We start from the raw sequence: 142,803 nt of genomic DNA, 5'->3' as shown, positions 1-142,803 counted from the left end.
GGCTGAGAGATAAAACGTCAGGGGGTGGCCATGATGAAGGGGACAAGCAGGGGTTCTTTGCTGACCATGTCCAAGACAAGAAATCCTTCCATTTGAAGAAAAGCTCCAGTGAAATGAACAACTCTGCGGTCTATTACTGCGCCTTCAGAGACACAGAGATTGCAACCAGCAGGGGAGTTGAACAAAAATCCACTGACGCACAGAAAGTCCAAGACTCCTGTCTCTGAAAAAAAAGTTATATTTTCATAACTTGACCTCATTGTGGTATATAAGTACTGTACCCGCAGGGAAGGCAGAGGAAAGAGCTGTAATCTAGTGGAGAGAGGAATGAAAAGAACCAATGGCTGGAAGATAAACCCAGACCAATTCAAATGAGAAATAAGGCATACTGTTAAAAATGGGGGAGGGGGGAGAACAAACCACCAAGGGAAGTGATGGCTTCTCTATCACCCGAAGTCTTAAAAATCAGGACTCTCTGCTTTTCTGGAATCTGTGTTTTTGTCAAACACAAGTTATTGGGCTCAATGCAGGAGTAACTGGGTGAAATTCTTACAGGTTCTGTTACACATGAGGTCAGACTAGATAATCTACTCATCCCTTCAGGGATTAAAAACTATGATTCTACCAGTCTACGTACATAAGAATGGCCAGGCTGGGTCAGAACAATGATCCATCCAGCCCCAAGCCCTGTTTTCCTAGAGTGGCCTGTGCCAGATGTTTCAGAGGGAATGAACAGAACAAGTCAATGTATTGAGTACTCCATCCCCCGTCATCCAGCCCCAGTTTGTAGCAGCCCGAGATTTAGGAAGCACAGGGTTGCATCCCTGACCATCCTGGTTAATCGCCATTGATTGACCTATCCTCCATTAACTTATCTAGTTCTTTTTTCAACTTATTCATTCTTTTGGCTTTCACAACATCCCCCTGGCAAGGAGTTCCACAGGTTGACTGTGTGTTGTGTGAATAAATACTTCCTTTTCTTGGTTTTAAACCTTCTGCCTATTAAATTCATTAGGCGACTTCCTCATTCTTCTGTTATGAGAAGGAGTAAATAACACTTCCTTATTTACTTTCTCTACACCAGTCATGATTTTATAGACCTCTATCATATCCCCCCTTAGTCCTTTCTTTTCCAAGATGAAAAGTCTAATACCCACTGGAACCCCTGCTCCCAGCTTGGGCAGACTCTATTAGGCTTTGTTTTAGATGTGGTCCCTTAAGCGTTTCTGAGTTATGTGAGGGCTTAATAACAATTCTTTACTCACTTTCTTCACACTATTCATGATTTCATAGACCTCTATTATATGTAACAGTATGAAACCTCAGCTGGTGGAAATCTGTGTGGATCCGTTTGTCTCAATGAAGCTATGGCTCTTTAGACCATTTGGGGATATGGTACATTAAATACGAATCCTTGTGGTGCATATTTTTGATTATTTCTCCCCTCTGTCTGCGTTAATGCAGGGTTTTCTCTGGTTTGTAAATTGATGTTAAACATCACAACCCCCTCCCTCCACAAATTTTAAATAAAATTAGGGAATGGGAACAGCTGGTTTAAATGTTCATGGTAGAGTCAACGGATCTGCAACAATCCACAGTAGCTGAGGATTTAGCCCATAAACGTGGCAAATCTGGAAGGGACCCGTGGTCACCGGTGATTATAATAACAAGTAGGAGCCCCTGTTGTTCTAGGCAAATACAGAACAAAAACAGGCATCCTCCTCACTGAATCCACGTACAATCCAAGTGGAAGAGGAGACAACAGGTGGGTGCAGATAAACAGAGGGAGGAATACAAAGGAAACACTGAAAGGACTTTGGGTGACACGACAGGCTGAGGTCTCAGCACAACAGCTGCCTAAGCCGGCTCAGCATCACACCAGGCAGGTTTTACAGCTGGCTACTATGGCCGGAGTGTTGTAAAAGGAACCGTGTTAGCGGCTGAGGAAGCTCCCCTGCAGATGTACCACGAGAGGGCCCTGTTCTACCAGCCCCTCACCCAAGCGCAGAGCTGTCATTTCACAGCCTGCTGCTTCCTGTGGTCTCGGATTCCCCCTCAATTTCTCCCCCGCCCTTGCTCTCAGACACCCCGCAGAAGCCAGGGAGCCTAGTTCACGGGCAGTAGCAGGCTGCCGTGCAGTTAGCGCCGTAGGCACACAGCGGAGGAGAGTTGGGCCGCAAAGAAAGTGGGTGGATCTATATTTTAAAGACCTCTTTCCCCACTTGTCCTCACGGCTGGGGAAGGCAAGGGAGACGCTTCCCTCTGCAGCTTGGGGACAAGGTTCTAGCTCACCTGATCCCCTGAAGATGTTCCTCACCTGGGTCTCAGTTGTTGCAATATTTTCCACTCTGGGTGAGTAAGATTTCAGGTCTATTGGGCCAGATCCTCAGCCGCTGTGAATTGTCACAACTCCGTGGAAGGCAGTGGAGTAAAAAGACGTCGCAGGAGATGCGGAGTTAGCTCCAGATTTTTGTTATTAAACCACCAGTTTTATAAATCTTAGCCCCTCCCCTCAGTTTTTGGAAGTTTGGAAGGTAGATCATAGAATCATAGAATCATAGAATATCAGGGTTGGAAGGGACCCCAGAAGGTCATCTAGTCCAACCCCCTGCTCGAAGCAGGACCAATTCCCAGTTAAATCATCCCAGCCAGGGCTTTGTCAAGCCTGACCTTAAAAACCTCTAAGGAAGGAGATTCTACCACCTCCCTAGGTAACGCATTCCAGTGTTTCACCACCCTCTTAGTGAAAAAGTTTTTCCTAATATCCAATCTAAACCTCCCCCATTGCAACTTGAGACTATTACTCCTCGTTCTGTCATCTGCTACCATTGAGAACAGTCTAGAGCCATCCTCTTTGGAACCCCCTTTCAGGTAGTTGAAAGCAGCTATCAAATCCCCCCTCATTCTTCTCTTCTGCAGACTAAACAATCCCAGCTCCCTCAGCCTCTCCTCATAAGTCATGTGCTCTAGACCCCTAATCATTTTTGTTGCCCTTCGCTGGACTCTCTCCAATTTATCCACATCCTTCTTGTAGTATGGGGCCCAAAACTGGACACAGTACTCCAGATGAGGCCTCACCAGTGTCGAATAGAGGGGAACGATCACATCCCTCGATCTGCTGGCTATGCCCCTACTTATACATCCCAAAATGCCATTGGCCTTCTTGGCAACAAGGGCACACTGTTGACTCATATCCAGCTTCTCGTCCACTGTCACCCCTAGGTCCTTTTCCGCAGAACTGCTGCCTAGCCATTCGGTCCCTAGTCTGTAGCGGTGCATTGGATTCTTCCATCCTAAGTGCAGGACCCTGCACTTATCCTTATTGAACCTCATCAGATTTCTTTTGGCCCAATCCTCCAATTTGTCTAGGTCCTTCTGTATCCTATCCCTCCCCTCCAGCGTATCTACCACTCCTCCCAGTTTAGTATCATCTGCAAATTTGCTGAGAGTGCAATCCACACCATCCTCCAGATCATTTATGAAGATATTGAACAAAACCGGCCCCAGGACCGACCCCTGGGGCACTCCACTTGACACCGGCTGCCAACTAGACATGGAGCCATTTATCACTACCCGTTGAGCCCGACAATCTAGCCAGCTTTCTATCCACCTTATAGTGCATTCATCCAGCCCATACTTCTTTAACTTGCTGACAAGAATACTGTGGGAGACCGTGTCAAAAGCTTTGCTAAAGTCAAGAAACAATACATCCACTGCTTTCCCTTCATCCACAGAACCAGTAATCTCATCATAAAAGGCGATTAGATTAGTCAGGCATGACCTTCCCTTGGTGAATCCATGCTGACTGTTCCTGATCACTTTCCTCTCATGTAAGTGCTTCAGGATTGATTCTTTGAGGACCTGCTCCATGATTTTTCCAGGGACTGAGGTGAGGCTGACCGGCCTGTAGTTCCCAGGATCCTCCTGGATAAACATCCCTGGTTCAAACCAAGAGCAGTCTGTATCCATGTGACTTTTTTCCCCCCAGAAAAAGCTAATGGAGAGCCAGTGACCCAACCTGATGACCGAGTGACAGTATCCCAAGGGGAACCAGCGCTGCTGAAATGCACCTATGACCCGACCCAGTCTCCAAGGCTCTGGTGGTACCAGCACTACCCAAATGAAGCCCCTCGCCTCCTGCTGGGAGACTATGAAGCATCGGATGAGGAGGAGAGCAGGAGCCGGCGAGGGTTCTCGGCCACACCCGACAAACAGGGGAAGACTTTCCACCTGAAGAAAAACTCCAGTGAACTTCGGGACTCCGCCGTCTACTACTGCGCCATGAGCGACACAGTGATCGCACCCAGCAGGGTCGCTGCACAAAAACCCGCTGGGGGAAGAGGAGGCGGCACTGAGGATGTGTGAGTTCCAGCCGCAGAAGAACAGACTTTGCACAGCGCCATTGGAGTCACTGAATCCCATCCCCAGGGTGTAGCTTTACTGGAGTCAATGGGCCAGATCCCAAACTCTTGGAACTGGGTGCAGCTCCGTGGGAGTAAATGATCCAGTTCCTCAAATGTTCTAAATCCGTGAGAAAGTGCATAGGAATCAGCTGAGCTGCACGGGTTCCTATCTGCCGTGGAACTGAGCCTTTGTAGCAGGACATTGGGGATCTCTAAAGACATTCAAATGTTAAAACAATGAGGAGCCCTTGTGGCACCTTAGAGACTAACACATTTATTTGGGCATAAGTTTTCCTGAGCTAGAACCCACTTCGTCAGATGCATGGAGTGGAAAATACAGGAGCAGGTATGAATACATGAAAAGATGGGAGTTGCCTTACCAAGTGTGAGGTCAGTCTAACGAGAGAATTCAATTAACAGCAGGAAGCCAAGGGAGGAAAAATAACTTTTGTAGTGGTAATGAGAGTGGCCCATTTCAAACAGTTGACAAGAAGGTGTGAGTAACAATAGGGGGAAATTAGTATGGGGGAAATTAGGTTTAGGTTTTGTAATGACCCAACCACTCCCAGTCTTTATTCAGGCCTAATTTGATGGTGTCCAGTTTGCAAATTAATTCCAGTTCTGCAGTTTTCACACTGGAGTCTGTTTTTCAAGTTTTTGTTGTTGAAGAATTGCGACTTTTAGGTCTGTTACTGAGTGACCAGGGAGACTGAAGTGTTCTCTTACTGATTTTTGAATGGTATAATTCCTGATGTCAGATTTGTGTCCATTTATTCTTTTGCGTAGAGACTGTCCTGTTTAGCCAACGTACATGGCAGAGGGGCATTGCTGGCACATGATGGCATATATCACATTGGTAGATGTGCAGGTGAACGAGCCCCTGATGGTGTGGCTGATGTGGTTAGGTCCTATGATGGTGTCCCCTGAATAGACTGGGAGTGGTTGGGTCATTACAAAACCTAAGCCTAACTTTCCCCATACTAATTTTCCCCTACTGTTACTCCCAAGCTTCCAGAGACTGTGTGGCGGTTCAATGACAAGACAGAACACAGCTTTTAGCAAGCAAGTGGCTGGTCTCTGCTAACGGGCTTCTGCCTGTCAGCTTTCCACCTTCCGCTTTATTCTCTCTCTCCCCCCGCGCATTACATTCTCCAACAGATAAAAGGAATACACTGGCTTTGTTTAACATTCTTATTTACCAATTTCTATCTACCGCATTCCTTGCTCTCGGGCCTTGAGCCCAGTCCTGAGAGGCTTCCCACGGTTCATGTCATCTTGGCGAGATTCCAAGGTTGATGCCCTTGGATGGAGCAGTGTGTGCACTGCTCCTACACAACACTCCAGGTGTGCCTTGAATGTTGCCAAGCGCATAAACCTTTATGAATCCTACAGACTGGAACCCTCTGCCCAGTCTCTGTAAGCTTGGGAGCTAGATAAACATTTCAGGTTCAAGCCAAGAGCCGTCTACATGTTTATATAAGCGCTTTATTATTGTTTTCTAGAAGGGGCTAATGGAGAGTCAGTGACACAGCCTGAGGACAGAGTGACAGTATCCCAAGGGGAACCACCGCTGCTGAAATGCACCTATGGCACTGCCTATATGCCTGCGCTCCGGTGGTACCAGCCCTACGCGAATGAAGCCCCTCCCCTCTTGCTGGCGGAATATAATGAAGCATCGGATGAGGAGGGGAGCAGGAGCCGGCGAGGGTTCTCCGCCACACCGACAAACAGGGGAAGACTTTCCACCTGAAGAAAAGCTCCAGTGAACTGCGCGATTCTGCATCTATTACTGCGCCAAGAGAGACACAGTGAATGCAACCAGCGGGGGCGCTGTACAAAAGCCCACTGCGGGAAGATGACGAGAGACAAAGATTTTGTGGTTTAGCTCCCCAAATGGTTTTAATCTGTGTAGCGGCTATGGCGTGAATGGGCCAGATTCCAGATGGTGTTAATCTGCCTATGTCCCCTGGAGTCACTGGGACAGATCCCACGTTGGTGCTAACTGGTCATAGCTCCGCTAAAAACCGGTCCAGTTCCTCTTTTGTTTTGAAGCAGTGAGCTTCCTAGGAATCAGTTGAACTACTCCAGTTTACAACAGCAGAGGATCTGAAACATTACATATATATGGCATTGTGAAACTAAAAATTCAACTTGTTACTTTTTCCCAACAGGATACCTAAAAATGCAAATTCTGTCATTAATTTTTACACAATTCGTTGCTCCTGCAACTCCCCAGGTGTCTCTTGCGTGAAGGTTTCAGAAATGGAATGAAATAGAAATTGAGAGGACAGGAACATTGGATTGACCAGACTGGATCAGAACAGAGGATCATCCAGTTCAGTGTCCGCTCTCTAACTGTATCTACTCCCAGCTGCTTCAGAGGAAGGGGCAGGAGATGACACCTTGCACTGGGTAGTTATGGGATAATCTCGGATAGGGGAGTTTCTCCCCTAATCCTGGACAAATATCAATTTGTCTGAGACTGGAAAATTTCATCCTCCTTCCAATTGTAGAGCCCTCATCAGGGACACGCTGGGATTTGTTTAGCCATATAATGATCCTTACAAAAAAATCCTGGTAAACTGTTGACATCACATATATAGTCTTGTACCAATGAGTTCCAAAGGGTCATTGGCTAACGTGATAATGAATTTCCATGAACCATTCAACAGTTTAAACAATGCATCCGACGAAGTGGGTATTCACCCAGGAAAGCTCATGCTCCAATATGTCTGTTAGTTTATAAGGTGCCACAGGACTCTTTGCCGCTTTTACAGTTTAAACAAGGATTTATTCATTGGAAATCTACAATTTAAGGACCAAACTATGAACTTTCTACTCAAATGTTATTTCCACCTTAACATGTCAACGTGAAAGCTGAAAATCCACCACAGTTTTAGACAGACATCTAGATGCCTTCAAAAGGCTATTTTTCGGGGAGTTACTGGGTACTAAATGGAAGGATTTGTAATAAACGGCGAGATTGGTAAGGAAGCTGAAGAAGTTCTTATCTCCCAAGATACCCAGAAAAGATGGAAATATCTGGGACATGAGTGAAATGAAACCGGAGCATGCATGGAGGAACATGTAAAAGGAGCTGGACAAGATAACTCCTCTTTTGAACACCACTTAGAGGGGAAAAATTGAGGCATTTAACAATAGAGGCCACTAGCCGAAGAACTGGCAGCAAAATTCCCTTTCCATAACATGAGTCAGGTTTTGCAGCTATTACACATGGGAATAGTTAGAAGAGAAACACTTTAAGCTGCTTTGGAAAAATAACTTCCTCCTTTATAACACATGGAGGCGATGTTTTATCAACAACTCACCTTTCAGGCAGGGCTGTCATTTCAGAGCCTGGTGTTTAATGTGGTCTCCCTTACCCCCACAATTTCCCCTCCCACTCCCTCTCAGACACTGTGGAGAAGCCAGGCAGTCTCATTCAAAGGCGAGATCAGATTTCTGTGTGGTTAGAATCACCGTCATTCTACAGATCAGAGAGTTTCTCACCACTGAACCTGTATATATATATGTAAGGCATTGCTCAGAATAAGACCTCTCTTCCCATCCCCTCTTTATCTCTGGGGAAAGAAAAAGGAGGAAGATTCATTCATGGGTGTTGGGAAGAAGGTTCTCTCCCAGCTGGTAGCGGGACTATGTTTTCGTCAGCTGGATCTCAGTTACTGTGATCCTTCCCATTCTCGGTGCGTATGAACTCAGAAATGTGTCAGAACTGTTGGGCCAGATTCTCAGACTTCAGTCGAGTTAAATCAGGTTCCGCCAACTGAGAATTTGAACCCAATTTCTTTTTATCCCTCTAACTTAGCATAGATGGTGGAAGTTTGGAAGGGTCAGAAATACCCCTGCTTCGGGGCATAAACCTACCTCAAAGTGATTAATAGATTCTTAGATTTTTATGCAGGAGGGACCACTATCGTCTAGTCTGACCACCTGTGTAATAAAGGCCAGAGAATTTCACCAGTCTTTCCTGCAATAATCCCAGAATTTCTGGTTGAGCTATAAAATACCTTGTAGAAAGAGAGATCTAACTGAGGGAAGTTTCACCCATAACTGGCTTTTGCAGGGTGTTTGGCATTTGTCTTCCTTTGAAGCAACTTGTTCTGGCCACAGCTAGACACTGGGTGGACTTCTGATCTGATCCAGCTTGGGAATTTCAAGAGCAGATGATAAAGTTAACCATTGTATCGGGGCTTCCAATATTTTTCCTCCTCTCATTTAACAAGGAACTAAAGAACCATATTTTAGTTTTGTTAAAAATAGCTACTTATCTTTTTGATCAAGGAAGCTTTCAAACCATGCAATGAGGCATTCTAGCCACTTTGGGAATATTCTTGCGGAAATACAATTTTTATTTTGTCCTGGGTGGAAATTATTAGTGTCTCATAGGTTTTTTTGGGGGAAAAGCCCAGCCTTTTGCATTTCGAGCACTGCATTATTCCTTTTTCCTTTCCTGAAGTGGAAATAAAATATCCACAAATGCCTAGAGTGTATAAAATGTTGTGATTCGCTTTAAGTGTCTCTATTGTTTATTGCTTTCAGGATGGTGACCCAGAGCAGGGTAATCCTTGGTCTTCTCTAATTTTGCTATGGGGGAGGAGGGGGGAAGAGGAAGGCCAGGGGAGGAAGATAATTTTCCTTCCTTGCACTAAGTAAACCTTTCCATGGTTTATGTTCATGGCTCTACCTTGTGTAACTTTTGGGGAAAAAAATTATCCAAAGTAATGTGGATTATGTATTTCACTCAGCGATTCAAAGAAATTAGGAATTTACCATCTACCTACCATATTTATCACAACACATACACATTTATTTTTTCACCCAGGGGAGACACACAGACAATCGGTGACACAGACTCAAGGCAGCATCCCTCTCTCTGAAGGGGCATCTTTGCTTCTGGACTGTATGTATGAGAGCTCTGTGCCTGCTCGTACCTTCTGGTACATCGAATATCCCACAGAGGTGCCCCAGCTCTTCCTGAGGGACTCTGAAGAGCAGGCCGAGGAGGGAGAGAGGAAAGGATTCAAAGCCAAACAGAAGAAAAACTCCTACCCTCTGCTCAAAAACTTCAGACTGCTCAGTGACTCTGCTGTGTATTACTGTGCCGTGAGCCCCACACTGAGCCACAGGGCTTTCCAGGATGCAAAAAAACCTCCTCAGTCACCCAGGGGCTCCTTCTGCCTTCATTCACCCCAAAACAACAGGCTAAATTAGCCCCTCGATCTGTACCCAAGGCCTCATTTCACCCCCAGCGTTCCTTGGTCTATACAGAGTCTCTGGAGAGAGAGCGAGAGAAAGCGCCCTGAGCTACCTAAAGATTAACAGCCTCTCATTGTATCTAATAAAGGATCCCACAGCAGATTTAGCCCTGCACTAAGAATACACAGGCTTTTCCATGCCATCCCCAGTGTATAGGAACACAAAGGACTGATGCATCTGAAGTCTGGGTCACTCAAGAACTCAGCATGTAACAAATTTGTAACAGGGCACAGACAAAATAAAATTCCCTTTTCTTTAATGTTTTCAATAATTCTGTCATGCTCGAATTCGCTCGTTTATCCTAGGCCAGGTTAGTGTTAGGGCTGAAGGTTAGCATTAGGGTAAACATTTAAGGGGTTAAGGTTTTAGATTAGGGTGAGGTATAGGGTTATAATTGGGGTTATCATTAAGGTTAGTGCTGATAGTTGTGGTTAGGATTACAGGCATATGTATCATTAGAGTTAGCATCAGGATCAGGGGTAATGGTTCAAATGTATGGCTAAGGTTAACATTAAGGCTTATGGTTCTGGTTTAGGGTTAGTGTTATGGTTAGGTCAGGCTTAGTGCTGAAGGTTACTGTTCAATGTTGGTGTTTTGGGGGTAAAGTTTGGGCAAAAAAGCATTAGTGATTGGGATTAGGGTTAAGAATTAACTATTATTGTACACAATTTTTAATTAAGTCAAGAGACACAGGACCATACTATATTGGCTGTTTAATATACCACAGTCTCCTGCCTCCAAGAGTGATACAGAAGAAGTTGCAGGAAACCTTGCAATGAGCGGTTATAGAATAATAGAACTGGAAGGGATCTTGAGAGGTCATTTAGTCCAGTTCCCTGCACTCAAATCAGGACAAAGTATTAGCTAGACCATCCCTGACTGGTGTTTGTCCAACCTGCTGTTAAAAATCCCCAACGATGGAGATTCCACAACCTCCCTAGGCAATTTATTCCAGTGCTTAACCACCCTGACAGTTAGGAAGTTTTTCCTAATGTCCAACCTTGCTGCAATTTAAGTCCATTGCTTCTTGTCCTATCCTCAGGAGTTAAGACAAACAATTTTTCTCCCCCCTCCTTGTAACGACCTTTTATGTACTTGAAAACTGTTATGTCCCCTCTCAGTCTTCTCTTCTCCAGACTAAACAAATCTAATTTTTTCCAATCTTCCCTCATAGGTCATGTTTTCTAGACCTTTAATCATTTGCGTCACTCTTCTCTGGACTTTCTCCAATTTGTCCACATCTTTCCTGAAATGTGGCTCCCAGAACTGGACACAATACTCCAGTTGAGGCCTAGTTAGTGTGGAGTAGAGCGGAAGTAATTCTTCTTGTGTCTTGCTCACAATACTCCTGCTAATACATCCCAGAATGATTGTTTTTTTTGCAACAGTGTTACACTGTTGACTCATATTTAGCTTGTGATCCACTATGACCCCCAGATCCCTTTCTGGAGTACTCCTTCCTAGGCAGTCATTTCCCATTTTGTATGTGTGCAACTGATTGTTCCTTCCTAAGTGGAGTACTTTGCATTTGTCCTTATTGAAGTTCATCCTACTTACTTCAGACCATTTCTCCAGTTTGTCCAGATCATTTTGAATTTTAATCCTACCTGCCAAAGCACTTACAACCCCTCCCAGATTGGTATCATCCACAAATTTTATAAGTGTACTCTCTATGCCATTATCTAAATTATTGATGAAGATCTTGAACAGAACCAGACCCAGAACCAGTCCCTGAGGGACCCCACTCGTTAGGCTCTTCCAGCATGACTCTGAATCATTGATAACTACTCTCTGGGAATGATTTTCCAACCAGTTAGGCACCCACCTTATAGTAGCTCCATCTAGGTTGTATTTCCGTAGTTTGTTTATGAGAAGGTCATGCGAGACAATATCAAAAGCCTTAATAAAGTCAAGATATACCACATCTACCACTTTCCCCCCATCCACAAGCCTTGTTACCCTGTTAAGGAAAGCTATCAGGCTGGTTTGACAGGATTTGTTCTTGACAAATCCATGCTGACTTATTTATCAGCATATTATTTTCTAGGTGTTTGCAAATTGACTGCTTAATTATTTGCTCCATTATCTTTCTGGGTACAGATGTTAAGCTGAATGGTCTGTAATTCCCCAAATTGTCCTTATTTCTCTTTTTATAGATGTGTCATAAAATATAAAGGGAAGGGTTACCACCTTTCTGTATACAGTGCTATAAAATCCCTCCTGGCCAGAGGCAAAATCCTTTCACCTGTAAAGGGTTAAGAAGCTAAGGTAACCCCACTGGCACCTGACCCAAAATGACCAATGAGGGGACAAGAGACTTTCAAATCTGGAGGGGGGGGGAGTTTTTTGTCTGTCTGTCTGTCTCCTTTGCTGGGAACAGACCAAGGATGCAAGTCCTTCAACTCCTGTAAAGTTAGTAAGTAATCTAGCTAGAAAATGCATTAGGTTTTTCTTTGTTTTGGCTTGTAAATTCACTGTGCTGGAGGAAATGTGTATTCCTGGTTTTGAGTCTTTTTGTAACTTAAGGTTTTGCCTAGAGGGATTCTCTCTGTTTTGAATCTGACTGCCTGTAAGATTATCTTCCATTCTGATCTTACAGAGTTGCTCTCTTATTTTTTGTTGTTGTTCTTCTTCTAATAAAGATCTGATTTTTAAGAATCTGATTGGGTTTTTTGGGTCTTAAAAATCCAAGGGGTTTGTGCTCATCTTATTTATTCTCAAGTCTCCCCAGGAAAGGGGGTGTAAGGGCTTGGGAGGATATTTTGGGGAAATAGGAACTCCAAGTGGTCCTTTCTCTGTTTTTTGTCTAAAACACTTGGTGGTGGCAACTTTTTACTAATCCAAGGGCAAAGACTTTGTGCCTTGGGGAAGTTTTAACCTAAGCTGGTAGAAATAAGCTTAGGGGGTCTTTCATGCAGGTCCCCACATCTGCACCCTAGATTTCAGAGTGGGGAAGAAACCTTGACAAGATGGGCACTGTATTCACCCTTTTCCAGTCTTCTGGATTCTCTCTCATCTTCCATGACTTTTCAAAGATAATTGCTAATGGCTCAGATATCTCCTCAGTCAGCTCCTTGAGTATTCTAGGATGCATTTCATCAGGCCCTGGTGATTTGAAGACATCTAACTTGTCTAAGTAATTATGGACTTGTTCTTTCCCTATTTTAGACTCTGATCCTAGCTCTTTCATTGGCATTCACTATGCTAGACGTCCAATCACCACCAATCTTCTTGGTGAAAACCGAAACAAAGAAGTCATTAAGCACGTCTGCCATTTCCACATTTTCTGTTATTATCTTTTTCCCCTGTCATAAATACAAAGGGAAGGCTAACCACCTTTAAATCCCTCCTGGCCAGAGGAAAAACCCTTTCACGTGTAAAGGGTTAAGAAGCTAAGATAACCTCACTGGCACCTGGCCAGAATGACCAATGAGGAGAGAAGATACTTTCAAAGCTGGGGGAAGGGGAGAACAAAGGGTCTGTCTGTCTGTGTTGCTTTTGCCGGGACCAGAGCAGGAATGCAGGTCAGAACTCCTGTAAAGAGTAAGCAAGCAAGCAATCTAGTTAGATATGCGTTAGATTCTGTTTTTTTAAATGGCTGATAAAATAAGCTGTGCTGAATGGAATGGATATTCCTGTTTTTGTGTCTTTTTGTAACTTAAGATTTTGCCTAGAGAGATTCTCTATATTTTGAATCTGATTACCCTGTAAGGTATTTACCATCCTGATTTTACAGAGGTTTTTCTTTTACTTTTTCTTTAATTAAAATTCTTCTTTTAAGAATCTGATTGATTTTTCACTGTTCTTAAGATCCAAGGGTTTGGGTCTGTGGTCACCTATGCAAATTGGTGAGGATTTTTATCAAGCTTTCCCCAGGAAAGGGGGTGTAGTGCTTGGGGGGATATTTTTGTGTGTGTGGGGGAAGACGTTTCCAAGTGGGCACTTCCCATGTTATTTTTTGTTAGACACTTTGGTGGTGGCAGCATAAAGGTTCAAGGACAAAAGGTAAAATAGTTTGTTCCGTGGGGAAGTTTTAACCTAAGCTGGTAAAAATAAGCTTAGGGGGTCTTTCATGCAGGTCCACACATCTGTACCCTAGAGTTCAGAGTGTGGAAGGAACCTTGACACCCCCCCATTGAACAACCTGTTCACAGGTTTTTTCCTGCCCTGAACTCTGGTAAGCTAGAATTTGGCTCATGCCCTGAAATAGAAGAGTTTAGTTCATTCCAAAACAGATAAATAACAAACCCACAAAAACACGAAAGAAAAAGGTAACACCATACCAATACTCTCCTCATTTTGGTAGTACAATTTTAACTGGGAAACACCCTTATAATCAGTGATAGAGAAGAGAAAACTCCCACGTGGTGGCAGTGTTGCATTTGCAGTATATATCCCATCTATCAATGACAGTTTCTAAAACCCTGTGTGCTCTGGAACTCTGCCCTCTGCAGTCCCCACCTCCTCCTTCCTTTCGGAGAGACTCAGAAAGAATTCTTGAGCAAGGGCAGAGCACAAAAGAAAGATGCGTACCTGCACAAGGCTAGGAGACAGGAGAAGTCCGAGAGATGCAATATAGATTTTAAAGGCATCACCGCAAAGACAATATTTTCGCTTTGTGCTTTTTTTTTTTTTAAATCTGGCAAAGAAAGAGGACACAGCTTCCTCTTTGCACATATGATCAGTGGACAAGCAGAGCTGTAATGTTAACAATTATTACAATGAAAATGCCTCTGATTTTTGCTTTATGGGTTGTAATGGTTTTTGTTTTAAGTGAGTGTGATTCAATTCTGCCACTTTAAATATTATATACTTTTTCATTTAATCTGTAGTTCTATTCTCATATCCTATATTCTATTCCATTCCCCATACATCTCAGCGCCCAAATGTGAAACTCGATAGTTGAGAAAGATCCAATATGAGGGACACAGAAAAGTATTAATGTGGGAAAATGAAAAAGAGGTGGGCTTCCATTCCTTTTGTAAAAGTGGTTCTTTATCTCCGATATAAATATTTTTCAGCTATAAAAGGAAAAAGGACACCTTTTCGGGGGGACCGGATAAGATAGGTACTTGTGGGAGTAAATTGAATGAGATGTTTTGAAATTATGTAAACTTGAGAAGTAAAGGAGTGAGGAACCCGTCTACAATTACATTCGGGATCTCACCTGCCTCAGGAAGCTATGAAAACTCCAGCCCGAATCAGTTCGCAATTTTGTTTTCTTTTGCAGGAAGGTCCTATGCAGACCCAGTAACTCAGCCAGAAGGCACCGTTCCCGTCCACGAAGGAAAACCCGTGCTTCTCAACTGCACTTTCGACTATGCTGGGGTTCCATATCTCTACTGGTACGAGCAGCATCCCCATGAAGCCCCTCGCCTGTTGCTGACACAATATGAAGCCTCGGAAGAGGAGGAGAAGAGACGCAGGCGAGGGTTCTCTGCTAAACTCGAGAAAAACTCCAAATCCTTCCACCTGGAGAAAAAGTCCAGCGCAATGAGCGACTCTGCTGTCTATTACTGCGCCTTGAGAGACACAGTGAGCAAAGCCACCAGGGGAAACTGTACAAAAACCCCACTGGGTGAGAAACACAAAGGACTGAAATAGCTGAGGCTGTGGGTGTCTCAAGAGCTCAAAAGTGTTTGAATGTTCATAACCGGGTACAGAGAGAGCAGATCCTCTCTCTTTGACACTTTCAAAAATTCTGTCATGCTCTAATCCCCATTCTTTAGTCTAGTCCAGGTTAGGGGTAGGTCAAAGGTTAGGGGTAAGGGACTGGGGTGTTGCCTGTATGGCAATAAGTTAGAATTTAGGGTTACATTTATTGTTATCGGTAAGGGTTAGGGATTAGGGTTATGGCTATTTTAAGGTTATGGTTAAGATTGGAGTTAAAGCTTTAGAATTGGAGCATGGTTAGAAGCTAAAGGGTGGAAATTGGGGTTAGGCCTATTTTAGGGTTAGTGTTTTAAATTTGGGTTTAAGATTAGTCCTAAGAAGTTAGTGCTAGCACTAGGTTAGGGGTAGGATTATGTTTCTAGTTACCATTTTCCTTAGGGTTATGGTTAGAGAAATTGCTGTGTTAGGTTAGGATTTAGGGTTAAAGCGAGGGCTAGAAGTAGGATTAGAATTAGGATTGGATTTCCATTTAGTGTTAGGGTCAGAGTTAAATTTTTGATTAGGGTTGGGGATAGGATTAAGGGAAAGTAGGATTAGAGTTGGTATTAGGGTTAGGTAAGGGTAGTGGTACAGATAAGTTAGGGTTAGGTAAGGGTGAGGGTTTTGGCAATTTTTAGGTTAGGGTTAAGGTTGGTCTTCTGTTTAGGGTTAGGATTTCAGCATTAGGTTATGGCTCTGCTGGAATTAGGGTAAGGGTTTAGGATAAAGGTTCAGAGTTCATAGCAGGGCTGGGGGATTGGTTTAGCGTTAGAATTTTGAGTTAGGGTTTAAGATTACAGTTAGGGTAGAGCACTGAAATTGCTCACAATTCTAAAGGAAACCAGGAAATGCAGGATCATAGTGGATCAGGCTTCACTTAGTCCAGTATTCTGTCTCCAGAGGTAGCCAGTACAAAGCTGCTTCAGAGGAAGGTCCAAGGGAGCCTTTGCTGGATCGATATGGTGGAACCTGCCCTTAGGGAAAATTTCTTTCTACACCCCACCCCACTCATGCGACATTATTTTACACCCTAGAGCAGGAAGTTTATTTCCTTTACTCACTCAGATAATATTTTAATTGACCCCCTCAGTTTTTATTTTGGGTAAAACTAAGTGACCCTAAACCCCCTCCCCCCCCCCCCACTACGTCCAATGTGGAGTCCAGACAGACTAACGCATTCCAGCTGTTCTGCGATATATTCCCCATTGGTTAACAGATTAGCACACAGGGGGTCGCTGTTACACCTGTGAGACCTAGTCCATTTGTCTAAAACACAAAGCGTCTTTCCTTTCATCTGCAGTTTCCTGTAACTCTACTCCTCAGGCATTGTCAGAAAAATTCAAGGGCTCTTGCAGGCAGAAAAGAGACACAAGCATACAACTAACACAGCTGCCAAGCTATTGCAAAAGCAGAAATATTTCTAAAGGCATCCCTTCCAAAGCAAACACTTGTCTTTGCTCTTCTGTGCATGAGGGAAAAGAAAAGGACACAGCTGTGGATGTGGAAAAGGGCAGATTTTGCAGGACTATTAAACAACAAATTGTTAAAACGGTCATGCCGCTCTCTTTCTCCTTCGTGGTTTTGATAATTTTTTGTTCAAGTGAGTATAATTTGTTTTGAACTATTTTATTGTTTTCATTTTATGAGTTGTATTTTTGCAGTGGCCAAGACATTCTAGTCTATTTTTCTTACCTTCCAACATTTCAGTGCCTAAATATGAAACGGATAGCTGAGAGAGACACAACAGAAGGACATATACAATTATTCGTGTGAAAAAGAGATGGATTCCTTCCTTTTGTGTAAATGGTTCTTTATTTCTGATGTAAATGGCTTAAGAGTAAAAGGAATCTGGACACCATTTTTAAGAGGGGGAAGATAGGTAATTGTAGGAGTAAATTGAAGGAGATCTTTGGAAGTGAGGTAAACTTGAGAGGATGTTTCATATTATGTTTGGCTGAGATTTCGGAAGGATTTTAAGAAAGCGAGGAGCCGATCTACAACTCAATTTGGGACCCCAAATGCCTTAAGATACTATGAAAATTCCAGCCCTGATCAATTAGCAATTTTATTTTCTCTTTTGCAGAAAAGACACATGCAGACTCAGTAACTCAGCCCGAAAGCACCGTTACCATCCATGAAGGAAAATCTGTGCTTCTTTATTGCACCTATGATTACTCTGGGTCTCCTGTACTCTACTGGTACGAGCAGCATCCCCATGAAGCCCCTCGCCTGTTACTGACACAATATGAAGCCTCGGATGAGGAGGAGAAGAGACGCAGGCGAGGGTTCTCTGCTAAGCTGGAGAAAGACTCCAAATCCTTCCACCTGGAGAAAAAAATCAGCGAAATGAGCGACTCCGCTGTCTATCACTGCGCCTTGAGAGACACTGTGAGCAAAGCCGCCAGGGGAGCTGCACAAAAACCCCACTTACTGAGGGCATGGCTACACTTGGCCCAGCGGGAGAGTTTGGTGCAGGATCACCCATAGTCCTCCAGCTTGTGAATCACTCTGGGGTTTAGGCCTCCACTTTTCTGTCATGGCAGGGTGCATCCTGACAGGAAAAAACCACCACAGGCACCTAAGGGAACTTTTACTCAAAAAAAAATTTAGGCACGGTGAGATTTTAGGCAACTACAGGGCTTGGGAGCAGCTGAACCGGGTTTTTGCGAATCCTCGAAACGCCTGATTCTGGGATTTAGGCACCTACTTGCCACTTTAGGTGGCAAAGTCCCTTTGTGAATCTAGCCCTTAAGTGTGTTACGATGGAGATTAGGCGCCTAGAGGGATTCAATGAGAGTTAGGCATCTAGGAGCTTTTAAAATACCAGAAAGCCTCTATATTGCCTCATTGGGCACCTTAGTGCCTATAATAATCAGACCCTAAATGACTTGCCCAAAAAGTCACCCAGGAAATTTGTGGCAGAGCAAGGAATCAAAGCCGAATTATTTTGTATCTTTTGAGGGTAACTTTCAAAAACTGGTAACCCTCCCGTAATCCGGACAATGGCCTCATTGTCAAAACTCCTCTGGAGAGAGACCCCGGGCGCCGCGTCCCATGTGAGACCGCGGATTGTCGCAAGCGATGAGCGCTTGGTTTTCTTGTTGTTTTAACTGACATCCACTAGAGGGCGCGCCACACCTTCACATCCGTATTAGGTTTTGCCCGTGTGTATTACAGTAATTTGGAATCAGAAGCTGGATGAGTCTGCCTCTTTGTGTGGCGTCACCAGCGGAGAGGAAGGAGACAAAGGTCACGGAGGAAGCAGGTTTCATCTTTAGGACACGAATGGTCATTCTCAAAACCACAAAGGAGGAGGAGATATTCGCTAACTAGCTGCAGGTCGTAGCAATAACACAAGGGTAACCTGAAGCTTCAAAATGCTCTTGTACGTGGCTGTACAGCTCTGGCTTCTGCTTCCGCAGTCAGGTGAGACTAAAAAATTTCATTTGAAATAAAAGCATTTGCAAAGAAAAAGAAAAATACAGGTCTCTGAACAAATAAATCGTAGGAGGAATTTTGTTTTCCTTTGCAAAGAGACAGCCAGGTTAGCATCACAAACCAAGTCATCAGCGTGCTGGGAATAGAGAGATTTTTTTAAAGGTGTGACTCAGACCTATACATACACAGGCTGAAATTTTCACAGGAGCACAAGCGAGTGAAGGATCCAAGTGCCATCGAGTTTAAAAGTTCCAGTCACACATAGGTAGATGTTTAAAGCTTTCCTTTCCCTCCACAGGTCTTGCACAAACTGACTCCGTGCACCAGTCTCCTCCCGAAGTGAGAAGCTCAGAGGGACAAAGTGTAACTTTACACTGTAATTTCACCACCCGTGACCCAAGCCCGTATCTGTTTTGGTACCGGCACTATCCGAACCAGCCTCCCCAGCATATACTGACTAAAACGAAGTTTGATGCTCCGGATCAGACGCTTGTCCAGGGAAAATTCTCAGCATCTTTGTACATGGGTAATAAGACGGTTCCCTTCAAGATTGAGGCTGTTACTCACCAGGAGAGCGCGGTGTATTACTGTGCTCTGAGACCCACAGTGGGGGAGAACTGCACCTCCGCTCCTACAAGAAGTCAGCGGGGGGTTGTTTACGGTAATAGGACAGAATCATATAAACACAGGGCTGGAAGGGACCTCAAGAGGTCATCTAGTCCAGCTCCCTGTGAGGAGGCAGGACCAAATGTACTTGGATCATCCTTGATAGCTGTTAGGAAAAAAAACATTGTTGTTGTTTTTTAAACAGATTGTCCAATCTGATATTCTGTCAGTCCTCTCGAACACAATTTAGTTCCTGCATTTTGCCCTACAGTATATTCCTCTGTTTTTTTTATTATTATCGGTGAAGATGTTTTGGACTAAAATAGTCTTTTCGATAAGAAAGGTAAGCCACAAAGGACAAGTGTTAGAGCAAGGGTACAAACTTTTAATAACATTTTGTCACGACTATAATTTCATGTGAAAGCGAGATTCAGGAACTCCCTCCCAGTGTTATGCTACATATCGGACAACAAGTTTACCAAAACAAGTCTGACCCTTCTAGAGAAGAGGAGGACTCTATCAATAAACGTGTAATGGATACGCTAAAATTTGTCTGTGTTTACAGCATCTTACGCGGCAACAAGACGCATGGGCATGCGTTCATTCCTCCTCCCTCCACCCCATGAAATCCTATCCACCCGAGCCCAGTGTAATGCAAGCCAACCCTGCCTAAATCATTCCAGCCTGGCTGAACCCTATATCCATCTGAACGGATCCCAATACAATCCAATCAAGCCCAACCCAAAGCAGTGCAAAGTAACTCAATTCAATGAAATTCAACCCCAAACCCAACTCAGGGGATTACAGCCCAATCCAACCCACTACAAACCCAAAGAAACCCGGTTTAACTCAATCCATTCCAAGCGACAAACAATCTCAAAGAGCCCCAACCCAGTCGAATCCAACTCAACGCAATTCAAACAAATGAAAATGGAGCGTTTTCTCAGCAAGACTGAGGCCCGTTACATTTTAAATGAATGGGGGAAAGTTGCACTATTATTTCCCACTTCCATGCATCTCTCTCTCCTTTTCTGCCCAGTCTCAGTTGAAAACAGATCCCATTGTTTGTAGCAACCCTAAAATTTACATCTGGGGGGCGGGTGCCCGGTTCTCAGTAGAGAACTCTCAGAACGGGAATTCCTTTGCCCCTCTGATCCTGCAAAGCTCAAATACCCGGATATTCAGGAAATCCTTTGAAACCTGTGTGCATCAACCCCGACTTTTCTTGAATGAGCTCCAGGGGCGCACTCGGGTGTAATTTTGCCCTCCGGGAGGTCTCTAGTGAGCGATTCAACTTGAACATTTAAATGTGATCGTTGTAGAAGCGGGGATTTTCCAAGGCAGCCAACCCTGAAGCGCACTTCCTACTCACCGTGCACCTGTAAACAAGCACCCTTGAGATATTGGTCGTAGGGAGGTGGGGTTCTAGATTTCTCCGACATGTAATTTACTCTATGTACAACCCGTCACTGTACTTCCTACTTAATGTAACCGCTTGCAAAGAGAGTCGCACTTACTAGCAAATCAAGACCACGACAAGGGAGGTCTGAGGAAGGCAAAGACGCCGCTCAGAAGCGAAACCAACCACGCTCCGTTTCCTGTGGGCTAGGAAGGGCTCCGAGTTCCACATACGCCCCTCATTAGGCCAGGGGCTGAAGAAATTGGGGCTAGTTTATCACATTCAGCTGAGGAGGCTGTTTCTCCAGGGCTGAAGGGTTCAGGGCGGAATTGAAACCGGAGCCACTAAACACCATGAACAAACGTGTGATGTTCGGCCTTTTTGTTTTCACTCTTTATCCAGGTAGTTGGTCGTAGAATTTGCCTCGTTTGTAAGGAATCTCTCTCTCTCTGTATATACACCCCCCAGCGTCTCCCTGTTCCCATTTCTCTCTTTCCCTCTCTCCCTCTTTGCAGTCTCTCTCTCTGTCCCGCTGCCTCCTCGCTCTCATTCTATCTAAGGTATAGACGTGACCGCTCAGACTGCACACAACTGCTACACTTACCTTTCTTTATTTCTTGTTGCAGGTGCTGTGCTGGGTGACCGTGACTCGCTCCAGCCCAGGGAACCCCAGATGTCTGGAGATGAAGGCGGCTCCGTGACCCTCAGCTGTTCTTATGAAACCAGCTACCCTGCTGGTGTCTATCTCTACTGGTACCGTCAGTATCCGAACCGCGCCCCGCAGTACATCCTGCGGAGAGGGACGAAGGAAGTCAGCTCCGTCAGTGATACCGCAGACTTCGCCCAGGAGAGGTTTTCTTCCCAGGCTGATGGCAACTCCACAGCTCTGAACATCACAGCCCTGGAGCTGGCAGACACAGCGGTGTATTACTGCGCCCTGCAGCGGGCACAGTGACAGAGCCTCACAGCAGAGCTGTACAAAAACCCTCCCCTCCCCTTCACCTTCAGGGGCTCTGCATGGAAGAGGGACCAGAGAGAATGTCCCCATGACCCAGCATTCGCCCCCCAGTGAGGGATGCAGCGCTGGGCCACAGCTCAGACACACAGGTGCTGTCCTCCCTGTCAGCATCTCGCTGATACTTTACAGAGTGTACACACACACCTCTCTTGAAAATGCCACTCATCAAAACAAATGGATACACGCATTCACAAATATCTGTGATTGAATGGAGGCCTTCCTTCCTCGGGCTCTTAAATCCCAGCCCAAATGTTTAAACGCAGCAGGGTCTGTCTCTACCAGTGTCTGGGCAGCACCCAGCACAATGGGGCCCCGATGTCAGCTGAGGATGAACTTACCCACAGTGCTCCTCCTCCTCCTCCTCATGCCCTTCACTCATCACAGAACTAGGGTGATTTACACAATGAATGAGAGAAGATACCCGAGATCCAAAAAGTTAAAGCCACGTGACCATTCAAACATGATGTTGCCAATTCGTATGTCACATGCAAAGTAAATAGCCCATAAATCAAACTCCAAATAAGTTCTCAAGCAGCGTTTTTCTTAATTGAACTTTACAGCGAGGCAAAGGGTTACCAAGGGAAGTACTTGTACCTGTGTGGGTGTGTGTGGGTGTGTGTGTGTGGGTGGGTGTGGGGTGAAATCCACATTTGTTGAATTATTCTGCTAAAAATCTAATCAGTCCAAGCCTTTACAGGGCATATAAAGGACTCATTTGATGGATTTATTTGGCAGAGTTTTATGGCTGGCTGCCAGCCGGATGCCAACTCTCCTGCTATTCCAACCGGGATTAGGATTGGTTATGGCAGAGTTACAACCCCTAATACTCCTAATAATTTACACTAAGCAGGTTTTAAATGCGGAACTCTAGTGAGAAGATCTTTTTTTCTTAAGAAGCAATGAAACACTTTCCCCAAACTCCTGTAACTAAGGAATGGCTTGTAGGAATAATCCAGTCTTTGAAATAATTTCTTCTGGAGATAAGTAACACAGAGATACACAGATTTTTAATATCAAAAGGAAGAATTATGCCCATGTAGTTTGACCTTCTGCTTAAGAAGGGCTAGAGAATTTCTCCCGATGACTTCTGCACCAGACTCATAAATTATGATGGACCTAGAGAAGCGTGAGAAATTCCATGTGAAAATAAGCCTTTTTCCCCTTCAGAGAAATATTTGAATGGTTCATGGAGGATAGGTCCATAAATGGCGAGTAGCCAAGATGGTCAGAGATGCAACCCCATACTCTCAGTGTCTCTAAGCCTCTGCCTGCCAGACGCTGGGACTGGACGACAGGGGACGGATCACTCGATACTTGCCCTGTTCTGTTCATTCTCTCTGAAGCGTCTACCTCTGGCCACTGTTGGAAGACAGGACACTGGGCTAGATGGACCTTTGGCCATACTGGGCCAGACCGTTCTTACGTTTTCTAGCTGGTTTTTCAAAATTACTTGCATGATTTATTGTGTCCAGAAGGGGGCGCGCCTGACGTTCTGGGAATTACATTTTACATTGTATTTTATTTATTTAAGTTGTAATTGAACCCTACACTCCCCTGGATAGCATTTCTTTCTCATGTCAGAAAGAAAAGAAGAGAAGGAAGAGGGGGAGTCACAGAGAGAGCATTTTTACAGCATGCACGTTCTTTTAATAAACGAAACAGGAGGAAGAATTATTTTTATAATTGGGTAAAGGGCCTCGCAAAAAGGAGGATAATTCCAAGTTGCAAAATGGTCTTCTGCCTTCTGCCTTCTCCTTGTGAAGTCAGGTGAGAGAAATTATAGTTTTTATGTGAGTTATTGTGTTTAAGAGCTACAAGAGTCCTCTTATAACAGGCGAGGGTTTTCAAACCCTAGGGGGTTTTAGGCACCCAAATTCCTAACGATCTTTTGAAAATCCCACCTAAAAGTTTTAAAAGAAAACTAGATTCGCTGAACCAGAGAATCGTATGGTTTAAGGAAAGAAATTTCCTTTCCTTTCCTTTCGAGATACTTTGCTTTAAAATGGAAACCAGTTTCTACATAAGATCATTCGAGACTTTTGGGTAAAAATATGAATGAATAAATATAATTTAATTACTGGGTTTTTCTGTCTTTCAACATGTCTTGTTCAAAGTAATTTTGTGTTTCAGTCTCCTGCAGCAATGAAAATCTCAGAGGGGCAGCCCGCCACTTTGCAGTGTAATTTCACCGCCGCTTTCACCAGCCCAAATCTCTTCTGGTTCCGTCAGTATCCGAACCGAGCAAGTATAGACAGCGTATCAATCTCCTGCTGAGAAGAACACGGTCACCTCTGGAACATTCTCATCAGTTTTTTCGACCACAATAAGACGGTTCCCTTGAAGACTGAGGCTGTGTCCCTGCAAGGCACAGCCGCGTTATCACTGTGCTCTAAGGTGCGCAGTAGGGCTGAGTTGCAGCTCCTGCGATACAAGAAGTGAGCGAGGGGCTCACACACATCGAGGGTGGCAGAGACTGTTTTTCTACCCGACCCTTTTTTATAACACTTCTCTGCAGAGTTCAATTCCTTCTGCTCTTCCCATGTCTGGGAGGATCTTTCCGTTTCTATCCCTGTGCAGTGTTAGAGCCACCATGCTCTGCAAACCGAGCCCGGTGCGTTATCGTCTCAGTTATATTTATGTGAATCAATATATGCATGAATTTACAACCTTTATGTAACAATATTTGTTGTCAATAAAACAAATCACCCACAAAACTTGGAAAATTGTACCAGGATTTCCTGCAGCTGGAAACGTGGTAAAAGACACTGGGCGAGGTTCTGATCTGTGTCCCATCACCGCAACTCTGGTCTAACTCTGTCGGGCCAGGTTCTTAGCTGCTGTGAAGCGTTTCAGCTCCTCTGAAATCGACATCCATCCACCCAGGCCTCTCTTTGTGTCTGCCAGTCTCTCTGTTCGCCCAGCTTCTTATACACGCATGCCTCGCCAGGGAATCAGAGAGCCTAAGAAGTGCACTTCATGTCTAAACATTTTATCTATTGCATAGAGATAGTGACAGCTACAAAAAACCAAACCTTTCTGAAAGCTGGGGTGGCTGAGAGAGCCAGGAAGCAGACCGTTTCACATAGCAATCAGAAACAAACACCACTCCCCTCCCCTCATTTCCTCTGGGTTTGGGCACTGCACTGGGTTTAGATCCGCCCCTCTGGACTTTTCAGGGAGGCATGTGGGTTGGTTTATAACATTCAGCCAACAATCCTGTTGCTTCCCTGTTGTGTTTTCGCCTCCTCTTTGTGACTCAGAGCAGAGTCCGCTAAACAATGGAAATGTGTTTTGTTCTAGACCTTTTTATACTCACTCTGTATCCAGGTAATTGAGCTGCTAGATTTGTTCTGCGGAGAGGGACGAAGCTGTACGGGGCTTATCGCGAAAATGCGGATTTCGCCCAGGGGAGGTTTTCCTCCCAGGCCGATGACAGCTCCACAGCTCTGAGCATCGCAGCCCCGGAGCCGGCGGACACCGCGGGGTATCTCTGCGCCCTGCAGCGCGCACAGTGACAGAGCCCCCCAGCGCAGCCGTGCAAACCCTCCCTTCCCTTCCCCTTCGCCGGCCCTGCACTGGAGAGAGACCAGAGACGGGCGTCACATCAGTACTCCTGTTGTAGAGACATTTGCATTTTGGGTAGATTTGTTTGGAAACTATTTAATTGCAAGACACTTTCCCCAAGAATGTGTGTGTGGAGCCCGGCGAACTCTGAAATCATGTGGAATGTGGTAAAACCGTGAGAAAGCAGCGCCCTCTGCTGGTTGAAAAGATAAACACAGGTTGTCATTGGAAACCCTTCGACGCTCGGCATCTCCGGTTTCACTCGGGCTGTCGGCAAAGGCCGCAGAGGAAAGACGAAAATGTTTTAAAACCATTCTTTCAGGAGTTCTGGCTGGGCATTTCAAATGACGTTAACGGAGTTGGGTGCCTCATCCCATTACATTTGTTGTGATAATCCCAGACATTACTGCCGGTAAACATATTCATGCCCCATCTCACTGATTCCTAGGTGCGTCAAGAAATCTGAACAGTCCCTATATGAGTTAGAAAAAAACTCTCCCTTTTTTACAGCTAGGGAAACTGAGGCATAGAGGATTACACAATCTTAAACACACACGGTCTGTGGCAGAGCTGGTCTCTGAATCCCAGAGCAGACCCTTGTCCACAAGCCCATCCCTCTCCCCTTAACAACACTAATATGTCAGCTGCAGGCTGACCTGAACCCACTCTGTTCCGTGGATCTGCGGGCAGTTCCCCCAAACTCCTCCCTCTTCCTCTCTGTCGGTTTCTAGCTGCCCTTACAGACGTGAAATTCATATTCCTCTGGGGCAGCGGCAGTAGCTGGTAGTTTGAAACTTGGTCTGTATAGATAGAAGATACTATGGAAACATGTTTTATTCTCAGCATTTGGATATTTATCCTAGGTAACTGGGCTGAGATTTGAAAGAGGCCTCAGGAATCGAGACACTCAATTCCCATTGAACCGTAAACCTAACCCTCTACTTAACCCTTGCCCTGAACTGTAACTCTCCCGCAAGACTGTAACCAAAATGCGAATGCTACAACCTGACAGTTCACTCTCACCATAACCCTAAACCCTACCCCAGCCCTAGGGGGTGTAGAAGCACAGTCCGCCAGCCCAGTCTCTTCCCTAAAGAGCCTACAGTCTAAGGGTGACTACCCGTCTCTGCCACTGACCTGCAATATGAGCTTGGGCAAGTCCGTTCTACTCTCTGTGCATGTTTCCCTCCCATCCCCTGGTCTGCCTTTCCCTGCTGCCCAGGTCATCTCTTAGGGGCAGGGAGCCTTGTGGCGATCTGTTTTTAAAGCACCAATCACGCTGCCGAGGGGGGGCCCTAGGCTTTTGCTGAAATAATCACAGTGCGGCACCAGCCTGTTTTGGAGATGGGACACCAGGCCAAACGGATCGGCCCAGCCATTCCCGGGATACACCTGAGGGTAGAACCAGGCCAGTGCCCCATGTGCCGTACCCTCTGCTGCCCCCTAGTGGCTATTCCGCTGAACCCACCTTCAGCGGCATCCTTCCGCTTTTCATTGACACCCTGTTTTCATTCGCTTCCCCTCATTTTTTTTTTTTTTAAATTCCCGATACAATTTTCGGTGCCTGATAGAGAGACAGGCTGGCACTTCGCCTTGTTACCCTCTTCGGCCAGTGGCTTTTAACCATTTTTTTTGCTTCCTTGATGGTGGTGTGTGCGCGCTACATAAATATTGCTTAACCCAGGAGAGCACAACAGAGAGGGAAATCCATGAACTATAGGGACAAAGCCTTAACTGTCAGAAACGGGACCAGCTTCCCCTGATTTAAATGCAGCTCCAGTGGTTTACAGCAGCTACGGATCTGCCCACGGTCTCCAGTGGAGCTATGGCCAGTTTGCTCCGTCTGGCGAACCGGCCCAATGACTCTGATGGAACCCAGTGAATCTGCACCAGTGGAGGATCTGGCCCAGGGCACTCAGAAACAAAACCCTCCCCCACCCACTTGAACAGGGTAAATGTACCGTTTTCCTTCCAGCCTGAAGGCCACCCCTGGAGGCTGAGCGGTGTCACAGCTTCACCTCATCCAGCCACTTCATTCTGCAGCTGGGTCCCTGACAATGAACCTGCCCGCTCTGCTGCTGGTGCTGGCTCCAGGTATTCAAGGCTCTGCTCTGAGCACGGCGCCACGGGTTGGGATTTCCAGGCTTTTCGGAAAGAAAGGCACTCCGATACCATGGGGATGTACGCCCGTTGGTAGACAGACCGACAGTGCAGAGGGGAGGATGGACAGATGGTGCAGAGTGAGAGAGAGACAGATGGAGACGGGAGAGACAGCACAGAGGGAAGGTGGATGGAAGGACAGAAGGACAGTGCAGAGGGAAAGATGGGCAGATGGACAGGCAGCGCAGTGGGAGGGACGGGTGGACGGACGTACAGACAGCAAGAGGGAAGGGTAGATGGATGGATAGGCAGACAGCGCAGAGGGAAGGTGGATGGATGGACAGACGAACAGTGGAAGGATGGGCAGATGGACAGGCAGAAGGGTGGATTTTCGTTTGTTTGTTTTCTCTCTTGTCTACACAGAGGTGCATGTATTTTTTTGTCATTGCTGAGCAAGAAAACCTGGACTAAAACCAACCTTCTCCCCCAGGTGCGTTGGGCCAATACACGGTGACCCAGGACCGGTCCCAGGCCCCTGCCCATGAAGGAGACCCCATCCAGCTCAACTGCTCCTACACGGGCACCGAGCGCAGCGTGCACTGGTACCGCCAGCCCCAGGGGGGCCAGCCGCGGTTCGTGGCCTCCCTGTCCTCTAGCGGCAGAGACACCCGAGGGAATTTCACCATGAGCCTAGACACCAAAACCAAAAGCAGCTTCTTGTACCTGAACAGCAGCCGCCTGGAAGACGCCGCGGTGTATCTGTGCGCGCTGGAGCACCGTGCGAGATGAACACAGGCAGCCCGTCACAAAACCCTGGGTGGGGCAGGCCACAAGGACCGAAGAGAGCAGACAAGTGGAAGTTAGAATAGAACAGAGGATATGAGCACAGAAGAGAGGAAAGGAAAGTAGAACAGAGTAGGTGAGAGGCAACAAGAACAGAATGGAGCAAAAGAGAATACATTGGAATGGACCGGAACAGAAACTGTGAATAGAACAAAGGGGAGAGAAGAGAGGAGGGATCAGTAATTTAAGGAAGAACCTTGAAGAAACACCAGGAAAATTACAGACATTTTCACCTTCCCCAGTTGCCTGGATCGGGTGGTTTTATATCACAAATAGCTTCCTTGCCCCACAACACTAGCAGATGGGGAAGCATTCTCTGGGGAGACAATCTGGTAACTCAGTAATTCCAATGTGATTTTCCCTGTTGTTCAGGTCAGACACTTTCAGACTGGAAACACGCACACAGACATTCTCACACAGAGTCACACACAGGACACACTCACACAAGTAGTCTCTCTCTCTCTCACACACACACACACACACTTGCACAGACATACACACTCACATAAGAATTCTCACATACCACACACACTCTCTCACTCTCTCCTAGACTCTCACACACAAATAGACAGATTCTAACACACAGCCAGAAACCTACACACTGAAATCACACACACACAGGCACACTCTCTGACATACATCCCCCTTCACACACACTCAGAAATATAGATATCTGTGCATGCACTCCGTCATACGCGCGCGCGCACACACACACATTTCTTCTCAGAGGCAAAGAGATCCATGCACGATCCTATGATAGTATCCTCAATTGGACCAACTTCTGTTGGGGAGACAAGTTTTCCAACTACACAGAGCTCTTCCTCTGCTGGGAAGCCTGTCTCTCTCACCACCAGATGTTGGTCCAATAAAAGATATGACCTCACCCACCTTATCCCTCCAATAGCGTGGGCCCCACACAGATATAACAACACAGCACACTCCTAGATAAACAGACAGGCCCCCAGAATGCAGCCCACACCCAGAGAATGTCCTGTGTCCGACTCAGATCTCTAGGCAAAGGGACCCAGTCCTGCCTTTCATTGCAAGGTCTGACAGACACCACAGCACCCATGAACTTCCTTCTGCTCATTGCACTGCTGCGAGGTATTACACCCTTTAGTTCTCTCTGTTTTGTTACTCTCTCTGTCACACACGCACTAACACACCTTCCCTCTCACACTCATGCAGGATTTAAGAGCTTGGCGTTACTTGGTATTTTATTACTGCGTTTAAGCCAATCCCGTCTCTTTGTGGTCAGCTCTACTGAGTACAACAGAGTCACCTGCAGTTTGTAAAACTCCGTCTGTCTCCTGGTGGCTCATCTCTAGCCCTCCACTGCAAGGGGACTTCCAGCCAAACACCCGCCCCTCCCTGGGCCTGACCTCCTTTGGCCTCCCTCGCCCCGTTTTCCCCACAGGGGCCCGCGGCCCATACGCCGTCACTCAGGACAAATCCGCTGTCTCCAGCGAGGGACAATCCGCACAGCTCAGCTGCAGTTACCGGCGGGGAGAGCGGAGCATCCCTTGCTGCCAGCAGGTCCCGGGCGGTTCCCTGCAGTTCGTGATATTAAGGATCACAGGTGGCTGGGGACAGGGAGATTCCTTCACCAGGTCCTTGGAAACCACCAACCGGTGCAGCTCGCTCAGCTTCCCCAGCAGCCAGCCTGGGCCCTCAGCTGTGTACTAGTGTGCTTTGAGGACAAAATCCACGGCAGCCTGTCAGGGAGGTGGGTATGTGCATGCAAAGACTTGTAGAGCCCTTGGGCCTGTGTGGGAAATGATTTTACTCTCAGCCCTCACATACCAGGGAGATGAATGTCAGCATAGACAGACATTGCAGCAAGAGGGAGGGCTGGACAAAGCAGCGGGCAGGGTGGGTAAATGGATGCCTAGACCGATTTGCAGCAGGAAATCTAGCTAGCTATTCCAGTCACAACACTCACAACATCCAGTCACAACTCCGCCCAGTCACAAGACCCATTTGCTCAGAGCAGTTCTACAAAGTGACTCCCTGGGACTCATTTGCTCGCTGTCTTAGGCTACCCCGTAGCTTCTGCGGGCACCAAAGAGGCTCCTACTTCAGGAGGAGGAGCTGGAAAATTTGCCCCAGGAGGAGAAGTAAATCTACCTGTGAGGGGGCGGAACATTTTGTACTGAACGGGGAACACCCGGCTATAAAGCTTGTTTGCTGAGGGACAATGGAGAGACCCTGGCTGTTCCCACGGCTGCTGCTACTGCTGGTGAACATTCCCTGTAAGTCTGGGGGCAGGAAACGCTACAGAAGATGCTGAAGGTGGTGGTGGATTTAAGAGACAAGAACTAATTCTCTGACTCTCCCTTTGCTTTGCTAGCCACGCACCATTCTCTGTACTGGAGTGGATGGGGATACAGGACTCCTAGGTTCAATTCCCAGCTCTGGCCTGCTGGAGTTCCTTTCCTTTTCTGTGCCTCAGTTTCCCCTCCCACCGTTTGCTTGGCTCTTTAATCTGTAAACTCTTTGGGGCAAGGGCTGTCTCTTATTATTGTGCCTTTGGGAATCTCGCAGCCAGCAATAATCTAGGGCTAACCCCCTAACCCCAACCCCTAACCCTAGATGAGAGCAATCTAGGAATACAGCAATCTAGGAAAAGAGCAGTTGTGGGCCAGATGCAAAGCCCCTGGAAATGAAGAGAAACTCCACCGGGCTTTGCATCCAGCCAGTGTCTGAACTGGGCAGAGGTGCCCTGTCATCTATGGGGTGTGTCTTTTGCCTTCTGCCCGCAGGGGGGAGCTGCCAGGCCGAGGTGCACCAGAACCTGTCTGCGGTCACTCGGGAAGGGCAGAACGGCAGCATCTCTTGCCACTACACGACGAGCAATTTCTGGAATTTGCGGTGGTTCAGGCAGCTTCCCGGAGGCCAGCCTGTCTCCCTGCTGATTCTGGTGTCCGATGGGAAACAAACCAAGGAGCCCAACCTCACCGCGGAGCTCGACAAGGGGAAGCAGCTGAGCTCCCTGCACATCAGAGAATCACAGCTGGGAGATGCAGCCACCTACTTCTGCGCCGTGGAGACACAGTGACACAGGAGCACTGGCAGCCTGTGCAAAAACTCCCCAGCTGGAGGGTAACTGTCAGGCTGGCTGGCGGTACAACACCACCACCTACTTCTTACACAGTGCATCTCGGAGCGTGCCTCACCTTCCTTAACACGGTCAGCCCCCCACCCCCCTGGTGAGGCAGGGCTGGGCAAGGATCCCCATCGCACAGGTCGCGAGCTGAGACAGAGAGGCTGAGGAGGGAATGCACTTGGGGAATACCCGGTATGGAAAAACGTCTAAGGCAGTGGCTCTCAACCTTTCCAGACTACTGTACCCTTTCCAAGAGTCTGGTTTGTCTTGTGTACCCCCAAGTTTCACCTCACTTAAAAATTACTTGTTTACAAAATCAGACCTAAAAATACAGAGGTGCCCCATCCACACTGTTACTGAACAATTGTTGACTTTCTCCTGTGTACCATATAATTATAAAATAAATCAACTGAAATATAACGACTCTACTTACATTTCAGTGCATAGTATATAGAGCAGTATAAACAAGTCATTGTAAGAAATGTTTGTTTGTACTGACTTCGCCAGTGCTTTTTCTGTAGCCTGTTGTAAAACTAGGCAAATCTCTAGATGAGCTGATGCACCCCCTGGAAGATCTCTGTGTACCCCCAGGGGTACATGTACCCCTGGTTGAGAACCACTGATCTAAGGAGCCTGGAGGTTTGGAGGGAGGAAGAAAATTAAAAGATAAAATATAAAAACAAATGAACAGGGAGAAAAGAAAGGAAAAAGAAAAAAGAGATGGGTGGGTTTATAGATACATCGACAGGGAGAGGGACAGACAGCCAGGCATAAGACACAGAAATGGAGATACACAAGGTACACCAGGGGCACAAAATAGCCCCCTTCCTTGGGGGAGCATCAGACACTGAGGATGAAACCGAGGCTGATCTCCGGTTGCCACAGGCTGCGCCCTACAGCACGAGGCTGAGACAGCGGCAGAGTGTTTGTGCAGAGCTGGCACTGCCCGTTCCCATGAAGCCCAGCTCTGGGGCTCCCCCCTTTGCCCAGGGGGAGGCAAGTCAGAGCGTTAGACCCAGGGGAAAGGGAACTATTTAACACAGACACAAAACATACCAACAGTGACAACCACAGGGGGAAAAGGAGGACTTGTGGCACCTTAGAGACTAACCAATTTATTTGAGCATAAGCTTTCCTGAGCTACAGCTCACTGCATCGGATGCCTTCAATGGAAAGTGTAGAAGATCTTTTTATACACACAAAGCATGAAAAAATACCTCCTCCCATCCCACTCTCCTGCTGGTAATAGCTTATCTAAAGTGGTGCTGGAAATGGCCCAACTTGATTATCATACACATTTTAAGGAGAGTGATCACTTTAGATAAGCTATTAGCAGCAGGAGAGTGGGGTGGGAGGAGGTATTTTTTCATGCTTTGTGTGTATAAAAAGATCTTCTACACTTTCCACTGAAGGCATCCGATGCAGTGAGCTGTAGCTCAGGAAAGCTTATGCTCAAATAAATTGGTTAGTCTCTAAGGTGCCACAAGTACTCGTTTTCTTTTTGCGAATAAAGACTAACACGGCTGTTTCTCTGAAACCTGAGGTTAACCAAGTTGCACCCGTCTCTTGTTTCTTTGCCCGGCAGAGAGCAGCTTTTCCCCTAAGACACCAGAGGCAAAGGGAAGGAGGACTTGTGGCACCTTAGAGACTAAAGAATTTATTTGAGCATAAGCTTTCGTGAGCTACAGCTTATGCTCAAATAAATTTGTTAGTCTCTAAGGTGCCACAAGTCCTCCTTTTCTTTTTGCGGAGACAGACTAACACGGCTGCTACTCTGAAACAGGGGCAAAAGGTTACTCCAGGGCATGGTTCTATTTTAGTGAGACTAAGGGCTTGTCCCTGATTGTCTGGGCTCACAGTGTGAGAATAACGTGTGTGATTCCTCCAGCAAAGAGGGCTGCAGACAGATTTTGCATCGCTGTCCTGGAGGCAGGGAAAAAGCACCATCCCCTGGCCTCAGTGCGCTGAGGGGTAACCCGGAGCAGCAATGGAAAGGCAGCTGGCATCCTTGTCAGTGATACTGTCCATTCAGTTCTAGGGGGAGTTTGTCTGTCTAGACTGTGAGCTCATCATGGCGCGGGCTTTTCCACACTGTGTGTAGTGCCCGGCGAAACACGGCCCAGATCTCAGTTCCTGGGGGTCTCTGCAGCATCCGGCACAATGCCCCACCCCCCAGCTCAGTTCAGTTCCGTTGTATGTTTGTGGAGGTTTTGTCTGTTGAGCTCTGGGGGACAGGAATTGTCTTGTATTCTGTGTCTCTACAGCGCCTGGCACAAGGGGCTCTGATCTCGGCTGGGTCTCCAAGTGCTATAATAATAATTCATAGAGTTTAATGCCAGCAAGGACCTAGCCTGTTCTCCTGGGCAATGAACAGGCCACGGAGTTGCACTGAGTTACTCCAGTACTGAGATAATTATAATGTGGGGATGAGGAAGGTCTGGTGCTTTAGCCATTAGACTGGGCTCAGGAGACGTGAAATCATGTCCCGGCTCTGCCACAGACTCTGCGGTCTTAGGCAAGTGACTTAGGCTTGGATATTGGAAGGAGGCCAACAGCGTCAGGTGCCTGAATCCCTTTGAAACTGCAATATGCATTGAGTGCCTGGCTCCTTTGGAAACCCCCTCCCCGGTCTCTTGGTGCCTCAGTTCCCCAGAGCCGTTCTAGTCCCTGATGACCCAAGAGGCCTCTGCATTCTCCAGGAGATGCTGGGCTGAATATCACAAGAACGGAGCAGGCACTCAGCTGCTGCTTATCAGGGAAGGTGCGCTGACTTTGATGGAGCCACACAGATTTACACCAAGGCCCAGAATATTAAGAGATTCTGATTTATTTTGGCTGATGAAGAAACAGCGATAAGAAGCAACTGCTGGGGAAGATGAGGGGGTGATGAGAACCAAACAAGCTCATCGGTTGCTTCTCCATTTGCCTTTGTCTACAGGGGTGAGCTGCCAAATTAAAGTGGATCAGAGTCCTCCATCTCTGACCAGATCTGAAGGGGAGATCTCCACTCTGACCTGCAGCTACTCGGGCGCAGCGTCCTGCGTACAGTGGTACAGACAGTTGCCTGGGGAAAGTCCTGCCTTGCTGCTGAGCCTGTATGAGGATGGGAACGTTACCCAGGGGCCAGATTTCATAGCCGAGCTCTTGGAAAGGGAGAGACAGAGCCATGTCACATTGACGGTTCTCAGCTCGCCGACTCAGCCGGCTATTTCTGTGCTGTGGAGACCCAGTGAAACAAAGTGGCCACCCTCCTGTACAAAGACTTTAACTGCCGGGGGCAGTGTTGCGTCTTGAAAGACGTGCATTGGAGGGGAAGTTAATTGCATAGGTCTCTGCAGTGAGTTTGTGTTTTGTCTGGGAGGGATGGGCCTTGCTGTTGATAGGGCGAGAGGGGACGTGTCTTGCCTCTCAAGCAGGAGAAATGCAAGTAGATTTAAAAAGCTCCAGAAGAGGACGGAGAAGCCTGCAGGTGATAAATACATGAGGGGCCAGGAACCCTTCTAGGTCATGGGTCACAGAAATGAGAGGGAGCGCAAAGAAGAGGTGTCCTGGGGCCTTACTAGTGATCCTGGTCATTCATCTTTACTGTAAGTCCTGCCGCTTTTTAAACCCTTAGATAATACCAGGAGCCAAGATTCTCAGAAGTGATGAGTGATTCTGGGTGCCTCAGTTTCATAGATTTTAAGGCAGAAGGGAATACTGTGATCATTTAGTCTGACTCCCTGCACCCCAGACAATGTCACCAGTGATTCCCGCATTGGGCCCATGCTCTGTGTGGATCTGGAGAAAGACATCCAGTCTTGATTTAAAAACTCCTAGCTGGAGAATCTACCCACTTCCTTAAGAAAGTTGCTGCAATGGCTAATCACCATTACAGAGCTGGCAGCTTATCTCTAACCTGAATTTCTCTAGCTTCAGCTCCTGCCATTGGGTCTTACATGCCTTTGTCTGGTAGATTAAAGAGCCATCTACTCATAAATCTCCTTCCCAGATAGATGCAGAGAGACTGGGATAAAGTTACCTTTTAAGAATTATTACAAGAATGGCTTAAATCATTCTTGTAATCACAAACTAGAGCATTGCCCTATAACTGATGTTCCTGAGCTCAACATTCAAAAACCAGTTGGAGAACCCTTCAATCTCCCTGGTCACTAAATAACAGATTTAAAAGTGGCAAAGCGTCCTGTGGCACCTTATAGCCTAACGGACGTATTGGAGCATAAGCTTTTGTGGGTGAATACCCACTTCTTTAGATGCATGTATTCACCCACGAAAGCTTATGCTCCAAGGTGCCACTGGACTCTTTGCTGCTTTTACAGATCCAGACTAACACGGCTACCCCTCTGATACTTGAGATTTAAAAGTGGCAGTTCTTCAACAACAAAAAAACTTCAAAAACAGACTCCAGTGAGAAACTGCAGAACTGGAATTAATTTGCAAACTGGACACCATCAAATTAGGCTTGAATAGAGACTGGGAGTGGATGGGTCACTACAGAAACTAAATCAATTTGTTAGTCTCTAAGGTGCCACAAGTACTCCCTGTTGTTTTTACAAAAACTAATTTCCCCTTGATAAATACTCACACCTTCTTGTCAACTGTTTGAAATGAGCCACCTTGTTTACACTGGCCTCATTAACACTATAAAAGTGATTTCCACTCCTTCTTGTCAACTGTTGAGAATTGCCTACTTCCAACTTAAATTGAATTGGCTCATTAGCACTGACCCCCCGCTTGGTAAGGCAACTCTCATCTTTTCATATGCTTTGTATTTATAACTCCCTACTGTATGGTGCACTCCACGCATCTGATGAAGTGGGTTTTAGCCCATGAAAGCTTATGCCCAAATAAATTTGTTAGTCTCTAAAGTGCTACAAGGACTCCTTGTTGTTTTTGTATTACCCTAGTGCCAGGGAGCCCGAGTCATGAACTAGGAACCCATTGAGCAAGGCGATGCCCAAACACGGGACAAGAGATTCCCTGTCCCAAAGACCTTACAGGCTAATTAGCCTAGGCTACAGATCACACTGAATTCCATGCACACATCAATCTTGGGATCAGAGTCTTAAAGTCACCTCAAATCATTCCTGTAGCTCTTTTCTGGCTGGCTGGGGACACTGCCTCCGGTAATTAGACTCTTTACGGTGTCTTATGCTGGGCACCCAAGAATCACTTTTGTGATCACTTTTGTGAATCTTAACCCAGGGGAGGTGATGACTGCCAGAACAATGTGAAAATGATGCATTCTTCTGTTCTCCTGGGATTTAGGGATGATGGAGGGACCTGATTAATTGATTATTCTGTTTATAAATCTAAATTCCCTTTCCCACTAGGTGTAAGTTGCCAGGTTAATGTGGCACAGAGCCCGCTGTCATAAAATCATAGAATATCAGAATTGGAAGGGATCTCAGGAAGTTATCTAGTCCAACCCCCTGCTCAAAGCAGGACCAATCCCCAACTAAATCATCCCAGCCAGAGCTCTGTCAAGCCAGGCCTTAAAGACCTCTAAGGAAGGAGATTCCACCACCTCCCTAGGTAACCCATTCCAGTACTTCCCCACCCTCCTAGTGAAAAAGTTTTTCCTAATATCCAACCTAAACCTCCCCCTCTTTAACTTGAGACCATTACTCCTTGTTCTGTCATCTGCCACCACTGAGAACAGTCTAGATCCATCCTCTTTGGAACCCCCTTTCAGGTAGTTGAAAGCAGCTAACAAATCCCACCTCGTTCTTCTTTCCTGCAGACTGAATAATGCCAGTTCCCTCAGCCTCTCCTCATAAATCATGTGCTCCAGCCCCCTAATCATTTTTAAGAGTAGCAGCCTGTCAAGGTTCCTTCCCCACTCTGAACTCTAGGGTACAGATGTGGGGACCTGAATGAAAACCTCCTAAGCTTACTTTTACCAGCTTAGGTTAAAACTTCCCCAAGGTACAAACTATTTTACCCTTTGCCCTTGGACTTCCACTGCCACCACCAAACTTTATCTGGGTTCCTGAAAAAACATAGTTTGGAAACGTCTTTCCCCCAAAAATCCTCCCAACCCTCGCACCCCACTTCCTGGGGAAGGTTTGGTAAAAATCCTCACCAATTTGCATAGGTGACCAAAGACTCAAACCCTTGGATCTTAAAACAATGAAAAAGCATTCCGTTTCCTTACAAGAAGACTTTTAATAGAAGTAAAAAAGAATCACCTCTGTAAAATCAGGATGGTGAATACTTTACAGGGTAATTAGATTCAAAACATAGAGAATCCCTCTAGGCAAAACCTTAAGTTACAAAAAAGACACACAGACAGGAATATTCATTCTATTCAGCACAGCTATTTTCTCAGCCATTTAAAGAAATCATAATCTAACACATACCTAGCTAGATTACTTACTAAATTCTAAGACTCCATTCCTGTTCTGTCCCCGGCAAAAGCATCACACAGACAGACACAGACCTTTTGTTTTTCTCCCTCCTCCCAGCTTTTGAAAGTATCTTGTCTCCTCATTGGTCATTTTGGTCAGGTGCCAGCGAGGTCACCTTTAGCTTTTTAACCCTTTACAGGTGAGAGGATTTTTCCTCTGGCCAGGAGGGATTTTAAAGGGGTTTACCCTTCCCTTTATATTTATGGCACAGCCTTGTTAGTCTGTATTCACAAAAAGAAAAGGAATACTTGTGGCACTTTAGAGACTAACAAATTTATTTGAACATAAGCTTTCGTGAGCTACAGCTCACTTCATCGGATGCATCCACTGAATGCATGAAGTGAGCTGTAGCTCATGAAAGCTTATGCTCAAATAAATTTGTTAGTCTCTAAGGTGCCACAAGTACTCCTTTTATTTTTGCTAATCATTTTTGTTCCCCTCCGCTGGATGCTTTCCAAGTTTTCCACATCCTTCTTGTAGTGTGGGGCCCAAAACTGGACACAGTACTCCAGATGACGCCTCACCAATGCCAAATAGAGGGGAATGATCATGTCTCTTGATCTGCTGGCAATGCTCCTACTTATACAGCCCAAAATGCCAATAGCCTTCTTGGCAAGAAGGGCACACTGTTGACTCGTATCCAGCTTCTCGTCCACTGCGAACCCTAGGTCCTTTTCTGCAGAACTGGTGCCTAGCAACTCGGTCCCTAGTCTGTAGCAGTGCATGGGATTCTTCTGTCCTAACTGCAGGACTCTGCACTTGTTCTTGTTGAACCTTATCCAATTTCTTTTGGCCCAATCCTCTAATTTGTCTAGGTCCCTCTGTATCCTATCCCTACCCTCCAGCGTATCTACCTTTCCTCCAAGTTTAGTGTCATCTGCAAATTTGCTGAGGGTGCAATCCTCGCCATCCTCCAAACCATTAATGAAGATATTGAACAAAACCAGCCCCAGGACCGACCCTTGGTGCACTCTGCTTGATACCGGCTGCCAGCTAGACATGGAGCCATTGATCACTACCCATTGAGCCTGACAATAGAGCCAGATTTCTATCCACCTTATAGTCCATTCATCCAGCCCATACTTCTTTAACTTGCTGGCAAGAATACTGTGGGAGACCATATTAAAAGCTTTGCTAAAGTCAAGGAACAACACGTCCACTGCTTTCCCCTCATCCACAGAGCCATTTATCTCATCACAGAAGGCAATTAGGTTACTCAGGCTTGATGTGCCCTTGGTGAATCCATGCTGACTGTTCCTGAGCACCTTCCTCTCCTCTAAGTGCTTCAAAATTGATTCCTTGAGGACCTGCTCAATGATTTTTCCAGGGGATGAGGTGAGGCTGACTGGCCTGTAGTTTCCTGGATCCTTCTTCTTCCCTTTTTTAAAGATGGGCACTACATTAGCCTTTTTCCAGTCAACCTAGACCTCCACGAATCACCATGAGTTTTCAAAGATAATGGCCAATGGCTCTGCAATCACATCCGCCAACTCCTTTAGCACCCTCGGATGCAGCGCATCCGGCCCCATGGACTTGTGCTCGTCCAGCTAGGTGGGTGTAATGCTGAAAAAGAACTGGGGGTTTATAGGGGATCACAAATTGAATATGAGTCAATAATGGGATACAGTTGTGAAAAAAAGGCTAATATAATTCTTCCCAACAGTTGTCTGGGTAGTTGAAGTCCCCCATCACCACCAAGTCCTGTGCTTTGGATGATTTTGTTAGTTTTTTTAACAAAGCCTCACCCACCTCTTCTTCCTGTTTAGGTTTAGGTGGTCTGTAGTAGACCCCTACCGTGACATCACCCTTGTGTTTTTTACTGCTTTTATCCTTACCCAGAGACTTTCAACAAGTCTCTCCTATTTCCATCTCAACCTCAGGCAAAGTGTGTACATTTTTGATATATAAGACAACACCTCCTCCCTTTCTTCCCTGTCTGTACTTCCTGAACAAACTGTATCCTTCTATACCAATATTCAGTCATGTGTATTATCCCACCAAATCTATGTGATGCCAACTATGTCATAGTTCTGTTTATTAACAGCATTTCACATTCTTCCTGCTTATTCCCCATACTTCTCACATTAGTGTACAAACTTCTAAAATACTGATTTGATTTCCCCCTATGTTCTATAATAGTCCTGCCATGAGCGCAGGGGACTGGACTAGGTGACCTCTCGAGGTGCCTTCCAGTCCTATGATGTATTAGCAGCAGTGTCATATGTAAGACACAGGAGGTTATTGTCCTATTTCAGTTGTCACCTGAGGCCTCAGCTGGAGTCCTGTGTCCAGTTCTGGGTCCTGCATTCTTAGAAAGATGTAGACAAACTGGAGCGAGTCCAGAGGAAAGCAGCAAAAATGATAAAAGGTTTAGAAAACCTGATCTGTGAGGAAATTTTTTTTAAAAAAGGGTCTGGTTAGTCGTAAGAAAAGAAGACTGAGGGGGATGAGGATGGACCTAACAGTCTTCAAATATGTTAGGGGCTGTTATAAAGAGCATGGAGATCATTGTTGCCCATGTCCCTGGAAGCTGGAACAAGAAGTGATAGGCTAAATCTGCAGGCAGGGAGATTTAGGTTGCATATTAGGAAAACCTTTCCAACTATAAAGGGTAGTTAAGCTCTGGAATAGTCTTTCCAGGGAGATTATGGAATCCCCATCACTGGAGGTTTATAAGGACAGATTGGACGAACACCTGTCAGGGATGGTCTAGGTTTACTCAGTCCTGCCTTAGCACAGGGGGAAGAGCTAGATGAATTATTGAGGTCCATTCCAGCCCCTCTATGATTCTGTGATCCTTTGAAGATACTTTAGGCAAACACAAGGTTTGGGCTCAATACATGGGTAAATGGATGAAATTTAATGGCCTGTGATTTAGCTATACAGGAAACCAGACTAATGGACTTTGGTAGACTTAAACTCTATGAATAAAAATCAGTTGGACAGTATTATTAAGGGGACTTGTGCTCCTGAATCCCCTAGGTACTAATCTCTCCCTACATCTTTAGTTTGATAATTGAGAGGAGTAATTTCTTCATGGAGGCTGCCTAAGGGATTTGGACACCCAGTTCTGGTAGAGGTCAATGGGAGTTAGGCACCTGATTCCCCTTTGAAAAGAACTAAATATTTCTGCACCCGCTTATGCACTTGGCCACAAGGGGGCAGCCCTCACAAGGTGAAGGGCCCTGAGCGAAGGAGTTCTCCGCAGGGACACACGGCTGTGATGGGAGAGAAGGGGCTGGTCGCTGATTGGCTGGGCACACGAGGGAGGAGAAGGACGTGTCGGATCCCTCCAGCACAGGAGACCCCAACACACGTGCCGGCCCCAGGGAGAACCCAGCAGCGTCTCCGCGCCCTGGGCTGTCAGTGAGCGCAGGGATGGGGAGGTTGCGGGGGCTGTCCTGGGTTATCCAGCTAATGCACCTGTGGGGTAAGGGCTGGGGAGACAGAACCGCTGGTCACTAAAAGGGAGCTGGGGCTGTATTTCATTGACTGTGTGGTGGGGAAGAAGGGAGTGAAATGGAGAGATCGGTCAGTCTATCCACCCACAGCCTAAAAAGAAAAGGAGTCCTTGTGGCACCTTAGAGACTAACAAATTTATTTGAGCATAAGCTTTCGTGAGCTACAGCTCACTTCATCGGATGCATTCAGTGCATCCTGTCTTTCTTCCCACCCTGTCCTGCGATTGCCGGGGGCAGGTTGCTCGGGGCAGTGTCTGACTTGGTTCCCCCTTGTCTCCGTTATTCCCAGTGGCCAGCGGGCAGCTCTCTGTGGAGCAGAGCCCGGAATGGCTGGATGTCTCCGAGGGGCAGAATGGCACCGTGACCTGCACTTACTCGGAAACCATCAACAGTTTACACTGGTACCGGCAGGCTCCAGGGGAGCGGCCCCTTTTCCTGCTGATGCTGTTCGGCAAGGGGAACGAGACACAAGAACCGAATTTCACTGCGGATCACGATCCGGGGCAGAAGCGGAGCTCCCTGCACATCCGCGGCTGCCGGCTGGGGGACACCGCCCGCTACCTCTGCGCCGTGGAGACACAGTGACACAGGGGGAAGCGTAGCCTGTACAATAACTCTGGGTGGGACCCGGGATGGGGCTGTGGGGCTCTGGGGGCGCGCCGGGGGGTGTGGGACTAGCCTCATAGAGCTGGGGGAAAGGATTTACAGCCCTGGGGAGGGGGAGGCTGGTCTGGTGGTTAAGGGATGGGGTAGGTCTCATGAACCCAGGGGTCAGTTTCCCGCTCTGTATCTCCCATTCCCAGCTCTCGGGCTTTTGATGTATCTATCCCTCCACCCACGGGATTTTCTTTCTATCCGCCTGGGCATCTTTCAATACAATCTTTCTTAACTCTGCGTGACCTTGGGCAAGCTACTGAGACCAGCTTTCCCCAGGGAGCTTAAGGAAGTCGGGTTCCCCCAGCCCACTACGAAATGGACCTCTTAGTTCAAATTTATACGGTGGTGGCTGATAAAGCCACGGCCAGGTTCAGTCTCACTGTACAGACAAGGTAGCAGAGGAAGACAGTGGCAGAGCCAGGAAAAGAGGAAGTGATTTTCAGAACATCTTATGAGAATTGGGTGCCCAAATAATATGATATCTAGGTGCCTAACTCCCTTAGGATCGTTTGAGAACTGTGAAGCAAGTGGTATATTTCACTGGGATCTGCACTCAATTCCTTTGTGAGGGGAAATCACCCAACTGAAAGGATTTTCTGTCACGCTGGGGGCGGATCCAAGAGGATGCTCTACTGCGACTGAGGTACGGATTTGGCCACTAGGGGTCAGCGTTTAGCAGTGGAACCAACACACTGAGGTTGCGCACAGGGACACACGGCTGTGATGGGAGAGAAGGGGCTGGTCGCTGATTGGCTGGGCACACGAGGGGGGAGAAGGACGTGTCCGATCCCTCCAGCACAGGAGACCCCAACACACCTGCCGGCCCCAGGGAGAACCCAGCAGCGTCTCCGCGCCCTGGGGTGTCAGTGAGCGCCGGGATGGGGAGGCGGCGGGAGCTGTCGTGGGTGATCCAGCTAATGCACCTGTGGGGTAAGGGCTGGGGAGACCGAACCCCTGGTTACTAGCAGGGAGCTGGGGCTGGATTTCATTGACTGTGTGGTGGGGAAGAAGGGAGTGAAATGGAGAGATCGGTCGGTCTGTCCCCCCGCAGCCTGTCTCTCTTCCCACCCCACTCCGCGGTTCCCGAGGGCAGGTGGCTCGTGGCAGCTTCTGACTTGGTTCCCCCTTGTCTCCGTTATTCCCAGTGGCCAGCGGGCAGCTCTCTGTGGAGCAGAGCCCAGAATGGCTGGATGTCTCCGAGGGGCAGAATGGCACCGTGACCTGCACTTACTCCAGCGCTATCCAAAGTTTACACTGGTTCCTGCAGGCTCCCGGGGAGCGGCCCCTTTTCCTGCTGATGCTGTTCGGCAAGGGGAACGAGACACAAGAACCGAATTTCACTGCGGAAAACGATCCGGGGCAGAAGCGGAGCTCCCTGCACATCCGCGGCTGCCGGCTGGGGGACACCGCCCGCTACCTCTGCGCCGTGGAGACCCAGTGACACAGGGGGCAGCGTAGCCTGTACAATAACTCTGGGTGTGACCCGGGAGGGGGCTGCGGGGCGCTGGGGGCGCGCCGGGCTGTGTGGGACAGAGCCCCGTGGGCAGAGGGGACAGGAGTTTATAGCCCTGCTGAGGGGGAGGCTCCCTAGTCAGGGCGGTGGGAGGGGACCGAGGAAACGTGGTTTCGGCTCCCAGCTGTACCGGAGGCGCTTTGACCTTGGCCATGAAGGCAGCATTTCCCCAGGAGCCCCAGGGAGCGGTCGATGCTTCTATGCCCGAGGCCTCACCGCTCGTATCCGGGTCTGGCGTGACAGGGGACTTCGTCTGGCTACTTCCCTGGCTGCCGGGTCCATTCCTGGCTGTGTTTTCTCTGGTCTCCAGGCTCCAGCCAAGTCATTCAGCAGTTCACTCCCCTTTCTGGGCTAACAAACGGGGCAACTTAATGTCCTCAGCAACTGTGCAAACAGCTTTTCTGCCCCTGCCTGGGCCCACTGAAGTCCTCTGCTTCTTGGCCCTGCTTCCTCTTCTCTCTCTTCTTGCCCAGCATAATGCCCTGCCGCTTCCCTTCCCCAGGGACTCCAGCAGTTAAGCTCCGGAAGTCCTCGCTTCTTTCGGGCCCTATCTCAGGGACCCCCCCTCCCCACAGGAACCTACCCTACAGTCTATGGGTAACTCAATCTGACAACCGCATGCTCTTCCCTCAGAGGGCCTCCCCTCACACCTGTCTCCAGGACAGTCTCTCCATTAATGAGCGCCTTGCCCTATTTAAATAGTGCTCTGCCTGCCTGCCTGCCTGCCTGCCTGACCACCGCAACTGGGGCTTGGGGGGGAGGGGGTGTTAGTCTTTCTAATTAACCCCCATTAGGTCACTAATGAGCCCTTATGTTGCCTGGTCATGAGAGAGCTGGTAGCTGAAGCTAGCTTGCTGCAAAGGGCCGGCCAGCCTATGACGCTGCCCAATCCCCTTTGAAACTTTCTTATTATGGATAAATTGGGTCTGGTGGTGCTAGGCGCAGTACAAAGAAGCTACTCGTGCAAGGTCACGTAGGAGGCCAGAGCCAAGACTGTCAGAGCATTTTATAGGAATTAGATGCTTAACTCCCATAGGCACCTTGGAAAAAAATCCAACCCTAATCTCCCTGAGTTTCAGTTCCCCATCTGTATAATGGAAGTGGCGAATAATACTTTCTCTGTCTGTTTAGAGTGTAAGTTTCTTAGGGCAGGGACTGTCTCTATATATCCGTGCAGTGCCCAGCAAAAGAAGGCTCTGCTCTCAATTGGGCTTCCGGGTGCTATTATAATATCAAAAGACAGTAAATGGTACCAACAGCAGCTCTGAATGTGTAATTCGTTTTCATGTATGCTACGTGACCAAAGGCCAGATCAAAGGCAAACATTTTTTAACAGTGAGGGTAGTTAACCATAGGAACAACCTGCCTAGGGGTGTGAGGGATTCTCCACCCCTTGAAGTCTTTACATCGGATTTGGATGGGACACCTGATAATTCATGGGATGGTGTGGGTGACTCAGGGCTGGCCTCAGTGCCCCAGCAGGGTGATAGCTGGCGCTGTGCGCAGGCAGCAGGGTGGGGGCTCTTTATGGGGCTCTCTTCCCTGAGAGCTAGTGCTGACCCCAGTGTGGCACTAGGGGGCGCTGTTCTGCAGGGGGCAGGTGGAGGAGCTCAGGCGGGAGGGCTCCCCCTTTTCATAGAATCATAGAATCACAGAATCATAGAATATCAGGGTTGGAAGGGACCTCAGGAGGTCATCTAGTCCAACCCCCTGCTCAAAGAAGGACCGATCCTCGACTAAATCATCGCAGCCAGGGCTTTGTCAAGCCTGACCTTAAAAACTTCTAAGGAAGGAAATTCCACCACCTCCCTAGGTAACGCATTCCAGTGTTTCACCACCCTCGTAGTGAAAAAGTTTTTCCTAATATCCAACCTAAATCTCACCCACTGCAACTTGAGACCTTTACTCCTTGTTCTGTCATCTGCTACCACTGAGAACAGTCTAGAGCCATCCTCTTTGGAACCCCCTTTCAGGTAGTTGAAAGCAGCTATCAGATCCCCCCTCATTCTTCTCTTCTGAAGACTAAACATCCCCAGTTCCCTCAGCCTCTCCTCATAACTCATGTGCTCCAGTCCCCTAATGATTTGTGTTGCCCTCCGCTGGACTCTTTCCAATTTTTCCACATCCTTCTTGTAGTGTGGGGCCCAAAACTGGACACAATACTCCAGATGAGGCCTCACCAATGTTGAATAGAGGGGAATGATCACGTCCCTCGATCTGCTGGCAATGCCCCTACTTATACATCCCAAAATGCCATTGGCCTTCTTGGCAACAAGGGCACACTGTTGACTCATATCCAGCTTCTCGTCCAGTGTAACCCCTAGGTCCTTTTCTGCAGAACTGCTGCTGAGCCATTCGGTCCCTAGTCTGTAGCGGTGCATTGGATTCTTGCGTCCTATGTGCAGGACTCTGCACTTGTCCTTGTTGAACCTCCTCAGATTTCTTTTGGCCCAATCCTCCTATTTGTCTAGGCCCCTCTGTATCCTATCCCTACCCTCCAGCGTATCTACCACTCCTCCCAGTTTAGTGTCATCTGCAAACTTGCTGAGGGTGCAATCCACACCATCCTCCAGATCATTTATGAAGATATTGAACAAAACCGGCCCCAGGACCGACCCCTGGGGCACTCCACTTGATACTGGCTGCCAACTAGACATGGAGCCATTGATCACTACCCGCTGAGCCCGACAATCGAGCCAGCTTTCTATCCACCTTATAGTCCATTCATCCAGCCCGTACTTCTTTAACTTGCTGGCAAGAATACTGTGGGAGACTGTGTCAAAAGCTTTGCTAAAGTCAAGGAACAACACGTCCACTGCTTTCCCTTCATCCACAGAGCCAGTTATCTCGTCATAGAAGGCAATTAGATTAGTCAGGCATGACTTGCCCTTGGTGAATCCATGCTGACTGTTCCTAATCATTTTCCCCTCCTCTAAGTGCTTCAGAATTGATTCCTTGAGGACCTGCTCCATGATTTTTGCAGGGACTGAGGTGAGGCTGACTGGCCTGTAGTTCCCAGGATCCTCCTCCTTCCCTTTTTTAAAGATGGGCACTACATTAGCCTTTTTCCAGTCATCTGGGACCTCCCCCGATCGCCATGAGTTTTCAAAGATAATGGCCAATGGCTCTGCAATCACATCCGCCAACACATTTAGCACTCTCGGATGCAACGCATCCAGCCCCATGGACTTGTGCTCGTCCAGCTTTTCTAAATAGTCCCGAAACACTTCTTTCTCCACAGAGGGCTGGTCACCTCCTCCCCATGCTGTGCTGCCCAGTGCAGTAGTGTGGGAGCTGACCTTGTTCGTGAAGACAGAGGCAAAAAAAGCATTGAGTACATTAGCTTTTTCCACATCCTCTGTCACGAGGTTGCCTCCCTCATTCAGTAAGGGGCCCACACTTTCCTTGACATTCTTCTTGTTGCTAACATACCTGAAGAAACCCTTCTTGTTACTCTTAACATCTCTTGCTAGCTGCAACTCCAGGTGTGATTTGGCCTTCCTGATTTCACTCCTGCATGCCTGAGCAATATTTTTATACTCATCCCTGGTCATTTGTCCAATCTTCCACTTCTTGTAAGCTTCTTTTTTGTGTTTAAGAGCAGCAAGGATTTCACTGTTAAGCCAAGCTGGTTGCCTGCCATATTTACTATTCTTTCTACACATCGGGATGGTTTGTCCCTGTAACCTCAATAAGGATTCTTTAAAATACAGCCAGCTCTCCTGGACTCCTTTCCCCCTCATGTTATTCTCCCAGGTGATCTTGCCCATCAGTTCCCTGAGGGAGTCAAAGTCTGCTTTTCTGAAGTCCAGGGTCTGTATTCTGCTGCTCTCCTTTCTTCCTTGTGTTAGGATCCTGAACTCCACCATTTCATGGTCACTGCCTCCCAGGTTCCCATCCACTTTTGCTTCCCCTACTAATTCTTCCTGGTTTGTGAGCAGCAGGTCAAGAAGAGCTCTGCCTCTAGTTGGTTCCTCCAGCACTTGCACCAGGAAATTGTCCCCTACATTTTCCAAAAACTTCCTGGATTGTCTGTGCACTGCTGTATTGCTCTCCCAGCAGATATCAGGGTGATTGAAGTCTCCCATGAGAACCAGGGCCTGCGATCTAGTAACTTCTGCGAGTTGCCGGAAGAAAGCCTCGTCCACCTCATCCCCCTGGTCTGGTGGTCTATAGTAGACTCCCACCACGACATCACCCTTGTTGCTCACACTTCTAAACTTAATCCAGAGAAATTCAGGTTTTTCTGCAGTTTCATTCTTGAGCTCTGAGCTGTCATACTGCTCTCTTACATACAGTGCAACTACCCCACCTTTTCTGCCCTTCCTGTCCTTCCTGAATAGCTTATATCCATCCATGACAGTACTCCAGGCATGTGAGTTATCCCACCAACTCTCTGTTATTCCAATCACATCATAATTCCTTGACTGTGCCAGGACTTCCAGTTCTCCCTGCTTGTTTCCCAGGGTTCGTGCATTTGTATATAGGCACTTGAGGTAACCTGCTGATCGCCCCTCTTTCTCAGTATGAGGCAGGAGCCCTCCCCTCTCACGCGCTCCTGCTCATGCCTCCTCCTGGTATCCCACTTCCCCACTTACCTCAGGGCTTTGGTCTCCTTCCCCCGGTGAACCTAGTTTAAAGCCCTCCTCACTAGGTTAGCCAGCCTGCTTGTGAAGATGCTCTTCCCTCTCTTCGTTAGGTGGAGCCCGTCTCTGCCTAGCACTCCTTCTTGGAACACCATCCCATGGTCAAAGAATCCAAAGCCTTCTCTCTGACACCACCTGCGTAGCCATTCGTTGACTTCCACGATTCGACGGTCTCTACCCAGGCCTTTTCCTTCCACGGGGAGGATGGACGAGAACACCACTTGTGCCTCAAACTCCTGTATCCTTCTTCCCAGAGCCACGTAGTCCGCAGTGATCTGCTCAAGGTCATTCTTGGCAGTATCATTGGTGCCTACGTGAAGAAGCAGGAAGGGGTAGCGATCTGAGGGCTTGATGAGTCTCGGCAGTCTCGCCGTCACATCGCGAATCTTAGCTCCTGGAAAGCAGCAGACTTCTCGGTTTTCCTGGTCGGGGCGGCAGATAGATGACTCAGTCCCCCTGAGGAGAGAGTCCCCGACCACCACCACCCGCCTCCTTCTCTTGGGAGTGGTGGTCGTGGAACCCCCAACCCTAGGACAGTGCATCTCATGCCTTCCAATTGGCGGAGTCTCTTTCTGCTCCCTTCCCTCAGACGTATCATCTGGTCCACTCTCCACATTAGTGCCTGTGGAGAGAAATGAAAACGGTTACTTACCTGTATCTGCCCTGCTGGTACATGGACGTTCCCCTTTTTTCTTCTGGAGGTCACATGATGCCAAATTTCTTCACCATCCTTCTGTCCCCGATGTGCAGCCTGCTCTGAATCTTCAGAACCTTGTGCCCGTAGAAGCCTATCCTGACGTCTGTCCAGGAAATCTTCAGTGTCTCTTATGCAACGCAGGGTCGATACCTGTTGCTCCAGACCTTGAACCTTCTCTTCCAGTATGGAGACCAGCTTGCACTTTGTACAGACAAAGTCACTTCTGTCCTGTGGAAGAAAGACAAACATGGCACATCCAGTGCAGGTCACAACAGCTGAACACCCCCCATCCATATTACCTTCCTTCTACGAGCTTCCTCAGGAGTTGTAGCAATTACTCAGAGAATCCGGCAAGATGTAAGCCTCAGTGGGCTCTCCCCAGGTGAACTCCCAGGCAACCTCCTTTTGTTAGCTGCTCTGCTGTTCGCTGCTCAGCTGGTTTGCAACTGACTGGCTCTTTATGCAGTCAGGCCCACTTAAGGCTCACCTGGAACAAAGCACACCCAGTTCCTGCCCTTTTAGCCAGTTCTGATTGCAATCTGCCAGTGGGGTGGTGGTGTCACTCAATCAGTGGTTAACTCTGCCAGGAAGTTTGGCTCTGCTGCCAATCTACAATCAATCAGGAAACACTCTTTGCTTTTCAGCAGCAGAGAAGTCACAGACACATCGGTTGTCATGTCGAGGGCCATGCAGCAGCCTGAGAGCTAACACGACTTCTGGTGCAGAAGAAGACAGAAAGTGTGATACTGAGGCAGGAGGAAAATCTTTTCATCATGAAGGAACAAAACCTACTCTGGGCTGTGACCGCTTTGGTATTACTTGGTAAATAGAGACTCTACAATTGGAATCTTCTTAACTCAGAGCCAGAATAGACTCGACTAGAAGTGAGGGTTGGGGAGACTGGGTGAACTGGGCAGGGATTTTCAAAGGGAGGTTTTGCGTACCTAGTTCTCTTCTGCTCCTTTGAAAAATTTCAGCCTGAAAGTTTGGTAAACCTTGGATGCAGAGAATGGATCACTGGGTGATAACCTGTTCTGTTCTTTCCCTCTGGGGCCCCTAGCGTTGGTCACTGTCGGAAGGCAGGATACTGGGCTAGATGGACCTTTGGTCTGACCCGGTATGGCCGTTCTTATGTAATGGGAAAATATCACATTGCTGCCCAGTCCTTGGGCCATTCTTCCCATGGGTAAAAAGTTCCAATGGAAATCACTGGGAATCTGAGTAAAACTGATTATGGGGTTGGACTAGTAACAAAATAATAATACTATATAATAATATTTAATAATTAATAAATATTTGCCAATAATTAATCAGCAGCAACAGCCAATGATTTCCACCTCGGGGTAGGTGCTGTGCAAAGAAAATAAGTGTCAGTGCCTGATCCAAGATGACGATGAAGAAGAAGATTATTATCATCATCAGGATAATCAACGAGGGATGCGCTCCATAAATCAAGTCAGGGGCAACATTCTACAATTAACCTCTCCCTCACCCGCTCTGTGTAACAGGCTCCAGCATGGAAGATGCGGTAACGCAGACCCAGACGGCGTCGTCGGGCATGGAGAGTGGGTCTGTGACCTTGGACTGCGCTTACGAAACAGACACTAGCTATTATTCTTTGTATTGGTACAAACAACATGGAGCAGAAAAGCTTGTTTTCCCACTTTGGGAATATTCCGATGGATTAAAGAAGAACGAGGCTGGGGAGAGAAGTCTCTGTGGACTTCAAGAAATCCGAAAGCTCCACCAGTTTGAGGATCACGGGTTTGGAGCTGAGGGACTCAGCCATGTACTTCTGTGCTTTCAATAGAGACACACAGTGATGTGATTAACAGGGAGCCCTGCACAAAACCCCTACAGCTTTCTCCTTCCCTGAGAAACTGACTCCTGCACGCAAAGTTAGAAGGAGACCACAGACAGGAAAGGGGTGTGTGTGTAGGGGGAAAGGGAACTGCTGCAGCTGGCTTCCTGGAGATGAAAACCTCTAACTGATTTCTGGGAATCTGCACCACAACTGTGCTCAGAAATTCACCACAAAGGGGAGAGTTGGAAGGAGACAAAGCAGAATGTGACCCAAGGACCAGAAGGACCATTACTGGGAGAAGATTACTGGAAGCAGAGGAGTCTTTAATCAAGCATGAGAAAGTCAGAATGAGATCCAGTGTCTGGAAACTGAAGCAGGACAAATGCGGGCTAGAAATAAGGTGAAAATTTTCAAGGGTGAATGTTTCAGTTACCCATTGGACCAGCCTATCTAATGAGGTGCTGGGTTCTTCATCACTTGGATGATTTAAACCCAGATTGGATTTCTCTTTCTAAAAGACATAGTATAGCTCAGCCATAGGGAGCCGTGGCTGAAATTCTCTGGCCTGTGTGATACAGGGGACCAGATCACATGATCATAATTGTCCTTTCCTTACAAATCCATGAACCTGCTGAATAAACCCCTGGTTGTGAAGGCTGGAACTGTCACAGGCTCCTCATGGTGTTCGGCACCCACATTCTATTGAAACTCAAGGGGGATTTAAGTGCCTAACTCCCAATGCATCCTTTGAAAATCACAGCTGAAATTGTTCAGTTGAACAGCAAAAAGGCCTATGCACCACTTAAGTCTTACTTCAGCCCCCAGTGCATGGACTTAATCTGTGCTGGCCCCTCTGAATTGGGGCAAACACCACTGTATCGTAAGAAGAGTTTAGGCATAACTGAAAAAAATAGCTCCCAGAGTTATATTGATACTGGAATTTTCAAAGGATGATCAAATCCCATTGAAATTAAAAGAGATTTGGGCATCTAACTCTCTTAGTCTGCTTTGGAATCCTATCCTGAATGCCCAATCCCTATTAATTTTAGGGATTATTTACCTTGCCTACCCTTAGGCAGTCTTCACAGTTACAGCCTGCATTTTCAAATCCCAGGGAAATATAAAATGGATTGAAAGTAGAAGGGTCCCCATAACCCAAAAACAAAAGTGAAATAATAGAACTCTTTGAAGACCCAGTGTGTTTATTTGTACATAACATTTAATAAAAGTGTGACCTGTCCTTGTCTGGAAGGAAATAGCAAGTTCATAATGACGTGCTGCCACCTAAAGGCCTTTTCATCCAGTGTTCACATCTACCGAAAATTTGTGTAAAATTGTTCTGCAGTTTTCCACCACTGTTCTACTAGATAGATGTCAAATATCATCACACATCCTCATGTCATCCTGGACATTTGACCTGTAAATTTTACATATAATCCAGTATATTCTGGACACAACTACACACCACTTACCCACACAAAATTCACTCATACAGTCAAACTTACACACATCAAATTCACTCCCACACTCGTGGATGTGGCCGCTGGAATAGTCCCTATGGCTGGGGTTGCAGAGCTGCAAGAAGGCAGTTCAGCTTGGTGCCTAGCAAGCAGAGGCAGATATGGAACCTCAACCTGGTTTATGTGTCAGGTGATGAGCCTGAGGTGCAAAAACCCAGGCAGAGATGAGACAGGGAGTCAGTGTATCTCAGTGCTTTGAATGTCTCAGGTACCAGTAAAGTAACATCACTCATCTCAGAGCCATGAGGCTGAAAATGCCTTTGGGTCTTTCTTCACTTCTGCTGCAAGTTTCTGCTTAGAAAACTCTGGCCTCTTCCAACCCAGCTACTTCGATTGTGGGATTTTGAACCGGAAATGGCTGAGGCAGCATTTGACTCGGGGTTTAGGATGATTAGGAGTTACTGCACACATAAAGAGAGAGGGGGCTGCCAGCTGGACTTGTCACTGTCCTATTTCATTATTTGTAGTGATTTGGAACATTTGTTGGCATTTTTTACCTCCTTTTCTCAAGACTTCAGAAGAGCATCAAGAGAAAGCGAGAGAGAGAGACGGAAAGATATGGAAACTGCATTTTACAACAGATTGATGTATGGATAGATGGTGCAGAAGGAAGGACAGATGGACATGGGTAGATAGGAGAATTAAGAAATTAGAGAGAGGCAACAGAAGAAAGAAAGATACACAGATAGACTGGGAGAGAGACATAAGAATAGCCGTACTAGGTCAGACCAAAGGTCCATCTAGCCCAGTATCCTGTCTTCTGACAGCAGCCAATGCCCAGTGCCCCAGAGGGACTGAACCGAACCGATAATCAGCAAGTGATTCTGATCCCCTGTTGCCCATTCCCAGCTTCTGGCAGACAGACAGACATTACATTAAACAGACACTGTAACAACTCTGACATACATCGTTCTAATGCTATCATTGTATTTCCCTGCAGTGTCCTGCTGTGAGGCCTTGTTGGTTTAGGGACCCGAGTCATGGGTTGCTTGGGAAGGAGACATCTCCATCGTGACCTGGACTTACACCAGCGCTTACCAAACCTTCCGATGGTACCAGCAGCTCCCCTGGAGAGGGCTGGCTGCCTGGTGACTGTCAATGCTAGGGAGACAGTCACTGATGAATGGTTCATGGGTGAGCACCTGGAGGATTTGAAAAGCAGCTCTTGGCAGAGCTCAGACTCCCAGCTGTGGGACTCAGGCCCCTACTTGTGTGGGGTGGAGGCAGAACGACCCAAGATGGGCTTAGTGTAAAAACCCTCATTCTCCGCAAAGCAGCTTGGTGGAGGAGATGTTGGTGCAGAGATCCCCAGCTGGTGTGAATGAATCATAGCTTAGCTAGAGTCAAGGGGTCAAATCCCCAGCTGCTGTACATAAACACAGAGAAAGTCTCTGCTCCGAAAGAGTTCACAAGCTCTACGGGCAAGAGAGAGAAAGGCTGAAAGTAGGGAAGGGGGTTTCTCAAGGTCACACAGCTGGGGATAGAACCTAGCAGCCCTGAACCCCATTCCAGCTGGTTATCCACCAGACCACACTGCTTATCAATTACAGTGACTTTATTGGCATCACTGTGGGTTTACACTGATGTAACCAGATGTGGGGCCAGGAGTCCCTAGTGCTTTTCTTTCCCGCTTAACACTCCTTAAAACATATGACCACAAACATTAAAAATAATGGGTTAATCCTGGAGGGGAATTTTTCTTTAGGAAATGGAATTTTACAGGGAAAAGTCCCTTCTCTGGACCATCTGGCACCATCCACCGTTTGCAGCCATGGAAAAATCCACTGGCAGCGAAGGGAAAAACGCCCCCAGCTTTTGGGAAGCGCAGCTCCCTTGGGACAGAGATGATGGGTCAGTTTCCGGCTGGCCCTGGGTCTGGCTGCGGTTCGGGCTGTTCTCCTCCAGAAGGCACCGCAGCACAGTCAGCGTGGCTCTCCATAGACAGGGCGCACCAGTTTATTCCAGCCTCTGGTGTCCCGTGGTCGAGTTCTCCTGCAAGCCCCCTCATACGTGGTGAGGCACGCGGGGGGCTCAGCCAGGGGCGCTGGAACAATGTGTACAGTGGGGTGCTGAGAACCATTGACCCAAACTGTAAACCCTGGATCTGATGGAAACCACTTCAAGCCAGGGGGTGCAGCAGCCCCCGCTCTCCCCCCAGCACCCTTAGTTCCAGCACCTGTGGGCTCAGCGGCAGGGCAGGTATTGAGGGGAGGTGAGGCTCATGCTTGGCCCCACCTCCAGCTGTGACATCACTGCCTGATGTCGAACCTTCACCATTCAGACACCGGCTCTCTCGCCTCCCTCGGCCCAGGGCTGCAGGTGGAGGAGAAGAGCGGCCGCCTGGGTGACTCTCTCCCAGGCTGGCTGGAGAGAAAAGCGGCAGCGCCCTGCAGAAGAGCCGAGACGCTGGGGGGATGGTCACGATCCCGGGCTCAGCCATTGTGCTGATTTGGCTTTTCAGTGAGTAAAATTCCAAATCCCATTTCTGAAAGATTCTCCACCTGCCTCCCCCTTCATTACTGGCGCTGAGAGATTAAACAGACCTGCCTCCTCCTCCTCCTCCTCTTCCTTCCCCCTCCTCTTCCGCAATAAGGGATGCTCTCAGGCAGGCATTTAGGTGCCCAAATACCACTGGAATTGAATTTCAATGGATTCTGGGAGTCTAAATAAAGGGGAGGGTGATCTGTTGTTCTCCATGTCCAGAGTGTGGGACAAGAAATAACTGGCTTAGTTTGCAGGAAGGGAGATTTCGATTAGATGTTAGGAAAACCTTTCTAACTATAAGGAGAGTTGAGCTCTGGACACGTTAAGTAGGGAGGCTGTGGAATCCCCATCGCTGGAGGGTTTGAAGATCAGGTTAGACAAACACCTGTCAGGGATGATCTCATGGCCGGGGTGGGGGGGAGCACTGCACGACCTCTTGAGGTCAGCCTGACATTTCTGTGATTCCATTCAATCCCTGCAGATCCTTAAAAACTCCTTGAACAAAGAACTCCCCTCAGTGACAGCATCCTCCGACTAACCTCTCTTTCCCACTCTCCTTGTGCCAGGCTCCAGCATGGAAGATGCTGTAACTCAGACTCAGCCTCCAGTGTCGGGGTGGAGCGCGAGTCCGTTTCCCTGGACTGCACTTATGAAACAGCTGCTAGCAGTTATTATTTGTATTGGAACAAACAGCCCCCTGGGGAAAGCCTTCTTTTCCTTTCTTGGCAACATTCTGGAGGAACAAAGAGCAATGAGGCCGGGGAGAGATTCTCTGTTAATTTGGAGAAGTCCAGACGTTCTCTCAGTATGAGCATCACAGCTCTGGAGTTGGGGGACGCGGCCATGTACTTCTGCGCTTTCAGTAGAGACACTCTGTTGAAATACATAAGGAGCCCTGAACAAAAACCTGACACCTCTCTCTACTGTAAGAAACTGACTCCTGCAGGTGAAGTTAGGAGGCGAGCACTGGCAGGAAAGGGGTGTGGGGGTGGGGGAAGGGCTATGAAGTGGGGTGAGACCTGCCACAGTTGGGTTTCTGGAGAAGAAAACCTCTTCCTGATTTCTGGGAAAAGGCGGCACCAGAATGGCACTCAGAAATTCGGGGCAAAGAGGAGATGGAACAAGACAAAAGCAGAATAAGATCCCATGGCTGGAAGCTGGAGTGAGACAAATTAAGACTAGAAAGAAAGTGCACATTTTTAACAGTGAGGGTAATTAAACACTGAAACAACTGACCCAGGGACACAGTGGATTCTCCATCATTTGAAGTCTTTAAATCAAGACTGGGTGTCTTTCCTCTAGGTCAGCCACAAGATATGGGCTGGGTGCGGGTATCCCTGAGTATCCTTCTCTGGCTTGTGTTAAAGCAGGAGGTCAGACTAGATGATCACAAAGGTCTCTTCTCACTTTAGGATCTATCCATCAGTCAATCTATTAATATCTCACTGTGGGCTGGGGAAGTATGGGCTGGGTTCCTTGTGGATCTATTCAGAACTAATGGTTGCTGGGCATTTAATTCCCCTAGGCTCCTTTGAAAAGCCTAGTTGAAATTCCATCCTGGGTTGACATTTAACCCAAGGGACACTTAACCCTCACTTCTGGACTTAACTGGCACTTAGGGCTCTGCACAGGGGCAAACATCATGGTATGCTCAGAGGAGCTCAGTTATTCCTGGAAAGAGAACTCCCAGATTTATACTGAGGCTGGCATTCTCAAAAAGGCCTAGGGGATTTAGAGGATCAACTTCCATTGAAATTCAAAAGTATTTGGGCATCTAGTTCCCTTAGGCTGCTTTGGAAATGTGGGTACTCAAGCTGCATGAATTTTAATGGGAATCGGGCATCTTTTTCTCTTAGGCTAGTTTCAAACTCTCAGCCTGCATGTTCAAATCACAGGAACTACAAACTGCATTGAAAGTGGACGGTTCCCCATCACCTAAAACCGAGAGCGAAGTAACAGAAATCCCTCAGGCCCTGCTGGGTTGATCTGAAAAGAAAATGTAATAAAAATGTGGCAAACCCTGTTCTGAAAGCAAACAAACAGGCTTGTGGTCACGTGCTGCCATCTGGAGGCCATTGCGTTGCACTTTGACAGCTGCAGGAATTAATGAAAATTTGTGCAGGAGTTTTCCCCACTGTTTTACTACCAAATATAAAGGCACATCCTTATTTCAGCCTGGACATTGAAATGTCATTTAGACACATAACTACTTATGTGTTTCACGGACACAGACACAAACACAAAATCTCTGTCACACACACTCACAAAGTTACTCTCTTTCTTCTCTGTCTCTCATACACACACACACAATTTCTACATAAGTGAACTCACAATTCACACGCACAAACAAGTCACGCACTCCCAGAATAACACATATACCAAATTTGCTCTTACATACAACAAACAGCCACACAATCACTCATACACAACCTTCAAATTCATAAAGTGACACACACACTCACACACATCCCAAACTCACTCATGCATGCAGATCAAACATAAATGTACTCTCTCAAAGTCTTGCACACAACTCTCTCTCTCTCTCTCTCTCTCTCTCTCACACACACACACACACACACACACACACACACACACACACACACACACACATTCGTTTATCTGCTGCAACCTGGTCATTTCTGGCCTTCTTGATATCAGAAATATTTGAAAATCTGTCCCCTTATTTCCTCTGACTGAGAATAACTATTGCTAGACTCCTTAACTTCATAAAAACTCAAGAAATGTGCCATTGTGAGGCTAGGTGGCCAAATGTCACTGAAATTCAACAGGACATGGGTTCCTAAATCCCTTCGGTTCCTTTGAAAATCCCAGGCTAAATCCAGTCATGTCTGTCTGCTGCTGAGATACTGCAGGGGTTGGGTCGGGGGGTGGGATGGGACAAAAACGCTTTTAAAATATTTTCAAAGGAGCCCAAGGGAATTAGGCGCTCAGCTCCCTGTGGAATTCAAGGGAAATTGGGCTACAAACTCCCTCAGAAATCTTTGACCATTCCAGCCTAAAACTGCCTGCATTGGGTATTTCTCTGGCCATATTATCACAGTGTCTACCCACCTCACAATCATCACTTTATTGGCCCACACAATACCCGTGTGAGGTGGGAAAGTTACACCCATTTTATGGCTGAGGATCTGAGGAACAAAAGGGCAGATTTTTAAAGGGCTTTAAGTACCTGGTGGGATTTTTCACAAGTGCCTCGGTGCCAAACACCCTTTGAAATCAATGGGTGTTAGGGGTCCTGGGTGTGTTTGAAAACCCCACTGGGCCACCCTTTAAAAACGTGGCCCTGAGTGATTTGCTGAAAGCCACCCAGAATGTCTGTGGTGGAGGAAGGACTCGAACCCAGGCCTTGGCTAACGTTCTAGCCACTGGACCCTCCTGCCTCATCGCAGCGGGTGCTGTTGAGATATTCCCAAGGAAGCCCCTCTTGCTGGGTGCCTTTGTCTACGCTGGGGGTGTACAGCCGTGAGAGGGCAGCTGAGCTTGTGCAGGAGCAAGCGGCGGCAGTTATAGGATCCTAGGCTGGGGGTGTCACATGATGTGTCTGAGCCTAACAAAACATCAGGCCGAGATGAGCCAGGCACCATTGCACCTCAGTGCCCGGCTGCTACCGGTGCCAGAAATTCACCTCACCCCTCTGGGAATCATGAGGCTGCAAATCCTCTGGGTCTTTCTTCCTTTGCACTGTAAGTTTCTGCTCAGAACACTCTGGGCTCCTCCAAGCCAGCTGCTTCGCTTGTCGGACATTGAGGCAGAAATGACTGGAGACGTATTTGATTCAGTTCCCTGCTCTGTTTGATTCAGAGTTACACCACCTATATATGGGAAAGAGGGGGCTGCCAATGGGACACACTCCGTGTCTGATCTATTTACAGAGTCATCTTGTCCCGGGGTTCTTTGTTAGCATTTCTTGCCTCTTTTCAGACTGGGGAAGATTCTAGGTGGAGAGAGATAGGGTGCATGGGTCAATGGATGGACGGAAAGGTGCTTCAGAGGGAAGGATAGGGAGATAGCACATAGGGAAGAATGGTCAGATAGGTAGACAGACAAAGTAAAACACTCTCACCTATATTTTAACTGGTATTTTGTTTCCCTTCAGTCTCCTGCTGTGAAGCCCAAGTGGATCAGAGCCCCCAGTCGCTGGTTACTTGGGAAGGGGAGGTTGTCACCCTGTCCTGCGCGTTCACCACCAAGTACCAAACCTTCCACTGGTACCAGCAGCTCCCTGGGCGAGGCCTGACCTACCTGCTGGCCGTGAGCCCTCAGGGGAACGCTACCGAGCAGCGGTTCGTGGGGCAGCCCCTGGAAGATGGGAAACGCAGCTCTCTACACATCACCGACTCCCAGCTGGGGGACTCAGGCAGCTACCTCTGTGCAGTGAGAGCACAGTGACACAGGCGGAGCTGGGCTCATGGCAAAAACTCTCATCTTCTGAGAGACAGCTTAGGGCAGGAAATGCAGGGACAGATCCTCAGACGGTGTAAAGCAACATTACTCCATGGAAGCCAATCACAGAATCATAGAAATTAGAACTGGAAGGGACACTGATAGGTTATATAGGTCAGGCTTCTGCACTGAAGCAGGAGTAAGTATTATCTAGACCGTCCCTGACAGGTGTTTGTCTAACCTGGTCTTAAAAATCCCCAGTGATGGAGATTCCACAACTTGCATAGGCAATTTATTCCAGTGCTTAACCACCCTGACAGGGGGCTTTTCCTAACGTCTAAACTAAATCTCCCTTTCTGCAATTTAAGCTCATTACTTCTTGTCCTGTCCTCAGCGGTTAAGGAGAACAATTTATCACCTTCTTCTTTAAAACAACCTTTTACCTACTTGAAGGCTGTTATCATGTCTCCCTTCCTTCTCTTCTCCAGATGAAACATGTAGTTTTTTCCTCTTTTCCCTCATAGATCATGTGTTCTAGACCTTTAATAATTTTTGTTTCTGCCCCCTGGGCTTTATTCACATTTTTCCTGAAGTCTGGTGCCCTAAACTGGTCGCAATACTTGAGTCACAGAATGATGTTCACTTTTTTTGCAACAATATTACAATGCTGACTAATATTTAGTTTGCGATCCACTACAACCCCTAGATCCTTTTCTGCAGTACTCCTTCGAGGGCTGGATTAACTCTTCTGGGGTCCTGGGGCTCTTAGATTTTGTGGGGCCCCTCGGCTCCAGGGTAGGGCCAAAAATGCGGGGTTCAGTATGTGGGAGAAGACTGAGACAGGAGGGTGGGTGTGGGAGGGGTGAGGGATCCAACTGGGGGTGCAGGCTCTACGGTGGGGCTGGGGATGAGGCCTTAGGGGTGCAGGAGGTGGCTCCAGGCTGGGACCAAGGGGTTTGGAGTGTGGGAGGGGGCTCAGGGTAGGAGGATGGGGTGGGAGTGCGGGGTCTGGGAGGGAGTTAGGGTGCGAGAGGGGGCTCAGGGTTGGGGTCTGGGTCCTAGGCAAAAGTTAGGGTTTGGGAGGGGGCTCGGGGTTTTGCTGTGGGGGTCTACCATCTAGAAGGGATTTAGGGTGCTGGAGCAGGCTCAGGGCTTGGGCTCAGGGTAGGGGCTCAGGGTTGGGGTGTGGGGTCTGAGAGGGAATTAGGGTGTGGGAGAGGGCTCAGGGTTGGGTTAGGGGGTTGGGTTGAGGGTCACTTACCTGGGGCAGCTCCCCTTTGTTGTGTGTGTGGAGGGGAACAAGTGGCTCTGCGTGGCCCATGCTGCTGCCCTGGCATGCAGCCTCCACCCCCGCAGCTCCCATTGGCCATGATTCCTGGCCATACTTCCTAACTTTCCTATACATTGGGATGGTTTGCTCTTGTGGCCATAATAATATCCCTCTAGAAAAACTGCCAACTCTCCTGCTCTCTTTTTCCCTATAGACTTGCTTATCAGGGGATCTTACTTACCAATTCTCTGAGTTTTTAAGGGACAGATCCTCAGCTCTTGTAAATTGGCAGTGGTCCATTGGAGCCAATGTAGCCATACCCCCAGCAGGTGTAAATCAGTGTAGAAAATGGGGAATGAAACTGTGTTTGCTTCTGTATCATTCTCGTGATCCTTCAGCTGGGATTCCTCTGAAGCAAAGAACTTCTTCCCACCCCCTCTCTGTCCCAGGGCAGCAGATGGCGCTAGAGGGCTCACCCTCCTCCCCTGCAGACCCTGGTTAATTCCCACAGCCTGAGGTCCGGGCTGTCCTCAATGTACCCAGCCCAGCCCAGTTCACAGAGCTGCTGTTCCCCCCCGGGGCACACAATGAAACAGCAGCCTCTGTAGGCGGAGAATCCTTCCCCCTGAGAAGGCTGAAACCTGAGGGGAGGGAGAATTCTCATTTCCACTGGTCTCCTGCAGACCTTCCACGGATTGACTCTGCCTCGGTATATTCCTCTGCAAGGGAGAGAAGAAACGGAGCTCACCATGGCCTCAGGGAGTGGAACTGCTCTGTGGAGCCTTCTCCCCACCTTTGCTTTTCTCTGTGAGTGAAACAAATATCTTCTCGTTCTAAAGGGTAAAAAGATGCAAACTCTTAAAAGTCAGTGAGGGGCAAGATCTTATAGATGGATAGGTAAATAGTTAGATAGATAGCTCTCCATTACACTATCTAACTATGAGCTACTGCACCCATCAGGGGAGAGGGGCCTGCCAATGGGACATATCGCAGCCTCTGATCTATTTGAACAGTAATATTGCTTTGGAGTTCTTTGTTATCATTCCTTGTCCTGCTTTTTTAAGATTCAGGGAGTGTACAGAGAAGAATAAATAGATGCTGATGGCAAGATCTATACCTAACTGTATAGACAAGTAGATATAGATACTGGGGATAGAACAATAGAGTGATGGATGGAGTCTGCAGAGGGAAGGCTGGATAGATAGATCCATAGATAAAGAGTCAATGTAACACTCTCAGATTCTTTACTTTACCTGCTATTATTTCTTTTCCCTCCAGTCTCCTGCTGTGAAGCCCAAGTGGTTCAGAGCCCCGAGTGGCTGGTTACTGGGGAAGGGGAGGTTTCCACCATGTCCTGCTCTTTCACCAGCACTTACCGAAGCTTCTACTGGTACCAGCAGCTGCCTGGGCAAGGGCCGACCCACCTGTTGACTGCGAGCTCTAATGACAATGTCACTGTGGGGCGGTTCATAGGCGAGCGCCTGGAAAGTGGGAAACGCAGCTCTCTGCACATCACCCACTCCCAGCTGGGGGACTCAAGCAGCCACCTCTGCACGGTGGATGCACAGTGACACAGGCAGAGCTGGGCTCAGGGCAAAAACCCTCAGTCTTTGAGAGACAGCTTAGGGGAGGAGATGCAGGGACATATTCCCAGATGTTGCAAAGCAACAGTAGTCCATGGAAGTCGATCACAGAATCATAGAAATGTAGAACTGGAAGGGACACTGATCAGTCGTAGAGTCCAGTCCCCTGCAGTGAAGCAGGAGTGAATATTATTTAGACCACCCCTGACAGGTGTTTGTCTTAAAAACCTCCAATGATGGAGATCCCACAACCTCCCTAGGCAATTTGTTCCAGTGCTTATCCACCCTGACAGGAAGCTTTTCCTAACGTCTAACCTAAATCTTCCTTGCTGCAATTTAAGCTCATTACTTCTTGTCCTGTCCTCAGTGGTTAAGAAGAACAATTTATCATCTTGTTCTTTAAAATAACCTTTTACCTATTTGAAGACTGTTATCATGTCTCCCCTCCTTCTCTTCTCCAGATGAAACATACACAGTTTTTTCTCTTTTCCCTCACAGATCATGTTTTCTAGACCTTTCATAATTTTTGTGGCTGCCCCCTAGGCTTTGTCCACACTTTTCCTGAAGTGTGGTGCTCAGAACTGGTCACAATACTCCATTGGAGGCCTTATCAGTGCTGAGTGGAGTGGAAGAATTACTTCTCTTGCTTAAGCGGAAAAGAGTCCTCTGGCACCTTATAGACTAACAGACTTATTGGAGTATAAACTTTCATGGGTGAATGCCCACTTCGTCGGATGCATTCTCTTGCTTAAAGCGCTCCAGCTAACACATTCCAGAATTATGTTCATTTTTTTGGCAACCATATTATGTAGCTGACTAATATTTAGTTTGTGATCCACTGTAACTCCCAGGTCCTATTCTGCAATACTCCTTGCTAGGCACTCATCTCACATTTTCTGTTTGTGCAATTGATTCCTAAGTGGAGTACTTTGTATTTGTCCTTATTGAATTTCATCCTATTTAACTCAGACCACTTCTCCAGTTTGTCAAGATAATTCTGAATTCTAATTCTGTCCTCCAAAGTACTTGCAACCCCTCCCAGCTTAGTATCCTTTGCAAACTTTACAAGTGTACTCTCTGTGCCATTGTCCATAAACCATTCATGAAGATATTTCATAGAACAAGACCTGGGACAGATTCCCCATGGGACCCCATTCGATATGCCCTTGTAACTCAACTGTGAACCATTGATAACTATTCTCTGTGTACACTTTTCCAGGCAGTTGTGCACCCATCTTATATAAGATTTGTCTGGGTGATATTTCTCTAATTTGTTTTTGAGAAAGTCAGGTGAGATAGTAGCAAAAGTCTTACTAAAGTTGAGACATATCCCATCTACCACTTCTCCCCTATCCATGAGACTTGTTAAAGAGGGAACTACCTTGGTTTGACATGATTTGTTCTTGACAAATCCATGCTGGCTGTTATTTATTATCTTATTTTCTTCTAGGAGATTACAAATAGATTGTTTGATCATGTTTTGCTACATTATCTTTGCAGACCCTGAAATTAAGCTGACTGGTTTATAATTCCCAGGGTTGTCCATATTCCCTTTTTAAAGACAGGCACTACATTTGTCCTTCTCCAGTCCTCTGTTGTCTCTCCCGTCCTCCATAAGTTCTCAAAGATAATCACTGATGCTCAGAGAACTCTTCATCCAGTTACTAGGATGTATTTCATCAGGTCCTGCCGACTTGAAGACATCTAACTTGTCTAAGTAATTCTTAATTTTTTCTTTTCCTGTTTTAGCCTCAGTTCCTACCCCCATTTACACTCTGACGTCCACTATGTTAGCTGCCCAATCACTTAACTTTTTTGGTGAAAACGGAAACAAAATAGGCATTTAACAATTCAGCCATTGCTGCATTTTCTGTTATTGTCTTTCCATCCTTATTGAGTAGTGGGCCAACCCTGTTCTTGGTCTTCCTCATTCTTCTTGTATATTTGTAAAATACTTTGTTATCCTTTATGACCCTAGCTAGTTTAATGTCATTTTGTGCCTTGGCTTTTCTAATTTGTTCCCGAGATGCTTGTGCTGCTGTTTTTTAATATTTGCTCTCGTTTCTACTGTTTGCCTGTTTCTTTCTTTCTTTTTTTTTTCTTTTTGTTTTTTTGAGCTTCAGGTCATTGAAAACCTCCTGGTTGAGCCAAGGTGGCCTCATACCATACTTCCTAACCTTCCCATACCTTGGGATAGTTTGCTCTTGTGCCCTTCATAATATCTCTCTAAAAACCGCCAACTCTCCTGAACTCTTTCCCCCCCATAGATTTGCTTCCCAGGGGATCTTACCTACCAATTCTCTGAGCTTTCAAGGGGACAGATCCTCAGCTCTTTTGAATTGGCAGTGGTCCATTGGAGTCAATGTAGCCATATCCCCAGCTGCTTTAAATCGGGGTAGGTCCATTGGAGTAAATGCATGTTGAAGAGGTGTATGGCTCTGTATCATTGCCATCCTTCCCCTTGAGAGGCTGTAACCTGAAGGGACAGAAAATTCTCATTTCCACTGGTCTCCTGCAGACCTTTCTCGGATTGACTCTGCTTCAGTATCTGCATCTGCAAGGGAGAGAAGAACAGAGCTCACCATGGCCTCAGAGAGTGGAGCTACTCTGTGGGGCCTTCTCCTCACCTTTGTTTTTCTCTGCGAGTGAAACAAATATTTCCTTGTTCTAGAGGGCAAAAGGATGCAGATTCTTAGATGTCAGTGAGAGTTAAAATCTCTTAGATAGATAGAGAAATGAAGATCTCTCTCTCTCTCTCTCTCTCTCTCTCTCTCTCTCAGAGCTACTGCACCCATTTGTTTCCCTCCAGTCTCCTGCTGTGAAGCCCAAGTGGTTCAGAGCCCCGAGTGGCTGGTTACTGGGGAAGGGGAGGTTTCCACCATGTCCTGCTCTTTCACCAGCACTTACCGAAGCTTCTACTGGTACCAGCAGCTGCCTGGGCAAGGGCCGACACCTGTTGACTGCGAGCTCTAATGACAATGTCACTGTGGGGCGGTTCATAGGCGAGCGCCTGGAAAATGGGAAACGCAGCTCTCTGCACATCACCCACTCCCAGCTGGGGGACTCAAGCAGCTACCTCTGCGCGGTGGATGCACAGTGACACAGGCAGAGCTGGGCTCAGGGCAAAAACCCTCAGTATTTGAGAGACAGCTTAGGGGAGGAGATGCAGGGACATATTCCCAGATGTTGCAAAGCAACAGTAGTCCATGGAAGTCGATCACAGAATCATAGAAATGTAGAACTGGAAGGGACACTGATCAGTCGTAGAGTCCAATCCCATGCACTGAAGAAGGAGTAAGAATTATCGAGACCAGGGCTTCTCAAACCTGGTCCATGGCTTGTTAAGGGTAAGCCCCTGACACGCTGCAAGATGCTTTGTTTACCTGAGCATCTGCAGGTACGGCAGCTTGCAGCTCCCAGTGACCACGGTTCACTGTTTCCAGCCAATGGGAGGTGCAGGAAGTGGTGGCCTGGACCGCGCCGCTTCCCGCAGCTCCCATTGGCCAGGAACGCTGCACCGCAGCCACTGGGAGCTGCGAGCTGCCGTACCTGCAGATGCTCAGGTAAACAAAGCATCTTGCAGCGTGCCAGGGGCTTACCCTGAACAAGCCATGGACCGAGTTTGAGAAGCCCTGGTCTAGGTGATATTTCTTTAGTTTGTTTATGACAAAGTTATGTGAGATTGTATCAAAAGTCTTACTAATGTTGAGAAATATCCCATCTACAGCTTCCCCCCACCCACAAAACTTGTTATTCTGTCAAAGAAGGTTACTACCTTGGTTTGACATGATTTTTTTCTTGGAAAATCCATGTTGACTGTTATTTATTACCTTATTTTCATCTCAGAGGTTACAAATAGATTGACTGATTATTTGCTCCATTATCTTTCCAGATACTGAAATTAAGCCTACTGGTTTATAATTCCCCTCGTTTTCCATATTGCCCTTTTTATAACTAGGTACTATATTTGCCCTTCTCCAGTTCTCTGGTATCTGTCCTGTCCTCCCTAAGTTATCAAAGATAAATTGCTAATGGATTCAGCCAGTTCCTTAAGTATTCTAGGCTGTATTTCATTAGGCCCTGCTATCTTGAAGACACTTAACTTGTCTAAGTAATTCTTAATTTGTTCTTTTCCTGTTTTAGCTCAGATCCTGCCCCATTTACACTGATGTTCACTATGTTAGCTGCCTGATTACTTAACTTTTTTGGGGGGGGGGGAGGGGGGTGGAAACTGAAACAAAAAGGGCATTGAACAATTCAGCCATTGCAGCATTTTCTGTTATACTCTTTCCATCCTTAGTGAGTAATGAGTCTATCCTGTCCTTGGTCTTCCTCTCTGTTCTTATTTATTTGTCAAATACTGCCTTGATATCCTTTATGATCCTAACTAGTTTAATCTCATTTTGTGCCTTGGCCTTTCTAATTTAGTCCCTACATGCTTGTGCGTTTTTAAAAGTATTTGTCCTTTGTAATTTAATCTAGTTTCTGCTTTTTGCCTGACTTTTTTTTTTTTTTTTTTTTTTACTTTCAGGTCATTGAAGACCTCCTGATTAAGCCAAGGTGGCCTCTTACCACAATTCCTAACTTTCCTATTGGTTGGGATAGTTTGCTTTTGTACCCCTATTAATATCTCTCTAAAAAACTGCAAACTCTCCTGCTCTGTTTCTCCCCATAGACCTGCTTCCCAGGGGCTCTTACTTACCAATTGTCTGTGTTTTCAAGGGGTTAGATCTCAGCTTTCCTAACTTGGCAGTGGTCTATTGGCGTCAATGGAGCCATGCCCCCAGCTGATGTAAATCGGCCAAGATCCACAGGAGAAAATGGATGGTGCAGCTGTGCCTGGTTCCGTATCATTCCCATGATAAAAGCTGGAATTCCCCTGTATCAAAGAATTTCTCCCCCGCTTTTCTCTAACCGGACAGCAGATGGCGCTAGAGGGCTCACCCTCCTCCCCTGCAGACCCTGGTTAATTCCCACAGCCTGAGGTCCGGGCTGTCCTCAATGTACCCAGCCCAGCCCAGTTCACAGAGCTGCTGTTCCTCCCCGGGGCACACAATGAAACAGCAGCCTCTATAGGCGGAGAATCCTTCCCCCTGAGAAGACTGAAACCTGAAAGGACAGAAAATTCTCGTTTCCACTGGTCTCCTTCAGACCCTCCTTGGATTGATTCTGCTTCGGTATCTGCATCTGCAAGGGAGAGAAGAAACGGAGCTCACCATGGCCTCAGAGAGTGGAGCTGCTCTGTGGAGCCTTCTCCTCACCTTTGTTTTTCTGTGTGAGTGAAACAAATATTTTCTCGTTCTAAAGGGCACAAAGATGCAGAATCTTGGAAGTCAGTGAGGGACAAGATCTGTTAGCCTTTCTTCATGGCTCTGTCAGTAGGGATCTATCTATCGATCTATCTATCCATCCATCCCCATATACCGCCTCTATCTATCTATCTATCCATCTATCTATCGATCTATCTAAAGAGCTACTGCACAAGTCAGGAGAGAGGGGTCTGCCAATGGGCCATAATTCAGCATCTGATCTATTTGAATAGTAATATTGCGTTGGAGTTATTTGTTAGCATTTCTTGTCCTGCTTTTTAAGATTCGGGACGAGAACAGAGAGAAATATAGAGATGTAGATGGAAAGATCTATATCTATCTGTATTGATATATAGACATGTAGAAATAGATATTGGGCATGGAACAATAGAATGATGGATGGAGGCTGCAGAGGGAAGGCTAGATAGTTAGATCCATAGATAAACAGACAATGTAACACTCTCATATTCTTTATTTTACCTGCTATTATTTTGTTTCCCTGCAGTCTCCCTCTGCGAAGCCCAAGTGGTTCAGAGCCCCGAGTGGCTGATTGCAGGGGAAGGGGAGGTCTCCACACTGTCCTGCTCTTTCACCAGCGCTTACCAAATCTTCTACTGGTACCAGCAGTTGCCTGGGCAAGGGCCGACTCACCTGTTGACCACAAGCTCTAATAACAATGTCACTGTGGGGCGGTTCATAGGCGAGCGCCTGGAAAGTGGGAAACGCAGCTCTCTGCACATCACCGACTCCCAGCTGGGGGACTCAGGCAGCTACCTCTGCGCGGTGGATGCACAGTGACACAGGCAGAGCTGGGCTCAGGGCAAAAACCCTCAGTCTCTGACAGGCAGCTTAGGGGAGGAAATGCAGGGGCAGTTCCCCAGGTGGTTTAAAGCAGCGTAATTCCATGGCAGCCATAGGGACAGATCCTGACCTGTTATAAATGAAAACAGCTCTAGTGAAATCAACGGGGCCATATCGTGAGGACCAGGGGACTGGAACCCAGGCCTTCAGATCCTGGGACAGCTGTGTGAAGATCAGCGTAAATCCGGAGTCACTCCACATGTGTTCATTGTGGTGACTAGATTACAAGAAATCCGAGACACGAATTCATTTTCTTTTCTTTTTTTCCCACGGGATACTTTCTCAAGGAAAGTTCATTTCTAAACATAATCAGAGGGAAACCACCTTCCCTTAAGGGAGCCGAATGCAAAATATCTCTGGCTTCAAAGCTATAAGGTCATCCACGTTTCATTAGCAACAAGAAACAAACAAAACTAACCCCCCCTCCCCCCCCGCGCCCATGAAAGCCAGAACAAAGTTTTCTGCTCCCCCGTATCCCTGTGCCGTTCAGACAAGAACCCGGGAGGGGGCTCTCCAGAACTGAGACCACTTTCTGGTTGGTCTATAAATCCAGTTTTTTTCTCTCCACTTCCTCCGTTAAGCCTCACCCCAACCCCTCCAGTCCCGGACCCTGCGAGACTTTTTAGCAGCTCAGCGCAAAGGCAGCTACCAACCAAGCACAGAGAGGTTTGGTGCTTGACACAAAAAGTCACAATTTAATTCGGAGCGGAAGCAGCGTTCCCGGATTCCTTCAGCCCTCAGAAGACAGAGGCCGGCTTCCCTCTGCGAGAAGAGCTTAATTAATTTCTTTTAACATTGCTGGGGGCTGGGGGTGCCTGAGTGGAGAGAAAACGGAGCTGCTCCTCTTGCAGAAGCGCAGAGACACCGAATCTTCATTGAGAGGATGCTTAAAACCCTGGTCTCCATGACTGCGCTGCTCCTTGTTTCCAGTGAGTCAGATTCCCACGTGGCATTTCTGGGCATTATTCCCCCCTTAATTTATCAATTTTCACCTGTGTCCAGGTGTCCTTCTCGGCGACACTTCACGCTGCTGCTTCTGCTGCTGCCAGTTTCCCTGTCTGTGTCTGGGGGATTTTTCATGCTGTGGTTTTCTTTTATTCCCAGGCGGAGCGGTGGACGGGAAGGTTTCTCAGCCTGCTGCGCTGCTTTTCCTGGCGGGGGGCAGGGCTGACCTCCCCTGTAACCACAGTGTCGCTGGCTACGAGAGAATTTTTTGGTACTATCAGCGCCCCGGAGCTACCCCTCGAGCTGTGATCTCTGGCTACAACTCCGCGGAGACGTCGGAGCGGTTTGAACTGTCCATTGACCCCTCCGGCCGGTCCGCCGCGCTGCGCATCACCAAGGTGGCGGTGGAGGACTCGGGGGTGTATTACTGCGCCGTGAGAGGCACAGCGAGAGGAAATGCAGGGCGAGCTGAACAAAAACCTCCCCGAGTCTGCGGGCTTGTCTACACTGCCAAGTTTTGTCAACAAAACTGCCTTTTGGCAGCAAAATAGCGAGAGCGTACACACTGCCCTGCAACGGGACTTTGTCGGAAAAAAACACTCAATTTTGGAGACAATAAACTTCCACCCCTGCGAGGGCTTCTCTACACTACCAAGTTTTGTCGATGTCATCATGAAAAAATCGACAAAAGCAAAGGCACCAAAGCGTGTCTAGATTTTCTCCCTCTGTCGACAGATCATGTCCACATTCGGGGCACCATTGTCAGCAGTCTGAGCAACGCACTGTGCGTATGAATCCCACAGCGCCTGGTGACACCATCTGCCCATAGGTGTTGTGGGAAGGCAGAAATGGAGAACGGCACATCCTGGGACGTGCAAAATGTCCCATCATGCACTGCTTTCTGTCCCAGCCCTCCAAGGGTTTCCGGCTTCCTTTCGCACCATTTTTCCAGCGGTCCGTCTTTCTAGTGCGCGCCAGCATCTGCAGTGAGAGAGGATGGATCCCGCGCTTCTCTCCTATGCACTGTCAGCTGCCATAAGGACACTGCGCATGGCAGCACAGTTACTCGTTAAGTTAATGACAGAGGACAACCCGCAGGCACCCGAGTGTGATATGGACGGCAGCAACTTATCAGTGCTTTTGGCATTCACAGAGCAGCTGCATACGGTAGACCGTTGCTTTTTGGGCTAGGGAAACAAGCACTGATGGGTGGGATCGCATTGTCATGCAGGTGTGGGATGAAGACCAGCGGGTACAGAACCTTAGGATGCACCTTCCTGGAGCTCTGTGCTGAGCTGTCCCCCGACCTGCGGCGCAAGGACACCAGGCTGAGAGCTGCCCTGTCCGTAGAGAAGCGTGTTGCAATTGCTGTGTGGAAGCTGGCGAATTCAAACTGCTACCGGTCAGTTGCAAATCAATTTGGAGTGGGAAAGTCCACTGTTGGGGCTGTATTACTTCAAGTCTACAGGGCAATAAATCATATCCTGCTATGGAGGACCGTGACTCTGGGAAATGTGCATGAAATAGTGGATGACTTTGCAGAGATGGGTTTCCCTAACTGTGGCGGGCCGATTGATGGCACATACATTCCAATTTTAGCCACAGACCACCTTGCCTCAGAGTACATCAATAGGAAGGGATACTTCTCCATGGTGTTGCAGGTGCTTGTGGAGCCCTGAACAAAAACCTGACACCTCTCTCTACTGTAAGAAACTGACTCCTGCAGGTGAAGTTAGGAGGCGAGCACTGGCAGGAAAGGGGTGTGGGGGTGGGGGAAGGGCTATGAAGTGGGGTGAGACCTGCCACAGTTGGGTTTCTGGAGAAGAAAACCTCTTCCTGATTTCTGGGAAAAGGCGGCACCAGAATGGCACTCAGAAATTCGGGGCAAAGAGGAGATGGAACAAGACAAAAGCAGAATAAGATCCCATGGCTGGAAGCTGGAGTGAGACAAATTAAGACTAGAAAGAAAGTGCACATTTTTAACAGTGAGGGTAATTAAACACTGAAACAACTGACCCAGGGACACAGTGGATTCTCCATCATTTGAAGTCTTTAAATCAAGACTGGGTGTCTTTCCTCTAGGTCAGCCACAAGATATGGGCTGGGTGCGGGTATCCCTGAGTATCCTTCTCTGGCTTGTGTTAAAGCAGGAGGTCAGACTAGATGATCACAAAGGTCTCTTCTCACTTTAGGATCTATCCATCAGTCAATCTATTAATATCTCACTGTGGGCTGGGGAAGTATGGGCTGGGTTCCTTGTGGATCTATTCAGAACTAATGGTTGCTGGGCATTTAATTCCCCTAGGCTCCTTTGAAAAGCCTAGTTGAAATTCCATCCTGGGTTGACATTTAACCCAAGGGACACTTAACCCTCACTTCTGGACTTAACTGGCACTTAGGGCTCTGCACAGGGGCAAACATCATGGTATGCTCAGAGGAGCTCAGTTATTCCTGGAAAGAGAACTCCCAGATTTATACTGAGGCTGGCATTCTCAAAAAGGCCTAGGGGATTTAGAGGATCAACTTCCATTGAAATTCAAAAGTATTTGGGCATCTAGTTCCCTTAGGCTGCTTTGGAAATGTGGGTACTCAAGCTGCATGAATTTTAATGGGAATCGGGCATCTTTTTCTCTTAGGCTAGTTTCAAACTCTCAGCCTGCATGTTCAAATCACAGGAACTACAAACTGCATTGAAAGTGGACGGTTCCCCATCACCTAAAACCGAGAGCGAAGTAACAGAAATCCCTCAGGCCCTGCTGGGTTGATCTGAAAAGAAAATGTAATAAAAATGTGGCAAACCCTGTTCTGAAAGCAAACAAACAGGCTTGTGGTCACGTGCTGCCATCTGGAGGCCATTGCGTTGCACTTTGACAGCTGCAGGAATTAATGAAAATTTGTGCAGGAGTTTTCCCCACTGTTTTACTACCAAATATAAAGGCACATCCTTATTTCAGCCTGGACATTGAAATGTCATTTAGACACATAACTACTTATGTGTTTCACGGTCACAGACACAAACACAAAATCTCTGTCACACACACTCACAAAGTTACTCTCTTTCTTCTCTGTCTCTCATACACACACACACAATTTCTACATAAGTGAACTCACAATTCACACGCACAAACAAGTCACGCACTCCCAGAATAACACATATACCAAATTTGCTCTTACATACAACAAACAGCCACACAATCACTCATACACAACCTTCAAATTCATAAAGTGACACACACACTCACACACATCCCAAACTCACTCATGCATGCAGATCAAACATAAATGTACTCTCTCAAAGTCTTGCACACAACTCTCTCTCTCTCTCTCTCTCTCTCTCTCACACACACACACACACACACACACACATTCGTTTATCTGCTGCAACCTGGTCATTTCTGGCCTTCTTGATATCAGAAATATTTGAAAATCTGTCCCCTTATTTCCTCTGACTGAGAATAACTATTGCTAGACTCCTTAACTTCATAAAAACTCAAGAAATGTGCCATTGTGAGGCTAGGTGGCCAAATGTCACTGAAATTCAACAGGACATGGGTTCCTAAATCCCTTTGGTTCCTTTGAAAATCCCAGGCTAAATCCAGTCATGTCTGTCTGCTGCTGAGATACTGCAGGGGTTGGGTCGGGGGGTGGGATGGGACAAAAACGCTTTTAAAATATTTTCAAAGGAGCCCAAGGGAATTAGGCGCTCAGCTCCCTGTGGAATTCAAGGGAAATTGGGCTACAAACTCCCTCAGAAATCTTTGACCATTCCAGCCTAAAACTGCCTGCATTGGGTATTTCTCTGGCCATATTATCACAGTGTCTACCCACCTCACAATCATCACTTTATTGGCCCACACAATACCCGTGTGAGGTGGGAAAGTTACACCCATTTTATGGCTGAGGATCTGAGGAACAAAAGGGCAGATTTTTAAAGGGCTTTAAGTACCTGGTGGGATTTTTCACAAGTGCCTCGGTGCCAAACACCCTTTGAAATCAATGGGTGTTAGGGGTCCTGGGTGTGTTTGAAAACCCCACTGGGCCACCCTTTAAAAACGTGGCCCTGAGTGATTTGCTGAAAGCCACCCAGAATGTCTGTGGTGGAGGAAGGACTCGAACCCAGGCCTTGGCTAACGTTCTAGCCACTGGACCCTCCTGCCTCATCGCAGCGGGTGCTGTTGAGATATTCCCAAGGAAGCCCCTCTTGCTGGGTGCCTTTGTCTACGCTGGGGGTGTACAGCCGTGAGAGGGCAGCTGAGCTTGTGCAGGAGCAAGCGGCGGCAGTTATAGGATCCTAGGCTGGGGGTGTCACATGATGTGTCTGAGCCTAACAAAACATCAGGCCGAGATGAGCCAGGCACCATTGCACCTCAGTGCCCGGCTGCTACCGGTGCCAGAAATTCACCTCACCCCTCTGGGAATCATGAGGCTGCAAATCCTCTGGGTCTTTCTTCCTTTGCACTGTAAGTTTCTGCTCAGAACACTCTGGGCTCCTCCAAGCCAGCTGCTTCGCTTGTCGGACATTGAGGCAGAAATGACTGGAGACGTATTTGATTCAGTTCCCTGCTCTGTTTGATTCAGAGTTACACCACCTATATATGGGAAAGAGGGGGCTGCCAATGGGACACACTCCGTGTCTGATCTATTTACAGAGTCATCTTGTCCCGGGGTTCTTTGTTAGCATTTCTTGCCTCTTTTCAGACTGGGGAAGATTCTAGGTGGAGAGAGATAGGGTGCATGGGTCAATGGATGGACGGAAAGGTGCTTCAGAGGGAAGGATAGGGAGATAGCACATAGGGAAGAATGGTCAGATAGGTAGACAGACAAAGTAAAACACTCTCACCTATATTTTAACTGGTATTTTGTTTCCCTTCAGTCTCCTGCTGTGAAGCCCAAGTGGATCAGAGCCCCCAGTCGCTGGTTACTTGGGAAGGGGAGGTTGTCACCCTGTCCTGCGCGTTCACCACCAAGTACCAAACCTTCCACTGGTACCAGCAGCTCCCTGGGCGAGGCCTGACCTACCTGCTGGCCGTGAGCCCTCAGGGGAACGCTACCGAGCAGCGGTTCGTGGGGCAGCCCCTGGAAGATGGGAAACACAGCTCTCTACACATCACCGACTCCCAGCTGGGGGACTCAGGCAGCTACCTCTGTGCAGTGAGAGCACAGTGACACAGGCGGAGCTGGGCTCATGGCAAAAACTCTCATCTTCTGAGAGACAGCTTAGGGCAGGAAATGCAGGGACAGATCCTCAGACGGTGTAAAGCAACATTACTCCATGGAAGCCAATCACAGAATCATAGAAATTAGAACTGGAAGGGACACTGATAGGTTATATAGGTCAGGCTTCTGCACTGAAGCAGGAGTAAGTATTATCTAGACCGTCCCTGACAGGTGTTTGTCTAACCTGGTCTTAAAAATCCCCAGTGATGGAGATTCCACAACTTGCATAGGCAATTTATTCCAGTGCTTAACCACCCTGACAGGGGGCTTTTCCTAACGTCTAAACTAAATCTCCCTTTCTGCAATTTAAGCTCATTACTTCTTGTCCTGTCCTCAGCGGTTAAGGAGAACAATTTATCACCTTCTTCTTTAAAACAACCTTTTACCTACTTGAAGGCTGTTATCATGTCTCCCTTCCTTCTCTTCTCCAGATGAAACATGTAGTTTTTTCCTCTTTTCCCTCATAGATCATGTGTTCTAGACCTTTAATAATTTTTGTTTCTGCCCCCTGGGCTTTATTCACATTTTTCCTGAAGTCTGGTGCCCTAAACTGGTCGCAATACTTGAGTCACAGAATGATGTTCACTTTTTTTGCAACAATATTACAATGCTGACTAATATTTAGTTTGCGATCCACTACAACCCCTAGATCCTTTTCTGCAGTACTCCTTCGAGGGCTGGATTAACTCTTCTGGGGTCCTGGGGCTCTTAGATTTTGTGGGGCCCCTCGGCTCCAGGGTAGGGCCAAAAATGCGGGGTTCAGTATGTGGGAGAAGACTGAGACAGGAGGGTGGGTGTGGGAGGGGTGAGGGATCCAACTGGGGGTGCAGGCTCTACGGTGGGGCTGGGGATGAGGCCTTAGGGGTGCAGGAGGTGGCTCCAGGCTGGGACCAAGGGGTTTGGAGTGTGGGAGGGGGCTCAGGGTAGGAGGATGGGGTGGGAGTGCGGGGTCTGGGAGGGAGTTAGGGTGCGAGAGGGGGCTCAGGGTTGGGGTCTGGGTCCTAGGCAAAAGTTAGGGTTTGGGAGGGGGCTCGGGGTTTTGCTGTGGGGGTCTACCATCTAGAAGGGATTTAGGGTGCTGGAGCAGGCTCAGGGCTTGGGCTCAGGGTAGGGGCTCAGGGTTGGGGTGTGGGGTCTGAGAGGGAATTAGGGTGTGGGAGAGGGCTCAGGGTTGGGTTAGGGGGTTGGGTTGAGGGTCACTTACCTGGGGCAGCTCCCCTTTGTTGTGTGTGTGGAGGGGAACAAGTGGCTCTGCGTGGCCCATGCTGCTGCCCTGGCATGCAGCCTCCACCCCCGCAGCTCCCATTGGCCATGATTCCTGGCCATACTTCCTAACTTTCCTATACATTGGGATGGTTTGCTCTTGTGGCCATAATAATATCCCTCTAGAAAAACTGCCAACTCTCCTGCTCTCTTTTTCCCTATAGACTTGCTTATCAGGGGATCTTACTTACCAATTCTCTGAGTTTTTAAGGGACAGATCCTCAGCTCTTGTAAATTGGCAGTGGTCCATTGGAGCCAATGTAGCCATACCCCCAGCAGGTGTAAATCAGTGTAGAAAATGGGGAATGAAACTGTGTTTGCTTCTGTATCATTCTCGTGATCCTTCAGCTGGGATTCCTCTGAAGCAAAGAACTTCTTCCCACCCCCTCTCTGTCCCAGGGCAGCAGATGGCGCTAGAGGGCTCACCCTCCTCCCCTGCAGACCCTGGTTAATTCCCACAGCCTGAGGTCCGGGCTGTCCTCAATGTACCCAGCCCAGCCCAGTTCACAGAGCTGCTGTTCCCCCCCGGGGCACACAATGAAACAGCAGCCTCTGTAGGCGGAGAATCCTTCCCCCTGAGAAGGCTGAAACCTGAGGGGAGGGAGAATTCTCATTTCCACTGGTCTCCTGCAGACCTTCCACGGATTGACTCTGCCTCGGTATATTCCTCTGCAAGGGAGAGAAGAAACGGAGCTCACCATGGCCTCAGGGAGTGGAACTGCTCTGTGGAGCCTTCTCCCCACCTTTGCTTTTCTCTGTGAGTGAAACAAATATCTTCTCGTTCTAAAGGGTAAAAAGATGCAAACTCTTAAAAGTCAGTGAGGGGCAAGATCTTATAGATGGATAGGTAAATAGTTAGATAGATAGCTCTCCATTACACTATCTAACTATGAGCTACTGCACCCATCAGGGGAGAGGGGCCTGCCAATGGGACATATCGCAGCCTCTGATCTATTTGAACAGTAATATTGCTTTGGAGTTCTTTGTTATCATTCCTTGTCCTGCTTTTTTAAGATTCAGGGAGTGTACAGAGAAGAATAAATAGATGCTGATGGCAAGATCTATACCTAACTGTATAGACAAGTAGATATAGATACTGGGGATAGAACAATAGAGTGATGGATGGAGTCTGCAGAGGGAAGGCTGGATAGATAGATCCATAGATAAAGAGTCAATGTAACACTCTCAGATTCTTTACTTTACCTGCTATTATTTCTTTTCCCTCCAGTCTCCTGCTGTGAAGCCCAAGTGGTTCAGAGCCCCGAGTGGCTGGTTACTGGGGAAGGGGAGGTTTCCACCATGTCCTGCTCTTTCACCAGCACTTACCGAAGCTTCTACTGGTACCAGCAGCTGCCTGGGCAAGGGCCGACCCACCTGTTGACTGCGAGCTCTAATGACAATGTCACTGTGGGGCGGTTCATAGGCGAGCGCCTGGAAAGTGGGAAACGCAGCTCTCTGCACATCACCCACTCCCAGCTGGGGGACTCAAGCAGCCACCTCTGCACGGTGGATGCACAGTGACACAGGCAGAGCTGGGCTCAGGGCAAAAACCCTCAGTCTTTGAGAGACAGCTTAGGGGAGGAGATGCAGGGACATATTCCCAGATGTTGCAAAGCAACAGTAGTCCATGGAAGTCGATCACAGAATCATAGAAATGTAGAACTGGAAGGGACACTGATCAGTCGTAGAGTCCAGTCCCCTGCAGTGAAGCAGGAGTGAATATTATTTAGACCACCCCTGACAGGTGTTTGTCTTAAAAACCTCCAATGATGGAGATCCCACAACCTCCCTAGGCAATTTGTTCCAGTGCTTATCCACCCTGACAGGAAGCTTTTCCTAACGTCTAACCTAAATCTTCCTTGCTGCAATTTAAGCTCATTACTTCTTGTCCTGTCCTCAGTGGTTAAGAAGAACAATTTATCATCTTGTTCTTTAAAATAACCTTTTACCTATTTGAAGACTGTTATCATGTCTCCCCTCCTTCTCTTCTCCAGATGAAACATACACAGTTTTTTCTCTTTTCCCTCACAGATCATGTTTTCTAGACCTTTCATAATTTTTGTGGCTGCCCCCTAGGCTTTGTCCACACTTTTCCTGAAGTGTGGTGCTCAGAACTGGTCACAATACTCCATTGGAGGCCTTATCAGTGCTGAGTGGAGTGGAAGAATTACTTCTCTTGCTTAAGCGGAAAAGAGTCCTCTGGCACCTTATAGACTAACAGACTTATTGGAGTATAAACTTTCATGGGTGAATGCCCACTTCGTCGGATGCATTCTCTTGCTTAAAGCGCTCCAGCTAACACATTCCAGAATTATGTTCATTTTTTTGGCAACCATATTATGTAGCTGACTAATATTTAGTTTGTGATCCACTGTAACTCCCAGGTCCTATTCTGCAATACTCCTTGCTAGGCACTCATCTCACATTTTCTGTTTGTGCAATTGATTCCTAAGTGGAGTACTTTGTATTTGTCCTTATTGAATTTCATCCTATTTAACTCAGACCACTTCTCCAGTTTGTCAAGATAATTCTGAATTCTAATTCTGTCCTCCAAAGTACTTGCAACCCCTCCCAGCTTAGTATCCTTTGCAAACTTTACAAGTGTACTCTCTGTGCCATTGTCCATAAACCATTCATGAAGATATTTCATAGAACAAGACCTGGGACAGATTCCCCATGGGACCCCATTCGATATGCCCTTGTAACTCAACTGTGAACCATTGATAACTATTCTCTGTGTACACTTTTCCAGGCAGTTGTGCACCCATCTTATATAAGATTTGTCTGGGTGATATTTCTCTAATTTGTTTTTGAGAAAGTCAGGTGAGATAGTAGCAAAAGTCTTACTAAAGTTGAGACATATCCCATCTACCACTTCTCCCCTATCCATGAGACTTGTTAAAGAGGGAACTACCTTGGTTTGACATGATTTGTTCTTGACAAATCCATGCTGGCTGTTATTTATTATCTTATTTTCTTCTAGGAGATTACAAATAGATTGTTTGATCATGTTTTGCTACATTATCTTTGCAGACCCTGAAATTAAGCTGACTGGTTTATAATTCCCAGGGTTGTCCATATTCCCTTTTTAAAGACAGGCACTACATTTGTCCTTCTCCAGTCCTCTGTTGTCTCTCCCGTCCTCCATAAGTTCTCAAAGATAATCACTGATGCTCAGAGAACTCTTCATCCAGTTACTAGGATGTATTTCATCAGGTCCTGCCGACTTGAAGACATCTAACTTGTCTAAGTAATTCTTAATTTTTTCTTTTCCTGTTTTAGCCTCAGTTCCTACCCCCATTTACACTCTGACGTCCACTATGTTAGCTGCCCAATCACTTAACTTTTTTGGTGAAAACGGAAACAAAATAGGCATTTAACAATTCAGCCATTGCTGCATTTTCTGTTATTGTCTTTCCATCCTTATTGAGTAGTGGGCCAACCCTGTTCTTGGTCTTCCTCATTCTTCTTGTATATTTGTAAAATACTTTGTTATCCTTTATGACCCTAGCTAGTTTAATGTCATTTTGTGCCTTGGCTTTTCTAATTTGTTCCCGAGATGCTTGTGCTGCTGTTTTTTAATATTTGCTCTCGTTTCTACTGTTTGCCTGTTTCTTTCTTTCTTTTTTTTTTCTTTTTGTTTTTTTGAGCTTCAGGTCATTGAAAACCTCCTGGTTGAGCCAAGGTGGCCTCATACCATACTTCCTAACCTTCCCATACCTTGGGATAGTTTGCTCTTGTGCCCTTCATAATATCTCTCTAAAAACCGCCAACTCTCCTGAACTCTTTCCCCCCCATAGATTTGCTTCCCAGGGGATCTTACCTACCAATTCTCTGAGCTTTCAAGGGGACAGATCCTCAGCTCTTTTGAATTGGCAGTGGTCCATTGGAGTCAATGTAGCCATATCCCCAGCTGCTTTAAATCGGGGTAGGTCCATTGGAGTAAATGCATGTTGAAGAGGTGTATGGCTCTGTATCATTGCCATCCTTCCCCTTGAGAGGCTGTAACCTGAAGGGACAGAAAATTCTCATTTCCACTGGTCTCCTGCAGACCTTTCTCGGATTGACTCTGCTTCAGTATCTGCATCTGCAAGGGAGAGAAGAACAGAGCTCACCATGGCCTCAGAGAGTGGAGCTACTCTGTGGGGCCTTCTCCTCACCTTTGTTTTTCTCTGCGAGTGAAACAAATATTTCCTTGTTCTAGAGGGCAAAAGGATGCAGATTCTTAGATGTCAGTGAGAGTTAAAATCTCTTAGATAGATAGAGAAATGAAGATCTCTCTCTCTCTCTCTCTCTCTCTCTCTCTCTCTCAGAGCTACTGCACCCATTTGTTTCCCTCCAGTCTCCTGCTGTGAAGCCCAAGTGGTTCAGAGCCCCGAGTGGCTGGTTACTGGGGAAGGGGAGGTTTCCACCATGTCCTGCTCTTTCACCAGCACTTACCGAAGCTTCTACTGGTACCAGCAGCTGCCTGGGCAAGGGCCGACACCTGTTGACTGCGAGCTCTAATGACAATGTCACTGTGGGGCGGTTCATAGGCGAGCGCCTGGAAAATGGGAAACGCAGCTCTCTGCACATCACCCACTCCCAGCTGGGGGACTCAAGCAGCTACCTCTGCGCGGTGGATGCACAGTGACACAGGCAGAGCTGGGCTCAGGGCAAAAACCCTCAGTATTTGAGAGACAGCTTAGGGGAGGAGATGCAGGGACATATTCCCAGATGTTGCAAAGCAACAGTAGTCCATGGAAGTCGATCACAGAATCATAGAAATGTAGAACTGGAAGGGACACTGATCAGTCGTAGAGTCCAATCCCATGCACTGAAGAAGGAGTAAGAATTATCGAGACCAGGGCTTCTCAAACCTGGTCCATGGCTTGTTAAGGGTAAGCCCCTGACACGCTGCAAGATGCTTTGTTTACCTGAGCATCTGCAGGTACGGCAGCTTGCAGCTCCCAGTGACCACGGTTCACTGTTTCCAGCCAATGGGAGGTGCAGGAAGTGGTGGCCTGGACCGCGCCGCTTCCCGCAGCTCCCATTGGCCAGGAACGCTGCACCGCAGCCACTGGGAGCTGCGAGCTGCCGTACCTGCAGATGCTCAGGTAAACAAAGCATCTTGCAGCGTGCCAGGGGCTTACCCTGAACAAGCCATGGACCGAGTTTGAGAAGCCCTGGTCTAGGTGATATTTCTTTAGTTTGTTTATGACAAAGTTATGTGAGATTGTATCAAAAGTCTTACTAATGTTGAGAAATATCCCATCTACAGCTTCCCCCCACCCACAAAACTTGTTATTCTGTCAAAGAAGGTTACTACCTTGGTTTGACATGATTTTTTTCTTGGAAAATCCATGTTGACTGTTATTTATTACCTTATTTTCATCTCAGAGGTTACAAATAGATTGACTGATTATTTGCTCCATTATCTTTCCAGATACTGAAATTAAGCCTACTGGTTTATAATTCCCCTCGTTTTCCATATTGCCCTTTTTATAACTAGGTACTATATTTGCCCTTCTCCAGTTCTCTGGTATCTGTCCTGTCCTCCCTAAGTTATCAAAGATAAATTGCTAATGGATTCAGCCAGTTCCTTAAGTATTCTAGGCTGTATTTCATTAGGCCCTGCTATCTTGAAGACACTTAACTTGTCTAAGTAATTCTTAATTTGTTCTTTTCCTGTTTTAGCTCAGATCCTGCCCCATTTACACTGATGTTCACTATGTTAGCTGCCTGATTACTTAACTTTTTTGGGGGGGGGGGAGGGGGGTGGAAACTGAAACAAAAAGGGCATTGAACAATTCAGCCATTGCAGCATTTTCTGTTATACTCTTTCCATCCTTAGTGAGTAATGAGTCTATCCTGTCCTTGGTCTTCCTCTCTGTTCTTATTTATTTGTCAAATACTGCCTTGATATCCTTTATGATCCTAACTAGTTTAATCTCATTTTGTGCCTTGGCCTTTCTAATTTAGTCCCTACATGCTTGTGCGTTTTTAAAAGTATTTGTCCTTTGTAATTTAATCTAGTTTCTGCTTTTTGCCTGACTTTTTTTTTTTTTTTTTTTTTTACTTTCAGGTCATTGAAGACCTCCTGATTAAGCCAAGGTGGCCTCTTACCACAATTCCTAACTTTCCTATTGGTTGGGATAGTTTGCTTTTGTACCCCTATTAATATCTCTCTAAAAAACTGCAAACTCTCCTGCTCTGTTTCTCCCCATAGACCTGCTTCCCAGGGGCTCTTACTTACCAATTGTCTGTGTTTTCAAGGGGTTAGATCTCAGCTTTCCTAACTTGGCAGTGGTCTATTGGCGTCAATGGAGCCATGCCCCCAGCTGATGTAAATCGGCCAAGATCCACAGGAGAAAATGGATGGTGCAGCTGTGCCTGGTTCCGTATCATTCCCATGATAAAAGCTGGAATTCCCCTGTATCAAAGAATTTCTCCCCCGCTTTTCTCTAACCGGACAGCAGATGGCGCTAGAGGGCTCACCCTCCTCCCCTGCAGACCCTGGTTAATTCCCACAGCCTGAGGTCCGGGCTGTCCTCAATGTACCCAGCCCAGCCCAGTTCACAGAGCTGCTGTTCCTCCCCGGGGCACACAATGAAACAGCAGCCTCTATAGGCGGAGAATCCTTCCCCCTGAGAAGACTGAAACCTGAAAGGACAGAAAATTCTCGTTTCCACTGGTCTCCTTCAGACCCTCCTTGGATTGATTCTGCTTCGGTATCTGCATCTGCAAGGGAGAGAAGAAACGGAGCTCACCATGGCCTCAGAGAGTGGAGCTGCTCTGTGGAGCCTTCTCCTCACCTTTGTTTTTCTGTGTGAGTGAAACAAATATTTTCTCGTTCTAAAGGGCACAAAGATGCAGAATCTTGGAAGTCAGTGAGGGACAAGATCTGTTAGCCTTTCTTCATGGCTCTGTCAGTAGGGATCTATCTATCGATCTATCTATCCATCCATCCCCATATACCGCCTCTATCTATCTATCTATCCATCTATCTATCGATCTATCTAAAGAGCTACTGCACAAGTCAGGAGAGAGGGGTCTGCCAATGGGCCATAATTCAGCATCTGATCTATTTGAATAGTAATATTGCGTTGGAGTTATTTGTTAGCATTTCTTGTCCTGCTTTTTAAGATTCGGGACGAGAACAGAGAGAAATATAGAGATGTAGATGGAAAGATCTATATCTATCTGTATTGATATATAGACATGTAGAAATAGATATTGGGCATGGAACAATAGAATGATGGATGGAGGCTGCAGAGGGAAGGCTAGATAGTTAGATCCATAGATAAACAGACAATGTAACACTCTCATATTCTTTATTTTACCTGCTATTATTTTGTTTCCCTGCAGTCTCCCTCTGCGAAGCCCAAGTGGTTCAGAGCCCCGAGTGGCTGATTGCAGGGGAAGGGGAGGTCTCCACACTGTCCTGCTCTTTCACCAGCGCTTACCAAATCTTCTACTGGTACCAGCAGTTGCCTGGGCAAGGGCCGACTCACCTGTTGACCACAAGCTCTAATAACAATGTCACTGTGGGGCGGTTCATAGGCGAGCGCCTGGAAAGTGGGAAACGCAGCTCTCTGCACATCACCGACTCCCAGCTGGGGGACTCAGGCAGCTACCTCTGCGCGGTGGATGCACAGTGACACAGGCAGAGCTGGGCTCAGGGCAAAAACCCTCAGTCTCTGACAGGCAGCTTAGGGGAGGAAATGCAGGGGCAGTTCCCCAGGTGGTTTAAAGCAGCGTAATTCCATGGCAGCCATAGGGACAGATCCTGACCTGTTATAAATGAAAACAGCTCTAGTGAAATCAACGGGGCCATATCGTGAGGACCAGGGGACTGGAACCCAGGCCTTCAGATCCTGGGACAGCTGTGTGAAGATCAGCGTAAATCCGGAGTCACTCCACATGTGTTCATTGTGGTGACTAGATTACAAGAAATCCGAGACACGAATTCATTTTCTTTTCTTTTTTTCCCACGGGATACTTTCTCAAGGAAAGTTCATTTCTAAACATAATCAGAGGGAAACCACCTTCCCTTAAGGGAGCCGAATGCAAAATATCTCTGGCTTCAAAGCTATAAGGTCATCCACGTTTCATTAGCAACAAGAAACAAACAAAACTAACCCCCCCTCCCCCCCCGCGCCCATGAAAGCCAGAACAAAGTTTTCTGCTCCCCCGTATCCCTGTGCCGTTCAGACAAGAACCCGGGAGGGGGCTCTCCAGAACTGAGACCACTTTCTGGTTGGTCTATAAATCCAGTTTTTTTCTCTCCACTTCCTCCGTTAAGCCTCACCCCAACCCCTCCAGTCCCGGACCCTGCGAGACTTTTTAGCAGCTCAGCGCAAAGGCAGCTACCAACCAAGCACAGAGAGGTTTGGTGCTTGACACAAAAAGTCACAATTTAATTCGGAGCGGAAGCAGCGTTCCCGGATTCCTTCAGCCCTCAGAAGACAGAGGCCGGCTTCCCTCTGCGAGAAGAGCTTAATTAATTTCTTTTAACATTGCTGGGGGCTGGGGGTGCCTGAGTGGAGAGAAAACGGAGCTGCTCCTCTTGCAGAAGCGCAGAGACACCGAATCTTCATTGAGAGGATGCTTAAAACCCTGGTCTCCATGACTGCGCTGCTCCTTGTTTCCAGTGAGTCAGATTCCCACGTGGCATTTCTGGGCATTATTCCCCCCTTAATTTATCAATTTTCACCTGTGTCCAGGTGTCCTTCTCGGCGACACTTCACGCTGCTGCTTCTGCTGCTGCCAGTTTCCCTGTCTGTGTCTGGGGGATTTTTCATGCTGTGGTTTTCTTTTATTCCCAGGCGGAGCGGTGGACGGGAAGGTTTCTCAGCCTGCTGCGCTGCTTTTCCTGGCGGGGGGCAGGGCTGACCTCCCCTGTAACCACAGTGTCGCTGGCTACGAGAGAATTTTTTGGTACTATCAGCGCCCCGGAGCTACCCCTCGAGCTGTGATCTCTGGCTACAACTCCGCGGAGACGTCGGAGCGGTTTGAACTGTCCATTGACCCCTCCGGCCGGTCCGCCGCGCTGCGCATCACCAAGGTGGCGGTGGAGGACTCGGGGGTGTATTACTGCGCCGTGAGAGGCACAGCGAGAGGAAATGCAGGGCGAGCTGAACAAAAACCTCCCCGAGTCTGCGGGCTTGTCTACACTGCCAAGTTTTGTCAACAAAACTGCCTTTTGGCAGCAAAATAGCGAGAGCGTACACACTGCCCTGCAACGGGACTTTGTCGGAAAAAAACACTCAATTTTGGAGACAATAAACTTCCACCCCTGCGAGGGCTTCTCTACACTACCAAGTTTTGTCGATGTCATCATGAAAAAATCGACAAAAGCAAAGGCACCAAAGCGTGTCTAGATTTTCTCCCTCTGTCGACAGATCATGTCCACATTCGGGGCACCATTGTCAGCAGTCTGAGCAACGCACTGTGCGTATGAATCCCACAGCGCCTGGTGACACCATCTGCCCATAGGTGTTGTGGGAAGGCAGAAATGGAGAACGGCACATCCTGGGACGTGCAAAATGTCCCATCATGCACTGCTTTCTGTCCCAGCCCTCCAAGGGTTTCCGGCTTCCTTTCGCACCATTTTTCCAGCGGTCCGTCTTTCTAGTGCGCGCCAGCATCTGCAGTGAGAGAGGATGGATCCCGCGCTTCTCTCCTATGCACTGTCAGCTGCCATAAGGACACTGCGCATGGCAGCACAGTTACTCGTTAAGTTAATGACAGAGGACAACCCGCAGGCACCCGAGTGTGATATGGACGGCAGCAACTTATCAGTGCTTTTGGCATTCACAGAGCAGCTGCATACGGTAGACCGTTGCTTTTTGGGCTAGGGAAACAAGCACTGATGGGTGGGATCGCATTGTCATGCAGGTGTGGGATGAAGACCAGCGGGTACAGAACCTTAGGATGCACCTTCCTGGAGCTCTGTGCTGAGCTGTCCCCCGACCTGCGGCGCAAGGACACCAGGCTGAGAGCTGCCCTGTCCGTAGAGAAGCGTGTTGCAATTGCTGTGTGGAAGCTGGCGAATTCAAACTGCTACCGGTCAGTTGCAAATCAATTTGGAGTGGGAAAGTCCACTGTTGGGGCTGTATTACTTCAAGTCTACAGGGCAATAAATCATATCCTGCTATGGAGGACCGTGACTCTGGGAAATGTGCATGAAATAGTGGATGACTTTGCAGAGATGGGTTTCCCTAACTGTGGCGGGCCGATTGATGGCACATACATTCCAATTTTAGCCACAGACCACCTTGCCTCAGAGTACATCAATAGGAAGGGATACTTCTCCATGGTGTTGCAGGTGCTTGTGGAGCCCTGAACAAAAACCTGACACCTCTCTCTACTGTAAGAAACTGACTCCTGCAGGTGAAGTTAGGAGGCGAGCACTGGCAGGAAAGGGGTGTGGGGGTGGGGGAAGGGCTATGAAGTGGGGTGAGACCTGCCACAGTTGGGTTTCTGGAGAAGAAAACCTCTTCCTGATTTCTGGGAAAAGGCGGCACCAGAATGGCACTCAGAAATTCGGGGCAAAGAGGAGATGGAACAAGACAAAAGCAGAATAAGATCCCATGGCTGGAAGCTGGAGTGAGACAAATTAAGACTAGAAAGAAAGTGCACATTTTTAACAGTGAGGGTAATTAAACACTGAAACAACTGACCCAGGGACACAGTGGATTCTCCATCATTTGAAGTCTTTAAATCAAGACTGGGTGTCTTTCCTCTAGGTCAGCCACAAGATATGGGCTGGGTGCGGGTATCCCTGAGTATCCTTCTCTGGCTTGTGTTAAAGCAGGAGGTCAGACTAGATGATCACAAAGGTCTCTTCTCACTTTAGGATCTATCCATCAGTCAATCTATTAATATCTCACTGTGGGCTGGGGAAGTATGGGCTGGGTTCCTTGTGGATCTATTCAGAACTAATGGTTGCTGGGCATTTAATTCCCCTAGGCTCCTTTGAAAAGCCTAGTTGAAATTCCATCCTGGGTTGACATTTAACCCAAGGGACACTTAACCCTCACTTCTGGACTTAACTGGCACTTAGGGCTCTGCACAGGGGCAAACATCATGGTATGCTCAGAGGAGCTCAGTTATTCCTGGAAAGAGAACTCCCAGATTTATACTGAGGCTGGCATTCTCAAAAAGGCCTAGGGGATTTAGAGGATCAACTTCCATTGAAATTCAAAAGTATTTGGGCATCTAGTTCCCTTAGGCTGCTTTGGAAATGTGGGTACTCAAGCTGCATGAATTTTAATGGGAATCGGGCATCTTTTTCTCTTAGGCTAGTTTCAAACTCTCAGCCTGCATGTTCAAATCACAGGAACTACAAACTGCATTGAAAGTGGACGGTTCCCCATCACCTAAAACCGAGAGCGAAGTAACAGAAATCCCTCAGGCCCTGCTGGGTTGATCTGAAAAGAAAATGTAATAAAAATGTGGCAAACCCTGTTCTGAAAGCAAACAAACAGGCTTGTGGTCACGTGCTGCCATCTGGAGGCCATTGCGTTGCACTTTGACAGCTGCAGGAATTAATGAAAATTTGTGCAGGAGTTTTCCCCACTGTTTTACTACCAAATATAAAGGCACATCCTTATTTCAGCCTGGACATTGAAATGTCATTTAGACACATAACTACTTATGTGTTTCACGGTCACAGACACAAACACAAAATCTCTGTCACACACACTCACAAAGTTACTCTCTTTCTTCTCTGTCTCTCATACACACACACACAATTTCTACATAAGTGAACTCACAATTCACACGCACAAACAAGTCACGCACTCCCAGAATAACACATATACCAAATTTGCTCTTACATACAACAAACAGCCACACAATCACTCATACACAACCTTCAAATTCATAAAGTGACACACACACTCACACACATCCCAAACTCACTCATGCATGCAGATCAAACATAAATGTACTCTCTCAAAGTCTTGCACACAACTCTCTCTCTCTCTCTCTCTCTCTCTCTCACACACACACACACACACACACACACATTCGTTTATCTGCTGCAACCTGGTCATTTCTGGCCTTCTTGATATCAGAAATATTTGAAAATCTGTCCCCTTATTTCCTCTGACTGAGAATAACTATTGCTAGACTCCTTAACTTCATAAAAACTCAAGAAATGTGCCATTGTGAGGCTAGGTGGCCAAATGTCACTGAAATTCAACAGGACATGGGTTCCTAAATCCCTTTGGTTCCTTTGAAAATCCCAGGCTAAATCCAGTCATGTCTGTCTGCTGCTGAGATACTGCAGGGGTTGGGTCGGGGGGTGGGATGGGACAAAAACGCTTTTAAAATATTTTCAAAGGAGCCCAAGGGAATTAGGCGCTCAGCTCCCTGTGGAATTCAAGGGAAATTGGGCTACAAACTCCCTCAGAAATCTTTGACCATTCCAGCCTAAAACTGCCTGCATTGGGTATTTCTCTGGCCATATTATCACAGTGTCTACCCACCTCACAATCATCACTTTATTGGCCCACACAATACCCGTGTGAGGTGGGAAAGTTACACCCATTTTATGGCTGAGGATCTGAGGAACAAAAGGGCAGATTTTTAAAGGGCTTTAAGTACCTGGTGGGATTTTTCACAAGTGCCTCGGTGCCAAACACCCTTTGAAATCAATGGGTGTTAGGGGTCCTGGGTGTGTTTGAAAACCCCACTGGGCCACCCTTTAAAAACGTGGCCCTGAGTGATTTGCTGAAAGCCACCCAGAATGTCTGTGGTGGAGGAAGGACTCGAACCCAGGCCTTGGCTAACGTTCTAGCCACTGGACCCTCCTGCCTCATCGCAGCGGGTGCTGTTGAGATATTCCCAAGGAAGCCCCTCTTGCTGGGTGCCTTTGTCTACGCTGGGGGTGTACAGCCGTGAGAGGGCAGCTGAGCTTGTGCAGGAGCAAGCGGCGGCAGTTATAGGATCCTAGGCTGGGGGTGTCACATGATGTGTCTGAGCCTAACAAAACATCAGGCCGAGATGAGCCAGGCACCATTGCACCTCAGTGCCCGGCTGCTACCGGTGCCAGAAATTCACCTCACCCCTCTGGGAATCATGAGGCTGCAAATCCTCTGGGTCTTTCTTCCTTTGCACTGTAAGTTTCTGCTCAGAACACTCTGGGCTCCTCCAAGCCAGCTGCTTCGCTTGTCGGACATTGAGGCAGAAATGACTGGAGACGTATTTGATTCAGTTCCCTGCTCTGTTTGATTCAGAGTTACACCACCTATATATGGGAAAGAGGGGGCTGCCAATGGGACACACTCCGTGTCTGATCTATTTACAGAGTCATCTTGTCCCGGGGTTCTTTGTTAGCATTTCTTGCCTCTTTTCAGACTGGGGAAGATTCTAGGTGGAGAGAGATAGGGTGCATGGGTCAATGGATGGACGGAAAGGTGCTTCAGAGGGAAGGATAGGGAGATAGCACATAGGGAAGAATGGTCAGATAGGTAGACAGACAAAGTAAAACACTCTCACCTATATTTTAACTGGTATTTTGTTTCCCTTCAGTCTCCTGCTGTGAAGCCCAAGTGGATCAGAGCCCCCAGTCGCTGGTTACTTGGGAAGGGGAGGTTGTCACCCTGTCCTGCGCGTTCACCACCAAGTACCAAACCTTCCACTGGTACCAGCAGCTCCCTGGGCGAGGCCTGACCTACCTGCTGGCCGTGAGCCCTCAGGGGAACGCTACCGAGCAGCGGTTCGTGGGGCAGCCCCTGGAAGATGGGAAACACAGCTCTCTACACATCACCGACTCCCAGCTGGGGGACTCAGGCAGCTACCTCTGTGCAGTGAGAGCACAGTGACACAGGCGGAGCTGGGCTCATGGCAAAAACTCTCATCTTCTGAGAGACAGCTTAGGGCAGGAAATGCAGGGACAGATCCTCAGACGGTGTAAAGCAACATTACTCCATGGAAGCCAATCACAGAATCATAGAAATTAGAACTGGAAGGGACACTGATAGGTTATATAGGTCAGGCTTCTGCACTGAAGCAGGAGTAAGTATTATCTAGACCGTCCCTGACAGGTGTTTGTCTAACCTGGTCTTAAAAATCCCCAGTGATGGAGATTCCACAACTTGCATAGGCAATTTATTCCAGTGCTTAACCACCCTGACAGGGGGCTTTTCCTAACGTCTAAACTAAATCTCCCTTTCTGCAATTTAAGCTCATTACTTCTTGTCCTGTCCTCAGCGGTTAAGGAGAACAATTTATCACCTTCTTCTTTAAAACAACCTTTTACCTACTTGAAGGCTGTTATCATGTCTCCCTTCCTTCTCTTCTCCAGATGAAACATGTAGTTTTTTCCTCTTTTCCCTCATAGATCATGTGTTCTAGACCTTTAATAATTTTTGTTTCTGCCCCCTGGGCTTTATTCACATTTTTCCTGAAGTCTGGTGCCCTAAACTGGTCGCAATACTTGAGTCACAGAATGATGTTCACTTTTTTTGCAACAATATTACAATGCTGACTAATATTTAGTTTGCGATCCACTACAACCCCTAGATCCTTTTCTGCAGTACTCCTTCGAGGGCTGGATTAACTCTTCTGGGGTCCTGGGGCTCTTAGATTTTGTGGGGCCCCTCGGCTCCAGGGTAGGGCCAAAAATGCGGGGTTCAGTATGTGGGAGAAGACTGAGACAGGAGGGTGGGTGTGGGAGGGGTGAGGGATCCAACTGGGGGTGCAGGCTCTACGGTGGGGCTGGGGATGAGGCCTTAGGGGTGCAGGAGGTGGCTCCAGGCTGGGACCAAGGGGTTTGGAGTGTGGGAGGGGGCTCAGGGTAGGAGGATGGGGTGGGAGTGCGGGGTCTGGGAGGGAGTTAGGGTGCGAGAGGGGGCTCAGGGTTGGGGTCTGGGTCCTAGGCAAAAGTTAGGGTTTGGGAGGGGGCTCGGGGTTTTGCTGTGGGGGTCTACCATCTAGAAGGGATTTAGGGTGCTGGAGCAGGCTCAGGGCTTGGGCTCAGGGTAGGGGCTCAGGGTTGGGGTGTGGGGTCTGAGAGGGAATTAGGGTGTGGGAGAGGGCTCAGGGTTGGGTTAGGGGGTTGGGTTGAGGGTCACTTACCTGGGGCAGCTCCCCTTTGTTGTGTGTGTGGAGGGGAACAAGTGGCTCTGCGTGGCCCATGCTGCTGCCCTGGCATGCAGCCTCCACCCCCGCAGCTCCCATTGGCCATGATTCCTGGCCATACTTCCTAACTTTCCTATACATTGGGATGGTTTGCTCTTGTGGCCATAATAATATCCCTCTAGAAAAACTGCCAACTCTCCTGCTCTCTTTTTCCCTATAGACTTGCTTATCAGGGGATCTTACTTACCAATTCTCTGAGTTTTTAAGGGACAGATCCTCAGCTCTTGTAAATTGGCAGTGGTCCATTGGAGCCAATGTAGCCATACCCCCAGCAGGTGTAAATCAGTGTAGAAAATGGGGAATGAAACTGTGTTTGCTTCTGTATCATTCTCGTGATCCTTCAGCTGGGATTCCTCTGAAGCAAAGAACTTCTTCCCATCCCCTCTCTGTCCCAGGGCAGCAGATGGCGCTAGAGGGCTCACCCTCCTCCCCTGCAGACCCTGGTTAATTCCCACAGCCTGAGGTCCGGGCTGTCCTCAATGTACCCAGCCCAGCCCAGTTCACAGAGCTGCTGTTCCCCCCCGGGGCACACAATGAAACAGCAGCCTCTGTAGGCGGAGAATCCTTCCCCCTGAGAAGGCTGAAACCTGAGGGGAGGGAGAATTCTCATTTCCACTGGTCTCCTGCAGACCTTCCACGGATTGACTCTGCCTCGGTATATTCCTCTGCAAGGGAGAGAAGAAACGGAGCTCACCATGGCCTCAGGGAGTGGAACTGCTCTGTGGAGCCTTCTCCCCACCTTTGCTTTTCTCTGTGAGTGAAACAAATATCTTCTCGTTCTAAAGGGTAAAAAGATGCAAACTCTTAAAAGTCAGTGAGGGGCAAGATCTTATAGATGGATAGGTAAATAGTTAGATAGATAGCTCTCCATTACACTATCTAACTATGAGCTACTGCACCCATCAGGGGAGAGGGGCCTGCCAATGGGACATATCGCAGCCTCTGATCTATTTGAACAGTAATATTGCTTTGGAGTTCTTTGTTATCATTCCTTGTCCTGCTTTTTTAAGATTCAGGGAGTGTACAGAGAAGAATAAATAGATGCTGATGGCAAGATCTATACCTAACTGTATAGACAAGTAGATATAGATACTGGGGATAGAACAATAGAGTGATGGATGGAGTCTGCAGAGGGAAGGCTGGATAGATAGATCCATAGATAAAGAGTCAATGTAACACTCTCAGATTCTTTACTTTACCTGCTATTATTTCTTTTCCCTCCAGTCTCCTGCTGTGAAGCCCAAGTGGTTCAGAGCCCCGAGTGGCTGGTTACTGGGGAAGGGGAGGTTTCCACCATGTCCTGCTCTTTCACCAGCACTTACCGAAGCTTCTACTGGTACCAGCAGCTGCCTGGGCAAGGGCCGACCCACCTGTTGACTGCGAGCTCTAATGACAATGTCACTGTGGGGCGGTTCATAGGCGAGCGCCTGGAAAGTGGGAAACGCAGCTCTCTGCACATCACCCACTCCCAGCTGGGGGACTCAAGCAGCCACCTCTGCACGGTGGATGCACAGTGACACAGGCAGAGCTGGGCTCAGGGCAAAAACCCTCAGTCTTTGAGAGACAGCTTAGGGGAGGAGATGCAGGGACATATTCCCAGATGTTGCAAAGCAACAGTAGTCCATGGAAGTCGATCACAGAATCATAGAAATGTAGAACTGGAAGGGACACTGATCAGTCGTAGAGTCCAGTCCCCTGCAGTGAAGCAGGAGTGAATATTATTTAGACCACCCCTGACAGGTGTTTGTCTTAAAAACCTCCAATGATGGAGATCCCACAACCTCCCTAGGCAATTTGTTCCAGTGCTTATCCACCCTGACAGGAAGCTTTTCCTAACGTCTAACCTAAATCTTCCTTGCTGCAATTTAAGCTCATTACTTCTTGTCCTGTCCTCAGTGGTTAAGAAGAACAATTTATCATCTTGTTCTTTAAAATAACCTTTTACCTATTTGAAGACTGTTATCATGTCTCCCCTCCTTCTCTTCTCCAGATGAAACATACACAGTTTTTTCTCTTTTCCCTCACAGATCATGTTTTCTAGACCTTTCATAATTTTTGTGGCTGCCCCCTAGGCTTTGTCCACACTTTTCCTGAAGTGTGGTGCTCAGAACTGGTCACAATACTCCATTGGAGGCCTTATCAGTGCTGAGTGGAGTGGAAGAATTACTTCTCTTGCTTAAGCGGAAAAGAGTCCTCTGGCACCTTATAGACTAACAGACTTATTGGAGTATAAACTTTCATGGGTGAATGCCCACTTCGTCGGATGCATTCTCTTGCTTAAAGCGCTCCAGCTAACACATTCCAGAATTATGTTCATTTTTTTGGCAACCATATTATGTAGCTGACTAATATTTAGTTTGTGATCCACTGTAACTCCCAGGTCCTATTCTGCAATACTCCTTGCTAGGCACTCATCTCACATTTTCTGTTTGTGCAATTGATTCCTAAGTGGAGTACTTTGTATTTGTCCTTATTGAATTTCATCCTATTTAACTCAGACCACTTCTCCAGTTTGTCAAGATAATTCTGAATTCTAATTCTGTCCTCCAAAGTACTTGCAACCCCTCCCAGCTTAGTATCCTTTGCAAACTTTACAAGTGTACTCTCTGTGCCATTGTCCATAAACCATTCATGAAGATATTTCATAGAACAAGACCTGGGACAGATTCCCCATGGGACCCCATTCGATATGCCCTTGTAACTCAACTGTGAACCATTGATAACTATTCTCTGTGTACACTTTTCCAGGCAGTTGTGCACCCATCTTATATAAGATTTGTCTGGGTGATATTTCTCTAATTTGTTTTTGAGAAAGTCAGGTGAGATAGTAGCAAAAGTCTTACTAAAGTTGAGACATATCCCATCTACCACTTCTCCCCTATCCATGAGACTTGTTAAAGAGGGAACTACCTTGGTTTGACATGATTTGTTCTTGACAAATCCATGCTGGCTGTTATTTATTATCTTATTTTCTTCTAGGAGATTACAAATAGATTGTTTGATCATGTTTTGCTACATTATCTTTGCAGACCCTGAAATTAAGCTGACTGGTTTATAATTCCCAGGGTTGTCCATATTCCCTTTTTAAAGACAGGCACTACATTTGTCCTTCTCCAGTCCTCTGTTGTCTCTCCCGTCCTCCATAAGTTCTCAAAGATAATCACTGATGCTCAGAGAACTCTTCATCCAGTTACTAGGATGTATTTCATCAGGTCCTGCCTACTTGAAGACATCTAACTTGTCTAAGTAATTCTTAATTTTTTCTTTTCCTGTTTTAGCCTCAGTTCCTACCCCCATTTACACTCTGACGTCCACTATGTTAGCTGCCCAATCACTTAACTTTTTTGGTGAAAACGGAAACAAAATAGGCATTTAACAATTCAGCCATTGCTGCATTTTCTGTTATTGTCTTTCCATCCTTATTGAGTAGTGGGCCAACCCTGTTCTTGGTCTTCCTCATTCTTCTTGTATATTTGTAAAATACTTTGTTATCCTTTATGACCCTAGCTAGTTTAATGTCATTTTGTGCCTTGGCTTTTCTAATTTGTTCCCGAGATGCTTGTGCTGCTGTTTTTTAATATTTGCTCTCGTTTCTACTGTTTGCCTGTTTCTTTCTTTCTTTTTTTTTTCTTTTTGTTTTTTTGAGCTTCAGGTCATTGAAAACCTCCTGGTTGAGCCAAGGTGGCCTCATACCATACTTCCTAACCTTCCCATACCTTGGGATAGTTTGCTCTTGTGCCCTTCATAATATCTCTCTAAAAACCGCCAACTCTCCTGAACTCTTTCCCCCCCATAGATTTGCTTCCCAGGGGATCTTACCTACCAATTCTCTGAGCTTTCAAGGGGACAGATCCTCAGCTCTTTTGAATTGGCAGTGGTCCATTGGAGTCAATGTAGCCATATCCCCAGCTGCTTTAAATCGGGGTAGGTCCATTGGAGTAAATGCATGTTGAAGAGGTGTATGGCTCTGTATCATTGCCATCCTTCCCCTTGAGAGGCTGTAACCTGAAGGGACAGAAAATTCTCATTTCCACTGGTCTCCTGCAGACCTTTCTCGGATTGACTCTGCTTCAGTATCTGCATCTGCAAGGGAGAGAAGAACAGAGCTCACCATGGCCTCAGAGAGTGGAGCTACTCTGTGGGGCCTTCTCCTCACCTTTGTTTTTCTCTGCGAGTGAAACAAATATTTCCTTGTTCTAGAGGGCAAAAGGATGCAGATTCTTAGATGTCAGTGAGAGTTAAAATCTCTTAGATAGATAGAGAAATGAAGATCTCTCTCTCTCTCTCTCTCTCTCTCTCTCTCTCTCAGAGCTACTGCACCCATTTGTTTCCCTCCAGTCTCCTGCTGTGAAGCCCAAGTGGTTCAGAGCCCCGAGTGGCTGGTTACTGGGGAAGGGGAGGTTTCCACCATGTCCTGCTCTTTCACCAGCACTTACCGAAGCTTCTACTGGTACCAGCAGCTGCCTGGGCAAGGGCCGACACCTGTTGACTGCGAGCTCTAATGACAATGTCACTGTGGGGCGGTTCATAGGCGAGCGCCTGGAAAATGGGAAACGCAGCTCTCTGCACATCACCCACTCCCAGCTGGGGGACTCAAGCAGCTACCTCTGCGCGGTGGATGCACAGTGACACAGGCAGAGCTGGGCTCAGGGCAAAAACCCTCAGTATTTGAGAGACAGCTTAGGGGAGGAGATGCAGGGACATATTCCCAGATGTTGCAAAGCAACAGTAGTCCATGGAAGTCGATCACAGAATCATAGAAATGTAGAACTGGAAGGGACACTGATCAGTCGTAGAGTCCAATCCCATGCACTGAAGAAGGAGTAAGAATTATCGAGACCAGGGCTTCTCAAACCTGGTCCATGGCTTGTTAAGGGTAAGCCCCTGACACGCTGCAAGATGCTTTGTTTACCTGAGCATCTGCAGGTACGGCAGCTTGCAGCTCCCAGTGACCACGGTTCACTGTTTCCAGCCAATGGGAGGTGCAGGAAGTGGTGGCCTGGACCGCGCCGCTTCCCGCAGCTCCCATTGGCCAGGAACGCTGCACCGCAGCCACTGGGAGCTGCGAGCTGCCGTACCTGCAGATGCTCAGGTAAACAAAGCATCTTGCAGCGTGCCAGGGGCTTACCCTGAACAAGCCATGGACCGAGTTTGAGAAGCCCTGGTCTAGGTGATATTTCTTTAGTTTGTTTATGACAAAGTTATGTGAGATTGTATCAAAAGTCTTACTAATGTTGAGAAATATCCCATCTACAGCTTCCCCCCACCCACAAAACTTGTTATTCTGTCAAAGAAGGTTACTACCTTGGTTTGACATGATTTTTTTCTTGGAAAATCCATGTTGACTGTTATTTATTACCTTATTTTCATCTCAGAGGTTACAAATAGATTGACTGATTATTTGCTCCATTATCTTTCCAGATACTGAAATTAAGCCTACTGGTTTATAATTCCCCTCGTTTTCCATATTGCCCTTTTTATAACTAGGTACTATATTTGCCCTTCTCCAGTTCTCTGGTATCTGTCCTGTCCTCCCTAAGTTATCAAAGATAAATTGCTAATGGATTCAGCCAGTTCCTTAAGTATTCTAGGCTGTATTTCATTAGGCCCTGCTATCTTGAAGACACTTAACTTGTCTAAGTAATTCTTAATTTGTTCTTTTCCTGTTTTAGCTCAGATCCTGCCCCATTTACACTGATGTTCACTATGTTAGCTGCCTGATTACTTAACTTTTTTGGGGGGGGGGGAGGGGGGTGGAAACTGAAACAAAAAGGGCATTGAACAATTCAGCCATTGCAGCATTTTCTGTTATACTCTTTCCATCCTTAGTGAGTAATGAGTCTATCCTGTCCTTGGTCTTCCTCTCTGTTCTTATTTATTTGTCAAATACTGCCTTGATATCCTTTATGATCCTAACTAGTTTAATCTCATTTTGTGCCTTGGCCTTTCTAATTTAGTCCCTACATGCTTGTGCGTTTTTAAAAGTATTTGTCCTTTGTAATTTAATCTAGTTTCTGCTTTTTGCCTGACTTTTTTTTTTTTTTTTTTTGACTTTCAGGTCATTGAAGACCTCCTGATTAAGCCAAGGTGGCCTCTTACCACAATTCCTAACTTTCCTATTGGTTGGGATAGTTTGCTTTTGTACCCCTATTAATATCTCTCTAAAAAACTGCAAACTCTCCTGCTCTGTTTCTCCCCATAGACCTGCTTCCCAGGGGCTCTTACTTACCAATTGTCTGTGTTTTCAAGGGGTTAGATCTCAGCTTTCCTAACTTGGCAGTGGTCTATTGGCGTCAATGGAGCCATGCCCCCAGCTGATGTAAATCGGCCAAGATCCACAGGAGAAAATGGATGGTGCAGCTGTGCCTGGTTCCGTATCATTCCCATGATAAAAGCTGGAATTCCCCTGTATCAAAGAATTTCTCCCCCGCTTTTCTCTAACCGGACAGCAGATGGCGCTAGAGGGCTCACCCTCCTCCCCTGCAGACCCTGGTTAATTCCCACAGCCTGAGGTCCGGGCTGTCCTCAATGTACCCAGCCCAGCCCAGTTCACAGAGCTGCTGTTCCTCCCCGGGGCACACAATGAAACAGCAGCCTCTATAGGCGGAGAATCCTTCCCCCTGAGAAGACTGAAACCTGAAAGGACAGAAAATTCTCGTTTCCACTGGTCTCCTTCAGACCCTCCTTGGATTGATTCTGCTTCGGTATCTGCATCTGCAAGGGAGAGAAGAAACGGAGCTCACCATGGCCTCAGAGAGTGGAGCTGCTCTGTGGAGCCTTCTCCTCACCTTTGTTTTTCTGTGTGAGTGAAACAAATATTTTCTCGTTCTAAAGGGCACAAAGATGCAGAATCTTGGAAGTCAGTGAGGGACAAGATCTGTTAGCCTTTCTTCATGGCTCTGTCAGTAGGGATCTATCTATCGATCTATCTATCCATCCATCCCCATATACCGCCTCTATCTATCTATCTATCCATCTATCTATCGATCTATCTAAAGAGCTACTGCACAAGTCAGGAGAGAGGGGTCTGCCAATGGGCCATAATTCAGCATCTGATCTATTTGAATAGTAATATTGCGTTGGAGTTATTTGTTAGCATTTCTTGTCCTGCTTTTTAAGATTCGGGACGAGAACAGAGAGAAATATAGAGATGTAGATGGAAAGATCTATATCTATCTGTATTGATATATAGACATGTAGAAATAGATATTGGGCATGGAACAATAGAATGATGGATGGAGGCTGCAGAGGGAAGGCTAGATAGTTAGATCCATAGATAAACAGACAATGTAACACTCTCATATTCTTTATTTTACCTGCTATTATTTTGTTTCCCTGCAGTCTCCCTCTGCGAAGCCCAAGTGGTTCAGAGCCCCGAGTGGCTGATTGCAGGGGAAGGGGAGGTCTCCACACTGTCCTGCTCTTTCACCAGCGCTTACCAAATCTTCTACTGGTACCAGCAGTTGCCTGGGCAAGGGCCGACTCACCTGTTGACCACAAGCTCTAATAACAATGTCACTGTGGGGCGGTTCATAGGCGAGCGCCTGGAAAGTGGGAAACGCAGCTCTCTGCACATCACCGACTCCCAGCTGGGGGACTCAGGCAGCTACCTCTGCGCGGTGGATGCACAGTGACACAGGCAGAGCTGGGCTCAGGGCAAAAACCCTCAGTCTCTGACAGGCAGCTTAGGGGAGGAAATGCAGGGGCAGTTCCCCAGGTGGTTTAAAGCAGCGTAATTCCATGGCAGCCATAGGGACAGATCCTGACCTGTTATAAATGAAAACAGCTCTAGTGAAATCAACGGGGCCATATCGTGAGGACCAGGGGACTGGAACCCAGGCCTTCAGATCCTGGGACAGCTGTGTGAAGATCAGCGTAAATCCGGAGTCACTCCACATGTGTTCATTGTGGTGACTAGATTACAAGAAATCCGAGACACGAATTCATTTTCTTTTCTTTTTTTCCCACGGGATACTTTCTCAAGGAAAGTTCATTTCTAAACATAATCAGAGGGAAACCACCTTCCCTTAAGGGAGCCGAATGCAAAATATCTCTGGCTTCAAAGCTATAAGGTCATCCACGTTTCATTAGCAACAAGAAACAAACAAAACTAACCCCCCCTCCCCCCCCGCGCCCATGAAAGCCAGAACAAAGTTTTCTGCTCCCCCGTATCCCTGTGCCGTTCAGACAAGAACCCGGGAGGGGGCTCTCCAGAACTGAGACCACTTTCTGGTTGGTCTATAAATCCAGTTTTTTTCTCTCCACTTCCTCCGTTAAGCCTCACCCCAACCCCTCCAGTCCCGGACCCTGCGAGACTTTTTAGCAGCTCAGCGCAAAGGCAGCTACCAACCAAGCACAGAGAGGTTTGGTGCTTGACACAAAAAGTCACAATTTAATTCGGAGCGGAAGCAGCGTTCCCGGATTCCTTCAGCCCTCAGAAGACAGAGGCCGGCTTCCCTCTGCGAGAAGAGCTTAATTAATTTCTTTTAACATTGCTGGGGGCTGGGGGTGCCTGAGTGGAGAGAAAACGGAGCTGCTCCTCTTGCAGAAGCGCAGAGACACCGAATCTTCATTGAGAGGATGCTTAAAACCCTGGTCTCCATGACTGCGCTGCTCCTTGTTTCCAGTGAGTCAGATTCCCACGTGGCATTTCTGGGCATTATTCCCCCCTTAATTTATCAATTTTCACCTGTGTCCAGGTGTCCTTCTCGGCGACACTTCACGCTGCTGCTTCTGCTGCTGCCAGTTTCCCTGTCTGTGTCTGGGGGATTTTTCATGCTGTGGTTTTCTTTTATTCCCAGGCGGAGCGGTGGACGGGAAGGTTTCTCAGCCTGCTGCGCTGCTTTTCCTGGCGGGGGGCAGGGCTGACCTCCCCTGTAACCACAGTGTCGCTGGCTACGAGAGAATTTTTTGGTACTATCAGCGCCCCGGAGCTACCCCTCGAGCTGTGATCTCTGGCTACAACTCCGCGGAGACGTCGGAGCGGTTTGAACTGTCCATTGACCCCTCCGGCCGGTCCGCCGCGCTGCGCATCACCAAGGTGGCGGTGGAGGACTCGGGGGTGTATTACTGCGCCGTGAGAGGCACAGCGAGAGGAAATGCAGGGCGAGCTGAACAAAAACCTCCCCGAGTCTGCGGGCTTGTCTACACTGCCAAGTTTTGTCAACAAAACTGCCTTTTGGCAGCAAAATAGCGAGAGCGTACACACTGCCCTGCAACGGGACTTTGTCGGAAAAAAACACTCAATTTTGGAGACAATAAACTTCCACCCCTGCGAGGGCTTCTCTACACTACCAAGTTTTGTCGATGTCATCATGAAAAAATCGACAAAAGCAAAGGCACCAAAGCGTGTCTAGATTTTCTCCCTCTGTCGACAGATCATGTCCACATTCGGGGCACCATTGTCAGCAGTCTGAGCAACGCACTGTGCGTATGAATCCCACAGCGCCTGGTGACACCATCTGCCCATAGGTGTTGTGGGAAGGCAGAAATGGAGAACGGCACATCCTGGGACGTGCAAAATGTCCCATCATGCACTGCTTTCTGTCCCAGCCCTCCAAGGGTTTCCGGCTTCCTTTCGCACCATTTTTCCAGCGGTCCGTCTTTCTAGTGCGCGCCAGCATCTGCAGTGAGAGAGGATGGATCCCGCGCTTCTCTCCTATGCACTGTCAGCTGCCATAAGGACACTGCGCATGGCAGCACAGTTACTCGTTAAGTTAATGACAGAGGACAACCCGCAGGCACCCGAGTGTGATATGGACGGCAGCAACTTATCAGTGCTTTTGGCATTCACAGAGCAGCTGCATACGGTAGACCGTTGCTTTTTGGGCTAGGGAAACAAGCACTGATGGGTGGGATCGCATTGTCATGCAGGTGTGGGATGAAGACCAGCGGGTACAGAACCTTAGGATGCACCTTCCTGGAGCTCTGTGCTGAGCTGTCCCCCGACCTGCGGCGCAAGGCCACCAGGCTGAGAGCTGCCCTGTCCGTAGAGAAGCGTGTTGCAATTGCTGTGTGGAAGCTGGCGAATTCAAACTGCTACCGGTCAGTTGCAAATCAATTTGGAGTGGGAAAGTCCACTGTTGGGGCTGTATTACTTCAAGTCTACAGGGCAATAAATCATATCCTGCTATGGAGGACCGTGACTCTGGGAAATGTGCATGAAATAGTGGATGACTTTGCAGAGATGGGTTTCCCTAACTGTGGCGGGCCGATTGATGGCACATACATTCCAATTTTAGCCACAGACCACCTTGCCTCAGAGTACATCAATAGGAAGGGATACTTCTCCATGGTGTTGCAGGTGCTTGTGGAGCCCTGAACAAAAACCTGACACCTCTCTCTACTGTAAGAAACTGACTCCTGCAGGTGAAGTTAGGAGGCGAGCACTGGCAGGAAAGGGGTGTGGGGGTGGGGGAAGGGCTATGAAGTGGGGTGAGACCTGCCACAGTTGGGTTTCTGGAGAAGAAAACCTCTTCCTGATTTCTGGGAAAAGGCGGCACCAGAATGGCACTCAGAAATTCGGGGCAAAGAGGAGATGGAACAAGACAAAAGCAGAATAAGATCCCATGGCTGGAAGCTGGAGTGAGACAAATTAAGACTAGAAAGAAAGTGCACATTTTTAACAGTGAGGGTAATTAAACACTGAAACAACTGACCCAGGGACACAGTGGATTCTCCATCATTTGAAGTCTTTAAATCAAGACTGGGTGTCTTTCCTCTAGGTCAGCCACAAGATATGGGCTGGGTGCGGGTATCCCTGAGTATCCTTCTCTGGCTTGTGTTAAAGCAGGAGGTCAGACTAGATGATCACAAAGGTCTCTTCTCACTTTAGGATCTATCCATCAGTCAATCTATTAATATCTCACTGTGGGCTGGGGAAGTATGGGCTGGGTTCCTTGTGGATCTATTCAGAACTAATGGTTGCTGGGCATTTAATTCCCCTAGGCTCCTTTGAAAAGCCTAGTTGAAATTCCATCCTGGGTTGACATTTAACCCAAGGGACACTTAACCCTCACTTCTGGACTTAACTGGCACTTAGGGCTCTGCACAGGGGCAAACATCATGGTATGCTCAGAGGAGCTCAGTTATTCCTGGAAAGAGAACTCCCAGATTTATACTGAGGCTGGCATTCTCAAAAAGGCCTAGGGGATTTAGAGGATCAACTTCCATTGAAATTCAAAAGTATTTGGGCATCTAGTTCCCTTAGGCTGCTTTGGAAATGTGGGTACTCAAGCTGCATGAATTTTAATGGGAATCGGGCATCTTTTTCTCTTAGGCTAGTTTCAAACTCTCAGCCTGCATGTTCAAATCACAGGAACTACAAACTGCATTGAAAGTGGACGGTTCCCCATCACCTAAAACCGAGAGCGAAGTAACAGAAATCCCTCAGGCCCTGCTGGGTTGATCTGAAAAGAAAATGTAATAAAAATGTGGCAAACCCTGTTCTGAAAGCAAACAAACAGGCTTGTGGTCACGTGCTGCCATCTGGAGGCCATTGCGTTGCACTTTGACAGCTGCAGGAATTAATGAAAATTTGTGCAGGAGTTTTCCCCACTGTTTTACTACCAAATATAAAGGCACATCCTTATTTCAGCCTGGACATTGAAATGTCATTTAGACACATAACTACTTATGTGTTTCACGGACACAGACACAAACACAAAATCTCTGTCACACACACTCACAAAGTTACTCTCTTTCTTCTCTGTCTCTCATACACACACACACAATTTCTACATAAGTGAACTCACAATTCACACGCACAAACAAGTCACGCACTCCCAGAATAACACATATACCAAATTTGCTCTTACATACAACAAACAGCCACACAATCACTCATACACAACCTTCAAATTCATAAAGTGACACACACACTCACACACATCCCAAACTCACTCATGCATGCAGATCAAACATAAATGTACTCTCTCAAAGTCTTGCACACAACTCTCTCTCTCTCTCTCTCTCTCTCTCTCACACACACACACACACACACACACACACACACACACACACACACATTCGTTTATCTGCTGCAACCTGGTCATTTCTGGCCTTCTTGATATCAGAAATATTTGAAAATCTGTCCCCTTATTTCCTCTGACTGAGAATAACTATTGCTAGACTCCTTAACTTCATAAAAACTCAAGAAATGTGCCATTGTGAGGCTAGGTGGCCAAATGTCACTGAAATTCAACAGGACATGGGTTCCTAAATCCCTTTGGTTCCTTTGAAAATCCCAGGCTAAATCCAGTCATGTCTGTCTGCTGCTGAGATACTGCAGGGGTTGGGTCGGGGGGTGGGATGGGACAAAAACGCTTTTAAAATATTTTCAAAGGAGCCCAAGGGAATTAGGCGCTCAGCTCCCTGTGGAATTCAAGGGAAATTGGGCTACAAACTCCCTCAGAAATCTTTGACCATTCCAGCCTAAAACTGCCTGCATTGGGTATTTCTCTGGCCATATTATCACAGTGTCTACCCACCTCACAATCATCACTTTATTGGCCCACACAATACCCGTGTGAGGTGGGAAAGTTACACCCATTTTATGGCTGAGGATCTGAGGAACAAAAGGGCAGATTTTTAAAGGGCTTTAAGTACCTGGTGGGATTTTTCACAAGTGCCTCGGTGCCAAACACCCTTTGAAATCAATGGGTGTTAGGGGTCCTGGGTGTGTTTGAAAACCCCACTGGGCCACCCTTTAAAAACGTGGCCCTGAGTGATTTGCTGAAAGCCACCCAGAATGTCTGTGGTGGAGGAAGGACTCGAACCCAGGCCTTGGCTAACGTTCTAGCCACTGGACCCTCCTGCCTCATCGCAGCGGGTGCTGTTGAGATATTCCCAAGGAAGCCCCTCTTGCTGGGTGCCTTTGTCTACGCTGGGGGTGTACAGCCGTGAGAGGGCAGCTGAGCTTGTGCAGGAGCAAGCGGCGGCAGTTATAGGATCCTAGGCTGGGGGTGTCACATGATGTGTCTGAGCCTAACAAAACATCAGGCCGAGATGAGCCAGGCACCATTGCACCTCAGTGCCCGGCTGCTACCGGTGCCAGAAATTCACCTCACCCCTCTGGGAATCATGAGGCTGCAAATCCTCTGGGTCTTTCTTCCTTTGCACTGTAAGTTTCTGCTCAGAACACTCTGGGCTCCTCCAAGCCAGCTGCTTCGCTTGTCGGACATTGAGGCAGAAATGACTGGAGACGTATTTGATTCAGTTCCCTGCTCTGTTTGATTCAGAGTTACACCACCTATATATGGGAAAGAGGGGGCTGCCAATGGGACACACTCCGTGTCTGATCTATTTACAGAGTCATCTTGTCCCGGGGTTCTTTGTTAGCATTTCTTGCCTCTTTTCAGACTGGGGAAGATTCTAGGTGGAGAGAGATAGGGTGCATGGGTCAATGGATGGACGGAAAGGTGCTTCAGAGGGAAGGATAGGGAGATAGCACATAGGGAAGAATGGTCAGATAGGTAGACAGACAAAGTAAAACACTCTCACCTATATTTTAACTGGTATTTTGTTTCCCTTCAGTCTCCTGCTGTGAAGCCCAAGTGGATCAGAGCCCCCAGTCGCTGGTTACTTGGGAAGGGGAGGTTGTCACCCTGTCCTGCGCGTTCACCACCAAGTACCAAACCTTCCACTGGTACCAGCAGCTCCCTGGGCGAGGCCTGACCTACCTGCTGGCCGTGAGCCCTCAGGGGAACGCTACCGAGCAGCGGTTCGTGGGGCAGCCCCTGGAAGATGGGAAACGCAGCTCTCTACACATCACCGACTCCCAGCTGGGGGACTCAGGCAGCTACCTCTGTGCAGTGAGAGCACAGTGACACAGGCGGAGCTGGGCTCATGGCAAAAACTCTCATCTTCTGAGAGACAGCTTAGGGCAGGAAATGCAGGGACAGATCCTCAGACGGTGTAAAGCAACATTACTCCATGGAAGCCAATCACAGAATCATAGAAATTAGAACTGGAAGGGACACTGATAGGTTATATAGGTCAGGCTTCTGCACTGAAGCAGGAGTAAGTATTATCTAGACCGTCCCTGACAGGTGTTTGTCTAACCTGGTCTTAAAAATCCCCAGTGATGGAGATTCCACAACTTGCATAGGCAATTTATTCCAGTGCTTAACCACCCTGACAGGGGGCTTTTCCTAACGTCTAAACTAAATCTCCCTTTCTGCAATTTAAGCTCATTACTTCTTGTCCTGTCCTCAGCGGTTAAGGAGAACAATTTATCACCTTCTTCTTTAAAACAACCTTTTACCTACTTGAAGGCTGTTATCATGTCTCCCTTCCTTCTCTTCTCCAGATGAAACATGTAGTTTTTTCCTCTTTTCCCTCATAGATCATGTGTTCTAGACCTTTAATAATTTTTGTTTCTGCCCCCTGGGCTTTATTCACATTTTTCCTGAAGTCTGGTGCCCTAAACTGGTCGCAATACTTGAGTCACAGAATGATGTTCACTTTTTTTGCAACAATATTACAATGCTGACTAATATTTAGTTTGCGATCCACTACAACCCCTAGATCCTTTTCTGCAGTACTCCTTCGAGGGCTGGATTAACTCTTCTGGGGTCCTGGGGCTCTTAGATTTTGTGGGGCCCCTCGGCTCCAGGGTAGGGCCAAAAATGCGGGGTTCAGTATGTGGGAGAAGACTGAGACAGGAGGGTGGGTGTGGGAGGGGTGAGGGATCCAACTGGGGGTGCAGGCTCTACGGTGGGGCTGGGGATGAGGCCTTAGGGGTGCAGGAGGTGGCTCCAGGCTGGGACCAAGGGGTTTGGAGTGTGGGAGGGGGCTCAGGGTAGGAGGATGGGGTGGGAGTGCGGGGTCTGGGAGGGAGTTAGGGTGCGAGAGGGGGCTCAGGGTTGGGGTCTGGGTCCTAGGCAAAAGTTAGGGTTTGGGAGGGGGCTCGGGGTTTTGCTGTGGGGGTCTACCATCTAGAAGGGATTTAGGGTGCTGGAGCAGGCTCAGGGCTTGGGCTCAGGGTAGGGGCTCAGGGTTGGGGTGTGGGGTCTGAGAGGGAATTAGGGTGTGGGAGAGGGCTCAGGGTTGGGTTAGGGGGTTGGGTTGAGGGTCACTTACCTGGGGCAGCTCCCCTTTGTTGTGTGTGTGGAGGGGAACAAGTGGCTCTGCGTGGCCCATGCTGCTGCCCTGGCATGCAGCCTCCACCCCCGCAGCTCCCATTGGCCATGATTCCTGGCCATACTTCCTAACTTTCCTATACATTGGGATGGTTTGCTCTTGTGGCCATAATAATATCCCTCTAGAAAAACTGCCAACTCTCCTGCTCTCTTTTTCCCTATAGACTTGCTTATCAGGGGATCTTACTTACCAATTCTCTGAGTTTTTAAGGGACAGATCCTCAGCTCTTGTAAATTGGCAGTGGTCCATTGGAGCCAATGTAGCCATACCCCCAGCAGGTGTAAATCAGTGTAGAAAATGGGGAATGAAACTGTGTTTGCTTCTGTATCATTCTCGTGATCCTTCAGCTGGGATTCCTCTGAAGCAAAGAACTTCTTCCCATCCCCTCTCTGTCCCAGGGCAGCAGATGGCGCTAGAGGGCTCACCCTCCTCCCCTGCAGACCCTGGTTAATTCCCACAGCCTGAGGTCCGGGCTGTCCTCAATGTACCCAGCCCAGCCCAGTTCACAGAGCTGCTGTTCCCCCCCGGGGCACACAATGAAACAGCAGCCTCTGTAGGCGGAGAATCCTTCCCCCTGAGAAGGCTGAAACCTGAGGGGAGGGAGAATTCTCATTTCCACTGGTCTCCTGCAGACCTTCCACGGATTGACTCTGCCTCGGTATATTCCTCTGCAAGGGAGAGAAGAAACGGAGCTCACCATGGCCTCAGGGAGTGGAACTGCTCTGTGGAGCCTTCTCCCCACCTTTGCTTTTCTCTGTGAGTGAAACAAATATCTTCTCGTTCTAAAGGGTAAAAAGATGCAAACTCTTAAAAGTCAGTGAGGGGCAAGATCTTATAGATGGATAGGTAAATAGTTAGATAGATAGCTCTCCATTACACTATCTAACTATGAGCTACTGCACCCATCAGGGGAGAGGGGCCTGCCAATGGGACATATCGCAGCCTCTGATCTATTTGAACAGTAATATTGCTTTGGAGTTCTTTGTTATCATTCCTTGTCCTGCTTTTTTAAGATTCAGGGAGTGTACAGAGAAGAATAAATAGATGCTGATGGCAAGATCTATACCTAACTGTATAGACAAGTAGATATAGATACTGGGGATAGAACAATAGAGTGATGGATGGAGTCTGCAGAGGGAAGGCTGGATAGATAGATCCATAGATAAAGAGTCAATGTAACACTCTCAGATTCTTTACTTTACCTGCTATTATTTCTTTTCCCTCCAGTCTCCTGCTGTGAAGCCCAAGTGGTTCAGAGCCCCGAGTGGCTGGTTACTGGGGAAGGGGAGGTTTCCACCATGTCCTGCTCTTTCACCAGCACTTACCGAAGCTTCTACTGGTACCAGCAGCTGCCTGGGCAAGGGCCGACCCACCTGTTGACTGCGAGCTCTAATGACAATGTCACTGTGGGGCGGTTCATAGGCGAGCGCCTGGAAAGTGGGAAACGCAGCTCTCTGCACATCACCCACTCCCAGCTGGGGGACTCAAGCAGCCACCTCTGCACGGTGGATGCACAGTGACACAGGCAGAGCTGGGCTCAGGGCAAAAACCCTCAGTCTTTGAGAGACAGCTTAGGGGAGGAGATGCAGGGACATATTCCCAGATGTTGCAAAGCAACAGTAGTCCATGGAAGTCGATCACAGAATCATAGAAATGTAGAACTGGAAGGGACACTGATCAGTCGTAGAGTCCAGTCCCCTGCAGTGAAGCAGGAGTGAATATTATTTAGACCACCCCTGACAGGTGTTTGTCTTAAAAACCTCCAATGATGGAGATCCCACAACCTCCCTAGGCAATTTGTTCCAGTGCTTATCCACCCTGACAGGAAGCTTTTCCTAACGTCTAACCTAAATCTTCCTTGCTGCAATTTAAGCTCATTACTTCTTGTCCTGTCCTCAGTGGTTAAGAAGAACAATTTATCATCTTGTTCTTTAAAATAACCTTTTACCTATTTGAAGACTGTTATCATGTCTCCCCTCCTTCTCTTCTCCAGATGAAACATACACAGTTTTTTCTCTTTTCCCTCACAGATCATGTTTTCTAGACCTTTCATAATTTTTGTGGCTGCCCCCTAGGCTTTGTCCACACTTTTCCTGAAGTGTGGTGCTCAGAACTGGTCACAATACTCCATTGGAGGCCTTTTCAGTGCTGAGTGGAGTGGAAGAATTACTTCTCTTGCTTAAGCGGAAAAGAGTCCTCTGGCACCTTATAGACTAACAGACTTATTGGAGTATAAACTTTCATGGGTGAATGCCCACTTCGTCGGATGCATTCTCTTGCTTAAAGCGCTCCAGCTAACACATTCCAGAATTATGTTCATTTTTTTGGCAACCATATTATGTAGCTGACTAATATTTAGTTTGTGATCCACTGTAACTCCCAGGTCCTATTCTGCAATACTCCTTGCTAGGCACTCATCTCACATTTTCTGTTTGTGCAATTGATTCCTAAGTGGAGTACTTTGTATTTGTCCTTATTGAATTTCATCCTATTTAACTCAGACCACTTCTCCAGTTTGTCAAGATAATTCTGAATTCTAATTCTGTCCTCCAAAGTACTTGCAACCCCTCCCAGCTTAGTATCCTTTGCAAACTTTACAAGTGTACTCTCTGTGCCATTGTCCATAAACCATTCATGAAGATATTTCATAGAACAAGACCTGGGACAGATTCCCCATGGGACCCCATTCGATATGCCCTTGTAACTCAACTGTGAACCATTGATAACTATTCTCTGTGTACACTTTTCCAGGCAGTTGTGCACCCATCTTATATAAGATTTGTCTGGGTGATATTTCTCTAATTTGTTTTTGAGAAAGTCAGGTGAGATAGTAGCAAAAGTCTTACTAAAGTTGAGACATATCCCATCTACCACTTCTCCCCTATCCATGAGACTTGTTAAAGAGGGAACTACCTTGGTTTGACATGATTTGTTCTTGACAAATCCATGCTGGCTGTTATTTATTATCTTATTTTCTTCTAGGAGATTACAAATAGATTGTTTGATCATGTTTTGCTACATTATCTTTGCAGACCCTGAAATTAAGCTGACTGGTTTATAATTCCCAGGGTTGTCCATATTCCCTTTTTAAAGACAGGCACTACATTTGTCCTTCTCCAGTCCTCTGTTGTCTCTCCCGTCCTCCATAAGTTCTCAAAGATAATCACTGATGCTCAGAGAACTCTTCATCCAGTTACTAGGATGTATTTCATCAGGTCCTGCCGACTTGAAGACATCTAACTTGTCTAAGTAATTCTTAATTTTTTCTTTTCCTGTTTTAGCCTCAGTTCCTACCCCCATTTACACTCTGACGTCCACTATGTTAGCTGCCCAATCACTTAACTTTTTTGGTGAAAACGGAAACAAAATAGGCATTTAACAATTCAGCCATTGCTGCATTTTCTGTTATTGTCTTTCCATCCTTATTGAGTAGTGGGCCAACCCTGTTCTTGGTCTTCCTCATTCTTCTTGTATATTTGTAAAATACTTTGTTATCCTTTATGACCCTAGCTAGTTTAATGTCATTTTGTGCCTTGGCTTTTCTAATTTGTTCCCGAGATGCTTGTGCTGCTGTTTTTTAATATTTGCTCTCGTTTCTACTGTTTGCCTGTTTCTTTCTTTCTTTTTTTTTTCTTTTTGTTTTTTTGAGCTTCAGGTCATTGAAAACCTCCTGGTTGAGCCAAGGTGGCCTCATACCATACTTCCTAACCTTCCCATACCTTGGGATAGTTTGCTCTTGTGCCCTTCATAATATCTCTCTAAAAACCGCCAACTCTCCTGAACTCTTTCCCCCCCATAGATTTGCTTCCCAGGGGATCTTACCTACCAATTCTCTGAGCTTTCAAGGGGACAGATCCTCAGCTCTTTTGAATTGGCAGTGGTCCATTGGAGTCAATGTAGCCATATCCCCAGCTGCTTTAAATCGGGGTAGGTCCATTGGAGTAAATGCATGTTGAAGAGGTGTATGGCTCTGTATCATTGCCATCCTTCCCCTTGAGAGGCTGTAACCTGAAGGGACAGAAAATTCTCATTTCCACTGGTCTCCTGCAGACCTTTCTCGGATTGACTCTGCTTCAGTATCTGCATCTGCAAGGGAGAGAAGAACAGAGCTCACCATGGCCTCAGAGAGTGGAGCTACTCTGTGGGGCCTTCTCCTCACCTTTGTTTTTCTCTGCGAGTGAAACAAATATTTCCTTGTTCTAGAGGGCAAAAGGATGCAGATTCTTAGATGTCAGTGAGAGTTAAAATCTCTTAGATAGATAGAGAAATGAAGATCTCTCTCTCTCTCTCTCTCTCTCTCTCTCTCAGAGCTACTGCACCCATTTGTTTCCCTCCAGTCTCCTGCTGTGAAGCCCAAGTGGTTCAGAGCCCCGAGTGGCTGGTTACTGGGGAAGGGGAGGTTTCCACCATGTCCTGCTCTTTCACCAGCACTTACCGAAGCTTCTACTGGTACCAGCAGCTGCCTGGGCAAGGGCCGACACCTGTTGACTGCGAGCTCTAATGACAATGTCACTGTGGGGCGGTTCATAGGCGAGCGCCTGGAAAATGGGAAACGCAGCTCTCTGCACATCACCCACTCCCAGCTGGGGGACTCAAGCAGCTACCTCTGCGCGGTGGATGCACAGTGACACAGGCAGAGCTGGGCTCAGGGCAAAAACCCTCAGTATTTGAGAGACAGCTTAGGGGAGGAGATGCAGGGACATATTCCCAGATGTTGCAAAGCAACAGTAGTCCATGGAAGTCGATCACAGAATCATAGAAATGTAGAACTGGAAGGGACACTGATCAGTCGTAGAGTCCAATCCCATGCACTGAAGAAGGAGTAAGAATTATCGAGACCAGGGCTTCTCAAACCTGGTCCATGGCTTGTTAAGGGTAAGCCCCTGACACGCTGCAAGATGCTTTGTTTACCTGAGCATCTGCAGGTACGGCAGCTTGCAGCTCCCAGTGACCACGGTTCACTGTTTCCAGCCAATGGGAGGTGCAGGAAGTGGTGGCCTGGACCGCGCCGCTTCCTGCAGCTCCCATTGGCCAGGAACGCTGCACCGCAGCCACTGGGAGCTGCGAGCTGCCGTACCTGCAGATGCTCAGGTAAACAAAGCATCTTGCAGTGTGCCAGGGGCTTACCCTGAACAAGCCATGGACCGAGTTTGAGAAGCCCTGGTCTAGGTGATATTTCTTTAGTTTGTTTATGACAAAGTTATGTGAGATTGTATCAAAAGTCTTACTAATGTTGAGAAATATCCCATCTACAGCTTCCCCCCACCCACAAAACTTGTTATTCTGTCAAAGAAGGTTACTACCTTGGTTTGACATGATTTTTTTCTTGGAAAATCCATGTTGACTGTTATTTATTACCTTATTTTCATCTCAGAGGTTACAAATAGATTGACTGATTATTTGCTCCATTATCTTTCCAGATACTGAAATTAAGCCTACTGGTTTATAATTCCCCTCGTTTTCCATATTGCCCTTTTTATAACTAGGTACTATATTTGCCCTTCTCCAGTTCTCTGGTATCTGTCCTGTCCTCCCTAAGTTATCAAAGATAAATTGCTAATGGATTCAGCCAGTTCCTTAAGTATTCTAGGCTGTATTTCATTAGGCCCTGCTATCTTGAAGACACTTAACTTGTCTAAGTAATTCTTAATTTGTTCTTTTCCTGTTTTAGCTCAGATCCTGCCCCATTTACACTGATGTTCACTATGTTAGCTGCCTGATTACTTAACTTTTTTTGGGGGGGGGGGAGGGGGGTGGAAACTGAAACAAAAAGGGCATTGAACAATTCAGCCATTGCAGCATTTTCTGTTATACTCTTTCCATCCTTAGTGAGTAATGAGTCTATCCTGTCCTTGGTCTTCCTCTCTGTTCTTATTTATTTGTCAAATACTGCCTTGATATCCTTTATGATCCTAACTAGTTTAATCTCATTTTGTGCCTTGGCCTTTCTAATTTAGTCCCTACATGCTTGTGCGTTTTTAAAAGTATTTGTCCTTTGTAATTTAATCTAGTTTCTGCTTTTTGCCTGACTTTTTTTTTTTTTTTTTTGACTTTCAGGTCATTGAAGACCTCCTGATTAAGCCAAGGTGGCCTCTTACCACAATTCCTAACTTTCCTATTGGTTGGGATAGTTTGCTTTTGTACCCCTATTAATATCTCTCTAAAAAACTGCAAACTCTCCTGCTCTGTTTCTCCCCATAGACCTGCTTCCCAGGGGCTCTTACTTACCAATTGTCTGTGTTTTCAAGGGGTTAGATCTCAGCTTTCCTAACTTGGCAGTGGTCTATTGGCGTCAATGGAGCCATGCCCCCAGCTGATGTAAATCGGCCAAGATCCACAGGAGAAAATGGATGGTGCAGCTGTGCCTGGTTCCGTATCATTCCCATGATAAAAGCTGGAATTCCCCTGTATCAAAGAATTTCTCCCCCGCTTTTCTCTAACCGGACAGCAGATGGCGCTAGAGGGCTCACCCTCCTCCCCTGCAGACCCTGGTTAATTCCCACAGCCTGAGGTCCGGGCTGTCCTCAATGTACCCAGCCCAGCCCAGTTCACAGAGCTGCTGTTCCTCCCCGGGGCACACAATGAAACAGCAGCCTCTATAGGCGGAGAATCCTTCCCCCTGAGAAGACTGAAACCTGAAAGGACAGAAAATTCTCGTTTCCACTGGTCTCCTTCAGACCCTCCTTGGATTGATTCTGCTTCGGTATCTGCATCTGCAAGGGAGAGAAGAAACGGAGCTCACCATGGCCTCAGAGAGTGGAGCTGCTCTGTGGAGCCTTCTCCTCACCTTTGTTTTTCTGTGTGAGTGAAACAAATATTTTCTCGTTCTAAAGGGCACAAAGATGCAGAATCTTGGAAGTCAGTGAGGGACAAGATCTGTTAGCCTTTCTTCATGGCTCTGTCAGTAGGGATCTATCTATCGATCTATCTATCCATCCATCCCCATATACCGCCTCTATCTATCTATCTATCCATCTATCTATCGATCTATCTAAAGAGCTACTGCACAAGTCAGGAGAGAGGGGTCTGCCAATGGGCCATAATTCAGCATCTGATCTATTTGAATAGTAATATTGCGTTGGAGTTATTTGTTAGCATTTCTTGTCCTGCTTTTTAAGATTCGGGACGAGAACAGAGAGAAATATAGAGATGTAGATGGAAAGATCTATATCTATCTGTATTGATATATAGACATGTAGAAATAGATATTGGGCATGGAACAATAGAATGATGGATGGAGGCTGCAGAGGGAAGGCTAGATAGTTAGATCCATAGATAAACAGACAATGTAACACTCTCATATTCTTTATTTTACCTGCTATTATTTTGTTTCCCTGCAGTCTCCCTCTGCGAAGCCCAAGTGGTTCAGAGCCCCGAGTGGCTGATTGCAGGGGAAGGGGAGGTCTCCACACTGTCCTGCTCTTTCACCAGCGCTTACCAAATCTTCTACTGGTACCAGCAGTTGCCTGGGCAAGGGCCGACTCACCTGTTGACCACAAGCTCTAATAACAATGTCACTGTGGGGCGGTTCATAGGCGAGCGCCTGGAAAGTGGGAAACGCAGCTCTCTGCACATCACCGACTCCCAGCTGGGGGACTCAGGCAGCTACCTCTGCGCGGTGGATGCACAGTGACACAGGCAGAGCTGGGCTCAGGGCAAAAACCCTCAGTCTCTGACAGGCAGCTTAGGGGAGGAAATGCAGGGGCAGTTCCCCAGGTGGTTTAAAGCAGCGTAATTCCATGGCAGCCATAGGGACAGATCCTGACCTGTTATAAATGAAAACAGCTCTAGTGAAATCAACGGGGCCATATCGTGAGGACCAGGGGACTGGAACCCAGGCCTTCAGATCCTGGGACAGCTGTGTGAAGATCAGCGTAAATCCGGAGTCACTCCACATGTGTTCATTGTGGTGACTAGATTACAAGAAATCCGAGACACGAATTCATTTTCTTTTCTTTTTTTCCCACGGGATACTTTCTCAAGGAAAGTTCATTTCTAAACATAATCAGAGGGAAACCACCTTCCCTTAAGGGAGCCGAATGCAAAATATCTCTGGCTTCAAAGCTATAAGGTCATCCACGTTTCATTAGCAACAAGAAACAAACAAAACTAACCCCCCCTCCCCCCCCGCGCCCATGAAAGCCAGAACAAAGTTTTCTGCTCCCCCGTATCCCTGTGCCGTTCAGACAAGAACCCGGGAGGGGGCTCTCCAGAACTGAGACCACTTTCTGGTTGGTCTATAAATCCAGTTTTTTTCTCTCCACTTCCTCCGTTAAGCCTCACCCCAACCCCTCCAGTCCCGGACCCTGCGAGACTTTTTAGCAGCTCAGCGCAAAGGCAGCTACCAACCAAGCACAGAGAGGTTTGGTGCTTGACACAAAAAGTCACAATTTAATTCGGAGCGGAAGCAGCGTTCCCGGATTCCTTCAGCCCTCAGAAGACAGAGGCCGGCTTCCCTCTGCGAGAAGAGCTTAATTAATTTCTTTTAACATTGCTGGGGGCTGGGGGTGCCTGAGTGGAGAGAAAACGGAGCTGCTCCTCTTGCAGAAGCGCAGAGACACCGAATCTTCATTGAGAGGATGCTTAAAACCCTGGTCTCCATGACTGCGCTGCTCCTTGTTTCCAGTGAGTCAGATTCCCACGTGGCATTTCTGGGCATTATTCCCCCCTTAATTTATCAATTTTCACCTGTGTCCAGGTGTCCTTCTCGGCGACACTTCACGCTGCTGCTTCTGCTGCTGCCAGTTTCCCTGTCTGTGTCTGGGGGATTTTTCATGCTGTGGTTTTCTTTTATTCCCAGGCGGAGCGGTGGACGGGAAGGTTTCTCAGCCTGCTGCGCTGCTTTTCCTGGCGGGGGGCAGGGCTGACCTCCCCTGTAACCACAGTGTCGCTGGCTACGAGAGAATTTTTTGGTACTATCAGCGCCCCGGAGCTACCCCTCGAGCTGTGATCTCTGGCTACAACTCCGCGGAGACGTCGGAGCGGTTTGAACTGTCCATTGACCCCTCCGGCCGGTCCGCCGCGCTGCGCATCACCAAGGTGGCGGTGGAGGACTCGGGGGTGTATTACTGCGCCGTGAGAGGCACAGCGAGAGGAAATGCAGGGCGAGCTGAACAAAAACCTCCCCGAGTCTGCGGGCTTGTCTACACTGCCAAGTTTTGTCAACAAAACTGCCTTTTGGCAGCAAAATAGCGAGAGCGTACACACTGCCCTGCAACGGGACTTTGTCGGAAAAAAACACTCAATTTTGGAGACAATAAACTTCCACCCCTGCGAGGGCTTCTCTACACTACCAAGTTTTGTCGATGTCATCATGAAAAAATCGACAAAAGCAAAGGCACCAAAGCGTGTCTAGATTTTCTCCCTCTGTCGACAGATCATGTCCACATTCGGGGCACCATTGTCAGCAGTCTGAGCAACGCACTGTGCGTATGAATCCCACAGCGCCTGGTGACACCATCTGCCCATAGGTGTTGTGGGAAGGCAGAAATGGAGAACGGCACATCCTGGGACGTGCAAAATGTCCCATCATGCACTGCTTTCTGTCCCAGCCCTCCAAGGGTTTCCGGCTTCCTTTCGCACCATTTTTCCAGCGGTCCGTCTTTCTAGTGCGCGCCAGCATCTGCAGTGAGAGAGGATGGATCCCGCGCTTCTCTCCTATGCACTGTCAGCTGCCATAAGGACACTGCGCATGGCAGCACAGTTACTCGTTAAGTTAATGACAGAGGACAACCCGCAGGCACCCGAGTGTGATATGGACGGCAGCAACTTATCAGTGCTTTTGGCATTCACAGAGCAGCTGCATACGGTAGACCGTTGCTTTTTGGGCTAGGGAAACAAGCACTGATGGGTGGGATCGCATTGTCATGCAGGTGTGGGATGAAGACCAGCGGGTACAGAACCTTAGGATGCACCTTCCTGGAGCTCTGTGCTGAGCTGTCCCCCGACCTGCGGCGCAAGGACACCAGGCTGAGAGCTGCCCTGTCCGTAGAGAAGCGTGTTGCAATTGCTGTGTGGAAGCTGGCGAATTCAAACTGCTACCGGTCAGTTGCAAATCAATTTGGAGTGGGAAAGTCCACTGTTGGGGCTGTATTACTTCAAGTCTACAGGGCAATAAATCATATCCTGCTATGGAGGACCGTGACTCTGGGAAATGTGCATGAAATAGTGGATGACTTTGCAGAGATGGGTTTCCCTAACTGTGGCGGGCCGATTGATGGCACATACATTCCAATTTTAGCCACAGACCACCTTGCCTCAGAGTACATCAATAGGAAGGGATACTTCTCCATGGTGTTGCAGGTGCTTGTGGAGCCCTGAACAAAAACCTGACACCTCTCTCTACTGTAAGAAACTGACTCCTGCAGGTGAAGTTAGGAGGCGAGCACTGGCAGGAAAGGGGTGTGGGGGTGGGGGAAGGGCTATGAAGTGGGGTGAGACCTGCCACAGTTGGGTTTCTGGAGAAGAAAACCTCTTCCTGATTTCTGGGAAAAGGCGGCACCAGAATGGCACTCAGAAATTCGGGGCAAAGAGGAGATGGAACAAGACAAAAGCAGAATAAGATCCCATGGCTGGAAGCTGGAGTGAGACAAATTAAGACTAGAAAGAAAGTGCACATTTTTAACAGTGAGGGTAATTAAACACTGAAACAACTGACCCAGGGACACAGTGGATTCTCCATCATTTGAAGTCTTTAAATCAAGACTGGGTGTCTTTCCTCTAGGTCAGCCACAAGATATGGGCTGGGTGCGGGTATCCCTGAGTATCCTTCTCTGGCTTGTGTTAAAGCAGGAGGTCAGACTAGATGATCACAAAGGTCTCTTCTCACTTTAGGATCTATCCATCAGTCAATCTATTAATATCTCACTGTGGGCTGGGGAAGTATGGGCTGGGTTCCTTGTGGATCTATTCAGAACTAATGGTTGCTGGGCATTTAATTCCCCTAGGCTCCTTTGAAAAGCCTAGTTGAAATTCCATCCTGGGTTGACATTTAACCCAAGGGACACTTAACCCTCACTTCTGGACTTAACTGGCACTTAGGGCTCTGCACAGGGGCAAACATCATGGTATGCTCAGAGGAGCTCAGTTATTCCTGGAAAGAGAACTCCCAGATTTATACTGAGGCTGGCATTCTCAAAAAGGCCTAGGGGATTTAGAGGATCAACTTCCATTGAAATTCAAAAGTATTTGGGCATCTAGTTCCCTTAGGCTGCTTTGGAAATGTGGGTACTCAAGCTGCATGAATTTTAATGGGAATCGGGCATCTTTTTCTCTTAGGCTAGTTTCAAACTCTCAGCCTGCATGTTCAAATCACAGGAACTACAAACTGCATTGAAAGTGGACGGTTCCCCATCACCTAAAACCGAGAGCGAAGTAACAGAAATCCCTCAGGCCCTGCTGGGTTGATCTGAAAAGAAAATGTAATAAAAATGTGGCAAACCCTGTTCTGAAAGCAAACAAACAGGCTTGTGGTCACGTGCTGCCATCTGGAGGCCATTGCGTTGCACTTTGACAGCTGCAGGAATTAATGAAAATTTGTGCAGGAGTTTTCCCCACTGTTTTACTACCAAATATAAAGGCACATCCTTATTTCAGCCTGGACATTGAAATGTCATTTAGACACATAACTACTTATGTGTTTCACGGTCACAGACACAAACACAAAATCTCTGTCACACACACTCACAAAGTTACTCTCTTTCTTCTCTGTCTCTCATACACACACACACACAATTTCTACATAAGTGAACTCACAATTCACACGCACAAACAAGTCACGCACTCCCAGAATAACACATATACCAAATTTGCTCTTACATACAACAAACAGCCACACAATCACTCATACACAACCTTCAAATTCATAAAGTGACACACACACTCACACACATCCCAAACTCACTCATGCATGCAGATCAAACATAAATGTACTCTCTCAAAGTCTTGCACACAACTCTCTCTCTCTCTCTCTCTCTCTCTCTCACACACACACACACACACACACACACACACACACACATTCGTTTATCTGCTGCAACCTGGTCATTTCTGGCCTTCTTGATATCAGAAATATTTGAAAATCTGTCCCCTTATTTCCTCTGACTGAGAATAACTATTGCTAGACTCCTTAACTTCATAAAAACTCAAGAAATGTGCCATTGTGAGGCTAGGTGGCCAAATGTCACTGAAATTCAACAGGACATGGGTTCCTAAATCCCTTCGGTTCCTTTGAAAATCCCAGGCTAAATCCAGTCATGTCTGTCTGCTGCTGAGATACTGCAGGGGTTGGGTCGGGGGGTGGGATGGGACAAAAACGCTTTTAAAATATTTTCAAAGGAGCCCAAGGGAATTAGGCGCTCAGCTCCCTGTGGAATTCAAGGGAAATTGGGCTACAAACTCCCTCAGAAATCTTTGACCATTCCAGCCTAAAACTGCCTGCATTGGGTATTTCTCTGGCCATATTATCACAGTGTCTACCCACCTCACAATCATCACTTTATTGGCCCACACAATACCCGTGTGAGGTGGGAAAGTTACACCCATTTTATGGCTGAGGATCTGAGGAACAAAAGGGCAGATTTTTAAAGGGCTTTAAGTACCTGGTGGGATTTTTCACAAGTGCCTCGGTGCCAAACACCCTTTGAAATCAATGGGTGTTAGGGGTCCTGGGTGTGTTTGAAAACCCCACTGGGCCACCCTTTAAAAACGTGGCCCTGAGTGATTTGCTGAAAGCCACCCAGAATGTCTGTGGTGGAGGAAGGACTCGAACCCAGGCCTTGGCTAACGTTCTAGCCACTGGACCCTCCTGCCTCATCGCAGCGGGTGCTGTTGAGATATTCCCAAGGAAGCCCCTCTTGCTGGGTGCCTTTGTCTACGCTGGGGGTGTACAGCCGTGAGAGGGCAGCTGAGCTTGTGCAGGAGCAAGCGGCGGCAGTTATAGGATCCTAGGCTGGGGGTGTCACATGATGTGTCTGAGCCTAACAAAACATCAGGCCGAGATGAGCCAGGCACCATTGCACCTCAGTGCCCGGCTGCTACCGGTGCCAGAAATTCACCTCACCCCTCTGGGAATCATGAGGCTGCAAATCCTCTGGGTCTTTCTTCCTTTGCACTGTAAGTTTCTGCTCAGAACACTCTGGGCTCCTCCAAGCCAGCTGCTTCGCTTGTCGGACATTGAGGCAGAAATGACTGGAGACGTATTTGATTCAGTTCCCTGCTCTGTTTGATTCAGAGTTACACCACCTATATATGGGAAAGAGGGGGCTGCCAATGGGACACACTCCGTGTCTGATCTATTTACAGAGTCATCTTGTCCCGGGGTTCTTTGTTAGCATTTCTTGCCTCTTTTCAGACTGGGGAAGATTCTAGGTGGAGAGAGATAGGGTGCATGGGTCAATGGATGGACGGAAAGGTGCTTCAGAGGGAAGGATAGGGAGATAGCACATAGGGAAGAATGGTCAGATAGGTAGACAGACAAAGTAAAACACTCTCACCTATATTTTAACTGGTATTTTGTTTCCCTTCAGTCTCCTGCTGTGAAGCCCAAGTGGATCAGAGCCCCCAGTCGCTGGTTACTTGGGAAGGGGAGGTTGTCACCCTGTCCTGCGCGTTCACCACCAAGTACCAAACCTTCCACTGGTACCAGCAGCTCCCTGGGCGAGGCCTGACCTACCTGCTGGCCGTGAGCCCTCAGGGGAACGCTACCGAGCAGCGGTTCGTGGGGCAGCCCCTGGAAGATGGGAAACGCAGCTCTCTACACATCACCGACTCCCAGCTGGGGGACTCAGGCAGCTACCTCTGTGCAGTGAGAGCACAGTGACACAGGCGGAGCTGGGCTCATGGCAAAAACTCTCATCTTCTGAGAGACAGCTTAGGGCAGGAAATGCAGGGACAGATCCTCAGACGGTGTAAAGCAACATTACTCCATGGAAGCCAATCACAGAATCATAGAAATTAGAACTGGAAGGGACACTGATAGGTTATATAGGTCAGGCTTCTGCACTGAAGCAGGAGTAAGTATTATCTAGACCGTCCCTGACAGGTGTTTGTCTAACCTGGTCTTAAAAATCCCCAGTGATGGAGATTCCACAACTTGCATAGGCAATTTATTCCAGTGCTTAACCACCCTGACAGGGGGCTTTTCCTAACGTCTAAACTAAATCTCCCTTTCTGCAATTTAAGCTCATTACTTCTTGTCCTGTCCTCAGCGGTTAAGGAGAACAATTTATCACCTTCTTCTTTAAAACAACCTTTTACCTACTTGAAGGCTGTTATCATGTCTCCCTTCCTTCTCTTCTCCAGATGAAACATGTAGTTTTTTCCTCTTTTCCCTCATAGATCATGTGTTCTAGACCTTTAATAATTTTTGTTTCTGCCCCCTGGGCTTTATTCACATTTTTCCTGAAGTCTGGTGCCCTAAACTGGTCGCAATACTTGAGTCACAGAATGATGTTCACTTTTTTTGCAACAATATTACAATGCTGACTAATATTTAGTTTGCGATCCACTACAACCCCTAGATCCTTTTCTGCAGTACTCCTTCGAGGGCTGGATTAACTCTTCTGGGGTCCTGGGGCTCTTAGATTTTGTGGGGCCCCTCGGCTCCAGGGTAGGGCCAAAAATGCGGGGTTCAGTATGTGGGAGAAGACTGAGACAGGAGGGTGGGTGTGGGAGGGGTGAGGGATCCAACTGGGGGTGCAGGCTCTACGGTGGGGCTGGGGATGAGGCCTTAGGGGTGCAGGAGGTGGCTCCAGGCTGGGACCAAGGGGTTTGGAGTGTGGGAGGGGGCTCAGGGTAGGAGGATGGGGTGGGAGTGCGGGGTCTGGGAGGGAGTTAGGGTGCGAGAGGGGGCTCAGGGTTGGGGTCTGGGTCCTAGGCAAAAGTTAGGGTTTGGGAGGGGGCTCGGGGTTTTGCTGTGGGGGTCTACCATCTAGAAGGGATTTAGGGTGCTGGAGCAGGCTCAGGGCTTGGGCTCAGGGTAGGGGCTCAGGGTTGGGGTGTGGGGTCTGAGAGGGAATTAGGGTGTGGGAGAGGGCTCAGGGTTGGGTTAGGGGGTTGGGTTGAGGGTCACTTACCTGGGGCAGCTCCCCTTTGTTGTGTGTGTGGAGGGGAACAAGTGGCTCTGCGTGGCCCATGCTGCTGCCCTGGCATGCAGCCTCCACCCCCGCAGCTCCCATTGGCCATGATTCCTGGCCATACTTCCTAACTTTCCTATACATTGGGATGGTTTGCTCTTGTGGCCATAATAATATCCCTCTAGAAAAACTGCCAACTCTCCTGCTCTCTTTTTCCCTATAGACTTGCTTATCAGGGGATCTTACTTACCAATTCTCTGAGTTTTTAAGGGACAGATCCTCAGCTCTTGTAAATTGGCAGTGGTCCATTGGAGCCAATGTAGCCATACCCCCAGCAGGTGTAAATCAGTGTAGAAAATGGGGAATGAAACTGTGTTTGCTTCTGTATCATTCTCGTGATCCTTCAGCTGGGATTCCTCTGAAGCAAAGAACTTCTTCCCATCCCCTCTCTGTCCCAGGGCAGCAGATGGCGCTAGAGGGCTCACCCTCCTCCCCTGCAGACCCTGGTTAATTCCCACAGCCTGAGGTCCGGGCTGTCCTCAATGTACCCAGCCCAGCCCAGTTCACAGAGCTGCTGTTCCCCCCCGGGGCACACAATGAAACAGCAGCCTCTGTAGGCGGAGAATCCTTCCCCCTGAGAAGGCTGAAACCTGAGGGGAGGGAGAATTCTCATTTCCACTGGTCTCCTGCAGACCTTCCACGGATTGACTCTGCCTCGGTATATTCCTCTGCAAGGGAGAGAAGAAACGGAGCTCACCATGGCCTCAGGGAGTGGAACTGCTCTGTGGAGCCTTCTCCCCACCTTTGCTTTTCTCTGTGAGTGAAACAAATATCTTCTCGTTCTAAAGGGTAAAAAGATGCAAACTCTTAAAAGTCAGTGAGGGGCAAGATCTTATAGATGGATAGGTAAATAGTTAGATAGATAGCTCTCCATTACACTATCTAACTATGAGCTACTGCACCCATCAGGGGAGAGGGGCCTGCCAATGGGACATATCGCAGCCTCTGATCTATTTGAACAGTAATATTGCTTTGGAGTTCTTTGTTATCATTCCTTGTCCTGCTTTTTTAAGATTCAGGGAGTGTACAGAGAAGAATAAATAGATGCTGATGGCAAGATCTATACCTAACTGTATAGACAAGTAGATATAGATACTGGGGATAGAACAATAGAGTGATGGATGGAGTCTGCAGAGGGAAGGCTGGATAGATAGATCCATAGATAAAGAGTCAATGTAACACTCTCAGATTCTTTACTTTACCTGCTATTATTTCTTTTCCCTCCAGTCTCCTGCTGTGAAGCCCAAGTGGTTCAGAGCCCCGAGTGGCTGGTTACTGGGGAAGGGGAGGTTTCCACCATGTCCTGCTCTTTCACCAGCACTTACCGAAGCTTCTACTGGTACCAGCAGCTGCCTGGGCAAGGGCCGACCCACCTGTTGACTGCGAGCTCTAATGACAATGTCACTGTGGGGCGGTTCATAGGCGAGCGCCTGGAAAGTGGGAAACGCAGCTCTCTGCACATCACCCACTCCCAGCTGGGGGACTCAAGCAGCCACCTCTGCACGGTGGATGCACAGTGACACAGGCAGAGCTGGGCTCAGGGCAAAAACCCTCAGTCTTTGAGAGACAGCTTAGGGGAGGAGATGCAGGGACATATTCCCAGATGTTGCAAAGCAACAGTAGTCCATGGAAGTCGATCACAGAATCATAGAAATGTAGAACTGGAAGGGACACTGATCAGTCGTAGAGTCCAGTCCCCTGCAGTGAAGCAGGAGTGAATATTATTTAGACCACCCCTGACAGGTGTTTGTCTTAAAAACCTCCAATGATGGAGATCCCACAACCTCCCTAGGCAATTTGTTCCAGTGCTTATCCACCCTGACAGGAAGCTTTTCCTAACGTCTAACCTAAATCTTCCTTGCTGCAATTTAAGCTCATTACTTCTTGTCCTGTCCTCAGTGGTTAAGAAGAACAATTTATCATCTTGTTCTTTAAAATAACCTTTTACCTATTTGAAGACTGTTATCATGTCTCCCCTCCTTCTCTTCTCCAGATGAAACATACACAGTTTTTTCTCTTTTCCCTCACAGATCATGTTTTCTAGACCTTTCATAATTTTTGTGGCTGCCCCCTAGGCTTTGTCCACACTTTTCCTGAAGTGTGGTGCTCAGAACTGGTCACAATACTCCATTGGAGGCCTTATCAGTGCTGAGTGGAGTGGAAGAATTACTTCTCTTGCTTAAGCGGAAAAGAGTCCTCTGGCACCTTATAGACTAACAGACTTATTGGAGTATAAACTTTCATGGGTGAATGCCCACTTCGTCGGATGCATTCTCTTGCTTAAAGCGCTCCAGCTAACACATTCCAGAATTATGTTCATTTTTTTGGCAACCATATTATGTAGCTGACTAATATTTAGTTTGTGATCCACTGTAACTCCCAGGTCCTATTCTGCAATACTCCTTGCTAGGCACTCATCTCACATTTTCTGTTTGTGCAATTGATTCCTAAGTGGAGTACTTTGTATTTGTCCTTATTGAATTTCATCCTATTTAACTCAGACCACTTCTCCAGTTTGTCAAGATAATTCTGAATTCTAATTCTGTCCTCCAAAGTACTTGCAACCCCTCCCAGCTTAGTATCCTTTGCAAACTTTACAAGTGTACTCTCTGTGCCATTGTCCATAAACCATTCATGAAGATATTTCATAGAACAAGACCTGGGACAGATTCCCCATGGGACCCCATTCGATATGCCCTTGTAACTCAACTGTGAACCATTGATAACTATTCTCTGTGTACACTTTTCCAGGCAGTTGTGCACCCATCTTATATAAGATTTGTCTGGGTGATATTTCTCTAATTTGTTTTTGAGAAAGTCAGGTGAGATAGTAGCAAAAGTCTTACTAAAGTTGAGACATATCCCATCTACCACTTCTCCCCTATCCATGAGACTTGTTAAAGAGGGAACTACCTTGGTTTGACATGATTTGTTCTTGACAAATCCATGCTGGCTGTTATTTATTATCTTATTTTCTTCTAGGAGATTACAAATAGATTGTTTGATCATGTTTTGCTACATTATCTTTGCAGACCCTGAAATTAAGCTGACTGGTTTATAATTCCCAGGGTTGTCCATATTCCCTTTTTAAAGACAGGCACTACATTTGTCCTTCTCCAGTCCTCTGTTGTCTCTCCCGTCCTCCATAAGTTCTCAAAGATAATCACTGATGCTCAGAGAACTCTTCATCCAGTTACTAGGATGTATTTCATCAGGTCCTGCCGACTTGAAGACATCTAACTTGTCTAAGTAATTCTTAATTTTTTCTTTTCCTGTTTTAGCCTCAGTTCCTACCCCCATTTACACTCTGACGTCCACTATGTTAGCTGCCCAATCACTTAACTTTTTTGGTGAAAACGGAAACAAAATAGGCATTTAACAATTCAGCCATTGCTGCATTTTCTGTTATTGTCTTTCCATCCTTATTGAGTAGTGGGCCAACCCTGTTCTTGGTCTTCCTCATTCTTCTTGTATATTTGTAAAATACTTTGTTATCCTTTATGACCCTAGCTAGTTTAATGTCATTTTGTGCCTTGGCTTTTCTAATTTGTTCCCGAGATGCTTGTGCTGCTGTTTTTTAATATTTGCTCTCGTTTCTACTGTTTGCCTGTTTCTTTCTTTCTTTTTTTTTTCTTTTTGTTTTTTTGAGCTTCAGGTCATTGAAAACCTCCTGGTTGAGCCAAGGTGGCCTCATACCATACTTCCTAACCTTCCCATACCTTGGGATAGTTTGCTCTTGTGCCCTTCATAATATCTCTCTAAAAACCGCCAACTCTCCTGAACTCTTTCCCCCCCATAGATTTGCTTCCCAGGGGATCTTACCTACCAATTCTCTGAGCTTTCAAGGGGACAGATCCTCAGCTCTTTTGAATTGGCAGTGGTCCATTGGAGTCAATGTAGCCATATCCCCAGCTGCTTTAAATCGGGGTAGGTCCATTGGAGTAAATGCATGTTGAAGAGGTGTATGGCTCTGTATCATTGCCATCCTTCCCCTTGAGAGGCTGTAACCTGAAGGGACAGAAAATTCTCATTTCCACTGGTCTCCTGCAGACCTTTCTCGGATTGACTCTGCTTCAGTATCTGCATCTGCAAGGGAGAGAAGAACAGAGCTCACCATGGCCTCAGAGAGTGGAGCTACTCTGTGGGGCCTTCTCCTCACCTTTGTTTTTCTCTGCGAGTGAAACAAATATTTCCTTGTTCTAGAGGGCAAAAGGATGCAGATTCTTAGATGTCAGTGAGAGTTAAAATCTCTTAGATAGATAGAGAAATGAAGATCTCTCTCTCTCTCTCTCTCTCTCAGAGCTACTGCACCCATTTGTTTCCCTCCAGTCTCCTGCTGTGAAGCCCAAGTGGTTCAGAGCCCCGAGTGGCTGGTTACTGGGGAAGGGGAGGTTTCCACCATGTCCTGCTCTTTCACCAGCACTTACCGAAGCTTCTACTGGTACCAGCAGCTGCCTGGGCAAGGGCCGACACCTGTTGACTGCGAGCTCTAATGACAATGTCACTGTGGGGCGGTTCATAGGCGAGCGCCTGGAAAATGGGAAACGCAGCTCTCTGCACATCACCCACTCCCAGCTGGGGGACTCAAGCAGCTACCTCTGCGCGGTGGATGCACAGTGACACAGGCAGAGCTGGGCTCAGGGCAAAAACCCTCAGTATTTGAGAGACAGCTTAGGGGAGGAGATGCAGGGACATATTCCCAGATGTTGCAAAGCAACAGTAGTCCATGGAAGTCGATCACAGAATCATAGAAATGTAGAACTGGAAGGGACACTGATCAGTCGTAGAGTCCAATCCCATGCACTGAAGAAGGAGTAAGAATTATCGAGACCAGGGCTTCTCAAACCTGGTCCATGGCTTGTTAAGGGTAAGCCCCTGACACGCTGCAAGATGCTTTGTTTACCTGAGCATCTGCAGGTACGGCAGCTTGCAGCTCCCAGTGACCACGGTTCACTGTTTCCAGCCAATGGGAGGTGCAGGAAGTGGTGGCCTGGACCGCGCCGCTTCCCGCAGCTCCCATTGGCCAGGAACGCTGCACCGCAGCCACTGGGAGCTGCGAGCTGCCGTACCTGCAGATGCTCAGGTAAACAAAGCATCTTGCAGCGTGCCAGGGGCTTACCCTGAACAAGCCATGGACCGAGTTTGAGAAGCCCTGGTCTAGGTGATATTTCTTTAGTTTGTTTATGACAAAGTTATGTGAGATTGTATCAAAAGTCTTACTAATGTTGAGAAATATCCCATCTACAGCTTCCCCCCACCCACAAAACTTGTTATTCTGTCAAAGAAGGTTACTACCTTGGTTTGACATGATTTTTTTCTTGGAAAATCCATGTTGACTGTTATTTATTACCTTATTTTCATCTCAGAGGTTACAAATAGATTGACTGATTATTTGCTCCATTATCTTTCCAGATACTGAAATTAAGCCTACTGGTTTATAATTCCCCTCGTTTTCCATATTGCCCTTTTTATAACTAGGTACTATATTTGCCCTTCTCCAGTTCTCTGGTATCTGTCCTGTCCTCCCTAAGTTATCAAAGATAAATTGCTAATGGATTCAGCCAGTTCCTTAAGTATTCTAGGCTGTATTTCATTAGGCCCTGCTATCTTGAAGACACTTAACTTGTCTAAGTAATTCTTAATTTGTTCTTTTCCTGTTTTAGCTCAGATCCTGCCCCATTTACACTGATGTTCACTATGTTAGCTGCCTGATTACTTAACTTTTTTTGGGGGGGGGGGAGGGGGGTGGAAACTGAAACAAAAAGGGCATTGAACAATTCAGCCATTGCAGCATTTTCTGTTATACTCTTTCCATCCTTAGTGAGTAATGAGTCTATCCTGTCCTTGGTCTTCCTCTCTGTTCTTATTTATTTGTCAAATACTGCCTTGATATCCTTTATGATCCTAACTAGTTTAATCTCATTTTGTGCCTTGGCCTTTCTAATTTAGTCCCTACATGCTTGTGCGTTTTTAAAAGTATTTGTCCTTTGTAATTTAATCTAGTTTCTGCTTTTTGCCTGACTTTTTTTTTTTTTTTTTTTGACTTTCAGGTCATTGAAGACCTCCTGATTAAGCCAAGGTGGCCTCTTACCACAATTCCTAACTTTCCTATTGGTTGGGATAGTTTGCTTTTGTACCCCTATTAATATCTCTCTAAAAAACTGCAAACTCTCCTGCTCTGTTTCTCCCCATAGACCTGCTTCCCAGGGGCTCTTACTTACCAATTGTCTGTGTTTTCAAGGGGTTAGATCTCAGCTTTCCTAACTTGGCAGTGGTCTATTGGCGTCAATGGAGCCATGCCCCCAGCTGATGTAAATCGGCCAAGATCCACAGGAGAAAATGGATGGTGCAGCTGTGCCTGGTTCCGTATCATTCCCATGATAAAAGCTGGAATTCCCCTGTATCAAAGAATTTCTCCCCCGCTTTTCTCTAACCGGACAGCAGATGGCGCTAGAGGGCTCACCCTCCTCCCCTGCAGACCCTGGTTAATTCCCACAGCCTGAGGTCCGGGCTGTCCTCAATGTACCCAGCCCAGCCCAGTTCACAGAGCTGCTGTTCCTCCCCGGGGCACACAATGAAACAGCAGCCTCTATAGGCGGAGAATCCTTCCCCCTGAGAAGACTGAAACCTGAAAGGACAGAAAATTCTCGTTTCCACTGGTCTCCTTCAGACCCTCCTTGGATTGATTCTGCTTCGGTATCTGCATCTGCAAGGGAGAGAAGAAACGGAGCTCACCATGGCCTCAGAGAGTGGAGCTGCTCTGTGGAGCCTTCTCCTCACCTTTGTTTTTCTGTGTGAGTGAAACAAATATTTTCTCGTTCTAAAGGGCACAAAGATGCAGAATCTTGGAAGTCAGTGAGGGACAAGATCTGTTAGCCTTTCTTCATGGCTCTGTCAGTAGGGATCTATCTATCGATCTATCTATCCATCCATCCCCATATACCGCCTCTATCCATCTATCTATCCATCTATCTATCGATCTATCTAAAGAGCTACTGCACAAGTCAGGAGAGAGGGGTCTGCCAATGGGCCATAATTCAGCATCTGATCTATTTGAATAGTAATATTGCGTTGGAGTTATTTGTTAGCATTTCTTGTCCTGCTTTTTAAGATTCGGGACGAGAACAGAGAGAAATATAGAGATGTAGATGGAAAGATCTATATCTATCTGTATTGATATATAGACATGTAGAAATAGATATTGGGCATGGAACAATAGAATGATGGATGGAGGCTGCAGAGGGAAGGCTAGATAGTTAGATCCATAGATAAACAGACAATGTAACACTCTCATATTCTTTATTTTACCTGCTATTATTTTGTTTCCCTGCAGTCTCCCTCTGCGAAGCCCAAGTGGTTCAGAGCCCCGAGTGGCTGATTGCAGGGGAAGGGGAGGTCTCCACACTGTCCTGCTCTTTCACCAGCGCTTACCAAATCTTCTACTGGTACCAGCAGTTGCCTGGGCAAGGGCCGACTCACCTGTTGACCACAAGCTCTAATAACAATGTCACTGTGGGGCGGTTCATAGGCGAGCGCCTGGAAAGTGGGAAACGCAGCTCTCTGCACATCACCGACTCCCAGCTGGGGGACTCAGGCAGCTACCTCTGCGCGGTGGATGCACAGTGACACAGGCAGAGCTGGGCTCAGGGCAAAAACCCTCAGTCTCTGACAGGCAGCTTAGGGGAGGAAATGCAGGGGCAGTTCCCCAGGTGGTTTAAAGCAGCGTAATTCCATGGCAGCCATAGGGACAGATCCTGACCTGTTATAAATGAAAACAGCTCTAGTGAAATCAACGGGGCCATATCGTGAGGACCAGGGGACTGGAACCCAGGCCTTCAGATCCTGGGACAGCTGTGTGAAGATCAGCGTAAATCCGGAGTCACTCCACATGTGTTCATTGTGGTGACTAGATTACAAGAAATCCGAGACACGAATTCATTTTCTTTTCTTTTTTTCCCACGGGATACTTTCTCAAGGAAAGTTCATTTCTAAACATAATCAGAGGGAAACCACCTTCCCTTAAGGGAGCCGAATGCAAAATATCTCTGGCTTCAAAGCTATAAGGTCATCCACGTTTCATTAGCAACAAGAAACAAACAAAACTAACCCCCCCTCCCCCCCCGCGCCCATGAAAGCCAGAACAAAGTTTTCTGCTCCCCCGTATCCCTGTGCCGTTCAGACAAGAACCCGGGAGGGGGCTCTCCAGAACTGAGACCACTTTCTGGTTGGTCTATAAATCCAGTTTTTTTCTCTCCACTTCCTCCGTTAAGCCTCACCCCAACCCCTCCAGTCCCGGACCCTGCGAGACTTTTTAGCAGCTCAGCGCAAAGGCAGCTACCAACCAAGCACAGAGAGGTTTGGTGCTTGACACAAAAAGTCACAATTTAATTCGGAGCGGAAGCAGCGTTCCCGGATTCCTTCAGCCCTCAGAAGACAGAGGCCGGCTTCCCTCTGCGAGAAGAGCTTAATTAATTTCTTTTAACATTGCTGGGGGCTGGGGGTGCCTGAGTGGAGAGAAAACGGAGCTGCTCCTCTTGCAGAAGCGCAGAGACACCGAATCTTCATTGAGAGGATGCTTAAAACCCTGGTCTCCATGACTGCGCTGCTCCTTGTTTCCAGTGAGTCAGATTCCCACGTGGCATTTCTGGGCATTATTCCCCCCTTAATTTATCAATTTTCACCTGTGTCCAGGTGTCCTTCTCGGCGACACTTCACGCTGCTGCTTCTGCTGCTGCCAGTTTCCCTGTCTGTGTCTGGGGGATTTTTCATGCTGTGGTTTTCTTTTATTCCCAGGCGGAGCGGTGGACGGGAAGGTTTCTCAGCCTGCTGCGCTGCTTTTCCTGGCGGGGGGCAGGGCTGACCTCCCCTGTAACCACAGTGTCGCTGGCTACGAGAGAATTTTTTGGTACTATCAGCGCCCCGGAGCTACCCCTCGAGCTGTGATCTCTGGCTACAACTCCGCGGAGACGTCGGAGCGGTTTGAACTGTCCATTGACCCCTCCGGCCGGTCCGCCGCGCTGCGCATCACCAAGGTGGCGGTGGAGGACTCGGGGGTGTATTACTGCGCCGTGAGAGGCACAGCGAGAGGAAATGCAGGGCGAGCTGAACAAAAACCTCCCCGAGTCTGCGGGCTTGTCTACACTGCCAAGTTTTGTCAACAAAACTGCCTTTTGGCAGCAAAATAGCGAGAGCGTACACACTGCCCTGCAACGGGACTTTGTCGGAAAAAAACACTCAATTTTGGAGACAATAAACTTCCACCCCTGCGAGGGCTTCTCTACACTACCAAGTTTTGTCGATGTCATCATGAAAAAATCGACAAAAGCAAAGGCACCAAAGCGTGTCTAGATTTTCTCCCTCTGTCGACAGATCATGTCCACATTCGGGGCACCATTGTCAGCAGTCTGAGCAACGCACTGTGCGTATGAATCCCACAGCGCCTGGTGACACCATCTGCCCATAGGTGTTGTGGGAAGGCAGAAATGGAGAACGGCACATCCTGGGACGTGCAAAATGTCCCATCATGCACTGCTTTCTGTCCCAGCCCTCCAAGGGTTTCCGGCTTCCTTTCGCACCATTTTTCCAGCGGTCCGTCTTTCTAGTGCGCGCCAGCATCTGCAGTGAGAGAGGATGGATCCCGCGCTTCTCTCCTATGCACTGTCAGCTGCCATAAGGACACTGCGCATGGCAGCACAGTTACTCGTTAAGTTAATGACAGAGGACAACCCGCAGGCACCCGAGTGTGATATGGACGGCAGCAACTTATCAGTGCTTTTGGCATTCACAGAGCAGCTGCATACGGTAGACCGTTGCTTTTTGGGCTAGGGAAACAAGCACTGATGGGTGGGATCGCATTGTCATGCAGGTGTGGGATGAAGACCAGCGGGTACAGAACCTTAGGATGCACCTTCCTGGAGCTCTGTGCTGAGCTGTCCCCCGACCTGCGGCGCAAGGACACCAGGCTGAGAGCTGCCCTGTCCGTAGAGAAGCGTGTTGCAATTGCTGTGTGGAAGCTGGCGAATTCAAACTGCTACCGGTCAGTTGCAAATCAATTTGGAGTGGGAAAGTCCACTGTTGGGGCTGTATTACTTCAAGTCTACAGGGCAATAAATCATATCCTGCTATGGAGGACCGTGACTCTGGGAAATGTGCATGAAATAGTGGATGACTTTGCAGAGATGGGTTTCCCTAACTGTGGCGGGCCGATTGATGGCACATACATTCCAATTTTAGCCACAGACCACCTTGCCTCAGAGTACATCAATAGGAAGGGATACTTCTCCATGGTGTTGCAGGTGCTTGTGGAGCCCTGAACAAAAACCTGACACCTCTCTCTACTGTAAGAAACTGACTCCTGCAGGTGAAGTTAGGAGGCGAGCACTGGCAGGAAAGGGGTGTGGGGGTGGGGGAAGGGCTATGAAGTGGGGTGAGACCTGCCACAGTTGGGTTTCTGGAGAAGAAAACCTCTTCCTGATTTCTGGGAAAAGGCGGCACCAGAATGGCACTCAGAAATTCGGGGCAAAGAGGAGATGGAACAAGACAAAAGCAGAATAAGATCCCATGGCTGGAAGCTGGAGTGAGACAAATTAAGACTAGAAAGAAAGTGCACATTTTTAACAGTGAGGGTAATTAAACACTGAAACAACTGACCCAGGGACACAGTGGATTCTCCATCATTTGAAGTCTTTAAATCAAGACTGGGTGTCTTTCCTCTAGGTCAGCCACAAGATATGGGCTGGGTGCGGGTATCCCTGAGTATCCTTCTCTGGCTTGTGTTAAAGCAGGAGGTCAGACTAGATGATCACAAAGGTCTCTTCTCACTTTAGGATCTATCCATCAGTCAATCTATTAATATCTCACTGTGGGCTGGGGAAGTATGGGCTGGGTTCCTTGTGGATCTATTCAGAACTAATGGTTGCTGGGCATTTAATTCCCCTAGGCTCCTTTGAAAAGCCTAGTTGAAATTCCATCCTGGGTTGACATTTAACCCAAGGGACACTTAACCCTCACTTCTGGACTTAACTGGCACTTAGGGCTCTGCACAGGGGCAAACATCATGGTATGCTCAGAGGAGCTCAGTTATTCCTGGAAAGAGAACTCCCAGATTTATACTGAGGCTGGCATTCTCAAAAAGGCCTAGGGGATTTAGAGGATCAACTTCCATTGAAATTCAAAAGTATTTGGGCATCTAGTTCCCTTAGGCTGCTTTGGAAATGTGGGTACTCAAGCTGCATGAATTTTAATGGGAATCGGGCATCTTTTTCTCTTAGGCTAGTTTCAAACTCTCAGCCTGCATGTTCAAATCACAGGAACTACAAACTGCATTGAAAGTGGACGGTTCCCCATCACCTAAAACCGAGAGCGAAGTAACAGAAATCCCTCAGGCCCTGCTGGGTTGATCTGAAAAGAAAATGTAATAAAAATGTGGCAAACCCTGTTCTGAAAGCAAACAAACAGGCTTGTGGTCACGTGCTGCCATCTGGAGGCCATTGCGTTGCACTTTGACAGCTGCAGGAATTAATGAAAATTTGTGCAGGAGTTTTCCCCACTGTTTTACTACCAAATATAAAGGCACATCCTTATTTCAGCCTGGACATTGAAATGTCATTTAGACACATAACTACTTATGTGTTTCACGGTCACAGACACAAACACAAAATCTCTGTCACACACACTCACAAAGTTACTCTCTTTCTTCTCTGTCTCTCATACACACACACACAATTTCTACATAAGTGAACTCACAATTCACACGCACAAACAAGTCACGCACTCCCAGAATAACACATATACCAAATTTGCTCTTACATACAACAAACAGCCACACAATCACTCATACACAACCTTCAAATTCATAAAGTGACACACACACTCACACACATCCCAAACTCACTCATGCATGCAGATCAAACATAAATGTACTCTCTCAAAGTCTTGCACACAACTCTCTCTCTCTCTCTCTCTCTCTCTCTCACACACACACACACACACACACACACACACACACACATTCGTTTATCTGCTGCAACCTGGTCATTTCTGGCCTTCTTGATATCAGAAATATTTGAAAATCTGTCCCCTTATTTCCTCTGACTGAGAATAACTATTGCTAGACTCCTTAACTTCATAAAAACTCAAGAAATGTGCCATTGTGAGGCTAGGTGGCCAAATGTCACTGAAATTCAACAGGACATGGGTTCCTAAATCCCTTTGGTTCCTTTGAAAATCCCAGGCTAAATCCAGTCATGTCTGTCTGCTGCTGAGATACTGCAGGGGTTGGGTCGGGGGGTGGGATGGGACAAAAACGCGTTTAAAATATTTTCAAAGGAGCCCAAGGGAATTAGGCGCTCAGCTCCCTGTGGAATTCAAGGGAAATTGGGCTACAAACTCCCTCAGAAATCTTTGACCATTCCAGCCTAAAACTGCCTGCATTGGGTATTTCTCTGGCCATATTATCACAGTGTCTACCCACCTCACAATCATCACTTTATTGGCCCACACAATACCCGTGTGAGGTGGGAAAGTTACACCCATTTTATGGCTGAGGATCTGAGGAACAAAATGGCAGATTTTTAAAGGGCTTTAAGTACCTGGTGGGATTTTTCACAAGTGCCTCGGTGCCAAACACCCTTTGAAATCAATGGGTGTTAGGGGTCCTGGGTGTGTTTGAAAACCCCACTGGGCCACCCTTTAAAAACGTGGCCCTGAGTGATTTGCTGAAAGCCACCCAGAATGTCTGTGGTGGAGGAAGGACTCGAACCCAGGCCTTGGCTAACGTTCTAGCCACTGGACCCTCCTGCCTCATCGCAGCGGGTGCTGTTGAGATATTCCCAAGGAAGCCCCTCTTGCTGGGTGCCTTTGTCTACGCTGGGGGTGTACAGCCGTGAGAGGGCAGCTGAGCTTGTGCAGGAGCAAGCGGCGGCAGTTATAGGATCCTAGGCTGGGGGTGTCACATGATGTGTCTGAGCCTAACAAAACATCAGGCCGAGATGAGCCAGGCACCATTGCACCTCAGTGCCCGGCTGCTACCGGTGCCAGAAATTCACCTCACCCCTCTGGGAATCATGAGGCTGCAAATCCTCTGGGTCTTTCTTCCTTTGCACTGTAAGTTTCTGCTCAGAACACTCTGGGCTCCTCCAAGCCAGCTGCTTCGCTTGTCGGACATTGAGGCAGAAATGACTGGAGACGTATTTGATTCAGTTCCCTGCTCTGTTTGATTCAGAGTTACACCACCTATATATGGGAAAGAGGGGGCTGCCAATGGGACACACTCCGTGTCTGATCTATTTACAGAGTCATCTTGTCCCGGGGTTCTTTGTTAGCATTTCTTGCCTCTTTTCAGACTGGGGAAGATTCTAGGTGGAGAGAGATAGGGTGCATGGGTCAATGGATGGACGGAAAGGTGCTTCAGAGGGAAGGATAGGGAGATAGCACATAGGGAAGAATGGTCAGATAGGTAGACAGACAAAGTAAAACACTCTCACCTATATTTTAACTGGTATTTTGTTTCCCTTCAGTCTCCTGCTGTGAAGCCCAAGTGGATCAGAGCCCCCAGTCGCTGGTTACTTGGGAAGGGGAGGTTGTCACCCTGTCCTGCGCGTTCACCACCAAGTACCAAACCTTCCACTGGTACCAGCAGCTCCCTGGGCGAGGCCTGACCTACCTGCTGGCCGTGAGCCCTCAGGGGAACGCTACCGAGCAGCGGTTCGTGGGGCAGCCCCTGGAAGATGGGAAACGCAGCTCTCTACACATCACCGACTCCCAGCTGGGGGACTCAGGCAGCTACCTCTGTGCAGTGAGAGCACAGTGACACAGGCGGAGCTGGGCTCATGGCAAAAACTCTCATCTTCTGAGAGACAGCTTAGGGCAGGAAATGCAGGGACAGATCCTCAGACGGTGTAAAGCAACATTACTCCATGGAAGCCAATCACAGAATCATAGAAATTAGAACTGGAAGGGACACTGATAGGTTATATAGGTCAGGCTTCTGCACTGAAGCAGGAGTAAGTATTATCTAGACCGTCCCTGACAGGTGTTTGTCTAACCTGGTCTTAAAAATCCCCAGTGATGGAGATTCCACAACTTGCATAGGCAATTTATTCCAGTGCTTAACCACCCTGACAGGGGGCTTTTCCTAACGTCTAAACTAAATCTCCCTTTCTGCAATTTAAGCTCATTACTTCTTGTCCTGTCCTCAGCGGTTAAGGAGAACAATTTATCACCTTCTTCTTTAAAACAACCTTTTACCTACTTGAAGGCTGTTATCATGTCTCCCTTCCTTCTCTTCTCCAGATGAAACATGTAGTTTTTTCCTCTTTTCCCTCATAGATCATGTGTTCTAGACCTTTAATAATTTTTGTTTCTGCCCCCTGGGCTTTATTCACATTTTTCCTGAAGTCTGGTGCCCTAAACTGGTCGCAATACTTGAGTCACAGAATGATGTTCACTTTTTTTGCAACAATATTACAATGCTGACTAATATTTAGTTTGCGATCCACTACAACCCCTAGATCCTTTTCTGCAGTACTCCTTCGAGGGCTGGATTAACTCTTCTGGGGTCCTGGGGCTCTTAGATTTTGTGGGGCCCCTCGGCTCCAGGGTAGGGCCAAAAATGCGGGGTTCAGTATGTGGGAGAAGACTGAGACAGGAGGGTGGGTGTGGGAGGGGTGAGGGATCCAACTGGGGGTGCAGGCTCTACGGTGGGGCTGGGGATGAGGCCTTAGGGGTGCAGGAGGTGGCTCCAGGCTGGGACCAAGGGGTTTGGAGTGTGGGAGGGGGCTCAGGGTAGGAGGATGGGGTGGGAGTGCGGGGTCTGGGAGGGAGTTAGGGTGCGAGAGGGGGCTCAGGGTTGGGGTCTGGGTCCTAGGCAAAAGTTAGGGTTTGGGAGGGGGCTCGGGGTTTTGCTGTGGGGGTCTACCATCTAGAAGGGATTTAGGGTGCTGGAGCAGGCTCAGGGCTTGGGCTCAGGGTAGGGGCTCAGGGTTGGGGTGTGGGGTCTGAGAGGGAATTAGGGTGTGGGAGAGGGCTCAGGGTTGGGTTAGGGGGTTGGGTTGAGGGTCACTTACCTGGGGCAGCTCCCCTTTGTTGTGTGTGTGGAGGGGAACAAGTGGCTCTGCGTGGCCCATGCTGCTGCCCTGGCATGCAGCCTCCACCCCCGCAGCTCCCATTGGCCATGATTCCTGGCCATACTTCCTAACTTTCCTATACATTGGGATGGTTTGCTCTTGTGGCCATAATAATATCCCTCTAGAAAAACTGCCAACTCTCCTGCTCTCTTTTTCCCTATAGACTTGCTTATCAGGGGATCTTACTTACCAATTCTCTGAGTTTTTAAGGGACAGATCCTCAGCTCTTGTAAATTGGCAGTGGTCCATTGGAGCCAATGTAGCCATACCCCCAGCAGGTGTAAATCAGTGTAGAAAATGGGGAATGAAACTGTGTTTGCTTCTGTATCATTCTCGTGATCCTTCAGCTGGGATTCCTCTGAAGCAAAGAACTTCTTCCCATCCCCTCTCTGTCCCAGGGCAGCAGATGGCGCTAGAGGGCTCACCCTCCTCCCCTGCAGACCCTGGTTAATTCCCACAGCCTGAGGTCCGGGCTGTCCTCAATGTACCCAGCCCAGCCCAGTTCACAGAGCTGCTGTTCCCCCCCGGGGCACACAATGAAACAGCAGCCTCTGTAGGCGGAGAATCCTTCCCCCTGAGAAGGCTGAAACCTGAGGGGAGGGAGAATTCTCATTTCCACTGGTCTCCTGCAGACCTTCCACGGATTGACTCTGCCTCGGTATATTCCTCTGCAAGGGAGAGAAGAAACGGAGCTCACCATGGCCTCAGGGAGTGGAACTGCTCTGTGGAGCCTTCTCCCCACCTTTGCTTTTCTCTGTGAGTGAAACAAATATCTTCTCGTTCTAAAGGGTAAAAAGATGCAAACTCTTAAAAGTCAGTGAGGGGCAAGATCTTATAGATGGATAGGTAAATAGTTAGATAGATAGCTCTCCATTACACTATCTAACTATGAGCTACTGCACCCATCAGGGGAGAGGGGCCTGCCAATGGGACATATCGCAGCCTCTGATCTATTTGAACAGTAATATTGCTTTGGAGTTCTTTGTTATCATTCCTTGTCCTGCTTTTTTAAGATTCAGGGAGTGTACAGAGAAGAATAAATAGATGCTGATGGCAAGATCTATACCTAACTGTATAGACAAGTAGATATAGATACTGGGGATAGAACAATAGAGTGATGGATGGAGTCTGCAGAGGGAAGGCTGGATAGATAGATCCATAGATAAAGAGTCAATGTAACACTCTCAGATTCTTTACTTTACCTGCTATTATTTCTTTTCCCTCCAGTCTCCTGCTGTGAAGCCCAAGTGGTTCAGAGCCCCGAGTGGCTGGTTACTGGGGAAGGGGAGGTTTCCACCATGTCCTGCTCTTTCACCAGCACTTACCGAAGCTTCTACTGGTACCAGCAGCTGCCTGGGCAAGGGCCGACCCACCTGTTGACTGCGAGCTCTAATGACAATGTCACTGTGGGGCGGTTCATAGGCGAGCGCCTGGAAAGTGGGAAACGCAGCTCTCTGCACATCACCCACTCCCAGCTGGGGGACTCAAGCAGCCACCTCTGCACGGTGGATGCACAGTGACACAGGCAGAGCTGGGCTCAGGGCAAAAACCCTCAGTCTTTGAGAGACAGCTTAGGGGAGGAGATGCAGGGACATATTCCCAGATGTTGCAAAGCAACAGTAGTCCATGGAAGTCGATCACAGAATCATAGAAATGTAGAACTGGAAGGGACACTGATCAGTCGTAGAGTCCAGTCCCCTGCAGTGAAGCAGGAGTGAATATTATTTAGACCACCCCTGACAGGTGTTTGTCTTAAAAACCTCCAATGATGGAGATCCCACAACCTCCCTAGGCAATTTGTTCCAGTGCTTATCCACCCTGACAGGAAGCTTTTCCTAACGTCTAACCTAAATCTTCCTTGCTGCAATTTAAGCTCATTACTTCTTGTCCTGTCCTCAGTGGTTAAGAAGAACAATTTATCATCTTGTTCTTTAAAATAACCTTTTACCTATTTGAAGACTGTTATCATGTCTCCCCTCCTTCTCTTCTCCAGATGAAACATACACAGTTTTTTCTCTTTTCCCTCACAGATCATGTTTTCTAGACCTTTCATAATTTTTGTGGCTGCCCCCTAGGCTTTGTCCACACTTTTCCTGAAGTGTGGTGCTCAGAACTGGTCACAATACTCCATTGGAGGCCTTATCAGTGCTGAGTGGAGTGGAAGAATTACTTCTCTTGCTTAAGCGGAAAAGAGTCCTCTGGCACCTTATAGACTAACAGACTTATTGGAGTATAAACTTTCATGGGTGAATGCCCACTTCGTCGGATGCATTCTCTTGCTTAAAGCGCTCCAGCTAACACATTCCAGAATTATGTTCATTTTTTTGGCAACCATATTATGTAGCTGACTAATATTTAGTTTGTGATCCACTGTAACTCCCAGGTCCTATTCTGCAATACTCCTTGCTAGGCACTCATCTCACATTTTCTGTTTGTGCAATTGATTCCTAAGTGGAGTACTTTGTATTTGTCCTTATTGAATTTCATCCTATTTAACTCAGACCACTTCTCCAGTTTGTCAAGATAATTCTGAATTCTAATTCTGTCCTCCAAAGTACTTGCAACCCCTCCCAGCTTAGTATCCTTTGCAAACTTTACAAGTGTACTCTCTGTGCCATTGTCCATAAACCATTCATGAAGATATTTCATAGAACAAGACCTGGGACAGATTCCCCATGGGACCCCATTCGATATGCCCTTGTAACTCAACTGTGAACCATTGATAACTATTCTCTGTGTACACTTTTCCAGGCAGTTGTGCACCCATCTTATATAAGATTTGTCTGGGTGATATTTCTCTAATTTGTTTTTGAGAAAGTCAGGTGAGATAGTAGCAAAAGTCTTACTAAAGTTGAGACATATCCCATCTACCACTTCTCCCCTATCCATGAGACTTGTTAAAGAGGGAACTACCTTGGTTTGACATGATTTGTTCTTGACAAATCCATGCTGGCTGTTATTTATTATCTTATTTTCTTCTAGGAGATTACAAATAGATTGTTTGATCATGTTTTGCTACATTATCTTTGCAGACCCTGAAATTAAGCTGACTGGTTTATAATTCCCAGGGTTGTCCATATTCCCTTTTTAAAGACAGGCACTACATTTGTCCTTCTCCAGTCCTCTGTTGTCTCTCCCGTCCTCCATAAGTTCTCAAAGATAATCACTGATGCTCAGAGAACTCTTCATCCAGTTACTAGGATGTATTTCATCAGGTCCTGCCGACTTGAAGACATCTAACTTGTCTAAGTAATTCTTAATTTTTTCTTTTCCTGTTTTAGCCTCAGTTCCTACCCCCATTTACACTCTGACGTCCACTATGTTAGCTGCCCAATCACTTAACTTTTTTGGTGAAAACGGAAACAAAATAGGCATTTAACAATTCAGCCATTGCTGCATTTTCTGTTATTGTCTTTCCATCCTTATTGAGTAGTGGGCCAACCCTGTTCTTGGTCTTCCTCATTCTTCTTGTATATTTGTAAAATACTTTGTTATCCTTTATGACCCTAGCTAGTTTAATGTCATTTTGTGCCTTGGCTTTTCTAATTTGTTCCCGAGATGCTTGTGCTGCTGTTTTTTAATATTTGCTCTCGTTTCTACTGTTTGCCTGTTTCTTTCTTTCTTTTTTTTTTCTTTTTGTTTTTTTGAGCTTCAGGTCATTGAAAACCTCCTGGTTGAGCCAAGGTGGCCTCATACCATACTTCCTAACCTTCCCATACCTTGGGATAGTTTGCTCTTGTGCCCTTCATAATATCTCTCTAAAAACCGCCAACTCTCCTGAACTCTTTCCCCCCCATAGATTTGCTTCCCAGGGGATCTTACCTACCAATTCTCTGAGCTTTCAAGGGGACAGATCCTCAGCTCTTTTGAATTGGCAGTGGTCCATTGGAGTCAATGTAGCCATATCCCCAGCTGCTTTAAATCGGGGTAGGTCCATTGGAGTAAATGCATGTTGAAGAGGTGTATGGCTCTGTATCATTGCCATCCTTCCCCTTGAGAGGCTGTAACCTGAAGGGACAGAAAATTCTCATTTCCACTGGTCTCCTGCAGACCTTTCTCGGATTGACTCTGCTTCAGTATCTGCATCTGCAAGGGAGAGAAGAACAGAGCTCACCATGGCCTCAGAGAGTGGAGCTACTCTGTGGGGCCTTCTCCTCACCTTTGTTTTTCTCTGCGAGTGAAACAAATATTTCCTTGTTCTAGAGGGCAAAAGGATGCAGATTCTTAGATGTCAGTGAGAGTTAAAATCTCTTAGATAGATAGAGAAATGAAGATCTCTCTCTCTCTCTCTCTCTCTCTCTCTCTCTCTCAGAGCTACTGCACCCATTTGTTTCCCTCCAGTCTCCTGCTGTGAAGCCCAAGTGGTTCAGAGCCCCGAGTGGCTGGTTACTGGGGAAGGGGAGGTTTCCACCATGTCCTGCTCTTTCACCAGCACTTACCGAAGCTTCTACTGGTACCAGCAGCTGCCTGGGCAAGGGCCGACACCTGTTGACTGCGAGCTCTAATGACAATGTCACTGTGGGGCGGTTCATAGGCGAGCGCCTGGAAAATGGGAAACGCAGCTCTCTGCACATCACCCACTCCCAGCTGGGGGACTCAAGCAGCTACCTCTGCGCGGTGGATGCACAGTGACACAGGCAGAGCTGGGCTCAGGGCAAAAACCCTCAGTATTTGAGAGACAGCTTAGGGGAGGAGATGCAGGGACATATTCCCAGATGTTGCAAAGCAACAGTAGTCCATGGAAGTCGATCACAGAATCATAGAAATGTAGAACTGGAAGGGACACTGATCAGTCGTAGAGTCCAATCCCATGCACTGAAGAAGGAGTAAGAATTATCGAGACCAGGGCTTCTCAAACCTGGTCCATGGCTTGTTAAGGGTAAGCCCCTGACACGCTGCAAGATGCTTTGTTTACCTGAGCATCTGCAGGTACGGCAGCTTGCAGCTCCCAGTGACCACGGTTCACTGTTTCCAGCCAATGGGAGGTGCAGGAAGTGGTGGCCTGGACCGCGCCGCTTCCCGCAGCTCCCATTGGCCAGGAACGCTGCACCGCAGCCACTGGGAGCTGCGAGCTGCCGTACCTGCAGATGCTCAGGTAAACAAAGCATCTTGCAGTGTGCCAGGGGCTTACCCTGAACAAGCCATGGACCGAGTTTGAGAAGCCCTGGTCTAGGTGATATTTCTTTAGTTTGTTTATGACAAAGTTATGTGAGATTGTATCAAAAGTCTTACTAATGTTGAGAAATATCCCATCTACAGCTTCCCCCCACCCACAAAACTTGTTATTCTGTCAAAGAAGGTTACTACCTTGGTTTGACATGATTTTTTTCTTGGAAAATCCATGTTGACTGTTATTTATTACCTTATTTTCATCTCAGAGGTTACAAATAGATTGACTGATTATTTGCTCCATTATCTTTCCAGATACTGAAATTAAGCCTACTGGTTTATAATTCCCCTCGTTTTCCATATTGCCCTTTTTATAACTAGGTACTATATTTGCCCTTCTCCAGTTCTCTGGTATCTGTCCTGTCCTCCCTAAGTTATCAAAGATAAATTGCTAATGGATTCAGCCAGTTCCTTAAGTATTCTAGGCTGTATTTCATTAGGCCCTGCTATCTTGAAGACACTTAACTTGTCTAAGTAATTCTTAATTTGTTCTTTTCCTGTTTTAGCTCAGATCCTGCCCCATTTACACTGATGTTCACTATGTTAGCTGCCTGATTACTTAACTTTTTTTGGGGGGGGGGAGGGGGGTGGAAACTGAAACAAAAAGGGCATTGAACAATTCAGCCATTGCAGCATTTTCTGTTATACTCTTTCCATCCTTAGTGAGTAATGAGTCTATCCTGTCCTTGGTCTTCCTCTCTGTTCTTATTTATTTGTCAAATACTGCCTTGATATCCTTTATGATCCTAACTAGTTTAATCTCATTTTGTGCCTTGGCCTTTCTAATTTAGTCCCTACATGCTTGTGCGTTTTTAAAAGTATTTGTCCTTTGTAATTTAATCTAGTTTCTGCTTTTTGCCTGACTTTTTTTTTTTTTTTTTTTGACTTTCAGGTCATTGAAGACCTCCTGATTAAGCCAAGGTGGCCTCTTACCACAATTCCTAACTTTCCTATTGGTTGGGATAGTTTGCTTTTGTACCCCTATTAATATCTCTCTAAAAAACTGCAAACTCTCCTGCTCTGTTTCTCCCCATAGACCTGCTTCCCAGGGGCTCTTACTTACCAATTGTCTGTGTTTTCAAGGGGTTAGATCTCAGCTTTCCTAACTTGGCAGTGGTCTATTGGCGTCAATGGAGCCATGCCCCCAGCTGATGTAAATCGGCCAAGATCCACAGGAGAAAATGGATGGTGCAGCTGTGCCTGGTTCCGTATCATTCCCATGATAAAAGCTGGAATTCCCCTGTATCAAAGAATTTCTCCCCCGCTTTTCTCTAACCGGACAGCAGATGGCGCTAGAGGGCTCACCCTCCTCCCCTGCAGACCCTGGTTAATTCCCACAGCCTGAGGTCCGGGCTGTCCTCAATGTACCCAGCCCAGCCCAGTTCACAGAGCTGCTGTTCCTCCCCGGGGCACACAATGAAACAGCAGCCTCTATAGGCGGAGAATCCTTCCCCCTGAGAAGACTGAAACCTGAAAGGACAGAAAATTCTCGTTTCCACTGGTCTCCTTCAGACCCTCCTTGGATTGATTCTGCTTCGGTATCTGCATCTGCAAGGGAGAGAAGAAACGGAGCTCACCATGGCCTCAGAGAGTGGAGCTGCTCTGTGGAGCCTTCTCCTCACCTTTGTTTTTCTGTGTGAGTGAAACAAATA

The 142,803-nt window shown here is 47.4% G+C and overlaps 6 long non-coding RNA genes and 7 gene segments (V, D, J or C); 10 read left to right on the top strand and 3 right to left on the bottom strand.

Annotated features, from left to right (window-relative positions):
- The first annotated feature begins 30,497 nt into the window (after positions 1–30,497).
- On the top strand, positions 30,498–31,358 carry LOC141997209 (T cell receptor alpha variable 21-like). The segment is given in 2 exon segments: positions 30,498–30,552; positions 31,063–31,358. Coding segments are annotated over 2 exon segments (351 nt in total).
- A 9,836-nt stretch (positions 31,359–41,194) lies between these two features.
- On the top strand, positions 41,195–41,862 carry LOC141997208 (T cell receptor alpha variable 27-like). The segment is given in 2 exon segments: positions 41,195–41,246; positions 41,567–41,862. Coding segments are annotated over 2 exon segments (348 nt in total).
- Positions 41,863–59,018: 17,156 nt separating this feature from the next.
- On the top strand, positions 59,019–67,575 carry LOC141997048 (uncharacterized). Its single transcript, XR_012641682.1, has 3 exons — positions 59,019–59,201; positions 60,956–61,079; positions 66,387–67,575. It is a non-coding gene; the product is annotated as an uncharacterized LOC141997048 (long non-coding RNA).
- Positions 67,576–73,315: 5,740 nt separating this feature from the next.
- LOC141997206 (T cell receptor alpha variable 41-like) lies at positions 73,316–74,136 on the top strand. The segment is given in 2 exon segments: positions 73,316–73,430; positions 73,844–74,136. Coding segments are annotated over 2 exon segments (408 nt in total).
- Positions 74,137–74,146: 10 nt separating this feature from the next.
- LOC141997047 (uncharacterized) lies at positions 74,147–82,703 on the top strand. The gene is made up of 3 exons (XR_012641681.1): positions 74,147–74,329; positions 76,084–76,207; positions 81,515–82,703. It is a non-coding gene; the product is annotated as an uncharacterized LOC141997047 (long non-coding RNA).
- Positions 82,704–88,443: 5,740 nt separating this feature from the next.
- LOC141997205 (T cell receptor alpha variable 41-like) lies at positions 88,444–89,264 on the top strand. The segment is given in 2 exon segments: positions 88,444–88,558; positions 88,972–89,264. Coding segments are annotated over 2 exon segments (408 nt in total).
- Positions 89,265–89,274: 10 nt separating this feature from the next.
- On the top strand, positions 89,275–97,829 carry LOC141997046 (uncharacterized). The gene is made up of 3 exons (XR_012641680.1): positions 89,275–89,457; positions 91,212–91,335; positions 96,641–97,829. It is a non-coding gene; the product is annotated as an uncharacterized LOC141997046 (long non-coding RNA).
- LOC141997045 (uncharacterized) lies at positions 96,598–100,104 on the bottom strand. The gene is made up of 2 exons (XR_012641679.1): positions 97,899–100,104; positions 96,598–97,296 (listed from the first exon to the last, which is right to left on the bottom strand). It is a non-coding gene; the product is annotated as an uncharacterized LOC141997045 (long non-coding RNA).
- A 3,483-nt stretch (positions 100,105–103,587) lies between these two features.
- Positions 103,588–104,408, top strand: LOC141997204 (T cell receptor alpha variable 41-like). The segment is given in 2 exon segments: positions 103,588–103,702; positions 104,116–104,408. Coding segments are annotated over 2 exon segments (408 nt in total).
- A 14,313-nt stretch (positions 104,409–118,721) lies between these two features.
- LOC141997203 (T cell receptor alpha variable 41-like) lies at positions 118,722–119,542 on the top strand. The segment is given in 2 exon segments: positions 118,722–118,836; positions 119,250–119,542. Coding segments are annotated over 2 exon segments (408 nt in total).
- Positions 119,543–126,864: 7,322 nt separating this feature from the next.
- On the bottom strand, positions 126,865–130,371 carry LOC141997044 (uncharacterized). Its single transcript, XR_012641678.1, has 2 exons — positions 128,166–130,371; positions 126,865–127,563 (listed from the first exon to the last, which is right to left on the bottom strand). It is a non-coding gene; the product is annotated as an uncharacterized LOC141997044 (long non-coding RNA).
- A 3,475-nt stretch (positions 130,372–133,846) lies between these two features.
- On the top strand, positions 133,847–134,667 carry LOC141997202 (T cell receptor alpha variable 41-like). The segment is given in 2 exon segments: positions 133,847–133,961; positions 134,375–134,667. Coding segments are annotated over 2 exon segments (408 nt in total).
- Positions 134,668–142,000: 7,333 nt separating this feature from the next.
- The window catches only part of LOC141997043 (uncharacterized), a 3,507-nt gene continuing 2,704 nt past the window's right edge, over positions 142,001–142,803 (bottom strand). The window contains exon 2 of the long non-coding RNA XR_012641677.1: positions 142,001–142,699. This is a non-coding gene — a long non-coding RNA (uncharacterized LOC141997043). The remainder of the gene's footprint in view (positions 142,700–142,803) is intronic.

Source organism: Natator depressus, chromosome 13 (assembly GCF_965152275.1).
Source record: "Natator depressus isolate rNatDep1 chromosome 13, rNatDep2.hap1, whole genome shotgun sequence".
Taxonomy (NCBI): domain Eukaryota; kingdom Metazoa; phylum Chordata; order Testudines; family Cheloniidae; genus Natator; species Natator depressus.
This window is presented reverse-complemented; position numbering and strand designations above follow the sequence as displayed.